Below are 126695 nucleotides of genomic sequence, written 5' to 3'. Positions count from 1 at the left end.
GAAAGTCCCGCAACCCTGGATCATTTTAGAAATTGGTTCTTTCTCTGTTTTTTTTGTTTTCCATTCCCCAGTCCGTGGTTTTCTCTGGTCCAAATACAGTCCTACACTTCCACAGCCTCTCTTTCTCTTCCTTTTTGTCTCTCCGCAGAAGGGGATCCCTCCCCTCCGTTCCTACGCCACCAATTCGCAATCATGTACCTATGGCCCGCCAACTTGTCCCCGTGGTCCCCTGGAGATTTTTCTGTCACTCGGTAGCCCAGATTCCTGGAATTCCAAGTCTTCTGGCCTCAACACTGTCGTGTTTGAGGGATGAGGGAACTTTGGGTCCCCCTACTTCTCCATCATGTTGGCTCCTCCCAAAGATTTAAATTTTAAAAAGTGAATCTATACAAATATTGGAAGAATGGGCAAATTCTCTCTATAATCAGGAAATGGGTAAATGCCAATAGCAAAATAGAAAGACAAGTGATAAATTGGGAAAACAAAATATTTGCAACGTACATTGCAGTGCCTTAAGGCCTTCTATGTAAAGAAGTTCCAACAACAGAGATGAAAAAGATCAATGCCTTTGCAGAAAAATTGGCAGAAGCTAAGGGATAATTACCCCTTACATTGCTAATGGGAATACCAAATGACAATCCCTGTGAAGAGGAAGTTGGCCATATTAGGCCAAAGTACGCATGCATTGCCCTCTGACACAGAGATCCTACATTTAGGACTATATCCCCCAAATATTCTAGGGAAAATGTGAAAAGATGTATGCATAAGACTACTGTTTACAACGGTATCTAAAATTGCAAAAAACTGGAAACATTTGATACTGGCCAAATAAACTGTAGTACAGCCACACAATGGTGTATCATGTAGCTATAAGAATGAGAAATAGCACCATAGGCAATTAGGCAGTGATTCTGGAATATATTCTGAAATGGGAAAATAGGGTGGAAAAATTGCTTCTAATAATCCTACCATTTGTCTGTACGAAGGGAGGGGATTTAAATATGTATGCATTTTTATTTACATTAAAAATGGAAGGCTACGTTGACATTTTTAGAAAGCTTTGCCTATAGGGGAAGGAGCAGACAAATAGGGAAGGGAATAGAAACTGGCATTTTTTGCATATACCTTGTTTTGTAGATTGGCTCTAGAAGGCTGTAGCTATTTTTGCATTATTATCAAACAAAACAAGATTTTGAGAAGCAAACCCTAAAAATCAAAATCAAAGGAATCGAACTGTTTATTGGGTTGGCAAAAACGGTGTCAAGAGGAATAATTCCAAATGGTTCTATATCATAAGAGCCTGACTTTATTATATTCTGATGGCATATTCTAAAGGTATAAAATAGTACCCCCAAAAAAATCTCGAACTGTCTTTACTAAACAAAATGTATATGGCTGTGTTAGTATTATGAATTGTTCTGAGGCTATTATGTTTATTGTGGGGTAAAGCAAATTAATAATGACGTCGGTTCTGGAGGACTCAGGTGCCCAGAAGCAAGTGGCTTTTCCAGCCCTTGGCAATTCCACAGTATGGGGCTTTCCCTCAACTTAGACTATAGACTAGGTCAGGAACTGGCAGCTGTAAGCAGGAGCTTCCAGATTTGGCAGATTTCTTCCTGTCTATGGCAGGATCAGCAGCTACCGCCCGGTGCCTTGTGACTTTGGAAGATGTTCTTGGAAGATGAGCCTAAGGTCGGTTTCTTTTCCTCTCTAAGCAATTCTAGAATTGTCTCTGTTTAAGATTTTTTAAAAAAATTTTTGAATGTTTATTTATCTTTGAGAGAGTGGGAGAGACAGAGCTCAGGGAAGGGAGGGACAGAGAGAAGGAGACACAGAATCTATAGCAGGCTCCAGGCTCTGAGCTGTCCACACATAGCCTGAGGCAGGACTTGAACGCATGAACTGTGAGATCATGACCTGAATCGAAGTGGGAGGCTTAACCGACAGAGCCACCCAGGCTCCCCCAGCCATCTCTGTCTAAACTAGCTAAAGAAGATTATGTCCATTACATCTAAAGCATGACCCATTCAGAGATACTTTATTTTGTTAAATAAAATCGTTACGTGCAACCTCAACATAAAAATGGGTAAAAGCAATGTTGCACTAATTGAACTATCTTGAAGGCATGGCAGTGGGAAGAGAGCTGGGGGAAGCTCACCTGTTTCCCCCTCACTCCACCCTGCTGCCCAGGATGGTCCCTAAGGCACCATGAGGAGCCCTAGGACTCCCCAAACACAATCTGGAAGTCTATTCTTAACATGTTCGCCATTAATTATTAAGCACACGCATCACATTATAGATCTTGATATATGAATGGGTATAACATAAATTACATTGCCTGGTTATGTATGAGCCACCACAACATAGGCTGTAAAGAGACAACAGATTGACATCACAAACCTCACACAGGAATGGAGACGTTAGTTTCAGAGCCCCCAGCCTGGACTGTGATCATTATCAGCGTAGCACACGGGATGGACCCAGTGTCCCACCCATGGCACACATATACCGTTTCCTGTTAGATTTGTGGCTTGGTCACCCTTTGAAGAGCCCTCCAGTGCTCCTGAGTCCATCTCTTAGAGTCGCTTCTACTCAGGAAGTTGGCCTCCTCAGAGGTTGGGTGTCCTCCCTCAGATCTGCCTTGAGCACTGGGTTCGCCAGTGTCCTGCTTTAGGCAAGTATGTTGACAGCTGGAGGGAAGTTCACCCACTGTGTGCCTGGCTGACAGTCCTGGCCAACCATCAGCATCAGCATACATGAGCTCCTAGTACCCGCCAGAGGCCCAACTCCCTATACCTTGGCAGATGCCACAGCAGACATGCTCCAGTCAAATATACACTTTCATCCTGTGAGGGCTGGAGTGCCATTTGTCCCCTCGATCCTTACCCTAGTGTCCTAGAAGAAAGACTGAAGAGCCTTCATATTCTTTTGTCCTCCTTGGAGGTAGTCCTAAGCAGCCACGCTTCCTCTCTTCTGCAGGCCGTGTCCTAGACTCTCCTAGTATAAGTTGCCTTCCTGGGAAAGTGCCAGCACTTCCAAAAACTCATCTCAAGACTCACTGCCCAACAGGCAATTCCAAAGAGAAGAGATGATACACCTGTCTGCCCCTGCCTGTCTCACTAGCTAGTCGTGTGACCTGGGTCAATCCCCGGACTTACCCCGTTCCTGGCTTTGGACTATGTGGGTAATAAGCTCTCTGCTTTAAAAGAATATAACTCTATGTTAATAAATGTTGCAGCACATAGTAGACATACATGGAGTATTTTATCCATCTTGGATGGCTGGCTATTCACTGATTCTCTGAAATTGACCCCACCGTTGAAGGACACCTGAATCCACAGAAAAGAATGCCATTATTCTACCAATAATAGCTATTTGTTGGTCCCAGCTGGAACTGTTTGCACTTAGACTTAAAAATATGCACGCGAATCAACTGGCGTGTGAAGAGCTAATTCTTGTGCTGCGTATTGAGTGGCTTTGTGGCTTTGTAGAAGAGAATTCTCTTTTTGCTCCTGGATGGAAGGTAGAATGAAGAAGATACATACAAAGTGAGTTGACATAAAAAAAAAAAAAAAAAAGGCAGAAGAAGATAGGTGTAGAAGTTCATTTCGAATGACCCATATCTTATTAAAACAGGTAGACATCTATATTGAGAATGAGGAAGGGGAATGTTCACATAAGTGAAAAAGGCATCCAGAGACATTTCAAAATTAAGGGCACTGGACCAAAGGTTTATTAATGTCTTTTAAAGCATATGTTTAATGTACTCATTTAACACACTTAATGCAAAACTTAATAATAACACACTTAATATATTTTACAGCACACATAATAGAAGAGAAAAACAAAATCAGTCTACATAGTAGACTCTGATGATAGCAATAACATTTCTCTTGACTGTATGTTTTCACACATAATTAAATTATTTTACTTTTTTAGCCATCCAACTAGCACACAAAGTTTTAAGCTCTCCAAAAAGCATATCACTTTCTACCACTGAAAATCTAATAAAATCTTTTTTTTTTTTTTTTTTTTTTTAATTTTCAGCAATATCTACCACAGCCGTTTTAAACAGTGTCTGGTTTAAATCTGTCTGGAACATTCAGGCTGCATCCATATAGCCTAACCAGGCTTCCAGATCTACCCAAATCTTTCCTTTCTGTGTAAGGCAGATATTTGTCACTCACTCAGTGATTTCCATGGACAGCCATTATTGCTGAGGCCACCAAGAAGGCCCACAGGGCTGTGCTTGCTTTAGGGAGACAGACACATTTCTCCCAATGTCAAGTTTCACGCCTCCAAGGAAGAAATCTCTTTTTCCCTATTGATGTGCTTCTCCCATATGCTTCTCTCCGTGTACAAATGTCCTCAAGTCAAAACCGCCTTCCTTCCAGATCTCTTTCCTTTTCCTGCTCTCTGGCTAGTATTTTAGTTCACTGCTAAATAAATGAGCTAACAATTAATGATGACAATTAATAGTGACAATTAATAATAGTAATAACAACACATGAACTATTAAGTCTGTGCCAAGAACTGTGGTAGGTACTTTATTTATTCATTTGGTTCCCCTATGAAGTAGGTACAACTACTCTAAATTCCAGTTTTACAGATGAGGACACTGAGGCACAGACCTGGTAGGAAAGATTCCAGGGGCCAGACAGAAGTAAGTAGCTAGCACAGGATTCGAACCCCAGCATCTTGACTGCACGGCTCATGCTCGACAACCATGCCCTGCTGCCTCCACATTAACGGCATTTAAAATATATAATTAAAAAAAAATCAAGCAAGTAACTTTTAATTTTTTTATTTTTTTCCTGTGGCTAATGAATACCAGTGGCTAACAGTGAATATGGAAAATCTGGTCTGGCACCATCCTGTCTATAAACATTCCTGTTCGTTAAATCAACAAATGTTTTAGACCAGTTTTGAAAGACCCTGAGAATGATTTGAATGAAAATGTGTGTCTCAGCATTTGGGGAAGTTCCCTCCAAACAGGCCCAATTAAGCAAGCCCTGTGCAGTGCTTTAAGGGGTTCCAGTAACTGCGGGTCTGCAGCTGTGGTCAGCACACGCCGAACATGTCCTGAGGCCAAGGACTTGGCACACCTCGGTCCCCTACTCTGCACACAGCCCCACCCACTCTCTGCCCCATCCCAGGCACTCTCCACAGTGCTTAGAGGTAGGAGGCACTGTGGGGAAGTGAAGGCACCATTGCAGTTACTACATCACCTACAGGATCATAGAAAACGCCACTTCATCAATGAGAAAGAATGAAATATGGCCCTTTGTAGCAACATGGATGGAACTGGAGAGTGTGATGCTAAGTGAAATAAGCTATACAGAGAAAGACAGATACCATATAGTTTCACTCTTATGTGGATCCTGAGAAACTTAACAGAAACCCATGGGGGAGGGGAAGGGGGAAAAAAAAAGAGGTTAGAGTGGGAGAGAGCCAAAGCATAAGAGATTCTTAAAAACTGAGAACAAACTGAGGGCTGATGGGGGGTGGGAAGGAGGGGAGGGTGGGTGATGGGTATTGAGGGCACCTTTTGGGATGAGCACTGGGCGTTGTATGGAAACCAATTTGACAATAAACTTCATATATTGAAAAAAAAAAGAAAATGCCACTTCATGAACTTAAAATCCTTTAGTTCAATCATGAGCATTAAAAACGTGAAGATGTACCCTTTTTGTAGGGCGTAAGTTCCTTTGCTTTGTGCCCAGCCTCACCGTTGCTGAATATGGATGGAGAATGAGCACCTGTAGACAGTTACGGAGGAGGAAGAAACAGAAGAGGTCTGTTGCTTTTGAATTCTGGGTTCCACTGGGAGCACATGACCACAGCTCGATGTTTAGTCCTATCTCTGGCAACTTAGTGATGACTTTCATCTTCAGACTGTAAGTAAGATTTTCAGAGAGCCAAATATTTTTAATAGTGCCCTTTGTTAAAAATAGGCTCCTCCGCTCCGAGCCCAGAGCGTCAAGAGCTCTTTCTTACATTTGGCTTGTCTAAAGATCAGGACTGTGAAAGAACAGGGAAGACTTCAGATTCAGTTCCACAAGGCTTGGCCACTTTTGCAGGCATCAGGTACAGAAGATTCTTCCAGAACCTTGAGTTATACGACAGAGGTTTATCAGCGTTCCACTTCAGAACTCTGTGAGATTTCAAAAGCTTTAGTGATTGGGGGAAGAATGTGAAGTCACTGACAGGTGTAAATTCAATTAAGATGATTTTAATTTTCCTTTCTACCAGAGCTTCATGGAGTCCACTTTCAAGTTCATACCTGACTTCATTAGACATGTAGCTTTTACTTAGGACAATGATCAGTCTTCGGCTTTTCTCTATCAATGAGTGGATTTCATCAACAATAGCTGAAAAGGCAAGATGTGGCAAAGTAATTAAAGAGAACTAAAAGAGACAGGAGATGAAAATCATTTTGCACAGTCTAATTCTGTGTTATTTAACTTACTTCACTAGTAAGTTTTTCAAGATAAACCATTTATTCTTAATTCTATACACCTATGGAAAACAATCATCTAGAAAACAATAATGAAGTTGGCACTAATTCTATGCCACTCCCTCTTCTAAATGTTTTATGTATATCAACTTACTAAAGCATCATAATGATCCTATGAAGAAAGTATTGTCATCACCACCATTTTACAGATGAGGAAGCCAAAGTACAGAGTGGTTAAGTAACTTGCCTGGAGTCACACAGCTCGTAAATGGCAGAATCAGAACCTAGGTGGTCTAGTTCTGGAGCACCTGTTCCTAACCATCATGCTATTGCTTGCCTCTCCACAGGCAGGGAGGAGCACACTAGAATCCAAATTTAAAGATTATATATCTATATATCTATATCTATATGGAGATAGATCTATATGGAGATAGATCTATATGGAGATATAGATATATAGATATAGATATAGATTAGATATAGATATAGATATAGATATAGATATAGATATAGATATAGATATATAGATAGATATCCATCCCACAGTTAGTCCAGACCAGAAGTTGACAAACATTCTGTAAAGGGCCAGATAGTGAATATTCCAGGCTTTTCACACCATCTTTGTCACACTGCTCATCTCTGCCATGTAGCTCAAAGGCAGCCAAAGACAACACATGAACAAATGTCACCTTGCTGTGTTTCAACAGAGGTGACAGACTGGATCTGACCCGTGGGTGATGGGTTGCCAATTTCTGGTTTAGACCTCTACCCTTTCTCAAATAGACATTTTAATCCAAACTAATTACAATTAAATACGCAACATTCTTTATTTTTATATAAGAACCGAGAAGAAATCTATTTAATTAATTAATTTACTAAAAATTAGTGTGCTTTCTCCTTCTAATTGGTAGTATTTTCCCTTTCTCATTTGTAATCTGGGTGGGTGGGAGGGGACCACAACTATTCCTTATTTACTGCTATGTTTTCAATGCCAAGCTCAGATTTTGGCACAAGGCTGGAACTCAGTATATGTTGCATGAATGGATGATAGTGACAATGAAAATATTTATATTGTATCCTTGGTAATGCACCAGCCCCCAAAACATTCTGACGCAGATTTCAGATATTTGCTCTGGAAGACTTCAGAGAAAATATACGGAAATGTAACTAAATTTCTTGGCTTCAAACTGGAATTTGCTTCAATGTATGTTTTAGGGTTGTTTATATTCATATACTAGTAAAAAACTGAATTTCATGACTAAAATCCGACATGAATCATCAATCTCCTTTTATTCACCCTTTTCTGACCGTAATTTTCACACCAATGCCAACCCAACAAAGAATAAGTATTTTCGGGTAAGAATGAACTGTGTTTATAGTGCAGAGAATCCTGTTCTGCTGTATAAAACATTACCAAAAGAGATATTCCTACTGTGGGGCATCTCTAGATAAATGCCTCACGACAATGCCGATTCTGGGCCTGGTTCTGAAAGTGGAATGCCCTTTCCCCAAAAGTTCAGAGAAGTAGGAAGCACATTGAAGAGCCTGGGGCCCAAAGAGGTGACTCTCAGAAGTAACGTAGTTAGCTTTTTTGTCACTACTGATTCTACTGATTTAGCTGGTCACTTTTGGTTTAGAGAATCGCGTTCATTTGTTTTTAAGGTAAAACGGGGTTGTCTTTTGTAAGGCTGAATTATTCATCTTTTACAAGGAAAATCTCTCCACCAGGTCCCTATCTTGTATTCCCTTTCTTACCTCCTCCAGGCACTACATCCCTTTCATATATGCATAACTTATACCCAAAGTGTTTCTCCAACACCCTGGGCAAAATCTCCACAGCAAAGGTGTGCTCCTCTCCATTTTCGGGTCCACATTCTTTTAGGTAAGACACAAAAGCATCGTATGTTTTCCCATCTAGGAAATAAGGTTTACTCTTTTAATTACAGTGCAAATAAAAGTTTAAGTACGAATTTGAGCAAAAGGCATGAAAAATGGGAGTGGAACCAATGAAAAGGAAAAATGAAATAGAGCATCTATCTGTACAGCATCTATAATCAAATTGTACACATTAAATATGTACTGTTCCTTGTATATCAATTGGAGCTCAATGAAGCCATTTAAAAAAGAATAAAGAAAATATTTTTGCTAGAAAACAAATTAAAAATTAGAGCAAGAATGTTTAAACTAGGTAACCCGTAAGGTCCATCAAATATCTTTTGGTTCTCGGATTCTTTTTAGACATTATTCTTTATCTATGACTTTTTAAGTTGTCAAACACAAGAAATAAATTCATTATTAAAGACAAACAAAAAATAGCATCACCAAATCTCATATGCTAATCAAGCAACCAACCAGCAAATTGTTTTTTTGCATGTACATTAAGACTCCCCTTTTTGGATACTATAGAAGGATGGGGATAAATGCTAGATCCAGGAGCTCAAGGAATTTAAAGGCAGGTAAAGCCCAGGAGACCAAATATATCCTCAGTCTAGAATTGGAAAGCAAATCTCATCTCGGATTTCTTGTATCACCTAATTCTACCAGAATCCTCATATGTCTACTCTCAGAATGACTCACTGGAAAGCCAAGACAGAAACAAAGCTGAGAGTTTACATTGGCAAGTGAGAAGAGACAACAGAGGTGATTTAACAGAAGACCATGTGGGAAGGGAAGGGGAAAAAATAGTTTAAAACAGAGAGGGAGGGAGGCAAACCATAAGAAACTCTTAAATAGAGAATAAACTGAAGGTTGATGGGCCGGGGACGGGGAAGAGGGGGAAAAGGGTGATGGGCATTGAGGAGGGCACCTGCTGGGATGAGCACTAGGTGTTATATGTAAGTGATGGATCCCGGGAATCTACTCCCCAAACCAAGAGCACAGGTGCTAGATGCCAATATGAAAACTTCCAGTCTGTTGAAAGGTTTTCACTGATAATAACATCTGCTCCTATTTAATTCCTGATAATGAAGCGCTTTCAGGAGGTTAAGGCGACAAAGCCAAGATGAAAGTGTTACCTAAGCAACAAAGACCATTGTACTAATTGGGTAACTACAAAATTACATACATCTCTGTCTCCTCTACCTTCGTCCAATCTGTTTGAGAAGACAAAGCAGACAGACCCAACAACTTGAAAAAGTTTACAAAGAACACATTAGCAGATGCCAGACGGTGTGACAAAACCAGCAAAACAAACAGAATCAAAACAGTCAGACACTACAGCGTGATCTCCGGGGGACACGCTTTCCGAGAAAAAGAAATTTTGAGCCAAGTCCTAAAGGATACAATTGATGCTAACTGGGATTGGTAGAGGAAGAAGGGGCAGTGGGTGGGGCGTGGTCTACCCCTAAGCCGTGACAGTTTGTTAGATGGTACAGGAGTTAGATGTATGCTTGCCTGTGTTATTGGAATCATGAACTTGCTACTGAGTTGAAAGCTAAATATCACTGGGTCCTTTATGAAAATCTAATAGGATGAAACCATTCCAGTTCCATGTTCTTTGTGGTGCCACATCATGCATGTTCAACAATTCAGCCTGGTGCCTTCAATGGCTCACAAAACAACAATTTCTGTTTCTGGCAAAGCTTCTTCAATTCCACCTACAGCATTCAGGTTCAGCAGTTCAACTCAGAGCCTACTGTTGATTTAAAGCAACTGGTTAGCAGAATCGCATGCATACAAAAGAAAGGACAGGGGCGCCTGGGTGGCTCAGTGGGTTAGGCGTCTGACTTTGGCTCAGATCATGATCTCCCGGTTCACGAGTCTGAGCCTTGCATTGGGCTCTGTGCTGATAGCACTTTGGATTATCTCTCTCTCCCTCTCTCTGTGTCCCTCCCCCACTTTCTCTCTCTCTCTCTCAAAATAAATGTCAACTTAAAAAAAAAAAGAAAAGAAAGGACATTTTGGTAAAAACTGTAGAATTAATATGCATATCGGAGGTAGGAAAAGCTGCTATAAAAAAAAGAGCCAGTTCCTAGTTTAATCAGTAAGTGGGTCCCCCAAGTAATTCTGTTAGATTGCTGTGAAATAGAGCTATTTATTAGTGTAAGAGCTAGTGTTTCCATTAATAGTCATTATGTCAACGATTAGAATGGGCGCCAAGGAGTAAGAAATAAATAAGTACACTTTTTAAAAAGGTACTCTTTTTTTGTAATCATGATGTAACTAATTGCAATAAACTGGAAAGACAATTCAGCCAAATTTATACTGTAATATGCAAGTAATATAGCTTTACTCTTACCCATGGAAAATTAGTTTTTCAACTATTAATTAATTTTCAAATGCCTTATTTCAAGCAATTCTCTTCTTGGTTTAGCAAATCTTGTAATTTATATTCTAATTTACTTTAAACCCAGGTAATGAACGGCTTGCTGGCTTTGATAACAAAGTAAAGTGCTTAAGGTAAGGTATCGGAAAGCTAATAATAATTATTTTGGGTTCTGTATAAACGAAGTCCTCATGTGAATGGGCATTTGGAACTTTAAAGAATCAGGCCAGAGCTTCTCAAACTGTGTTCAGCGAGTGACCATGTTTTCATTTAATTTGACTGGCTTGGGTTGATTTGTTTCATTTCCAGTCCTTCATAAACCAGTACTGAAAACATTCTTGGATATTGCAGCAATATCAATTGGCCAGGAAAGTTTAAATTTTTGCACTTTATCTCCATTCTGCCCTTTTCCACAACTGATCTCTGTCATGGACCACACTTTTAAATATAGCTGATGTAGAGCACATCTGTAAATGTTTCCATGCACCGCTACATCGGGAGGTAGGAAGCGTGAACTGAAAAAAAAAATGTGGATTGTGTCAAACACAACAACGAGGGGGAAAAAATCTTAGCTGAAGATCAGAAAGAGAGATATTAGTGAATGCTCATTTTGAGATACTTTCTGGTCAATGCAAGTAGAGACCTGTTCAGAAAGGGCCAACAAGAGACTTTTTGGTTGCTTGCAGCATTTCTCTCCATCTCCAAAATTGCACACACACAGGCTCAAAGCTAAATTAACTAGCTTTGCTAATTTTATATTATTTTTTAAATTTATTTTTATTTTTGAGAGAGAGAGAGAGAGAGAGAGAGAGAGAGAGAGCCTCAAGCTGGCTCCATGCTGTCAGCGCAGAGCCCAACACGGGGCTTGATCCCACAAACCGTGAGATCACGAACTGAACTGAGATCAAGAGTCAGATGCTCAACCGACTGAGCCACTCAGGTATTCCTAATTTTATATTATTAATTAAAAGTTGCAAATGTGAAAAATCTGAGACTTCTTTCATAACTTGAGGAGAGGAGGGTCTTTCTACTTCTGATCACAGATCTAGATTTAAAAAATCCATAATAATAAAAATGTACACCTGAAACTAACATAGCAGTGTGTTCAATTATCCTTCAAGAATAACAAAAAAAAAATCTTCCACATGTGACACTACTATAAGCAAAGTCAAAAGGCAGATTACAATCTGGGAATAATATTTTCATTTCATATTATAGACAACAGGCTAGCCTCCTTAAACTAGAAATAGCTCCTAGACATAAACAAGAAAAAGAAAGGCCAACAACCCAAAAGAAAAAATGGCAAAGGCTAAGAATGAGTACTTTGAGAAAGGAAATACAAATGAGTCTTACACAAATCCATAGTGACTCTTGCATAGGAAGCGAAATGGCAAACGAAAACTACACGGAGATACAACTATTTACCTATCAGATTGGCACATACTCAAAAGGTTTTGGGTAAGGTCATGGGACAAAAGTGACCCCATTCTTTGAAGGTGGCAGTGGTATAGTAATATGGGGGGCAAATTGGCAATATCCGCCAAAGTAACAATTGTGTCTACCCTTGAGAATTCTTCCTTCACTTATACTGCCCACAGTTGAACCAATGACTGTACAAAACTATCTGTCACATCATTTCAGTAATAACAAGTTGTCTTAAATAACCCACAAGGTGACCAAACAGACAGTGAGACATCTGCAGAAATAAAACACTGGGCAAGCCTAACAACTGAGAGACTTTACAAACTACTATAGAAGTGCATCCAAGGCATATTAGATCAAAGTTAAAAATAGTGTACATAATATGCGAACATTCGTTGGAGCGGAATTTGATTCTATATTGTTATTTGTTCGGCTATACTGTCAATGGTGGATGAAGTGGGAAGAACATAGGATAGGATGACAGGGAGATATTCTGTTGTATCATTTCTCAGACTTTTTGTGTTTTGAACTATGTGTGTCCTACACACACACACACACACACACACACACAAGCAAGTTTAATGGGGTAGACTGATTTTTTTAAATTCAGTAGCCATCTTTCTTTTTTATTAAAGTATACATAATTCAGTAACTGTCTTGAAACTTGAGGACTTCTTTAAATCACCTTTAAAAGTAGAGAAACTTAGGCACAGAGTTGCCACACAGAAACAGCCATAGATAAAAACAGGCAGTTCTAGGAAACTAGAACCCGGGTCATTTGACTTCTAGTCCGGGGTTCCTGTAGATACATCATGCAGCCTTCTTTGTCAGGTTAAAATAATGAACCATAATACAATTCAATTCCATTGAAATGAAGTTTATTGAATGTGCATATTGTTTAAGATGCCCAGATTGTGTGTGAATAACGACAGCTCATGGGCACAAGCATCTCACAGGCCATGAAGGAGGACGTGACATGCGTGCATAAAACAATTAGAGAACAGTTTTTGGCAACATATGAGCAAGCACAAAAAAAGGTGATACAAGACAACATTTGTGAGAGACCTCTACCACACATGAAGTATAATCAAAATGAAATGAAGATTAATGTTTCTTTATTTGGTTTCTTTTTAAAAATTTTTTAATGTTTATTCATTTTTGAGAGAGAGAAAGAGTGTGAGTGGGGAAGGGACAGAGAGAGAGGGAGACACAGAATCCAAACAGCCTCCAGGCTCTGAGCTGTCAGCACAGAGCCTGACGTGGGGCTTGAACCCACGAACCGTGAGATCATGACCTGAGCCGAAGTCAGACACTTAACTGACTGAGCCACCCAGGTGCCCCTCTTTATTTGGTTTCTTAATGAAGTAAGAAGATAAGAAAATCCAGCATTGTGATATTCATTACCTGTTAATGTTTCATCTTTTCTCATGAAATGTCTATAAAATAGAGCCAAGTCAACTCTATAAATGACACCCATTATCACTAGGCACACAACTACCACTGAGATCAAAACAGCCACAATCATTCCTCTGGTGAAGATGTAGCCTGGGATATCAGCCATATCTTCTAGAGAGGAAAAGAAAATGGAAATAATTAATGAAAGATGGTTTACCAGTGTCTCCCACCATCTTACCTCATAGTTGTCAGTTTTTATATTTAGCACTAACCCCAGTTGTCTATCCAACACATTCCATTCACTTAGTCCACATTCCTGCCTTTAGTCTGGAGTGCTGACCTTTCTACTCTGATTTTTAAAGAATAAAAATGTGTAAAAGGATATTCAGAGACCTGAATGGAAAGCATTGTGATATAGCCTGTCCCTACTTGGGGAAGGCAAGGATGATAAGATACCAGGGTGAAATGTCCAGGGACCCAAACATACATCTCAGCTGGTATGTTGAGAACATAAATGGAAGTACACAGTCTTGAGAGAGCAAGTGCTGACTTGAGCTCGTCTGGGCTCCCAGCCTGGCTCCGTCACTTAGTTTGTGTCCTAGGGAAAGTCACTGATTCCCTTCATTCTTAGTGTCTTCATCCATAATATGAACCCTTTTCTGAGCAGCTATTGGGCCAATGGCCCTGGGTTGTATTGTACTGGTGGAGGATGGAGGGGGGTGACTCTGGGACGTTCCATCAGGTAGGCAGTGAAAAATTTTACGAGTCCGCAGATTTGAGCCATCAACTGTCCACCTGCCAGATCCAGGGACTGGTCCAAGAGGGGAAGCCTCAGCTAATCTTGGTTGAGTGCATGAGCACACGCAAGGGCCCCCTGTGCCCAGTGCCCAGCTAAGGTAGGCTGGAGGCCGCAGTACCTAGTATCATTGGCCTCATCCTACACTGAGCTGCAAGCGTGCCTCTCATCGTTATGGTTACGTGAGGGCTGCCATGACTGCCTCCCCCATGACACTCAGCTACATCTCTGTCTCCAGGCTATATCTGCTCCGCTCTCTTGGGCCCCTGGTGCTTATCTAGGACTGCAATCTGATCGAGAGCAAAGGATAAGAGTTTTGCATTTTCATTTTCTGCATGAAATCAATGCACAGGGGACTCCGGCAGGGGACTGAGCCCCAGTTTAGCCTGAATACTTGTGACACAAGGCAGATAATTTCACCTCTTGGGAGCTTGCTTCCTGGGGTGTAAAATGAAGGGAGTGGTGATCTTTGAGGTGTCCCTCAGCAGCAACTTTCTAAGCTTCCACAAACTTCCAAAGTAAAACTTGCTCATACCTTTTTTCAACAAGACGAAGTTTATGGTGTCTGTGCCTCCCTCGCTGGCCACAGTGCAATTATATGAAAATTTTAGATTTTTTGCATTAATATTCTCAATTTTCAACATTCTTGACACATACAATTTGCCGTCCAGAGCCCTGTAAAAGAAGAAACAATTCAGTGACAGGCTTTGCTCATTGCCAGCAACATTGCTCATGAGGGAGGAATTCATATGCGCAAATACTCAAAGGCAGTGGCTCTGTTGGCTCCATGGAACCTTCTCTTTCTGGTGGGTCCTCAGAGTGTGGGCCACCACAAACCTCTGCTCCTCCGGGGAGCATCAGGGTGGACAGAAACAGCCCTCCTGAGACCACCTGGGGACGACCCTGTGAACCGCCCAGAATAAAAATGTCTGGAAGGTAATGATGTTAAGTTCTCTCTCAATGATTTTCCCCTATTTCTCCTCGCCCAACGGCTTAGCGTTCTTCCCATGGGGAGGTCTCCACCGATTGTGATAAAGCTGCAAATAGTTCAGCAGAGATACAGATTCCTATCAAGCTTGTCCCTGCAATCCTGAAGATCGCTTTTATTTTGTTCAGCATCGAAAACAAACTGAAGAATGACACTATTGTCAGATGCACCTGCAGGCATATGAAAAATACCAATTAAGCTGTTCAGCACATGTCAGAAAATGACGTAGACAACCATTAGCAGCGAGCTGTCTTTCTCTTCTTAAAAGATTCAAGTTGTCCTGTCGTCGATGCAAGGCAACTGCTCATGACATCTGCTTCCCCGTCAATGACAGGCTGTGAAAGCACCATGTCAACCAGCGCTCCCCAGGTGCGCTCACTCACCTGCCGCGCCCCTAGAAGCAGGTGCCTCTATTCTTGGGACATGGCACCCTCTGTCGCCTCCAACCGTGTCAAATATAATTTGAACATGATTCTGTAAAGAAGTCACCAATCCAGAAATAGCAACTATCTCATATCAGTGAAAAATCCCGAAGTAAGGCACAAAAGGCCAGTGAGAAGCCAAGACAGACGACAGGAAAAGCACAGGCATAACTCTAAAGAAAGACCACCTTACTCTTAGCTTAGTTTGAGCTCCATTGCAGATAGTTTGGTGAGTTGGTCTTCTATCCCTCCAAACAGGAGCAACAGATCGCTAGAAGGGGGAAATGCAGAACTCCAGGAGAGGTTCGATGCTGAGGATAAAGACACAATGGCAAGACAGCCCTGCAATTCAGCTGAGTTACTAGTCACGTGCCTACTAGAAGCAAGCGGACAGACCTTGCACCATAAGGAGCTTGCAGACAAAGTGTTAGCAAGAATCAGGAGTTGTTGCCATGACATCAAAGAATTTTTTTAAGTGTAAAAAGCAGAAAAAAGTCCGCAAAAGTGCAGCTAAGGTAACAGATACCTTGGGATCCCTACTCTCTACCACCTGAGTATATCAGTAAAATACCGATTAATGACCCAAAGTCATTCAAAAACACTCAAACGACCACAGGCTTAGCACAATTTTTAAAATCCAAAAAACTATGGCCTAGGTAATCCCTCTTTTATCAGATGCTTAAGTAAATTGCCCATCCCTATCAGATCCTGACCAACCAAAAGCTACTTTTAGTAAGGCGATGTTAAAAAACTTCACTGACCTTCTTTTTCTAGTTTAGACCTTAGCAATAGATTTCTGCATAATCCATCAGCCTAGCGCATGGTAATTATCATTATAAAATATGTAAATTATAAATTAAAATTTAAACTTACCTCAAACACCCAATCAGCCATTCAGGACTCTGGTGTTTTTTATAGCATGGATCTATGATACAATGTGATTTGTATATATCATGATACATAATACATCACATATACGTACCTATTTTTTTTTACGTTCTCTTCATGTACATTGGGCTCCTTTCCATTTTCATCCCACAAGTTCCAATAAATCTGATCCTTTTCATTCGCCAAAGCAGAGCAATTGAGGTTTACATCTTTTCCTACGTAAAAGTTGACAACCAATATTCTGATCTTACAGACTCAGATTTCCCAAAGGTATAAAATTAATATAATCAACATATATTAACTTAATACATAGAGCTAATGTAGTGCTACCTCTCAGAAAGAAAAAGATAGGCTTGGTTTTTAAATTTTAAAACATGTATAAAGCAGAGAAATTAGGTAGCAATTTTAAGTCATCCATAGCCTATGAGTTGGTTTCGCTTCAAATGTCTATGTTTAAATAAATTATTAAAACTTAGAGTGGCGAGTGGGCCTTCTTTTCAACATACAGTTTAGTAGGTAGTGTCGGGGCAACACTCCCACGGCAACTTCTAGAAAAACAAAATGGGTAAATCACACAAAATTAAGTTAGCCAGCAATGAAAGACATTAAAGTCCAGGGAAAACAAAGAGAAAGAGCCGGGCTAAAAACGCAGCCAGGAAGAAGCCCTTCCAGGAGGAGCTGAGATAGCCGGCCCTCTTATTCTTTGGAGAAATTACTTTGGGTTTGTACAGCACCAGGGGAATCTCCCAGAGAAAAGAGAGCCCAGGGGAAATTCTGACAGCCACACGGGCTTGCAGAATTATTGCCGAGGGCTTGGACAACACACAGGAGGCTGCAAAGGCTCAAGGGTCTCTCCTACAGTCTCACAGTACTTAGGGGAGGAAGTCCCACTTCCGGGAAGAGATGTACAACAAAGACAGGACTGAAGTCCTTGCATGCCCCACCCCACCCCATAACCTCCCTGCAGGGAATGCCAAAGGAAAGGTTTCAGACTCACAAAAAATTATCCCAGACGAAAGCAAGGCACTACATGAACAAATGAAGAGTACAAGAAAATACAAGTATCTCAGTAAATATAAAAGAATTTTGGCCACCTAAAGCAATAACAGTGCCAATCTATTGTGAGTTTTATCACATATGCAGTAGGGAAATACGTAAACTAATAGCACAAAGTGAGGTAAGAAGACAAAGGAAATACAAGTCTCTAGCACAACTTTTTTTTTTGATGTTTATTTATTTTTGACAGAGAGACAGAGAGACACACAGAGCATGAGCGGGGGAGGGGCAGAAAGAGAGGGAGACACAGAATCCGAAACAGGCTCCAGGCTCTGAGCTGTCAGCACAGAGCCCGACGCGGGGCTCGAACTCACAGACCGCGAGATCATGACCTGATCTCGTTGGACGCTCAACTGACTGAGCCACCCAGGCGCCCCTCTAGCACAACTTAATGAAGGACACAAAAAGGTATAACTAGAAAGAAAACAAATCATATTAAATGAAAGAAAGGAAAAATAATTTATGAATCCAAAAGGAAGGGAGGAATAACAGGAACAAATAACACATAAGGCAACTAACAAACACATAGCAAGATAAGAGGCTTCACAGGATCACCATCATTAAATATAAATGGACTGAGGGGCGCCGGGATGGCTCAGTTAGGCACATGACTCAGGTCATGATCTCACGGTTTGTGGGCTGGGGCCCCGCAAAGGGCTCTGTGCTGACAGCTCAGAGCCTGGAGCCTGCTTCAGATTCTGTGTCTCCCTCTCTCTCTACAGCCCCCCCGCCCCACTCACTGCCTCTCTGTCTCTCAAAAATGAATGAACATTAAAAAAAATGTTTTAGGGGCGCCTGGGTGGCGCAGTCGGTTAAGCGTCCGACTTCAACCAGGTCACGATCTCGCGGTCCGTGAGTTCGAGCCCCGCATCAGGCTCTGGGCTGATGGCTCAGAGCCTGGAGCCTGTTTCCGATTCTGTGTCTCCCTCTCTCTCTGACCCTCCCCCGTTCATGCTCTGTCTCTCCCTGTCCCAAAAATAAATAAACGTTGAAAAAAAAATTAAAAAAAATGTTTTAAATGTCAACGGACTAGACACTATACAGACTGGATTTCAAAAAAGATCCAAATATATATAGTTGACGTGAAATACAGTGCATGTGTAATTGATTTACAAAGAAACGTTAAAAGGATATAAAAAAAAAGATAAAACATGCCAATCCCAAACAAAAGAAAACTGCTATGGCTGTCTATTACTAGAGAAAGTAGGCATTTAGGAAAGAAGTAACATGATAGATAAAGAGAGAAATTTTATAATGTTAAAGTGTCAGTTCAACAGGCATCAGTACGTATGTGCCCATAAGATAACCTCAGCATGTATAAAGCAAAGATTGAACAAAAGGGTACAGAGACAAATTAACCATCGTAGATGCAGATGTTAACATCTCTTTCTTTAACAGATAAAGAAAACACATCAAAGATTGGTTACAATATACATGATTTGGACAATGCCATTAGCTAACTTCACATGATCGGTATTTACAGAATGATAAAACCGAAACCTGCAGAATGCACATTTGTTTCAAACACACTGGGAACATTCATCAAGGCGCCACATTCTGTTCCTTAAGCAAGTTACTACAAATTTCATCAGACTGAAATGATACAGAATACAATCTTGGACCAGTATGAAACTAAACTGGATATCAATAACAACAACAACACAAAAACTAGAAAATCCTCCAACTGTTTGGAAGTTAAAAAGAACAAATTATCCATAGATGAGAGAAGAAATCACAAGGGAAGTGTTTTTTGTTTTTTTTAATGTTTGAACCAAATAGTAATGAAAACACAGCATACCTGTATTTGTTAGAAACAGCTACAGTAGCGATTAGAGGGAATTGTAGAGCTTAAAATGCATGTGCTACAAGAGACGATAATTGAAATCAATTATCTATGTCTCCATGTCAACAAATGAAAATTGAGGTGCAAATTAAGCCCAAAATGAGACGAAAGAAATAACAAAGCTAAGTTCAGGAATCAATAAAAATAAAAAGCAGGCAATCCACAAATACAAACGGCAAAGTATCTAAGCTACGCTGGACATCTGTGGTCCCACAAATGATTGTGACAGGCGGTGGTGGTCCAAAGGTGTGGGCTTAGGAAACAGTCAACAGAAACTTGAACCCCAGCTTCACCACTTTTTTATTGGTTTAACTTTAGACAGATTTCTGAACCCTTCTGGGCTTTGGTCATTTAACCCATTAGATGGGAATAATATCCCTTGGAGTTTTTTGGAGGATTGAATTCAAGAATGTTTTTCTGGACGCCTGGGTGGCTCAGTCTGTTAAGCGTCCGAGTTCAGCTCAGGTCATGATCTCGGGTCTGTGGGTTCAACCCCACATCGGCTCTATGCTGACAGCCCAGAGCCTGGAGCCTGCCTCGGATTCTGTGTCTCCCTCTCTCTCTGCCCCTCCCCCACTCACATTCTGTCTCTGTCTCTCAAAAATGAATAAACATTTTTAAAAAGAATATATTTCAAACACCTAATACAAAACATGATTTAGTATACGTGAATTTCTCCTTTTCCTTCCCTCCTTCCCTTATGGAAAGGAATTACTCAACTGGACATGTTGATTTCATCAAGACCTGTCTGGATGGTCAATTAAGTCCATTGATTCAAAGTCCATTGATTAATCAGTCAAATATTCAGAACACAGGATAAGTCTGAGGCATTTCTCCAGAGTGCTCTCTTATAGGGTTTTCGTCTTTAAAAATAACCATAAAGACTATTAGAGAAAAGCCACAATGGGGTGACCAAAACCCTATGTAAAAACCACAGGCAGTTCTATAATGTTTTCAACATACTGTTCATTTTCATCAGCCTAAAAAGGGCAACATTCACACAATGGCATACTTTCCCTGCTTTTCTAACTTTCCTCACTAAATCTGGTATGTGTTATGCACACACAATATTGGTGAATCATGAATCACATTTAGCCTTGGAAGACTCAATTATGCACCCCATTCCTAGATGTGGAATACATGTATGTCAACATATACCTAATTCCACCTTCACACGGTTAAGCTTTGGTCCAAGAAGAACAGGAATTATTTTACTGCGATCTAAAAGTGAAAAAAAGAAAAGGAAAATGTTTCAGCGTTGCACTGAGCTTCTCTAAGACAAGTTTTTGTTGCAATATGCTTATACCATGTAACAAAAATTCTAAATAGTCATCACTATGTCATATTTTCATTAAGTAATGGTTGCAGCTAATATTGTTTGTTTCACTTTCCATCAATGCAAAGCTAATGTAACTGGAGGGAACACACTAAATTTGGTTTCCTTCAAATCCGTGGCTTCTGCAGCTATGTGGCAGAGGAAAATGTTCATCCAGGAGGGACAACCGCATCTGTAGGATTTAGATGCAAAGTCACGGGGACGTGCCTTTCTACTCTTTCTTCCTTCTGTCTGCCCTTCTCAACCCCTCGAAGATGGATTTATTGGGCACAGGGTCTCTATCCGTGCTTTGGCAAGACACTCTCTTTCAGGTGCCAACCCTCCCCTCATAGACACTAAAGGAAGCACACCTTCAGTTCTGTGCTCTCGATACCTCACTTGCCTCACCTTAGTCCTGGCCCTGCAAGGTGTTCACATGTGTGGGCTCAGCTCTACTTCTGTTCCCGAGTGGCTTCTGACCTTGATCAGAGGTACATAATACTCTCCACCCCAGCCTCCCTCTAGTAATGTTTCAAAAGTAAATACTTCCCCTAGCAGCCTCCCACTGAATGCTCTCCTACAACCTAGGACGGCTGATAGCTGCACAACACTGAGAGTGCCTGTGGTCATACATTGAAATTGCTGTTGTCAAGTTCTCGTTACTCTTCTGATCAGCACTGGCAACTTTCCTCATGACCTAGACTCTCCCTTCTAGCACATCTGGCACTCCTAGGGCATTTACAAGTAACCTCCAGAGCAGCCTTCCTGGGACATACCTGTCCTCAGCAAACACGATGCCTGAGGACAAGGAGTAAAAGGCAACCCAGGAGCTCTCCCGCAGCGCCCTCACCTACCTGAGCTCTCTCAGAAAGTGTGATGCTGAAGAGTGAAGGGTTGAGACGGGAGGGGTGAATGTGTGGGTGAGAACTGGAGGATGAAACTCGCAAAGTGAAAGCCCAGGTGAGTCAGATTTGGTTCCTCTGGGGTTCAGAGTCTCTGGGCGAGCCTGGAATTGCTATAAGTGGACAGCGGGACCTGGGACGCCCCCAGAGAAAGAAGGAACTCTCGGCCTTGAGAGTATGGAGGAACATGAGTCGATTCAAGGACAAGGGGGCAAGGGGTGATTTTGCTGAAAATTGCCATTGCTTATCTTTCTCCGGATCCATTTTCTTCCCCCCGGGGAAGAGGTAGTGTCAAAGGGTATCTGTCGGACAGGACGTCTTTAAAACAGTATGCCATCTGCTAAACCTTGAAGGATACCGGGGCGCCTGTGTGGTTCAGCCGGTTAAGCGTCTGACCTCAGCCCAGGTCATGATCTCACAGTTTGTGAGTTCAAGCCCCGCGTCGGGCTCCGTGCTGACAGCTTGGGGCCTAGAGCCAGCTTCTGATTCTGCGTCTCCCCGCCTCTCTCTCTGCCCCTCCACCGCTCACGCTCTGTCTCTCTCTCTCAAAAATAAATAAACCTTAAAAACAATTTTAAAACTTGAAGTATATCATTGGAAACCCCAAGTACCCTGTCCCCAGTGTGCTTTCCTCCTCATCCGTCATGTCCCACCTCTAAACTCAGCTCAGAGTCTCCTGACTCCGATCTATCTCTGGGCTCCTTCTGCACCCTAACATCACACAGATGTGTCCGGTTTCATACACTAGGTACTTCTATGTGGCTTATCACCTCTCCTGACTATTCCTCAAGAATAGTATAGAACTCACTTCATTGCTTATTTCCCTGCTTCCTTTACCTCCTGATGCTCAGTACAGTTTATTGAATACAGGCACCCTCAATAAATAACCTGTTGAGTGAAAGCATACACTGAACAACAAAAAACCCACAAATTACTCGAATACAAAATAAGAGGGATACATTCTACTACATACAAGTCATTTACTTTCCCCCCCCCCCCCCCACCAATCTCTCCAGGGTGGTGAGTGACGCCCAAATTATTTGACCCTATATTTGAGCTAGTGATGCGGTCACGACTCCAAATAAGTTGCCTCTGGATTCCTGTGCTGGGTTAGAAGAAAGAAAACTCTGTTTCATAAGACACATTTCTTTCTTTCCAATTCTAACATTCCTCTTACCTCCAACGATTGTTACGTTGATGGTTTTGGTGACATTAAATAGTTTTCCATTATGAGGGATGGAAAACACACAGGTGTAATATCCCTGATCTTTAAACTCTGCATTCTTCTGTAAAACTGGGTTTGTACCATTGTTTATCTTCTTACAGTTCTGTTTTGTGAAAAAAAATCAAGTTAAAATATTTTAAGTAAAAGCAGTATCATATTACATTGATTCAAATTTTAGAAATACTTTCATAGAAAAAGGGAAACAGGACGAAAGGTAGAAATTTCTGAGGCGATATCCCAGTGATTTGGCATTGCCTGTACAGCAACAATGAAACACGGTCCCATTACCTGTTATTATTACGGTTATTAATACATGCTGGGAAGTAGATTATAGGGGGAACTATAGCTGCTTCCATCATTTTCTTTTGATCGCTCTTTTACACACAAAGAGGGGAAGGGGTAAAGAGAGAGGGAGAGGGAGAATGGAGGGAGGGCAGGGTGGAAGAATGGAGCACAAGGAGGAGATAGAGAAAACTAAACAACAACAAAATCCCTGCTTGGGTGAAACCTTTCTGCATTCGTAACACTTTTAATCTAACCCATGTACTCAGGAACACCCGTGGTAGGGGTAGTGGAGATAGGAGCAGAATCATGCAGAGACCTGAGTACCTAACTGACTACCCACCCCCCTTGATGTCTTCCACAGAAGACAGTGGACTGATCAGAAATGTATCAAGAATATTCAAATACGTAGGCACACACAAACATGTCTCTCCGTCACAAATTTCCATACGGGTCACAGGAATGAATAATAGGAAAAAAGCCACCTTCTTCAATCGAGCCATCGGTCACCCATAGGAAAGGTTCTGAAGCAATCTAAGGTCCAGATACGGAGAAGAGGAACGACACTGCTAACCTTGACTATGTGATGCTGTTCCTGCAAACGCCAACAAGAAGAACGTACTGCGCACATACTTCTCTCGAACTTGCCAAAGCCGGCAGCAACTGGGGCCAGGCCCAGAGGTCACTAGGAATGGGTTTGTGAAGCACCCACATGTGTCCCTCAACTCAGTAAATTGTTTCTGTGTATGTCAAATTTTTATAAACCCAAACTGTGTTTTTGAAGGCACGTTAAAATATCAATATCTCTTCGTTTTCACTTCTAATCAGTTGTTTACTGATTTAGCTTCCTTGCGCTCCTCCCCTCAATCTCTAAACAGGCTGAGAATATTGAAGTGGTTAATCATCTAGCTAAAAACAACCTCTCATAGATCTCCTTTCTACATTTAAACATCCGCATGGTGACATTTCTTAAAACCTAGTGCATGAAACCTTACAAATTTATATGTATTGTCAAGTATTTGCACACTTGACAGGAAATAGAATCAAGTGAACTCAGGACTAACTCAGACGTTTGGAAAACATGTGGGTAAGAGCTCTCCTTGAAAACTCACAAGTAAACAGTGGTCAAGCAAAATATGCAAACAGAAGTTTCTAGGAAATCATCTGTGGCTTCAACTTTCCCAAGGGCTTCTGTCTGGATCACTCTCCCATACAGCTCATTAAAACTTCCATGACAGGGGTGCCTGGGTGGCTCAGTCGGTTAAGCGTCCGACTTCGGCTCAGGTCATGATCTCACAGTTTGTGAGTTCAAGCCCCGCCTCAGGCTGTGTGCTCACAGCTCAGAACCTGGAGCCTGTTCGGATTCTGTGTCTCCCTCTCTCTCTCTGCCCCTCCCCGACTTGTGCTCTGTCTCTATCTGTCTCTCAAAAATAAATAAAAATGTAAAAAAAAAAAAAAAAAAACCAAAAAACAACTTCCATGACAGAGTCACATTTGTTCTATAGAAATAATATAATTTGTGTTATGTGTCTGCATGTATGTATATTATGCATGTGTATATTATGCATGTGCATACTGTACATTTGTATGTAACACATATGTGACTGCATATATAATATCCACAGTACTGTCTACAAGAGCTCCTACAATTCAAGTTATACCCGCTGAAGAACATAGGCAATCCACAAAAGAAATAATACTGAGATGCAATAAAGATATAAAAATGTTTAATTTATTATTAAGAAAAGAAATGGGGAAAAAAACACTAAAAATTACAGAACTTCTGCATGTCATATTTCTAAATGTTCTAAAGGTACGACTTCTTGGTGTGGTAGTGGTGGTTGAAAAAAGCGTTTTGAACTAGCATAGCTCCCCAGAGAGGAGCCAGCTAATGCACAGCAAAAGCTGTAAATGTGCTCATGGCCATTGATCCAATTATGCTACTTTTAGGGATGCGATTAAACAATAAAATTGTACATACACCCTAACAGTTACAGGAATGATATTTATTCTAGCCTTATAAACAATAGTGGAAAGTAGGAAACTAACAAATGTCTAATACCAGGGGATTAATTAGATGCAAGTATAAAGCACAATGGAATCCCAGATTTGGAAGAATGTTTAAAGACACAGGGGAATAATCACAACATAATTTGTAGAGGATAAAGGAAAAATCCAGGCATAAAATACCACTTTTTATATTTTAAAAGGTTTTTTTAAAATACCACTTTTTAAAAGTAGATGTCGGGGCTCCTGGGTGGCTCAGTCAGTTAAGCCTCCGACTCTTGATTTTGGCCTCAGCTCATGATCTCACAGTTCATGAGTTCGAGCCCTGAGTCGGGCTCTGTGCTGACAGCATGGAGCCTGCTTGGTATTCTCTCTCTCCCTCTCTCCTTCTGCCCCTCCCCCATTTTCTCTTTCTCAAAATAAATGAACATTTAAAAAATAAAAATAAAAGTAGATGTTAACACACACACACACACACACACACACACACAAACCCTAAAGTCTCTGGCTGGTGGGATTATGAGTGAGTTCTGCTAACTTCATTGTCCATTTTTCCATATTCCAATTTCACAAAAGGAACTCGTATGTTTAGGGGGAAAAGTATATACAATGGAATTTAAAAATGTAAATATACATGGCAAGAGAAAATACAAATCCTTAAGCTAGCTAGCAATCTTTTTTAATTTTTTTTAATTTTTTTTTCAACGTTTATTTATTTTTGGGACAGAGAGAGACAGAGCATGAACGGGGGAGGGGCAGAGAGAGAGGGAGACACAGAATCGGAAACAGGCTCCAGGCTCTGAGCCATCAGCCCAGAGCCTGACGCGGGGCTCGAACTCACAGACCGTGAGATCGTGACCTGCCTGGCTGAAGTCGGACGCTTAACCGACTGCGCCACCCAGGCACCCCAAAGCTAGCTAGCAATCTTAAAAATCAATTTACCAAAACAGAAGGGCAAGGAAGGAAGGGCAAGGAAGAAGGAAGTGTTATGTTCACTGAACAGTTCGGATGGGGCAGGGGCTCATTTTAGCCACCCCGCCTGGCACCTGGCTCAAAGGGGTCGGCTAAGCTGTGTGTGTGGTGGGGGGTCATGCGACCTACATGTGATGAGACCAAAATGCTCCACAGCCATCAGATTCTTACTTTGGAATTTTGTCCTTTGTTTCCTCAAGTCTTTTATTTTTAAGTTTATTTCTTTATTTTGAGAGAGAGAGAGAGTGTGCAGCACACAGGAGGGGCAGAGAGAGAGGGAGAGAGAGAGAATCTGCACTGGTGGTGCAGAGCCTGCTGTGTGGCTCGAACTCACGAACCCGTGAGACCATGACCTGAGCCGAAAACGAGAGCTGGTGACTAACTGAGCCACCCAGGCGCCCCTTTCCTCAAGTCTTAAGTTAAAATATTTTAAAAGCATTACCTTATACAGTGAAGTTCTATTGGCCAATGGTTGAAAGTAGTCATGTTTACAGGCTACGTGCAAAGATTTCTGAACTTCTACAGTTTTACTAGTTAGTAGTTTTTCAACAAAACAGCTGCCTTTACTTCTTCCAATGACATTTAATTTCCATTTACGAGTATCATTTCTATGAAATAAAGGTTTAAAGATATTTTATTAGTACAGAGACTTTGCAAATACCACCTTTCAGTAGCCAATGAAATTCTTTCCTTATTATTGGATAAAGAGACTTATTCATTGACGCCCAGACCCTGCCCCGTTTTGGCCCTGTGCAGCAAGAAATGTAACAATTGTCATGGGACAGAGGCGAGGGGCGGGGAAAGAGAAGTACCTGAGCGGCCCTACACACACACACACACACACACACACACACACCCACACACACCCACACACAAACACCCTATTGCATACCATATATTATAGATACCAGAACAGAAATGTTTAAAACTTCCATGAGCTTTGGAGATGGACAAGTTCAAAGATTCTTAACCCAGGATGGGACAGTGGCATTGGTTTCCTGAGGTCCACAAACAAACTCCTGAACTTGTTTTCTGGAAGTTTGTATATATGCATTGGGTTTTATATTTCTCTGGGCTGTTTCTTCCAATCCTTTTCTCTTACTGTTGAGTAAACCCAGGTCTGGAGCGCCTGCCCTCACCGTAGCTGTAGTAGCACTTTATGTGCCTTACTGAGCAAAAGTTAGTTTGAATAGTTTTATTGTTGTTGTTCCTTCTGATTAAAAATTAGTAATCTGGAAGAGGAAACAACTTTAACCATGTTTTTATAAAGGATCTCCTTTTTTTTTAAGTTTACTTATTTTAAGAGAGACAGAGAGAGCAGGGGAGGGGGAGAGAGACAGAGATACAGACAGAGAAAGAGAGAGACAGAGAGGGAGAGAGAGAGAGAGAGAGAGAGAGAGAGAGAGAGAGAGAGAGAGAATGAATCCCAAGCAGACTCCTCGCTATCAGTGCAGAGCCTGATAGGGCTCGAACCCATGAACCTGTGAGATCATGACTTGAGTTGAAATCAAGAGTTGGACACTTAACTGACTGAGCCACCCAGGTGCCCCTAGAAAGGAGCTTCTAAGAAAGGAAATGTTTGCAACCTGATGTTTGTTTAAACTGAACTACAGGGATCCACGTACTAAATACAACAGACGTGTGTTAAATTGTCCTGTGTGTGTGACACGCTTGTACCGACCACAGGCTCTTACAGCCCCGACTCTTACATCTGTGGTAGCATGGGAGGAAGACTAGCACTCACTGAGTTCCAGGGATTGTCCTGAATATGTACAATGGAGATGGCTATTTCCCTTACTTGTGATAAGAAAGCTAAACTTCATGTGGCAACAGGGCCAGGATGCAAACACACATCAGCTCGGCCCTCAAGGACAGGACTGCACTGCCCAATACTATGCTTTCACAGTCGATGTGACTCTGACCCCTCCTTTGGGTATGCATTCAGACAAGATTGACCAGGACTGGGAGGGAAGTGATGGGTGGGCTGACAGGCTTGTCCTGAAGGTTAAAAGCAGTAGGTCAATGGCCATGGAACATAATAGAGCTACCTGGCCCTTGAGATGGATTCGGAATCCCGTTGGTATCATCTTCTTCTCAAGTGTGTCTACTGTTTCCCCTACTTCAGCCCCACTGAGCTGAACAGAGACCTATTTCCAGATATTTCTATCCCGTCACTTACGAGGAAGATAGTGCATGCATATTTCCATCTTATCAGGCCATGTTGTTTTCTACCTCTGCAATGCTCAATTCCTAACACTCAGGAAGTCCCGACTGGTGGAATGCTTCCGTGTCCCCGCCACCACACTGTGAGTGCCAGAAAACAGGCAGATGCCGGCCTTGCTAGAGGAACTCAAAGGATGGTGTGAAGCTGAGGCCAACTGACCCAAAGCTGTGATCATCTGTGTTCTCATACAAGGCCATCCCTTCCTGGTTGCGGAGCTACTTCTGCCACACAGGAAGGGACTTGAAAAGCTCTGGGCCATTCTTCTGAAGCCCCTTACCAAGCCAAGCTTGCTGTTTGTCAATCCAGAACATGATTGAGACATGATTTGCATGTGCTTTTTTCCTCTGTCTTCATGTCCTCCCCTCTACCACTGAAAACCCCCTCTCTCCTGTGTCCCCTCCCTTCTTGGTGGATTTTCCCCCTTAACATTTTATCTGACTTTAGGATTAAAGTATCAGTCTCCAGAAGCATTTGATTACTAGCAGAAGACTCCCTAGAAATGAAAGGATTATGGTTCTAAGGGGGGTGGGGTGGGGAGGAGGATTCCAGGGATGGAATCTGGTCTTTGAAGGATTCCACACAAAATTCCAAAGGCTCACTCACGCATGTGCACACACACACACACACACACACACACACACACACACATCCCTCTGAGGCAAACCAGTGCACCATATTTGAAAAAGCCCCCATCTTCAATGCCTCTAGGTGTCCAAACAACCTGTGTGGGTTCCCATTTATTTTCAAAACGATTGTCGAGGCTGTTCCTCATACCATCACTTTTGTCTCATGTTATTCGTCAGCCTCAAATACCCTTTAATGTTCGTCACCACAGCCCCTGAGTCACCTCATTGTTCCTGGCCTCTTGCACCCTCTTCCTGGTTCTCCACACGTCTCTGACAGCCTATCCGTTGGACTATTCCAATTTTCCTTCCTAACCCAGGCTGTGTTCCCCACCTTCCATATCAGAAAGACAGTTAATGCTTTCCCTCCCTGTCTCCAAGCGACATTTGTAGGTAACTGTCTCTTCCCCTCCATGTGCTCCTTCTGTCCAGTCTGGAATGCTTCCTTCCATCATGCCTTTATTCCGTCAGGATTAAGGAGATTTTTTTTTTACCCCATTTGTGAATATTCATTCTACGTTAGTGTGAGAAGACGCAGTTGTGATCCATTTCTGGAATCATCTCTCTTAAAGGGTCACATAAAATCCACTGCTGGTCAAAACAAACAACAGAAAGAGTTCTCAAATGTTCTCTCTGACTCCTGGGAGTTCCTATGCATAAAAACAAACCCAAATGACCTCATTTTGTGTAAAACCACAGGAGCGATAACAAGGTTTCACTGTGATATCTCACTGCGCTCTCAACAGCACTGTTGACGATGATCGGGACCCACCCCAGAAATCGACTACATCTGCCAGCACACCACCACGACTCACCTGGCCCTGAGCTATCTTCCACAGGTCAGTCTCACATCTCCATAGAAACATACGTATACATACACACCTACGCAAGTACGCACACTACATCACAAATGTGCCAGATGAACACTATGTCACCGACACTACTAATCCATCACATAGAGCCCTGCTTGTCCAAGTTACTCCTTCCCACCTCACCAAATACTGTATAAAGAGAACCCAGCTCAGTGATAATCACTGACGCAGCGGTTGCTCTCATTTCATAGAACTTAGGACTCTTGATGAGGAGCGTCCTGGCGTAGACTGGAGCGGTCTGGCCTGCAAAGGCTGTGCAAAGCCCTTTCCGCACTGCCTTTCCCCCTGCCGCTGGCTGTGATTGGCTGCAAAACCCACACACTCGTCATGAACACTACTGCCTTGTCCCCAACAGACCCCGAAACACTGAACTAGGATGTGTCTGTATCAATTCCAATCCCTCTCCTCAGCCTGCGGATATCACCCAGGAAGCTGAGGCCACCCCCTTCACTGCATGTTCATTATGGAGCTTCACCAATTAGTCGATTTGGCCAGCAACTCTAGACAACAGGAACAGTTGAGTTTTAAAATGAATTTCATCTGATACCTACTTACCTTTGGTAAGGATCCCCTGAAAGAAGTATTAAGGGAATCTTTCATTAAGATCATTAAGAAGATAGACACAAGGGCAATATTTAATTTAATTTTCCAATGATGAAGTATTGATCGCATGCTGGAAGAAGAGTAGGGGGGAATAAATGCATGGATCATTCTTTCAGACTGCTGTATATGTGACTGGCTGAGCTAAGTCTAGGGGTGCTACGAAACATACTAACACAAAGAGAAGCTATACTCACCCCATTTGGAAAAAGTAAGATCCACTGTCCTCCAACTCAACTGGCCAAAACTCCAAAACATAATCGTGCAAAGTAATTCTGGGGGAACTGCTTGAGTTTAGCTCAATGCGTCCATGTGATCCACTGCTCTTGTACCATTTTATGGTGTTTTTTTCACTATCGTGCTCAGATGCTGATGAGCAGTATCTCAGATAGAAAAATTCCCCTTCCACTGCAGTGATGCTATGACGTGAAATACATGTTTCTTCATAAGATTAGCAAAGGAAAAGGAAAAAAAAAACACAGGTAAATTTTGTCTTTCCAAATGCATTAGGAGAATAAGCCAGGTTAGTAAGAAAATTGTAAGCAATCTCAGTCTGGTGGGTTCTCTTATCTTAGGGTCAATTTTTCCAACATCAGGGCACTTTCGGGACGTAAAGGAAGACAACGTTTCCAACGGATTTTCCCAAACAGGACGGTACCAAAACTTAACCTATCATAACTGAAAGACAGATAAATGTAGTGTAAGCTTTTCAAAGAAAACGCTACACATTACAATTTCCTTGTAAGGAAAGCCACAGAAGTCACAATGTTGCCACATCTACGCCCAAACACCCCTAGCTGGGGAGTCTCCGTAGAAATGAAAACCAGAAACCTGGAGGTCTTAGAGTTCATCATCTGCCTCAGCAGAAGTGTCACCTCGCCTGTTCTCAACCAGCCTACCTAACCATTTCCTGGGCAGACAGAGAGGGATGGTTAAGGGGCTCCTATGTAGCTTAGAGCGTGTGTGAGTTCATTATCTCTCCAGGTTACCACACAGATCATCAAGAATTGATTAATATAATATCACTCCAAATCCAGGTATATGTCACTTCCCTCCTTGAGTGCTTTTGCAAGCTGTCTCTTTCTCTCTCCCTGCCTCCCTCCCTTCCGCTTTCCCAACTAACCCAGATACTCTAGCTTTGGAAATTTATCTAATTCTGTCAGCTAACAGAGTCATCATTCCTGTCCTTTTGAATTTGTGATAGTTCAAAGTCAGCCCTCATGGACCCTTTCCATATCCTGTTTTCCAGTGGCTGCTGGGTGCCCTTTTACTTTATTGAAGTATAATTAACATATAATAATATCAGGTGCACAACATATTGATTCAACAATTCTATACGTTACTCAGTATTCACCATGGTAACTGTGGCCACCGTCACCATACAATGTTATTAAAAATATTATTGACCATACTTTCTATGCTGTACTTTCCATCCCCGTGACTTACTTATTTATTTTTATTTTATAAATCATAGTTTATTTCTGTGCTTAAAAGAAATATTTTATATATCATACATTGAAATAATTATGCTTAATAATACTTTCTATGTTTAAAATAAATATTCTATATATCATATATTGAAATACTTACATATTTTATATATTTTAGTATAATTTTATATAGTTTAATTTATGAATTATAGTTTATTTCAGTTATTTTATAACTGGAAGTTGTAATCCCCTTTTTCTATTTCACTCAGAGCCCCACCTTCCCTCGGGCAACCACCAATTTCTTCTCTGTATTCAAGAGTCTGGATCCGTTTGTTTGCCCATTTGTTTTGTTTTTTAGATTCCACATATAAGTGAAATTATATGGTATTTGTCTTTCTCTGTCTGACTTATTTCGCTTAGGATAACATCCTTTAGGTCCACCCATGTTGTCACAAATGGCAAGATCTCATTCTTTTTTGTGAATGAGTAATATTTCATCACATGTTCCCACACTAATTCATATGCCCACAAACAGGATTAACTGAATTTTGAGAATGAGAATCCTTAAATTAACTAGAGCACTTCACGGAAGGCATGGAGAAAATGCCTCCTCCATACTTAGGGTCTATTTCTCAAAGCAGTTGTTTGGTTTTAATTCGATGTTGTTAACCACAATGTAAAGAGGAAGTGGCTCAAATGGTAGACGTATTCTTTGAAAACATGGATGTCAAATCTACCTCAAAGTACAAGTGTTACTGAACACCAACCTTGTGTTTGGTGGTTGTTATAGAAGCCCCATTTTACATTTCGGTCCTTCAACGCAGAAGGTGTGATACAGGTGTAAGTGTTAGTGTTAGCTTCAATTGACATCCGAAAGGATGGTATGTCCAAAACGATGTAATTTATTCTCCTGTTTTAGAAGTACGACACACATAAAGCCGTACAATATGTGCTCTTCTGTGCCTGGATTCTTTCTTACATCATCTTGTCTATGATAGGCATCCATGTTGCTGCATGTAGCAGTGATCTGTTTTGTCTCATAGTTACGCAGTATCCATGCCGTATCCAGTTGTGTTTGTATATGATAATTTAGCCATTCTCGTGGTGTTAAACATATGGATTATTTCCAGATTTTGGCCAGTCTTTAAAAAAACCCAGAAACTTCCATAAACATCTGTGCCTGTGTTGTGATAGACATATCCACCATTTCTTTTTGGGAGGAGTAATCCTTTGAAGAACGCTAACCTGGATTACATTCTTTCCAGGGGTAGATGGTTGGAGTTGGAAGTTCACACTCTCCTGGCAACTAATGGCTTCAGCTACCTAATCCTATGCTTAACACTAAAGACCTTGTTGATTAGAAATGGTTTTTGGGGGCGCCTGGGTGGTTCAGTTGGTTGAACGTCTGACTTCCGCTCAGGCCATGATCTCGCGGTCCGTGAGTTCGAGCCCCGTGTTGGGCTCTGTGCTGACAGCTCAGAGCCTGGAGCCTGCTTCAGATTCTGTCTCCCATTCTCTCTCTCTGCCCCATCTCTGCTCTGTCTCTGTCTTTCAAAAATGAATAAACATTAAAAAAAATAAAGAAATGGTTTTTGGTTGAAAAAAATGACTGGAGTTCAAGCTGTGCAGACTGCCCAGGCAGGTACTCACTCCCATTCTTACATGAACAGAGAGTAAGAATCCAACAGCATCAACAACCTAGACCCTTTGGAATGATATCTGTGTTTGGAATTGTCTTGAGTTTGGACAGTAAATAGGGTGCTGTCACTCAACTTCTACTAGGTTAAATGAAACCTCATGTAGAATACTGTCATACTTGCCTAGATTAAAGCCTTTATGAAGGTTCTCTGAAAGGACAAAGAGCTGGGACCTTAGTAAACTTACAGAATGGGCTGTCTGGCTGTTTCTGAGCCTGAAACATGTTTCATTGTAATTTGGGAGCAAGGTTAGTTATTAGTATGTCTACAGAGGAAGGTGCCCATGATGCACACTTTTCTGCACCTTGCTTTTTCACTCAGCAGTTTCTAACAGAGGATTCCATATCAAAAGGAGCAGATCTACCTCCTTCAACATCTGGATAGTATTGCACTGTATGGATCTCAATAAAAATGGACCCACTTTAAGTAAATATTAGACAGGAATTATTGGAAAGTATCAATTTGTTCTCTCTCGAGCAGTAATTCTCAGAGTTGGGGATATGGGCTAATATGCTTCCCTCTCCTAGATGACAGGTCAAGGCAAATCGGTATTGGCATTCCCACTTTCTCTTCCAAGGCATAAGGAGAACCTTGCTTATCGGTCACGTGTCTCTTCTCCAAAGGATCCTAATGAGACCCCAGAATCATTCTCGGTAAGTTTCCAAGTGATCACTGCTACTGCTAATCAGTTAAAATTGCTATCTGCCATCTGATATAAAGACTACATGTTTTCCCTAGTCTACACAGTCTTTCTTAGGTACTCCTTCTAACTCGAATATTTCCCTCAAGACCTGTAAAGTATTCCCCCTCACTGTCTTCATCACCTAAATAACAAGATGAACCTTGGCCTCCGCGTTGGCAGAAAAATAATGTGTATAAAACTTGCTAAATATCAACAATAAAGATGGGTGTGAACTCTTCAGTTTTCAATAACACAAAGCAGAGTTTCACCTCAGACAAATGTAATGTGTTTCCACACACGATCCTGCTCTCTCTACATAAACTTAGAGGACTAAATATTTCCTTTTCAGCAATCCCATATGATTCTTTACTTGATTCCATTTCTACGAACGTTTTATTCTCTATGCCAGGGACACGAATTGGTAACTCTCAAAGTAAAATTTAAAACCACTAATGTTAATAAATTCAGCATTTTAAGTAGCCACTTCCACATAAAAAAAAAGTGAAACCTTGCTCTTCCCTCTCAACTACCGATGAAGTATGTCCGTGAATGATTATAATTACTTACCTGAGGTGCTTGTAAACATAAGTGCCAAAAGTGTTAAGAGCAGTTCTCTATGACGCATATTTAGGATTCTGTTTCCAGTGGTTTCTCTGGAAAACAGAGCAAGATGGGTTCAGCCAAAACTTGCAAACAAAAGTATACCTGTCTCATGAAGGAGATTTTAAAACATCTTCTGGCATGCAAACTTTAAAAAAATCAGCACAGTAAGTTTCCATATCCCTTAATAGAGTCACCAAGTGTTCTCAGAACTTTCAGCCATATAGAATTCATCACATTTCAAGGCAGGAAAAATTCCTAATAATGCAATTTTCTAATACAAGAGAGTCTGCTGTACAGAAAATCTACTATTCTATGAAAGAACATTCTGTGAAGTGCCAAGATATGTATGGCAGGTCTACTCATGTAGGGGTGTGTGTGTGTGTGTGTGTGTGTGTGTGTGTGTTCTTTTTTTTCTCATCACACCAAAATGCTCATTGTGATCTTCATGTGTGGCTTGAAATTTTAAATATCCATCTTTCTTCATCAGAACTAAGTTCTTGATAAGTTAGGAATTAAGTCTGTTTTGTCCATTATTATATCACTAACATCCCAGCACACAGTCGTACAATGCTTAGTACATAGTAAGGACTAATGCTCATTCCGGAGGAACAGGTGTACGGATGTGTGCATGCATGTGTCTATACACACATGCCCACGTGTGTTTATTTTAGGGAAACAGAGACAAAGCAAGAGTTTCCTACACTCCAAATGCCTAATCTACATTGGGTCAATGAACTCAAATCTGTGTTGAATTTCAGTCGTACTCTAACCCATCTTTTGTCCTGTGAATTACAATTTTAGAGAGTAGGACAGGGGAAAGGGGCAGCAGGGCTCTTACACCTGGGTTGGCATCTCCAGCTGAGACTCGACCAGCTGTACAACCTCGGGCAAGTTACTTAAAAGTCTCAGAGCCTAGCTGCTCATTACCAAAGTGGAGATGATAAGAAGGCCTATGACCAAAATTACTGAGTGATAGAATGAGCTAATGTTTGCCAAGGCTTTCTGAATGCATAGTGGCCTCTCAGTCCCAAATAATTCTCTTATTAACTGCCATGCACCTCCCATACTTAAAAAAGAAGAAAAACAGTTAACGTCCAAATCCTGGATGAAGTTTAAGGGCTATGCAGTCAGACCATTTACATCAATCTTTATGAATAACATCACAAAGCAAAGCATCTGATGTAATTTCCAAGAGATAATAATCAGTCACGTAAAGGGTTAAGTAGGTATGGAAAGTACCAAGTGTTCAAAATAACTAAATTAGAATATTTCTATGGTTCTATGGTTTGAAATCAATCCCCCACCTACACTCACACACACGTATTTATTATTAACTATCTATTCTCTTACCTTGGATAGAATGAAACGTGTTGTTTCCTCTGGTGAAGGTTGACACAGCCTTATAAAGGGCACTGCTATTTTTTCTTGGTTTTGGTTTTTGTTAATTTTCAAGGTCTACTGAGAGATAAAGTTATTAAGAAATAATCTAGCATTCTGATGAGTTAACTCTGAGTTTCAATATGAATCATGTTAAGATCCCAGTATACAAATTAGCTGATATTTGCACTGCTCTGTGTATGTAAACATAAAAATTTTATTGTGCTTTTCTGGATTTAAAAGATTAAGATATTAAATAATAGAACTCATTACCAAAAGAAAAGCTATTCTGGAAATGTCACATTTGGTACCATGTGTGATGTTGATTTTTTTTTTTTTTTGCCTTTCCATAATATTTGAATTTCTTTCTTCTTTCTTTCTTCCTTCCTTTTTGCTTTCCTTCCTTGCTTCTCTCCTTTCTTTAAAAAATTTTTTTTTCTGATTTCTAAAGTATTATATGCCCAATAGGGGGCATTTATAAAATGAAGATTGAAAAGAAGAAAATAATCTCAATATGCAAAATAATTTAACATGTTTCCTTGTGCTTTTTCTACATATTTTTTCAACTAATTAGGATTATGTTTAAAAAGTTTCATATCCTGCATTTTCTACTCATTAAATGAGCACCTTCCTGTGTCACAAAAATGTCTTTGCTACCATCATCTTAATTGCTACATATATTCCTTGATACGAGTCTAATTATAATTTATAAGATATATTTGATTACAAAATAACCCCATGGCCATCTTCTCATGTCAGACGATATGTATCAGTTTTTGGAGCCCGGCCTCTGGGGCCAGACTGGCTGGATTTGAACCCTCATCCTACTCTTTATCAGATGAATAATTAATTAAAGAGTCCTGCCTTTCCTATGTGTTGACAGCATAGTTATAAGTATGGGCCCTCTGTGCAAGCACTCTGTGGAAATCTAACAGTATCACTGCTCAGGAAGTGCAAATATATGCAAGCACACACACACACACACACACACACACACACACCACTCTCTCCTCTTCCGTTGTGTTTTATTTTTCCATTCATAGCACTTATTGCTAACGGATACACTTTATTTTATGTTTGTTTATTATCTGCTGAATTAACACACACATTAGATTCATTAACTATATACAGTTGGGCATCTTAGGTGATCACCTGATCCACTGTTACACCCACACAATCTTACTTTTGAAATGCTTCTTAAATCATGACATCTTGGAAAATATGGTTTTTTTTTTAATATATGAAATTTATTGTCAAATTGGTTTCCATACAACACCCAGTGCTCATCCCAAAAGGTGCCCTCCTCAGTACCCATCACCCACCCTCCCCTCCCTCCCACCCCCATCAACCCTCAGTTTGTTCTCAGTTTTTAACAGTCTCTTATGCTTTGGCTCTCTCCCACTCTAACCTCTTTTTTTTTTTTTCTTCCCCTCCCCCATGGGTTTCTGTTAAGTTTCTCAGGATCCACATAAGAGTGAAACCATATGGTATCTGTCTTTCTCTGTATGGCTTATTTCACTTAGCATCACACTCTCCAGTTCCATCCACGTTGCTACAAAAGGCCATATTTCATTTTTTCTCATTGCCACGTAGTATTCCATTGTGTATATAAACCACAATTTCTTTATCCATTCATCAGTTGATGGACATTTAGGCTCTTTCCATAATTTGGCTATTGTTGAGAGTGCTGCTATAAACATTGGGGTACAAGTGCCCCTATGCATCAGTACTCCTGTATCCCTTGGATAAATTCCTAGCAGTGCTATTGCTGGGTCATAGGGTAGGTCTATTTTTAATTTTCTGAGGAACCTCCACACTGCTTGGAAAATATGTTTTAACAGTGAATGTGAAATCTACCTTGAGCTTAAAAAAATGATAATAATAATGCCTGGGTCCCCACCCAGACACCTGAGGTACAGCCTAGGCTTCCTGATTGCTAAACATCATCCAGGTGATTCTAATATGCAGCCAAGGTAGAAAGACACTAATCTAGGGGCCTATTTGTATACTTAAAAGTAAATTTAATAGATCACAAATATACACATTTAACGATAATATTTATTATTTAAGACATTAAGTATCTGTGCATATATAGGTATGTGTATATAAGTGAGTTATCTATGTACACACACAGACATACACACACAAAGAATACTCACAAATTTCCCCTAAATCACCAAATGGAATGAAGTTTTCTCTAAACGAAAAAGGTTCTCTTCTAAAAATTGTGTGACTTAGAGTGAGGATACAGACACAAGCCAACTGTTCTCTCTGAACCCAGTGTAGTACTATCCAGGGCCCCTGCAGAGTGTCTGAATGTTCATTCCTGAGTCTCTGGTTCTGTCCAACTGCCCTGTTTATAGACCCCACCCTGAGCAAAGTGACCATTCTCTAGAAAAAAATAATAATAGTTCACAGAATTTCTGCTGAGGAAGCTGAGACTGGACCAGGTGAATAGGTCCAGATTGTAGAAAGTTACACTGACCCACATAAATAGATGTAGATTGCTTCCGTGAAAATCACCCTTATTAGCAAAACATAATTGAGTACCTCCTAAGATAAGCTGCCTTGATGAAAATCTTAACACCAGTGATTTTTAAAATAACTGTTTCTCTACAGTGTTCAATGCCTAAGTGTTTCACTCAGCCTTCAACATGACAAAACCACCAAATGCAAAGAGGAAAAAGCGATCTTGGACATAAAACACACACGTGCACACGTGCGTGCACATCCACGCTTCCACTCCAAGGAAAGCAGCATTTATGTTGAACGAGGGTTGCCCTGTGCAGGGCCAGGAGCATCATTCCCATGCACAGACACCTGCTGTGATCCTTCTGCTTCCCCCACCTCCACCTGTGCCTGTGCCAGTCCTGCTACTTGAACCCTTCCTGCTTCTAACTGTCGGCTCCCTGAATTCTAACAGCCTGGCTCAATGGTTGCCTTCTCAAGGAAGCTCTCCAATGGCTGGTGCCCCAGACACCTGCACACTTGTACGCACTGCATTCCCATTACTCCTGATTCATCCCCGCTCCCTGGGACTTCCTTGAGGCCAGAGACCCTGTCTTTCCGTGTTCCCACACCACTTGCTCAGAGCCTTTATATGTTTTTGTGCCGGTGGGAGGGGGGAGCAGTCATACCATCCCAGAACCTGCATAAACCCAGCTTCTCCCAAATCTACACCCTCCCAAACCATCCAAGGACCTTGGGTTGAGATGTGTGCCCCAGATCCCAGCGTTGCACAGCACCAAATGAGTGTTGGGGGAGGTTCCCAAGAATAGACCAAGGGAAGGGGGTGAAATTCATACAATCACCTCAGGTGTCTATATCTGCCTGGGATTGCCCAGTCATTAATTTGTCTCATAACTGCAGTGCGATTTGCTCGGGGTTCTCACTCCTGGAGGCACCTCGAATTAAAGGCTAACGTTTTGGAATCAGAGAAATTTTGTTGTGAATCTGTGATCTATTACTTAGTAGCTGGATGCCCTTGGATAAATAACTAAACATCCCTGTGCTTTGGTTCTCCTCCTTTAATTAAGCATAATGATAGTGCCTACTTCATTTGGCCTACAGAAGAATAAATAAAAATAATGCATCTAAAAGTTTTCTACGCCATGTCAGACAAGAGCCTAATAAGTGAAAACTACCAAATATTGTAGCCATTTTCACTTTTTCAGGAAAAAATAATTGGGGAAGTTTTAACCTTTAAAATTATACTCTCAGGGAAAGTTGATGATTCTGTCTCACCAACTATTCGTGTGTGTGTGTGTGCATATATATGTGCGTGTATATGCAGACACATGCACATATATACTCCATATTTATATACATATCTGAATATATATATATATATATATATATATATATATATATACACTTCTTACATACGGTGACTCCTCACAAGTTTTTTTTTTTCATTTATGATGGTGCAAAAGAGATACACATTCCGTGGAAACCGTATCTGGAACCTTGAATCTGTATCTTCCCCCAGGCTAGTGTTACGCCCTAGGATCCTCTCTAGTCCCAACTCCTAGTGGGCCAGGGGTTCACGACAGTGAACAATAGATACACTTACAACCATTCTGTACCCAGGCAACCATTCTGTTTCTCACTTTCAGCACACTATCCGATCAACTGAATGAGATACTCAACAGTTTATTACGAATTAGGCATTGTGATAGAGGATTTTGCCCAGCTGTAGGCTACTGTATGTGTTCTGAGCACCTTCAAGATAGGCTGGGCTAAGCTATAATGTTCAAGAAATAGATTCATATTCCAGTGACTTAAGATATTTTCAGCTTAGGCTGGGTCTGTCAGGACTACCCTCATCCTAAGTGGAGGCAGACCTGTACACATAGTAGCATACATACTAAGCTGATCTTGTTTTCAGAACCCTGGCCCCAGGAGGCTGGGTCGCCCTTTGCCAGGCGGGCCGGCAGCAGAGGGGAGGGGGCAGGGGGTGAGGATGGCATCCGGGCGCCGCTTCTTACCTTCAGAGGGGAGTCCCCGAGGCTGGCGCGGGGGCGGCCGTCCCTCCTCCACCCTGGTGGCCTCAGCGACAGAGGCAGGAGTTCAAACAGCAGGTGAGAAACTGCAATCGCCGCCTCCCCAGCGCTGTGAAACACGAAAGGAAAGAGAGGAGCCGCAAGTGTGATTAAAGATATAAGGCAACTAGAGAAGGTTGGAGGAAAAAAAAAGGGGGGGGGGGGTACAAAAAAAAGCAGAAGAAAGAAAAAGCGTCAGGCAGCCGCCGCGAAGGCTGTAGGTGGGATGCTGCCCCTGCCCAGTGTCTGCAGTGCTGGAAGTCGGGCGCTGCTGGGTCCCGCAGAGTGTTCCAGGTCTGGGTTGCTCCAATCGAAGATGCTCCTGGTCGAGGCTTGTTCCCAGTGGGGGGGCTAAGGGATGGGGGGAATCCTCCCAGTCTGCGGTGCTCCTCTGAGGGGAGTACGCCCTGGCGCAGGCGTTCCGGCCCCGGAGTGCTCCTTGTCTGGGGCGCCCCTTCCAGCGTTCTTGGGGTTTCGGCTCCTCCACCTGGGCGCCCCGCCTCTGAGTTCCGGGAGTTGCTTGATCGCGGCGGCGACTGCACACAGCTGGAAAATCCCGCCTCGCCCTTGCACGGAGGTCAGCTGCGGTCCCCGGCGGGGCGCGGCGGGTCTCGGGAACTCTCGGCTGGTGGGCGGTGGCCGAGGGACCCGCAGTGCCCTGGGCGCTCGGTGCTGCATTTGCACACCCTACAGGCCGCGGAAAGGTTTGCACCAGAGTAAAGTCAACCCGCCCGTGGGGCAGAGGGGCGCCGTCTGTGGTCAAGGGGAAGGAGCCAGGGGTGGGGGCTGTAGACAGGAAAGAGGCCAAGTAACAGCTCCAAAATGACAGGACGGCTTCTAGAAGTTATCCAAGGTGAGGAGGAAGCCATTGTCTGAAGCACTGAAGCCTCAGATCTGTGCCGAGGCCTTCTGCCTGTGCTGGGGGTTGGGGCGGGGTGGGGGGGGGGGCGCGGTTCTCTCCTGGGAAGTAATGGAGAGGGGTCAGAGGTTGAACTGAAATTTTAGATTGTTTAGAACAAAAGAAGGGCAAAGGAGAACTTGTACTCCTAATTTTTTTGTTTTTTTGTTTTACTGTGGTAGAACTCAGGATACATTTTTAGACTGGTCTGTGGTAGGGTCTTTCCAAGAAAAGTGAAGAACGAAACCATGGCTGACAGGAAGAACGTTTAATGAGGCAGTGGTTTTCATCCTTTTTACTCGGTCAAAATAATTCATCATATAATAAAAGAGAATAATCATATAATTATCTCAAATGCAATAAGAACAAGCATCTGACAAAATTCAACAGGCTTTCTTCAAATAACACTAGGAATACTGAGAATAGAAAGAAACAGTCTTGATCTGATAAAGAATGTCTATAAGAAACCTGTAGGTAGTTTCATCATGAATACTGAAACACTTTGCTTTTTTTTTCTAAGATGGGGAACAAGATAAGGATGTTATCTTTCATCCGGGACAATCCTGTTGTAATAAGCAAAGAAATAAAAATAGAAGACATACAGATTGGAAATGAAGAGATAAAACTACTGTTTTTGACAGACGGTCGATTTTATGATCACCCTTTGAAATTCACAAAAGAGTTACTGGAAATAATAGGTGAGTTCAGCAAAACCATGGAATAAAAAGCCAATATACAAACTCAAGTGTAATTCTTTATACTAGTAATGGAAATTTGAAAAATGAAACTTGTTAATAATACCACGTATAATACCATAAAAATTAAATACCAGGGTATAAGTCCCTTGAAACATGTACAAATTGTCTACAATGGAATCTACAAAATACTGCCAAGAAAAATGAAAGACCTAAAAATTGGAAGATTGGAAAGAACTAAAAATTGTTAAGATATCTATTCTGCACAAACTGTGGAGTTTATATACTCTATACATTTTTGACTCTATACGTTATAGAGTCTATATATTTCATGCAATCCAAATCCTAGGAGGAATTTTCAAAGAAATCGAGAAACTGTTTCTACAATTTATGTGAAAATGCAAATGATCTAGAATAGTTGGAACAATCTTGGGGAGAAAAGAACAAAGACTTACACTGACTTGAAGGTTTACAATAAGGCAATACTAATCCTAACTGTGATATTTGCATGAACATATAAACAGAAAATAATAGAGAGTAGAGTAATAGACCCACACATTTACAGCCTATTGATTTTTGACCAGGGCACCATGTCAGTTCAATGGAGAAAGAAAATTTTTTCACAAGTGTTGCTGAAAAAATTGGGCATCTCTGTGGGGGAAAAAATGAAGCTTAACCCTCCCCTCATCCTATATACAAATATTAATTCACAGTGGACAATGTGATCATAGTGAACATAAAAGCTGGAACCATAAATACTTTGTGAAGATCCATAGGAGAATATCTCCATGATGTTGAGATAAAAACAAACAAGCAAACAAACAAACAAAAACAAACACAAACAAAAACTTAGGACACATAAAACACTAACCATATAAGAAAAATTGATCAGTTGGGTGTTATCAAAATTAAAAATGTCTGCCAATCAATGATTTCATTTAAAAAAAAGGAAGAGATAAGGAGGTAAGCCTGGAACAATTCTCACCTTACACCTATATGAAGAGGGATTTATATACAGAATATATTTTAAAAATTTCCACACATCAACAATATGAAGAGAAACAACACAATTTAAAAATGTGCATGGGGCGCCTGGGTGGCGCAGTCGGTTAAGCGTCCGACTTCAGCCAGGTCACGATCTTGCGGTCCGCGAGTTCGAGCCCCGCGTCAGGCTCTGGGCTGATGGCTTGGAGCCTGGAGCCTGTTTCCGATTCTGTGTCTCCCTCTCTCTCTGCCCCTCCCCCGTTCATGCTCTGTCTCTCTCTGTCCCAAAAATAAATAAAAACGTTGAAAAAAATTTTTTTAAATGTGCAGAAGACTTTACTTTCACTGAGCAATACATGAATCTTATTGGTGAATAAGGTCATGAAAAAGGTTCAACATCATTAATCATCAGGGAACTGCAAATTAAACCATAATGAGGTTCATTTGTCACCCACTGAAATAACTAAAAGGAAAAGAAGCCTGACAATACCAGTCATTGGTGAGGATTGACTCAATCATAAGAGCAGTCTCATACATAACCGTAGGAAACATAAAATGGTACAGTTTGCCAAGTTGACAGTTTCCAAAAAGGGACCAGTCCTAGGTATCGAGCTAAGAAAAATACAAACACAAGTCCACAAGAGTGTTCACAGTCTCCAGATCCACAGTACGTACAACATGAAACCACCCATGTGTCCACCAACAGGGATAGGTTAAACATACCGGGTACAGCCATGCAATGGAATACCGCTCAGTAATACAGAGGAACAAACAACTGACACATGCAAAACATCGATGAATCTTCAAAATGTTACATTGTGTGGAAGTAGGGAGTCACAATGCTGCGCGCCTAACTTTACTGGTAGAAATTTCAAGATCTGACAAAACGAATCCATAGAGACAGAAATCAGAACACTGCCTCTGAGGAGAGGGGTTGACTGGGAAATGGCAGGATGGAACGTCCGGGGGTGATGGAACTATTTCTATCTTGTTTGGGATGATAGCTACACAAGTATGCGTAATTGTCAAGACTCATCAAACTTAAAATCTTGCCTTTTATCGTATGCAAATTTGACTCAGGCAAGAGCAATTCTTTGTGTCTTTATAATTCGCCAGAATTTAAACCCGGGTCATAAGGTAGACACATCACTGGTTTGGGCTGTATTCATTGTATTTCACACTACCTTGTGTGGTACATGAAGCACTTGTCACTCTGATGGTACAGATGAAGGAAGCGAGAGAGGTCGGTGGTGCTGCTGGCAGGAGAATCCAGGCTTCTGGAAGTTCTGCGGTCTCTCTGTGAGCATAGGCTTGGAATCAGGCTATGAGAGCTGAGAAAGACCTCAGAGCTCTTCTTCTCCATCCTTAGTTTGCAGAAACCGAAGCTCAGATGACTTGGGAGGTGGTGTGTAAGTTTGGGAAAGGAAGCACTGCAGAAAAGAGCTCAGAGTTGCTCCTGGGGCCAGCCCTGTCTGGTTCTGTGAAGTGTTTCCCTTGGCCCTTCCCGTTCTAACCCCATAAGATAAGTAAGGAGTTTGCCTGATTCACCTGAATACCCCTCCAGGGCTCTTCCTCTCCCTGCCCTTCTCAAAGAGATACTCAGCTCATGTTCAGGAAATGTAAACATTGAATACTTGCAAAGCAGCATATAATACAGACAGTTAAAATATAGTTAAAAAGAAAGTGTATCAAAAACAGGGAAGAGATTATTATAAACTCCTTGTTGTGATATCCCATGTACGTACTTGCTGTAGAAAGAGCCCAAATTAGTCTCCATGCTGTCAAGTAGCTAATGCAAAGAGGTAAATAAAATCAGTTCCAAAATGCCCTGTGTCCATCCACCAAACAAATGTCTGTAAGTCCAGGTGGGTGGGGAATCAGGATTAAAGGCACATCTATTCCTGCTGGCGAGGGTGGAGAAGTATCCTTCAGAGGTGTTCATTGCGAGAGGACTTGGGAGTATCATCCACGTTTCAAAAAGCACAATGAGATGTTGCCATTTATTGAATTCTTCTCTGGTCCAAAGAGTCTTCTTCTACTTTTTGATTTGCACAAAAATACAAAGAGTTTGGTATGGTTTATTCTCATGCTACCTAAGGTAATTTTGGAGAAATTTTGGAGAAGTTGAGTAACTTACTCATAGTCACACAGCTGGTTGAGAGCAGAGGATAGATTGTTGATTCCAATTAGGTGATGTTGACCAATCATTTATAGGGCATCCTTCTCACAGGCTTTGTTTTTTTTTTTCTTTGTTTTGTTTTGTTTTTTACTAATTCAACGAAATCAGATGTCACCACAGAAAAGCACAATAGCCCACCAGCATAGGGAGAATCAGATTTAGCAAATAAAAATACAAGATTCGCAGCTAAATTTGAATTTCAGATCAATTTCATATGAAAATTCATTCTTGGAATTCAACTTTAACTGATGTCTTGTAATTTATCTGGTAACCTTAATCCAGGGAGTATAGATTCAGATTATAGGGTACATAGAAGGATGGGTCACTGCAGATCCTTTAGGCAACCTTCCAGAAATGTGATCTCTTTTCAAGCAAGGCTCAGTAAGGCATTGAGTGACAATGCAAAATTATACTTGCTGTCGAGGGTCTGGAGTGCAGTTTTCTTTTGTAGCTAAATCTGAAATCATACACGTTTTAAAGCAGCTCAGCTGAGGGTAAGATCTCCATCCACCTGTAAAATCTGAGCTCTGACAGGACTCCCAGCCTGAGAGGACACTGCTGAGTTCCGTATCCACTGATGGGCTCTGTGGCCCCTGAGACTATGTGAACCCCTTCAAGGAGTGGTCTTGACTGCATACCTTGACATCACTTTTGTCAAAGGGTTCTGTCAAAATGCTTTACTAATTTCATAGAAATGTTACAACAAACCAATTTCTCAAATTAAAAAATAAAAATAGGGGGGCGCCTGGGTGGCTCAGTCGGTTAAGCATCCAACTCTTGGTTTCGGCTCAGGTCATGATCTCACAGTTTGTGAGATCGAGCACCGCATTGGGCTCTGTGCTGACAGCTTGAAGCCTGCTTGGGATTCTTTGTCTCCCCCTCTCTCTCTACCGCTCCCCCCACTCTCTCTTTCTCTCTCTCTCTCTCTCAAAATAAATAAACAAACATTGTTTTAAGTTCAAAAATTGTAACTGGGAAATATAAAATATGCTGGTATGGTCATTGCAAAATTACTTATAATGATGGCTATTTAAACTCAACACAACTCAAATATACAACAATAACTAATTAGGCATGTCAGCTGTGGCACAACAGTGAAATAGAACTCTATGAATAGTTAAAATGTTAAAATTTAAGTGACATGTCAAGTGTTTTTATTATGATGTTAAGTAGAAAAAAATGTATAAACCCTACACACTGTGCGAGCTCAGCTATATTAACAGAACATTTAAGTACAAGTTAAAAATTTTTTAAATACAAATTTACCCAAATGTTTAAAAGTCATTATCTTAGGATGATGGATTTGTGGATAATACTCACTCTTTTCTTCTTTGATCTTTTCTGTTCTTCTGTAACTTTTAGAGTGAGAAAAAAATATTTCTTTTTTTTTTTTTAATTTTTTTTTCAACGTTTTTTATTTATTTTTGGGACAGAGAGAGACAGAGCATGAACGGGGGAGGGGCAGAGAGAGAGGGAGACACAGAATCGGAAACAGGCTCCAGGCTCGGAGCCATCAGCCCAGAGCCCGACTCGGGGCTCGAACTCACGGACCGCGAGATCGTGACCTGGCTGAAGTCGGACGCTTAACCGACTGCGCCACCCAGGCGCCCCAGAAAAAAATATTTCTAAGGAGAATAAAAATATATCAAAGCGACTTTAGAACTTCAAATACTGATTGTAATGGCAGTTGGGTAAGGGACCCCAATGGTATCTACAATATTGAGATGATAAAACTTAACACCCATTAAAATAAAATATAATAATTTTTGGTGGGTTGGAAACAAGACTTGCCGCTAATATTCTGCTTGTGGGAATCGGAGTGTTCTTCATGGTTACATGCAAATTTCGCTCTGATGCTTTTCGTTTGTTCAAAATGTAGGATATTGACAAGGAAAAAAGGGCAGGAGAACAAGAAAGGGAGAGAAAGATGGACAAAAGAATAGTGACAAGATCCTAGGTCTTATGGAGAAAGACCAGCAAAAGGAGAAAAGGAAGGAAATGTGGGGTGAAGAGAGGGGGAGTTAGGAGAAAAATTTCGGGGCATTTTGCATCCACCCAGAATCAGGAAAATGGAAGTAAAGTTGCTAGATGAAACCTGAGGCCTGAACACCCTCGACATGTCCCCATTTCTCCTGCCTCTGCTCCAGTGTCTGGCCCAGGGGCGTAATCCTGCCAGAAGGAATGCAGATCTAGGAAATCTGGTGCACCAGCCCATCAAAGCAAGCGCTACTGCCCCTGGGTACTCAGGGAAGCCCAAGTGGATGTCTTCCTTGAGGGTTTGTTTGGCACAGGCATGTGGTACCTCACGTGCTTCCAGAACTTGGAATTCAGGGACCGTTTGTTGGCCACATCATCTTCCTTCCACTTGATGGTACCTTGCATTTCCACGACGTGCTTGAGGGAATCTTGGAGCTCCCCAAACTGCATCCCTCCTGGCTTGCTCAGAGCCTCTAATTCTATAAGAATCACCTTGGAGTCATTCTGGATGAGGGCACTGTGCAAGGCGATCTCCTGCTCATAGGCAAACTCCCTGCAGTGAGTGATTTCAGGAGTCAGGATAAAAATGTGCCGCCTACTCTTCCGTATGTTGGTTTCCACTGAGGTGGCTGCATCTGGGGATAAAAGACATGGACCAGATTTCCTGTTGATGCATTTTTAAGTCTAATGCTTTGATCATAAATGTTCTGAACTTTAAAAAACTGTTATTGTTATAGCCTGCCATGAGATTCTGACACTGATCAATTCTTTATTCAGGAAAGTAGGAATGAGCTTGGATGGACAACTTGTGTTCATCTTCTCCTTCTCACTGTCAGAACATCAGTCCCAAAGCCTTCTTCCTTCCCAGGTAGAGGGGTCCTAACTAAAACAGAGTCCTTGGAGTTAAATGGGAATGTAGAGATATTTAGCAAGAGACTTAGAATTCAAGTTCATTAACTACATGTTGCCCTCTTCGAATATTAGCTTATGTGTTTAATAGGGCTTAGAACTTTAACTCTTAGGAACCCTTGCTTCTCTGAACTGATTCAAGCCTCTAGGGGAGTCCTGGATTCATGTCTTTCCCCAAGATCTCGGTTTTAGAAGCTGATTTGATCCAGACTAGAAAAATCTTAAGGAAGACCAGATCCCCTTATCAGGTTGGAGTTAATACAGCATCAACTCCAAGACGATAGCAGGTAACTTCTGGACAGACTTAGAAAGAACATGTAAAATACTCAGCTCTCACTGCAAGGAGGTAACAGCACGATCAAAGAAGCTTAACCACGAATGAAACCACTCAAGATATTCCTAGAGGCTGGCAGCTGAAAGACTGCCAATTCATGTAGTGGGAACTAGGGAAATAAATGTTAAATACTGCCAGGTAGAGACCTTATGTTGGTCAGGATCCCAACATAAAACTTGGCATACTCAAAGGACTGACTTAAGAGAGTTTAATCAAAGGTCAATTTATAAAAAATGTGGGCAGACCCAAGGGAAATCAATGAGAGATACCTCAGAACCCCCAACATTGGAAATAACACAGGAGGCATTACCACCCTCCAGGTATGAAGGGGAGGAAGCAGTTATGGAACCCTAATGAGTATGAAAGCAGCTATCAAGAGCCCTTGCTTTGGGAGAAAGGAGCCCAGCCACCCTGGCAACCTCACAAGATGCCTGTCTCTGACCTGCCCCCAGTGCTCCCTCTTGGCCAAACTCCGCGTGGAGCAGAAGGCAGGAGTGTGATGGATTCCATAATGACCAGCCACCCAGGGCCATTGGATGGAGTGGGATGCAGAGTGGACTTGAAGGAGCAAACAGAAGATACCTAGGAGGGGAAGAAATATACTGATGCAGGCAGTCATGATCTTTTTCTAAGGGAAGAGTGAAGTTTGGTGTTGTTTTGTTAGATCTGATTTTATTTTGGTTGAAGTAAGGTCAGAAGACTTCCCCTTGAGGGAGGGGAAGTAGGAAGTCTTCTCACATGAAAACCAGCACGATGCAGGCTACACGAGCTTGAGCATCAGCGAGCTGTCTGGAACGAGACGGAGCTACAAGTGAGGTCAACGCATCTCAGAAAGAAGAGATGAAGAGCTTGCAGCCAAGTGTAGCAGGTGCTGTGACATCACGAACGGATGGAATCCCTGCAGCTTCCTGTGCTGGTGTGTCACATGAAAAAGAACATTCGAGCACCATGACTTGCTCCTCTCGACTGGCCTGAGTAGCCAAAGGGAGAGTTGGAGGAGGGAGAAAGAATCCAGAGGAAACTTGGATTACATTTTCCTGAATTGTTCATTTTATAAGCCTCCCAAGCCATTATGGGGTGATTAACATTGCCCAAATAAATATTCCAGGACAAACCAGCTTCACCTTCCATGTATTCCTTTAAATCTATAGATGCTGAATCCCTCTTTTCAGTGGAAATGCCAGGTTAAGTTCACAGTCTACTAAGCATTTGCTTTATTGGAATTACCCTCATGATGCTCCTGCCTCATTCATATTCCACATGCTTCCTGGTCCCTGAGGAATTTGAGAAGGGCCTTAAGGAGGGTTCATGGGTGCTTGACATAAATGTAGAGAGACAAAGAGAACTGCTTCTGAAATGGCAGAATTACTCTCAAAGGTACATGGAATTGACTACACTTGATGAAACAGAAGACAGCTCTAGTTGTTGTGAGAATATACATCTGCAAATGTTTCCCCTATACAAGGAAAATCATAAAGACTCTGAGGCCTTTCAAATATTGTAGCCAATGCCTCTGGATATTAGAACACAATTCTTTGTTTTGTGAGTCCTCTTTCAATTCTTCTAGAGAGAACTAAGAAATGTCAGTTATGTTAGTGGTGGATGTGGGAAGTAAGTAGGGGCAGTGCTTTGCTAAATCCACCCCGCAAAGACAGCTTACTGTGTCTTCACGTCACTGACACTCCTGTGAAAACGTCACGATCGGTTTGGCTATGGGGGCAGGAGGAGCAAAGAGTAAGTATCTCATTCTTCCAGAGCAATACTTAAAAACCCTGGTTTTAAGGCATGGAATAATGATTGCAATTCCCTATCCAACACAGGGAGAAGACCACCTATCTCTTAGGGTTCTGATGAATGTGAATTTCTGTCCTTAATGTATTTTTTTAAGTTTATTTTATTTTGAGAGGGAGGAGGGGCAGTGAGAGAAGGAGAAAGAATCTCAGTCTCTGTCCGGCGCATAGCCTGAGGCGGGGTTGGATCCAGTGAAACATGGGCTCATGATGAGCCGAAATCAAGAGTTGGTCCTTTGACTGACTGAGCCACACAGGCGCCCCTGTCCTTGATGTATTTTGACAGCTTTACCTTCTCCAGGTAGCATATCTCTCCCGTAAATGCATAAGTTATAACCACATTTATTTTCCAGAACATCAGGCAGAATCTGGTAAACAAAATATCCCACAGCACTGGCCCTCTCAGGACTATTTGTATAGTTCCGCGGATAGATAACGTAAGCATCGTAGATCTTTCCATCTGAAAATGAGAACAAGAAAAGCAACTTTATTACTTGGTTCTCCAAATTTGACTCTCACTAGACATTCTTCACTCGATTTTATGGTTGGTGGTGACTGCATCCCACCCCCCAAAATATTCTGGAATCCAGAGATGGTGAGGACAATCTACTGCTACAGAAAGTCATCAGAAAATCAATCTTAATCCTAAAGTTCACCTCTTCACTGTCTCACACTGAATGAGAGAGAATAGGCAAGAGCCCGTCCAGTTTAGCTCATCACATCATATTGTCAAGTGTGAGTAATAATTTATTGAGAAATATTTACAGTCATGGATAACGAGTTCTTCTGCTGTTTGGGGCAGATCTCAATTTTATCTTTTGTTTTCTCCGTGCTTACCCAAGGAAACGGAAATGCTCAAGTAGAATTTTTTAAAGGATCTGCATTTCCCACAAATTGAATAATTATCCCGAATTGAGAGGACCATAGGGAAAATGTAAAATATATCTTCATTCAAAGGAAAGAATGGTGTTCTTGTTTAGCGGGGCACAATTGTATTCTTTCATGTGTCTACTTGTGTGCATAGATAAGACTCTTTATGGAATGGGCTTTCTGGCAAAATACACCCGCATTCTGATGGCCCCTTCTACACTGTTCACTTCTGGAAAACGGGAACAATTTTTTTTAAGTTTTAAATTCCATGAAGTTTCATCAATACACATTTTCCAAACTGTTTAAACCACTCTGGGCTTGGGGCAGATTCTGTTATTTAGTAGGAACAGCAATCCTGCTGGGGAGGAAACCTGAGGTGTTGAGATGAATCTCAGAACCATGAGAAGCAACAAAAAAGGATAGAAAATGGCCACTAAGTGAACTGAAAAAAAAAAAAAAAAAAAGGTCTACTCTGAATACATTTATCAGCAAAATCTGGATTTAGTCGACAGCTGTTAAGAGATCAACAGACAAGTAACCATCAGCCATTATGGATCTTTTTCTTTTGAAGGAAAATTTGAAACTCGCCACTTACCATTCCTACTTTTGTAAGGTCTAGCTATGTCTCTCCAGAGCAGAATAAACTCAATCCAGAACACTTTTAGCGTTATCACCATGATATTGATTAGCATTAACAAGATGCTAAATCCTGTCAGTATGTAGTAGGTACTTTGATCGTCAACTATTCAAAAGATAAAGGGAAGACAAAAATGATCACTATTGTTTCTAGAACAAGGTAAAATGAACAAATATATATGGATGCTGACCTCCATTGGGCATATGAGAGATTCATACAAAAGATGCTTCCCTGGAATTTTCATGGCTGCTTTAAGAATCAGTAAGTGAACATTTATGGAGCACCTACTCTGTGCAAGGCTAGGCATCGTAGGGGATTCTCAGAGCAAAAAAGGTGTCAAGGCCAATGTAAACTTAACTAAGATCGTAGGTAAAAGTGCGATTTTAGCTGGCAGAGGTTCTTAAGAGTGCTGGTTCCGTGCTGGACTGGGCAAGGAAGCTTTCCTGCAGGAGGAGGTCCCTGAAGAATACGTACATTTTAGAGAACTTTAAAAAGAAAAAAGAAAAATGTATTCCTGGCTACAGTGGATGCTGTGAGCCCGAGGGCAGAGATGTGGTGTGTGTGTGTTCTGAGGAACTGGAGTGATCCATTTTGGGGAGTTAGAGGCAGACACAGTAAGAAGGTTCTGACCAGACTTGAGATTCCTGTCAAGGTATTTTGTCTTTACTGTAAAGGTCACGGGAGCCCTTGATGAGTCTTGAGTGGAGTGTTAACAACAAAAGTGGTTTATAAGCAAGATTCATCCGAACATAGGGAAAGGTTTGTTTCTGTGGGAGAGGTTGTAGGAACTTAGAGTAAAATTGATGGGAAGCTTCTGTAATACTTGGCAGTTAGAGGTAAGGAGGGCTCAGACTCCTGTAAGAATGAGAAAGGAATGGATGCACCTGGTATTGGGGCATGAAAGAGAATGAATCAACAGGTCTTGGGGTCTTACTGCATCTGGGGCTGGGGGCACAAGAAAGCAGGGAAGAAACAAGAACCTTGTAAGTCACTAAAGCATCACTGACGGAGAAGTCAAACTACTGGGGTTTTAGGTTCTACACGCCCCTTACTTTTCTCATGGTGGACATCATTTAGCCACCGTTGAACTGGGTCCTGTACTCACTTCTGCACAAGGTGCATATGCAAGATGGTTCCCATTTTCAAGGCCTAGTCACAGCTACATACACATTGAACGCAAGAATTATACTTATTAATAGTATTCTTGGACGTTTTAGGTTTACTTCTCTCTTTGGAAGTAACTATCTTCTTACAAAGATCTTCTTTGAAAGATGAACGTGAGAAGGACCTCACATAAGATTTGACTCTTACAGTGTTCTCCCTGCATTTTCACGTGACGTCTCAAAGCATGGGTTCCTAGGCTTGCCATGGAAAATTTGCGACTTATCCATAGTCACAAATTCCTCCCTTGAAGGCTCATCGGCCTGCTGAGCATCCAGCACCATGAAATGAAGAACGGCCAAGGTGAAGTGATTCAAAACCAGGGAGCAGAGGGTGTTGCTGAAAATTGGCAGAGAGTTTACTGACTGCACTGTCATTAGTGTAAATGATAGACACTCCCTAAGTAAGGCATTTCGACAGGATTGTCCACACCCTGCCCCAGTTCACTCTCTCTAAAGGTCCTACCTAGACACACTCTGGGAGTGTGGAGGTTTTGGTGAAGTAAGTGTGCATGTGACCGGCTGCTTTCAACAGGAGGAAAGAAGTTAACCAAGTCAGTAAAGGAAGTTGAAGTCCCATACCTTCCTGTTAATGTAATGATTAAACACCAAATACTTTCTGAAGGTGTTTATAAACAGGAAAGCACCGTCTAAGTTGGAATCCTGGCTCTAACTAGAATATTTGGTAATGTATTCAACCTCCATTTGCTTCTGTTTCCTTCGCTGCAAAATTGGATGATAGTAACAGTCTCTTCTTCATGGAATATTGATCAAATAAATGAGAAATTAAATGGAAAATAAGTAGACAGGTTCAAAGGAAACAATGAATAAATGTGTACTACTATTCTTATGAGTATCAAATATTTATTTGATCACATTGAATAATATGGCAACATAAGCTTTTAGAGTTTTGGTTTTCTAAGCCTCAAGGCAGTGTTGTAATTTCTTTTATTCTGTGATTAGAAATAAAGGCATTCATTGTGACGAGCTACTGTAGCGACAGTTTTTGTTTAATTTACACAGTTGTCAAAACAGAGTGTATCCATGTTTTTTGTGGTTTTTTTTTTTTTTTAGATTTTATTTTTAAGTAATTTCTATACCCAACATGGAGTTCAAACTCATGACCCCAAGATCAAGTGTCACACGCTCCACCAACTAAGCCAGCCAGGCCCCCCCGCCAGAGTGTAACCATGTGAATTTGAAGAAAAACAAGGGAAACATAGAAAATACAAATAAACTAGAAGGAAAAAAGTCACCAAGTACATGTAACGTGAAAACAATTCCAATACACAGGTAATGAGAGAACATTCATAAAGTGACAATATAAGCTTCACGTGGGGATAATGATGCAATGGCAGTGTCAGGGTGGAGACTGCAGTTTCCCCTTTCCTTGGGGAACCAATGTGCCCACTACCATCACAACATTACCCTAACATGACGTCTTGACATTGTCCATATGTCCTGGGGTGACTCAGTTATAACTGAGAAAGCTGGAGACCCACGGAACTCAATAGCACTCAAAATCATCCAGGGAAGTCATGATTCTGTTTGGTAAAAAACTTACAAATTGGTGGTTGAAGTCTACATTAAAACAAAAATCCGAAGCACCACCTCAGGCAGAGACTTAGCACGAACATATCAAATTGGTGGCCTCCGTTTTCATCGCTCCCAACTTTTTTCCGTCAGGTTGTGCTTCTGTGTTTATCCGAATTAATCGGGGCCATATCCCACTTCGGGGTATAAACTGAGGGTTCAACTCTCCCTTTTGCTGTTTGACAAACACATTAAATAACTTCCATGTCGTTGTACATGGAATTACAAGTGTAAAAATACCATATTTTTCTCCCCGCCCATTTACACCAGATTAAATGCATCATCTAACGAATAGGATGTCTTTGCCTGGAAATGTAAACAAGTGAGGAAATTGATAGGTTCTCAGGAAGGAAATGTTTGTAAAACTATTTTTGCTGACATCATTGCCTGTGGGGACACATCGACAGAGTGGAAGGAAGAAACAGACTGCCCCTGAGAGGAAGAGCGTGTCATCACTGACATTGATTAACAATGTCTGGGTCGGGTGATGATAAAAAGCACAATGACTCTTAGATGGTCTGTTTTGGACTCTTTACACAAATGTGTCCTCCTGTTACCTATACCCAAGACAGATCATTTGATCATCCTCTACATCCTGCCCCCATATGCCACTGATTATTTGTGAAAGGGAATGTTACATTTTAAAGGATTATATGTAGTGTCTGAATGTAATCTCTTGAAGAGTAGTCAGTTTCACATTTTTGTTATGACCATATTTTATTGCAGCAAATTATAATGAAGTCATTAAAGGCACGCTAGATTCAGATGAAACTATAGGAAAGTTATAAATAATCTGGCCTTTTCAAGTTACAGGGAAGGTTATTCAACCTGAGAAACATAAATGTAAACTGCTGTTTTGCGGTATAATTGAGCCTTATCGCTAGAGCAGTAGAAATGCACAAAAACAGTTTTCCTTGATAACTTTGGTGTGCATTCGCTTATTCATTGGACCGATTTTTATTGGACACATGCTAGGTACCAAGCACTGCCCTACAGACTGAGCACACAAAGATGGGTGAGACGCCATTCCTGACCTCACAGAGGTCACAGTTATGTTCAGCAGACTCTCAAACAAATTTTTATAAGTGTGATGAGTGTGGAGACAGAAATAGGGTCCTACAGAAATACCTGGAAGGAACATATACTCCAAACTGGCGGTCACGGAAGGCTCCCCATAAAAGGCAGCACCTGAATTTCATGTTGAATGACAGATACAATAAAGAAATGAGCCGAGCTACCAGACTTCCATTGAGTCTCACCTATATTTAAAAAAATTTTTTTTCAACGTTTATTTATTTTTTTGGGGACAGAGAGAGACAGAGCATGAATGGGGGAGGGGCAGAGGGAGAGGGAGATACAGAATCGGAAACAGGCTCCAGGCTCTGGGCCATCAGCCCAGAGCCCGACGCGGGGCTCGAACTCACGGACCGCGAGATCGTGACCTGGCTGAAGTCGGACGCTTAACCGACTGTGCCACCCAGGCACCCTTGAATCTCACCTATATTTAGACTGGTGGTTACTAGAGGTGGAGGGGGAAGAAGTGCGAGAAATGTGTTTTGGTTTCTTTCCTCTTCTTCTTCTTCTTTTTTTTTTTTTTTAGTTTAAATAAATTAAATTTTGGGGGTGCCCGGGTAGCTCAGTTGGTTAAGCATCTGAGTCTTGATTTCAGCTCAGGTCAGGTCATGACCTCACAATTTGTGAGATCGAGCCCCACGTTGGGCTCCTTGCTGACAGTTTGGAGTCTGCTTGGGATTCTCTCCCCCTCTCCCTCTCTCTCTCTGCTCCTCCCCTGCTCATGCACCTGTGCCCACACACTCTCTCTCTCAAAAATAAACTTCAAAAAAATAAAAACATAAATAAATTGGATTTTTAAAAAGACAGAAGAAGAAAGACGTAGCCAAGCAGTGTATGTGGTGAGATAAATGATAGTCTATCTGTATAATTGAATACTAAGAAGCCATTAAAAATTGTATTGTAGACAAACATTTAATATCATGGGAAGACTTCTACTATACATTAAGTAATTATAAAACAAAAAATAAAACCCTCTATGTAACTATAATAAAAACATGTTTATAATCAAAATATGTCTGAATAGAATTTATATGGCAGTACAAAGGCCTAAGAATAGCCAAGACGATCTTGATGAAAACAAAATTGGAAGACTCACTCTACCCCAAATCAGGGTTGATTATAAAGCTACGCTAAGTGATACAGTATAGTATTAGCACACAAATAATTTCTTTTAAAGGGACAGAACACAGAGGTCCCACACTTTTTCTGGAAAGGACCAAAGAGTAAACACTTTAGGTTTTGCAAGTATAAATAAATAAATAAATAAATAAGCAAATTTAATATTTTATAAAATTTAACAATGATGGCACGTGATGTCTTATTAAAAAGTAACATCTAAGATCTTCTTACTGGAGTGGGCAGTAATTAAGTACTTTACCTTTTTATCCACTTTGCCAGCTTCACTAACAATTTCTTTGTGACAAAAAAAATTATAGAAGAGAACATGTTTATAACGTCATAAAAGTCATGCAACAAACTACATGTTCAGTTTACTCTTAGCGCGTTGTCTTTCGTATACAGTGAGACAGAGAGAGCTGATGAAATCGGGAGGATGGCCAAGGAAGCAGCTGGGTGTTAAAAAGGAACCAACAGGAGAAGGTAAGGGGTGGGGGAGGAGGAGGGGGAGGAGGGAAGGGGAGGGAGGGAGGAGGGAGAGAACAGAGAGGAGTAGGAAGGAGAGGAAAAGGAGGAGGGAGAAAAGGAAGAGGGGGAGGAAGGGAAGGGAGGGAGGGGGTTAGAAGGAGAGGAAGGGGGCTGCAGGAAGGAAAGTAAGGATAGGAGGAGGAGGGAGAGGAGGAGAGGGAGGAGAAAGGAGGAGGAGGGAGGTTGGAGGAAGAGGAGGAGGGAGGTTAGAGGAGGGGGAAGAGGAGGGGGGCAGGAGGGAGAGGAGGAAGGGGGAAGTAAAACAGAAGAGAGGCAACTAGGGAAACCAGACTACAAATGGTCAGTGTTCTTAAGAGAAAAAACACAATGTATGAGATGGACCTCTTCATCTTGAGAGACTCCCCACGGAACCACATGCCAACACATTGTTCTCCAAGAAAGTGATTTCAGCTTACAGTTGATACAGCTAACTTGGGTGGCCAAAATCTCAGAAACACTCCTTACTTGGACTTCTCCGCTTTAGTCTTAGGGTGTGCCGTGTCCAACCGTGCAAATTCAGAGCCAGGCAATCATACTCCACAGATAAGTCTTCTTCTCTCACACGCTCTATTTTTAAAACGGTGCTCAGACAAGTCAACTCATTGCTGGAACTAAGGAGGCAACCTGTTACCTTTAATGCTTGCTTTGCAGTTGCAAATTGTGTGGGAGGAGGAGGGGATGTTTTAACTTCAGTATAAAAATACCTTTGATTTTGCTCCCGGTCCTCGTGAATTCTTGGTTGTCCAAAGTTCTGAACTTTGCTTCCATTCACCTTCCACAGGATGCCGGCCATGATCTGAGAGCCTTTCCCAAAGCAAGCGGAGCAGGGTATGCTTGCTGGTTTTCCTAGATGAGAAGTGAAGAAACTCACCAATAACATTCAGTGCTGCCAGTGGTATTGCATTTAACGTGAAAAAAATCATTGAACGCCTGGTGTGTGCCAGGAATTGATTCCATACCCCTTCCTCATCCTTAGCCCTTCTGTGTCCTTGCCTCCACCCACTTTGCTCACAGTTTGGAGGAAGCTCCACTCACACTCCCCTCTCACCTTCCATGGAAACTAAAAAGGTGAATAATTCTGGTTTCACCAATCAGACATTATAAGGTGGGGCTTCTTTTTACTATAGATTGGAATTTTTTTTTAACTTCTTTCTTCCAAACCTTCCTCCTTTTACCAAATTCTCTTCATCTCTCTGTAAGTCACCTTGTCAGTAAAACTATATTTTGCTCGACCCAGCTACAATCCCAGCATTTAATCATTCAAGAGTGCTCTCCATTACTACTCCTTGTACTTGAGACTTCCTCTGCCCAGAACTGAAAGCGTGAGGGCTGCCCTCCTGCTTGGGACATGCATTCAGGCATCCCTTACTGAGCCCTTGGTTCTGGACTCAAGAATTCTGCATCTGAAGAGGGATGAGGGATGCAAGAGAGTCTCAGAAGATGATAAGGGTAGACACAGATGATTAAAACACAAGGTATTCTACTGTTCTATAGAGAGGTTGACAAATGACATGGAAATGCAGAAGAAGAAGGCATTCCAGACTTCTCTGGACTGCTATGCTGCACACAGAAATGATTTCTTTGGACCTCATTAGATGGAGGCTCTGGTGGTGCCCATGGTAGTAAGGAGGGCGGCATGGGGAATGCTATTTGAACTCAGTGTTGAGAGATGAGAAGGAGGAACAACATGGACAAAAGCAGGAAAGAATGTGGAAATGCTGCCAATCGGTGTAACAAATGTGAGGTGGTCGGTGTGGAGGGGACTCCAAGGCAGGTGGGGTTATAAGCTTCAGATGGGCCAGAATGTAGGTGAAGACTAGTTCATGAAGGGACTTGTTTTATGGACCAAGAACTTGAGTTATATCTAATTTCTAGTGGGAAACTAGTGAAGGCAGAGATGGGCGGGGTCAGAAAGCCTTGGTTCTCATCCTTCTATCACTCATTATCCATAACCTTGGGCACATCATTGATCCTACCTGAGCCTAAGTATCCACAAGCATAAATTGGAAACAATATCTACCTCCCGGAGAGAAGTAAGAATGAAATAAGATAGTCTGAACTGCAGTACAAATGTAAGTGCTGGGTATTCCTAATATTAACAAGTGCCCGGTGGATGTTTCTACATGTAACATTTCATTTAATCCCCAAGATCCATCGTGTTAACTGCATGACCCATACTTGGAGAATCCAGACCAAGCGTCATATGGAAAGATTCTCCAGATAACATTTACAGCAGTCTTCAAGTTTTCTTACCAATTTCCACTTCTTTTATTTCATTTTGTGGAGGGGCTATAATTACTGGAAACAAAGAAAAGCCTTCCTCATCTTAAATCAAAGACAAAGAAAATATAAATATTAGGATAACATTGGATGGTCATCAGTATAAAGCTTGTGTTTTCATATTACTATCTTATATCATAGCAATGTTTTTCAAATTTTTCTGACGATGACCCATCGTGCAACAAATACACACACAACAAATGTTGCATTGTGCAACAAATACACACACACACACACACACACACACACAGACACACACACAAATGAAAAAGAAAACATTCAAGTAATACTTTCTCTTATGACTTATGATACTCTTTTATATTTCCTATTCTCTTTTATATCATTAAAACAAATATTAATTAATTAATCTAACACGTTAAATTAATTACATGGGTTGGCAATTGCTAGAAAACTACAATTCTACAGAAGAAGCACAACATTACAGGAAAGAGGCTTTCAAAAGTTGCATGAAATGCTAGCATATATAAGGTACTGAATAAATGCTTGTTGAATGAAAAAAAAGGCCTATGAAAAAGACAAACATGTAAGTCCACACTTCTGCTCAGAGATTTCCACCACTGTGGTCCATTCTGTAAGGAAATTCTAACTTCTGTGGCACTGATGCCTCGAGTCGGGGAAGGGGAGTCTTCTGAAATACTGCTACTTTCTGACGTTCCTTGATTCTCATTTATTTCAGGATTGTGTGATTAAGGACCCCCATGATCTGGTGTTTAATAGTGAGAGACACTAATAACAATGTGGTCTGATGGTGCTCATTTTATATGATAGAGCATCAAAAACCTCCAAACCTTGTCTTCACAATTGCTTTCCACTGAGAAAGCTTCCACACTGACTGGTGCTACTTCATCCTATATCTGTAGATCAAGTGATGCTAAAGAGACCGTGACTCCTTATATATATGCTTGACTGTGAGGGATTTCCTCTGAATAGACTTTTATAGACTTAAACATTTGAAAACCAGCTTTTAGGATCAAATTAGCTGCTTGAGGTCATTGATAATGTTGGACAAATTGCAAACCAGGATTATGTGAAATGGAATGGCATCACTTATGTCAAGGGGTTTTGAAATGGAGCCAGGAGGCCATTAAGGAGACGGGCCCATGTCCTCACTGGTGGAATCATGAACGTGTAACCTGACGAAACCACAAATATTCCAAGATGAAGCCCAAACATCTGCAAGTTGGTACAGTAAAAGACTTTGCTTGTGTGATAGCCTTAGGAACCAATGATATTCAGTGCAGATCAGCCTTCTGCTGCCAACATGCATCAAAATTCTTTGTAAACAATGTATAACAGGCATTCCCTCTTTGCTTTAAAAACCCCTGACTTTATGGGGCACCTGAGTGGCTCAGTGGGGTAAGCTCAAGGTCATCATCTCACGGTTCGTGAGTCCGAGCCCCATATCAGGCTCTGTGCTGACAGCTCAGAACCTGGAGCCTGCTTCGGATTCTGTGTCTCCCTCTCTCTCTGCCCCTCCCCAGCTCGCATCCTGCCTCTGTCTCTTTCAAAAATAAATAAACATTATTTTTTTTTAAAACCCTGACTTTTGTTCCCTAGTGGGACGTGGGTTCTACCCAAATCTGAGTACCTCAAATTTACAATTCTTTGATCCCGGATAAACACTCTTGTTTATTCACTGCCTCCTAACAATTTTAGGTTGACAATTAAAAACCACCCAGCAGTATCTCTATAGTCCTTTGTAGCACTTCTAAACTTCTAATCTAGTTAGTTATATTAGAGATTAAACAGATTTTTTTTCTATTTACAGAGCCTCTGACAACAAACTGGGAGAAGAAGAGTTAATCTTGCTCTCCAAATACTTGTATTATCATACCAAAAATGTTTATTAAGTTGGCATGCAGATCATGCTGTTTTCGAAAAGTGAAGTCATAGAGGAGAGAACCAGTCTGGCTTTAGATTAGTAACATAATCTCCCCCTAAAATTTCTTAAATCTTGATCGTGCGTTTAGAAAAGCTCTTTGTGCTATTGTAGAGAATGTGCAAGATAACATGAAGCTGGAGGGCATCTTAGGGACCATGAAGCATAGTAGCTCCCCCGTATCCCCGGGTTCACTTTTCAGGGTTTCAGTTACCCATGGTCCACCTCTGTCCAAAAGGTTTAAATTGAAAATTCCAGAAATAAACAACGCATAAATTTTAGCTTGCTCACGAGAAAATCTCACAATGCCCCACTCTGTCCCACCCAGGAAGTGAATTGTCCCTTTTCCAGCAGATCCACATGATATCTGCCACATGCCCATTAGTCACTTAGTAGCTATCATGGTTATGAGATTGGCTGTCATGGTATGACACTGCTTGTGTTCAAGTGTGCTTTATAGTACTTAATAATACCCCCGAAGCACAAGAGCGATGATGGTGGCAATTCAGAAAAGTCAAAGAGAAGCATTAAGCACTTCCTTTAAGTGAAAAGGTGAAAATTCTCAACTTCACAAGGAAAGACAAAAAAATCATATGCTGAGTTTGCCAAGATTTGTGGTAACTTTTATTACAGTATATCGTTGTAATGGTCCTATTTTATGACCACTTATTGTTGCTAATCTCTTGTCACATCTGATTCACAAATTAAACCATATCACAGGTATGTATGTATGTATGTGTGAGAAAAAACATAGTATATACGAGGTTCTTCAGTACCATCCCTAGTTTCAGGCATCCACTGGGGGCTTTGGAATTACCCCTGCAGATAAGGGGGTCTTTAGTACAGGAAAATCAACAAGAAGGGCACAGTTTCTCCACATTATTTTTTTAAATAATCAATTTTGTTAAATTCAGTAGCTTACTGTTCACTGTGAGTGATCTGGTCGCTGTCACGCTGTAATTCACTCCATTTTCATTGTGTATAAATTTACATGTATAATCACCCGTGTCCTTGCTAGTTGCACCGTCAATCAGCAAAAATGTCTTGTGTGTGTGATACCTTGGTCCTTGAAGAGCTTTACAATCCTGAAATTAAAAAAAACAAAACAAAATAAAACAAAAACCTCCCTTCCATTTTCAGTAACTCTTCACTTGCAGCTATCCTGTGTAATTTTATCTATTTCCCCCAAGTTTCCTTTTACCTTAAACCACTCAATAGGTGCCGTCCAATTGTACAAGTCAATCGTAGGACAATATATTTTGGAATTTGTTTCTGATCCAAGTGTTGTTGAATACATCAGATGATCTGGAATATTGCAATTTGGCTGTTTTTTATATATGGTGACGTTCACATAGCCAGTCTTATTGAAGGTAGGGCTACCAAAATAAGTCAAACGATTTTAAAAAGTTACTCAGCATTATGAAATAACCTCATCCCATTCTAACTTTTGCTGAATGCTACTTTCGTTCTTCAAGCAATTGAGGTACAGTGGTTCTTTCCTTATTTAAAAGTATGTATTGAAATCTAGAATTTTAAATACTTTTTGCGTTGCATTTGAGAGCCAACATAACCTCTGTGGTAGCCCTGAATATTTCCCTCACTATTTCTTTATACACTCTATCAGGTGCCATGCCAAGAACAGGATATTATAAAGATAGTTAGTGTTTATTGAGAGTTTACTATGCAGCATTCATGGTGGTAACACTGTATCAATTTATTCTCAAAAGATGCTTTGAAGTGTGCTATATTATCATGTGTATTCTACAGATCAGGAAACAGAGGGACGGACAGAGAAGTAGTTGTTGGCATCACACAGCTAACTAGTGACAGAACACGAATTTGAAACGAAAACTGGTCTGACCTCAGAACCTAGGTGGCCAACCATACACACCCTGCATTCCGATGTAGTTCATCTGACATATTGTATGTACCAAACACAGGTCCAAGATCAAAACATTTAACAATATGTATGTAGGGATAAGTAATTTGCAGGCACACAATCTTACACAACCCTTTTCAGCTTACCTTTCAGGCTTAAGGGACTAGTAACTGCCTTATGGCACCCGCCATAGGCCTCTTTGACGCTCAACATCTAGATTACTGGGTCTTTTTTATGGTTTGTTCCAACCAAAGTGAATGATTGCTCTCAGTTCTCTTGGTCACTAGGCAAGCTAGGTCTTTTCCTAATTGGGCTACAAATTCATTCTTGCAATTCTGCCTCTACATAGTTCATAATCACCCAAACCCCAACCCAATGGTGTTCCTAGAAGGACTCTTCTATTCAAATTGCTTTATAAATTCAACTATTCCAGAAAGGCCTAGAAAGGGAAGGACAGTGAGGACAGCTCAGACCATCAACTATCAAAGAAAAGGGAGCAAGCCCAAAGAGTATGGGTGGCTGCCTGGTACCTTCTGATAATGCAAGTATAAATTCCAGAATCGTTGACTTTGGCCGGGAGAAACTTAAGACGTTCCCCTGAGGCAAGTACATGATTTCTTTTCTGGGTAGTGATACATTTGTTGGTTTTTGAGTAATACCAATCCACAGGGTATCGAGATCGTCCTTGCCTAGGACATCTCACAATTAAAGCCTCATTTTCCAGGCCCCAGGATGATTTGCCTGCCCAAAACAAAACAGAAACCATCAATATGATCCTGAAGTGATCATCATCTAAAAACATTATAATTCCTATATTCTATCCTTCTAGGATGAAATTTAGAAGTGGGCTATTCTTTGTGACACTTTCACTGAGAAAGAACAAGTAAATGATTAAGATGTTTTATGAAAGGTTTTAATGGGTAGCACAGACGAATGAATCAACTTGGAGCTCAACCCCCTCACACTGGCCCCAGGGGAGAAGCAGCCACATCTACGTCTACAAAGCCTACGGCGGGACAGCAAATGCTTGCAGCACCTGCCGCGTGCAGGCAGCATGTTAAAGTTCGATGTATTTAAATACGTAAAACTAAAAGCATGCTGTATTCTGAAGAATTTGTCCCGTTAGATTTGCAATAAAGAATGGTCGAGGAGCATAAACGAGTTTTCCAGGTTCCGCTTCAACTGGAGCAACCAGGAACAAGCGGTGTGAAACAAGGCAAATGTTTTGGGGATTACTTAATTTAAAATTTTAACAATTTTCACTGAAGAGCAATACTTACTAAACTTAGCTGCTGTGGAATGTACCAGAATTGTTGAAAGTGCCAAGGCCCAAAGTCGCATTGTCAGTTCTTCAATCCAGAGCAAGTGTTGGTAACTAACTGTTGAGATTATTCAAGGCGAATCCGTGACATGTGATGGTAAAGGTCTCTCCTAGGAGGTAGACGGTGGCCCCTGAAATTTATAGCTGGAAAGCGGTTTCACTGTCTCAACTGAAACATAAACCATACAAAATCACAAGCAAAGTATTTATTGCCAAGATTTTTGCTATTTCAATACCCCCCCCAGGAGAGTTAATCAATCAACAGTTATTTATTAGATATAAATATGTATCACAGCAGGGTTTCAGGCATGAAACACTGCACTTATTCCTACTGAACCTTAGGGTCATGTGGGCCTTACACGGGTCACGCTGTTTCATAGTATCATGAGAATGTACTGGAAGAAGCTGAATTAGGAAGAAAGAAAACTAGTTTCCATTTTTGAAACAAATAAAAACTATAAAATTCCACAGACCCTAGAAAATACAATATTATAAGTGGTAGCACAAAACCACACATTTCCACCCAGGCTGGGGCCTGCCTGCACACAGGCATGACCCACTTGTAGGCACACATGCAAAGAGTCATCACAAAGCAGTTAAAATTATAGGAGAGTGACAGGGAAAACATTAATCAAGTAATTGTCCTAAGGTCTACACCAAACCCTCAAAAATGCACCCCCGCCGCAGTTTGTCCCCAAGCTTCACCAAAGTTATTTCAAGAACAGTCAAAGGTCTGTGCAAAATAATTACATACTCTTCTTTTTTCTTTCCAGCAAGGGAATCATTTAACTAGGTGGTTTTTTTCTTAAAAAGTCAGGGAAGGGAATTGAACTAATAGAAAAACTGATCGACAGATCAACTGACACAACAGCCCTTAATATAATACTTCAAGGAAGCACATTTCCTGTAAACATCAATCTTTTCTTATTATGCGTATAGAAAAGTTGTTATTGTAAACTTTAGATAAGTAATTGATGCTTACCCAAAGTGAAGGACAGAAGGGAAGGAACTCCAAGTCAATGACTGAGCTAAGAACAGCTTCCACCTCTTCTGCCTCCTTCCTTGAAGAGTCCTCAGGTGCATGAACTCTCTCTTTTATTTTGAAGGGAAGGCAGCCAAAGACATCCTACCATTCCTCACTCCACCCACGATGAAATGCGATTTTTTTAGCCAAAATCCATGACTTGTTCAAAAATACTGGTGCATCATGTACCAAGAATTTTTGTCCTTGTTACATAAATATTTAAACATAATGACAACATTGAGTAATCCCTTTAGAGGAAGTAATCCTATCATCTCCCCTTGGTTTGGCATCAGTTTCTCAAGCTAAGTAATGCTTGTCTTTTATTGCCCTAATAATATTTTTAACCAATTTATTTATTTTGAGAGAGAGAGAGACCACGTGCGCTTGAGCAGGGAAGGGGCAGAGAGAGAGACAGAGACAGAGACAGAGACAGAGACAGAGAATCCCAAGCAGACCCCATGATGTCAGCGCAAAGCCGGATCTGGGGCTCCAGATCATGAACCTTGGGATCAGGACATGAGCAGAAATCAAGAGTCAGAGGCTTAACGGACCGAGTCACCCACGTGCTTCTGTTGCCCTGGGACTACTCAGCTGATTCTAAATGATCTTGAAATCTTGGGGCCTTAAGTCTGCCTTTCCCAATACCCCTTGACACTTCATTTGGCAGACATTAGCTAAGCATGCTCATCCAGTTTGGAGAGCTTTGGTGCAGAGAGTTCCAAAAGCAAATGAGGGGAAGCAATGAGAAGTAAGCCAGACTTTATGGAGGTTTGTAAATGCTCTGCTTATGGTCCAGACTCATCCAAAAACAGATTCCAGCTTCTGGGCTCCTCACATGTAAGTCCCTGTAAGGATCTCAGTTTGGATGGAAAAGGGAAGTTTTTCTAAGGAGTTCAGGGACATAGAGATAAATTATGAGTAAGAAGGCTCCTCAAGGGGCCTGATAAAGAAGACCATAACCTTCAACCCTTGGGCTCCATGTAAAACAAATGTTAATTGCAAAATTAGATTTCAGCTACACGCAGCTGAAATGCTCTATTATGAGTAAATTCAACTCACTTTTAAAACCGACCACATCCCAGAAGCATTCAGGGATTAACTGCAGACCGGTGTCTTAACATAACAATAGTTGAGCTCTCTCTCGAACTCGCTCTATGCCAAGATACAGTTCTAAGTGACTTAACATTTGTTAACTCCTTCACTGTCACAACACCCGAGAAGGCAGGTGCTATTATTATTACTATTCCTGATTTACAGAGAAGGACACCGAGGCACAGAAGAGTTAAGCAACTTGGCCAAGTCACATGCTGCTAAGACACAGAACCCAAGCAGGTGGGCCTTAAAGACACCTAACCACTAGGTCACACTGCCAGTGGGTGAGCAAGGTGAGGAGGTGTTGCTAATGAAGAGTTCTAGGGCGCCTGGGTGGCGCAATCGGTTAAGCGTCCGACTTCAGCCAGGTCACGATCTCGCGGTCCGGGAGTTCTAGCCCTGCATCAGGCTCTGGATTGATGGCTCAGAGCCTGGAGCCTGTTTCCGATTCTGTGTCTCCCTCTCTCTCTGCCCCTCCCCCGTTCATGCTCTGTCTCTCTCTGTCCCAAAAAATAAATAAACGTTGAAAAAAAAATTAAAAAAAAAAAAAAAAAGAGTTCTAGTAGGTTTTCTTTACCCCACACTGTGGCTGGCAAAGCTCTTGCACAGGCTTGCCTACGTGCTTGGGGATACAGTCATAGTTTGGACATTGGCCACGTGCTCCGAGAGGAAGAAATGCAAAGTCCTGTCACGGCTAGAAGATTTACCCTGAGATGTTTCACGTAAATTCGGGGAATTGGGTCTGCTTATCTCTACCCTCCTTTTAGTTGTCCAGACTCTTATTATCAAGATCGTATGAGTTTCATACTGACACCACAGAATCAGGAGCAAGTGGGCTTGGAACAGTGCCCAGGGTGTGGTTAAACTCCAGATAGCATTTTGTTACATAAAATAGCATGAACTTGAAAGTTCTCATACATGAATATGAGCTTTTATTTTGCATACTAATATATGATTCAAAAAGTTTTATTAACTGTAGGCATTTTTCATGAGACCAGACCACATTTGCATTGGTTTCCTAGTTTCAAATAAGATTTCTTAGTTCAGGGGCACCTGGGTGGCTCAGTCAGTTGAGCGTCCAACTTCAGCTCAGGTCATGACCTCATGGTTGGTGAGTTTGAGCTCCACATCGGGCTTTGCGCTGACAGCTCAGAGCCTGGAACCTGTTTTAGATTCTGCGTCTCCCTCTCTCTCTCTCTCTGTCCCTCCCCTGCTTGTATTCTCTCACTCTCTTTCTCTCTGTCTCTCAAAAATAAATAAACATTAAAAAAATTTTAAAAAGATTTGTTAGTTCAAAATAAGGTTTAGGGGTTCCTGGTGGCTCAGTCAGTTAAGCATCCAACTCTTGGTTTCAGCTCAGGTCATGATCTTGCAGTTTGTGAGTTTGAGCCCCACCTCAGGGCTGCGTTGGCAGCATGGAGCCTGCCTGGGATTCTCTCTCTCCCTCTCTATCTGCCCCTCCCACTGTCTCTTTCTCAAAATAAATAAATAAACCTAAAAAAAAAAAAAGGTTTCAATTAGAATTTTAATACAGTCATGAAAACTTACAGAAGCATTTAGTAAAAATCTAACGACTATTGTAAGATAATCAACTAATCCATTCAACAGTAAAGTCCTGGGGCACCGGGGTGGCTCAGTAGGTTAAGTGTCCACCTTCGGTTCAGGTCATGATCTCATAGCTCATGAGTTCAAGCCCCGCATCTGGCTCGGTGCTGACAGCTCAGAGCCTGGAGCCTGCTTCACATTCTGTGTCTCCTTCTGTCTCTCTCTGTCCCTCCTCTGCTCACACTCTGTCTCGCTGTCTCTCAAAAATAAATAAACATTAAAATTTTTTTTTAGAAATTATAAAAAATAAAGTCCTCTCATCTAAAGTACAGTACAGCGTGCCACTTATCATCAACGCCCTTCCAATTTTACAGATTAAAATAAAACCCATGGCTGAGACTGGTTAAATCATTAGACCAAGTTCATCCACTTGTGGCTAGGGTTAAAACCAAATTTGTTGAACCTCAAAGCCAAGGTTTTTTTTTTTTTCTTTTTTTATTCAGTGTCAACTAAAAAAGAGAAAGAAGACAGCACCAAAGCTTTCTTTCTTATAATTATGACTGGGTTATTAAACAAAAATAACCTAGTCTGATTTCCTGAAAGTTTCTTCTTTATAAATCACTAAGCCACTTTGGCTTCTGACCACCAAGACCCCATCCAACATAAAAGTATAGTATTTTATAGCAACTTAGTAAGACAAAATGTGAAAGGCAAAGACTTCTAAAAACCAGAATTTGGGGCACCCATAAGTTTCTGTCAAGTTAAGAAGAAACTTTTCTTTTTATTATTATTTTTTAGTGATTATTTGTTTTTGAGAGAGAGAGAGAGAGAGAGAGCATGACAGGGGAGGGGCAGAGAGAAAGGGAGACACAGAACTCGAAGCGGGCCCCAGGCTCCACGCTGTCAGCACAGAGCCCGATGCCGGGCTCAAACTCATAAACTGTGAGATCATGATGTGAGCCGAAGTCGGATGCTCAACCGACTGAGCCACCCAGGCGCCCCAAGTTAAGGAGAAATCTTTCAATGTCTGCTTGTTTCTGTAGTGGATACCCTCTTCCTCTTAAGATTTCTCAGAACTACTCTCCATTTTGAAAAATTAATCTAACCCAATTTGGCCATGACTGCTTTCTGATTTTTTAGTTTAGCCATAATTTTCATCTGATTTGGGGTTATAGTTTTGAAATCTCACGTGTCCCTATTTCTAATCTAATTCTCTGACATTTCTGATAAGAAATGAACAAAGCCCAAAAAAACCTTTATTTCCAGAGTAACAGCTAGCAACTTGCATTTGGACCGTGGCACTCAAATACTGCCTAGCTTAGGAGATACCTTGCAAGACTTCTCCATTTGTCTTGTCCGGTGTCATAATTAGATCAAGATGTATGTCTCACACTCCAGAAATGGCCATGGTCTTACTGTAAACCATGTCAAAAGCCAGGACATTTTGTCATGTTACACGCATGTGAATCCAAGTGGGTCAGGTTCTCAGTAATTCTCACAGGAATAAGCAAAGAGGAAATCTTCCCCCCATTTTATTCGAGAGATTTAGGATGCCACGTTCCTCCCATTCTCCCAATGGGGTGTTCGTAGGGCCTACAACCGACAGAGGCAGACCCTGTGTGGTGGTGGGTAGCCTGGCCTGGGTCTTGGGAGAAGGTTCTGGGGGGCACACCGTCCACCGTGGCACCTTGGGCAGATTCTTCTTCGCCACACTTCAAACTCTAGGAGCTCTCAGTGCTCCTTCCCTGCCTCGCCCCTAAGAAAAGCACTTTCTCCTTCAGTCTTCTTCACCTCAGTGATGGCAACTCTGTCTCTCCAGTTGCTCAAGCCAGAACTCACCCTGTGTAATTAACTCTTCTTTTCCTCACACATTTGGCCTGCAATCCACCAGGACACCCTCTGGGTCTCACTTTCAAACACATCCTACCTGCCAGCACCTCCCCCCATCTCCCTAGCCACCTCCCTCTCCGTAGCCACCACCACCTCGTGCCTGGGCTTTAATGATGGCTTCTGTCAGTTCCCCCTACTCCCACTGGTGCCCCTCTTCAGACTGTTCCTAATATAGGGGTCCAGAGATTCTGTTAAAACCCAAGGCAGATCATCTAGTCCTTCCTCACCCAAAGGAAGAGCCGATGCCCTCGCAGCAGCTCTGAGGGCCCACACAACCTGGGGCCACCTATCACCTCCCCAGTTCCTCCTTTCCAACCCTGTGTCCTCCAGTTTCCCACCAGGCTAACTTGCTCATCTCCTCCAAGTCAGTGCTCCTGTGGTAACTTCTCGAAAAGCCTTACCCTGACTACTCAATGTTCTCTTTTTCTTTGCTTCTGAATAGCTTTTTTTTTTTAATTGAGCTTAAATTCACATTACATAAAATTAATCGGTCTAAAATGACAATTCAGTAGCATTTAGTGTATTCGTGATGCTGTGAACCACCACCTCTGTCTAGTTCCCAAATATTTTCATCACTCCAGACAAACTCTCACTCCCATTAGTAATTACTCCTTCTCCGGCTCCTAACAACCACCAGTTTGTTTTCTGCCTCTCTGGATGTTCCCCTTCTGAATATTCCATATAAATGGAATCATCAAGTAAGTACCTTTGATGTCTGGCTTCTGTCATGTAGCATAGTGTATTCAAGGTTCATCTACGTTGAAGCACGTGTCGGTACTACGTTCCTTTTAGTGGTTGAGTGATGATCCATTGTGTGAATATCCCACAATTTGTTTATCCAGCTATGCATTCATGGACATTTGGGTTGCTTCTGCCTTTGACTATCGTGAATGGTGCAGTTCTGGACATTGGTGTCAAAGCATTCATTTGAGTATCTGATCAATCAATTTTAAATTGCGATATTCACACCCCCCGCCCCCCCCCCACACGTATTCCCTATTTTCTCACCCAGCTCTGGCCTTTTTACTAGGGCACCCGTCAACGTTTAATTTTCTACCTATGAATTGTGTTCCCTGTTTGTATTCTGTCTCCCACCACTAGGATACGAGCTCCAGAAACGGAGAGATGTTTTGTGAGTTTTTCCCACTGACACAGCTCACGTGCCTGGCATAGCACCCAGCGCCAAGTAGGTACTTGAAAATGTTTGTCTGGAAAGGAGAGGTTTGTATACGAATTTGAATAGGAGCAATGTCCTTTTGGCCATATTTTTACATCTCTTCCTTGAAACTCTGGCTTTTCCATTTTATCTCACAGTAAGGTGAGGCCTCAGTCACTCTTGGACTATCCCATGAGAACTCCTGGGGCAAGAAGAGGGTGAGCATCTTACAAGCCAGAAGGAACTCTGTGGGCTGAGGACACACAGAGGTGCCGGCCATATGAAAACTAGCCAGCAGGCGTAAGTTGGAGAACTTATATAACCTGACTTTAAGACTTCATATAAAGCTGTAATAATGGAAACAGTGTTGTAATGGCATAAAGATGGACATATAGATCAAAGGATCAGAAAAAAAGGAGTCCAGAAATAGACTTAAACATATAGAAATTGATTTTCTTCAAAAAAAATTTTTTTTAACGTTTATTTATTTTTTGGGGGACAGAGAGAGACAGAGCATGAACGGGGGAGGGGCAGAGAGAGAGGGAGACACAGAATCGGAAACAGGCTCCAGGCTCTGAGCCATCAGCCCAGAGCCTGACGCGGGGCTCGAACTCACGGACCGCGAGATCGTGACCTGGCTGAAGTTGGACGCTTAACCGACTGCGCCATCCAGGCGCCCCTAGAAACTGATTTTTGATAAAAGCACCAACATAAATCTATAGGAAAGCATGGTTTTCAACAGACGATGATGGAAAAACTGGCTATCTGTATGGATGGAAGATCTTTACCTCACAATATACATAAAAATAAAATCAAAATCAATCATATTTGTGGAAATTGCATAGTCGAAAATCTTCATAATTTTCCTATTGGAGTAGGACAAATATTTCTTAGACTAGATACAAAAATCACTAATCATGAAAGAAGAATAAATAACAGAATGTACCAAAATAAGAGCCCCTGTTCTTCGAAGGACATCATTATAATTTGAATAGACCAAGCCACATGCAGACAAGATACAACTTATATGGCTGATGAAAGGCTTGTATCTATAATTTATAAAGGCGACAAAATAGCCCAATTAAAAAAAGAGTGAGAAAGAGACTCAAATTGAGATTTCACAAAATACACTGATGGCCAAAACACACATTAAAAAAAGAGAAAATTAGGGGCGCCTGGGTGGCGCAGTCAGTTAAGCGTCCGACTTCAGCCAGGTCACGATCTCGCGGTCCGTGAGTTCGAGCCCCGCATCGGGCTCTGGGCTGATGGCTCAGAGCCTGGAGCCTGTTTCCGATTCTGTGTCTCCCTCTCTCTCTGCCCCTCCCCTATTCATGCTCTGTCTCTCTCTGTCCCAAAAATAAATAAACGTTGAAAAAAAATTAAAAAAAAAAAAGAGAAAATTAAATAATTGAAGCTACAATGATAATCCATCTCATGACATTACAAAGACTGAGGATTTCAAGTGTTGGCAAGGATATGGTGCAACCAGAACTCCCATATATCACTGGTGGGAGTGTCAAATGATAAATGGCTTCGGAAAATAGTTTAGAAGCTTCTGGTAACTGCTTACCATATGACCCAGAAATTCATCTCCTAAGGATTTACCCAAAGGAAATAAAAACCTATGGCCACAAAAAGACTTATACACAGATGTTCATAGAATCGTGATGACCAGTAACACGTGAATGGAGACACTATTTTACACTCATGATAGAAAGCTACTCAGCAATAAAAAAAAAAAAAAAGAAAAGAAAGAACACTATGAGTGGATTTAAGAAACATGAGGCTGAGTGAAAAAGCCAGGAGTAAACAAGTACACACTCTCTGATTCCATTTTTATAATGCTCTAAAGTGGCAAAGGTTAATTAGTGATTACCTGGGATGGGAGATGCGGGGGCCAATTAACTGTAAAGCAGAATAACAGAAATTTATGGGATGATATCTGAACTGAGATGATGATCTCATAAGGTATACATCTGTCAAAGCTAACTGAACTTTACACTTAAAATGTATTCTTTTTATTGCACGTACATTTATGTCTCAATGAGTTGACAAACAAAACATAAAGTTAAGGAACATCTACTCTGTGACTTAGCAATTCCACTCTTAGTATTGTCCCAATAGAATTAAAAGCACGTGTCCACAAAACACTTACAAAAGAGTGTTTATGGACGCCATATCCATGTACGAAAAACAAGACGATTCAAATGTCTACCAACCAGAAGAATGGATAAATAAAAGGTAATGAGAAAGAAGAGAATTACTGGTACAATACCATGATGAATCTCAAAAAGATCACGTTCAGGAAGTTTAAAGCCCTGCCCCCCCACCCCAAATTACACCAAGCAGAAGAAACTAAACATGGAAGAGTACATATTGCATATTATGCGTCTACGAAGCCCAATGGCAGGCTAATTAACTTAGACTAGGAATCATGAAGCAGTGTTTGAGATTGTGAGAAATTGGTGGGTAAAAATTGTGGAGGAAACTTCTGAGAAGAAGAAATGCTTCCGGTGGTGTTTGGGATGGTGATTACATCAGTGAATATTACCATCAAATCTTATTCAATGTTTGAGATCTATGGTTTTAATTGAGTGTTAGTTATTTCCCAGTATTTTAAGACAAAATGAAGTCATAGTCTCCCAAGTATGTAATAGGAGAAGCACTGTACTGAAATCAAGAGACCCAGATTCATTTCCAGTATACCATGAGAAATAGCCTCTGGAGGTCTTACCCATATTTAGTCATCAAACCTCCCATAATAAATGATCTCTAGAGAAAATTGGTTATGTTTTCTTTTTGTTTTTGTTTTGTTTTGTTTTGTTTTTTTCTTTGAGAATGATTCCAAGAATGAATCATCCAGAGCAAGTTCTGTGGTCTTTTTCCAGAAAAACTCAGATAAGTTTCCTCTCTGAATTCATTTCAGAAATTTTCTGGCTAAGATTACAAGCAACCAGCTAGGTAGGCTTCTGTGTAGTTTCTTGGGTGTAAGTGAAGGTGATGCTTGAAATATTTGATGAAAGTAGCATCATGTAGGCACTGACCAGTTACAAGGACACCGGCCACTGCAACGGAGCTGGGCTTAATCCTGTGGTTTCTGGATTATGAGGAGGTCACAGGGGAGCACAGTGGAGGGTTTGGGGTGGGGAGCTGAGGTTTCACCAGTAAGGAAATATTTCAGTGTTTTAGTAATTACCATGGTTGTGCACACCTATTCTGCGTCAACAGAGCTTTTAAGAGCAAAATCCTGAACCCAGACCTCTAGTGGGCCTCTTAGGTGTTGATCACTGCTTCAGATACTGGGGGTGCAGCAATGCACCAAACAGAATAAAGACAGACAAAAAGACCTGCCCACGTGGAATTCACATCCTAGCAGAGAAGACAGACCGTAAACAACACAAATAGGTAAAGAATATTTATAAAACATTTTAGGTGGTGTTACAATAAGGCAGAAAAAAAAAAAAGCAGAGGAGGGAGGGAAAGAGAGTTGGAGAAATGCAGTTGCAGGTGGTGGGGTGGGGGTGGTCCCGGGAAGGCCAACCAGGAAGGGGACATTTGATAAGCAGCCGAAGCAGAGCCCAGGCAGAAGGGCAGGCAGTGCGGAGGCCCTAGGGCTGAGCAGGCCTGGTGTGTCTGAGGAGCAGCAGGGAGCCACGTGGCTTGAGCCAAGCTAAAAATGGCAGAAAAATAGGAGCTGAGGTCAGAGAGGTCTGGTGACAAAATGCTGCAAGGCTCCGTGAGTCACCGTAAGCACTTTGATTTTTACTCGGTAGGATAGTGGAAACCATTAGAGGATTTCCAGCCAAGGAATGACCTGGGTGTTGAGGAAATGCCCTTAAGGAGGACCAGGGATGGAGGAGAAGAACAAGTCAGGAGGCTATGTGGTCGTCCAGGAGAGAGGGAGATGGGAGGGTAGGCCGTGAGACAAGGTTGGAGTCTGGATACATGTTGACGTTTTGCTGACAGGATTTCTTGATGGATAGGCTCTGGGATGTGAGTGAAAGAGAGCAGCCAAAGTGACGCCAAGGTTTGGCCTGAGCAGATGGACAAAGGGGTTGCTATTCGCTGAGATGGGGAGACCGCAAGTGGAACAGGTTTTGGAGTAAGATCAGCTCCGTGTGGGACGTAATCAGCTTGACATATTTATTAGGCATACAACTGGGGATGTCTAGTCAATGGTGGGGTACTTGCTTCTGAAGTTCAGAAAACACATTCAGGCTAAGAATACAAATTTGGGAGATGTCAGAGTGTAGATGAAATGAAGTCCGTGAGACTAATAAATGAGATCCTCAAGAGGGAAAGTAGACAGGCCATGAGGGCACAAAAGAACAACTTCTTAGTTTCACCATAAAATTTCCCTAAAAGACAAATTTTACTCTCTCTGCAAAGTACTGGAGAAGGGTTGAGACTTCAGCATAAGTTAAAATAAGTTTTTAACTTCAAACCCTTGGCCTCTTCTTTCTTTTTCTTGTTTGGTTTGTTCACTTGATTGTTTTGTAAATGACCTGATAGAATCTGAGTCCACTCTGGGAACACGGCCTTACTTGTTTCTTTAAATTTCAACTTGTTAATAAATAGGTAAGATTGTGATGGCATTCTGCTATTGTCATTGTCTCTGATTACCCCCATGTCCTTGCTAAAGCCAGTGTCAATCCTCAGTCTTGACCTTCCCTTGAAGGAGTCTCTGTCACAGGCAAGCAACTTCTCCTTCATTTTCCTGCAGGTCCCTCACTGGCTGCTCCTTCATTTTCCGGCCCCCCCTCCCCCCCCGCCGCCACACCTCATGGTTTAGTCCTTGGGTGTCTCTTCTTCTCTACCTGCATTCATTCCCCACGTATGCCGTCCAGATTCTGTTGGTTCCCAGGTACTTCCCAGGTATAATCTGAAACCAGGCCCCGTACATGGAGGAGAGGGAGAGGCTGAAGAAAGAGGCAGGCCACTCCAGAAAGGTAGGTGGCAGTTGGCAGTTTTAATGGGCAAGGGAACTTCGTTATGGAGTTTATCTTGGGTAGCAACAGGACACATAGATCTCTGTACCTGCCTGCCAAATCTGAAGAGTTTGTCTAAAGGATTTGACTGGCTTCAGCCATGTACACCATCCAGATGGTCTCAACACCACATGGCTCTCTCAAGTGCATGTCCTTGGAGCAGCCTCTGGTCATGGATAAGACAAGCAGGACCCATATTCCAAGGAAAGTGGAGGGGGTGAGGAGCCTCAGTTCCCAGGCTGAGTGTCAACCAGCAGTCATATCCTCTCAATGAGCTCCTCCAACAGTTTCCCTGTTCTGACCATCGCCTATACACTGATCATACACTGGCAAACCTGTTGTTCAGACTTTCCCCCTGAACGTCAGACTCAGGTATTCACTGCAGATTCGACACCTCCACTCCGGGTCCTCGACGTCTCAAAATTAACCAGTCAACTTTGAATTCCTGCTCTTCCCACCAAAACCTGCTCTTCCGATAACCCTTATCATCTTAGTTGATGGTAACTCCATCCTTACAGCTGCACAGATGACAATCCCTGGAGGTCTCCTTATGCCTCGTTTTCTCCAGCACATTCTCTCCAATCCATCAGCGAATCCTGCTGAGTCTATTTTCCAGATATATTCAGGGCCCAACCACATGACCCCTTGTCTTGGCCCTCACTGGTGGTCCGGGTCACCTCTGTCTCTTGCCTGGACTACTGCGATCACCTCCAGAGTCCTCTCTTTGGTCCTTCCCTTGCCTCTCATAATCTACTTTCAGAGCGAAAATCATCATGAACCTTTTAATCACTCCTCAAACCTCCCCTTTCACTCAGTGAAAGCCAAATTCTTTGTAATGGACAAAAAGGCCCTCCACAGTCTGCCACCCTTCACACTTCTTTGATTCAGGTTATTCTGTGTTCTTGCCCTCATTCCACTCCATGAACACCTTTGCCCTCCCTCTTCCTCGAACACTCCACACTTGCCTCCCCCTCTGAGCCTTTGCACCAGCTTGAGACTCTATCCTAGGTTCCCTTCTGCCAGACATCTCTCCGGCTCATTCCCACATTTTCTCCTTAATGAGATCTGCCCTTTGCACTCCCAACCTCCCTATTCTGCTCTATTTTTTCCCGTGGCTTTTACTACCTTCTAACACACTAGATACCGGACTTGGGCATCACATATGTGTATTTTCTGCTTTGTTCCCTTACCTATCCCAGAGTAGGTCCTCAATACGTAGCTTTTGAATGAACAAATGAACAAACCTTGTTAGGTAAGCTGAGGATTCATTTCCTCTCCAACTAGATTGTTACTGAATTGAATCCTTTTGGTTTTAAGGATGTCATACTTAAGGATGCTTTCAATTATAAAGGTGGAAGTAGAAATAGGAGGTGGGTGAATGAGCCCTGCGTTTGGCTCAGAGGCCAGGGGCACAGACCACGCTGACAGATTGAAAGAAGGGAAGGGGCGCCTGGGTGGCTCAGTTGGTTCAGCGTCTGGCTCTTGATTTTGGCTCAGGTCACGATCTTAACAGTTCGTGAGTTCTAGCCCCACATCAGGCTCTGCACTGATAGTGTGGCGTTTGCTTGAGATTCTCTCTCTATTTCTCACTTTTCCTCTTCCTCACACACTCTCTCTCTTTCTTAAAAAATAATAAACATTAAAAAAAAAAAAGAAAGGAGAGTTTAAGCGGAAACACACATATACCAAAAGAGAGAAAAAAAAAAATAAATAAAGCCAAAGGAGTCATGTTTGACTTCAACCTCCAATTTGCTCAAAATACTCCCTCACAACAACAGGCGGCAAACCCATTGTAAGATCATTTATTTGTTCATGATGGTTTATTTCAAAATAAAGTTTATTTTATGAAACTTAATATAGATCACATTTTGAAAACATTAATCTTCTGTTTTATCTTTTGAAAGGTAGTTTCTCTGATGTCTTTTAAAAGTTGGTATTTATGTAGGCAGTGATCTAACAGACTTGTTGGTGGGAGGGGGGCATGCTTAAATTTCCAGGAAACAATGCTCAAAAAAATCAAAATGAAGAGAAGGTACATTTGAACGTTCCAGCCCAGAATCTACCAGAACTCTGCACAAGGAGACAAAACAATGTGAGAGAATTCACAACTGAACGCTTTGTCTTTATCTCTTTGCTTATCATTGCTACAGATAGTGAATCCCCAGAAAACTTGGATAACAAGTTTTAGTTAAAAATTTGTTTTATTTGAGAGAGATAGAGAGAAAGAGATAGAGAGAGCATCTTATTCAAGGGAATGATTTTTTTTTCTTTTAGCATTTAAGGTTACTGCTCAGATGGTGAGTTGAAGACATCAGCTACCAATGTATAATTAGTCAAGCTTCCAGCAGGAAGTGGCTGAAAACTTTCTGGCCAACTAAGGATGCAGGGTGAAGAGGGCTTCAGAAAGTGCTGGTTGGCCCTGGGAGTGGGCAGAGAATATGAGGAGCAGGGAGAGGGACCAGCAACCTCAGATGAATTCCCATCACCTCATTTTCTTTCCTCAGGGATAAGTCCCCATCTTGGGATTCTCAGTTGCGCGCAGTGGGCCAACAGTGTGGAGGTTCCAGTGCACAGTGACTCAACCCCTCAGTCCCTTCATCTCCTTAACTGCAAGGCTTCTGAAAGGAATGTGTAGGGAAGTCTCCGTTGCCACCTTACGGTGGGCTCAAACAGGCATCTAATATTCATACTTTAATCACGTTAAGTCAAAAGACATAAACGGTCTTAGACAGGGTCAGCAGTTGTTGAAATTCAAAGTTATCCATCTACCAAGGGAATGAGGTACAAGGACTGGTTTAAATCTCAGTTACAATGTTATGGACACTGTCTTTATTATGTTTTTCCATCAGGGCACTGTCCCCTTTCACCTGGCTCAGTCACATATGACTCCAGATCCAGTCCCAGAGACTCAACCCAACCCTTTTCATGCTCACAGTCTTGCTGCAGTGAGCCTGCACTCTCAGCAGCATTGGTGTGGCATAGGAGTTGAATGCACAGGGTTTGAATCGGCTAGAGCTGGGTTTCACCCCTACTTCACAAATTATCTTAAGGTCAACAGGATATGGTATATGGGGAGCACTTGGCTCAGGGTTCTGCACAGAGCAGACTCTCAGTATATAGTTATTGCTGCTATTGCTCTGTTATTACAAGTGTGCTAAAAAAAAAAAAAAAAAAAACAATTGTGTCTCAGACAGGAAAGAGCCTCCCCACCCCTTACCCAGGTCCCCTTCATCACCCCACATCTCTAATCTCCCCTGAGTCTGCACCCAGTCTTCAGTAAAACTCATAAAAGAAAATATAGGGAAAAGCTTCATGACATTAGTCTTGGCAACAATTTCATGGATATGACACCAAAAGCACAGAGAAATTGACAGAAAGCAAGAGAAAAATAGTGGAACTACATCAAACTAGAAACTTCTGCAAAACACAGGAAACAATCAACAAAGTGAAATGGCAATCTATGAGATGGAAGAGAACATTTGCATACCACACATCTGGTAAAGAATTGATTTCCAAAATATATAAGGGACTTTTACAATTCAATGGAAGAAGAAGAAGAAGAAGAAGAAGAAGAAGAAGAAGAAGAAGAACCACCCAATTAAAACATGGGCTAATGACTTGAATAGACATTTATCCAAAGAAGACATACAAATGGCTAACAGGTACATGAAAGATGTTCAATATCACTCATCATCAGGGAAATGTAAACCAAAACCACAATGAGATAACACCTCCCACCTGTCAGGATGGCTATTATCAAAGAAACAAAAGATAAGTGCTGGAAAGCATGTGTAGAAACTGGAACACTATTGGTGGGAATGCAAAATGGTACAGTTGCTAAGGATAACATAAAGGTTCCTGAAAAAGTTAACACTGGGAAATAGAAATAGTGATCCAACAATCCCACTTCTGGGAATTTATTGGAATCTCAAAGAAATATTAGCTGTCCCATGTTCATTGCAGCACTATTCATAGTAGCCAGGATGTGGAAACAACATAAGGCTATGGAGAGATGAATGGGTAAAGAAAGTATAGTATAGACATACAATGGAATAATATTCAGCCCGGACCCTGAGGATATTATGCTAAGTGAAGTAAACCAGTCACAGAAGAACACATATTACATGGTCCCACTTATGTGTAGTCAAATACATTGAATAAAAGAATGGAATGGCGGTTTCCTGGGCCTCAGGGGAGGGGGAAAGGGAAGGTTGGTAATCAACAGGCATAAAGTTTCAGTTAAGTAAGATGACTAATTTCTAGAGATCTGTTGTATAATATTGTGCATATAGGTAACTATTCCGGATTGTACACTTAAAAGTTTGTTAAACCATTAAGTCTCATGTTAAGGATTTTTAGCACAATAAAATAAAAAAAAAAAATTTAAGACCCCTGTTTAGAATCCAGACAACCTGCCTGGTCCTTTCCCTTCTTCTTTCTGGAAACTGGACTTGGTTGCTGTTAGAGTTTTGTTCCAGACCAGAGGGATCTTTCCCTTCCTCCTGAACTATGACCCTGCCACGTGCACGCACTTCTACACACATGTGCTACACTCACACGATTTCAGCCTCACAACTGTTGGGACACTCCTGCATTGCACCTACCCACTACAGTGCATTTGCCCTTGCATAGTAATGTTGCCTAAAACTTTGGAGACTCGCTCCTTTGAAGTTTTCTGTTTCTGCAATTACAGAAAACTGGGAAGTGTGGAGGGGTGAGCAGAAAAAGACAGACCCTCACAATCATATGATGAGTATTTCGAAGGACATAGATGAAGAGCTCACCTCCTGGAGAAGCAGGTATCTGCTACCCACATCCCCTTAAGCTACTGGTCCATGTCTCCAAATGTAGACACGTCCGGTAGGAAACTACTTTGGGACCAATCACCTCATCTAAACAACCTGTTCAAGAATAGAGAGAACCCGATGTCTTGCTGGGGATTCTGTAAAGTTCAAATCAGCATCCCTGGCACCCCATCTGCAGGGCACAGAGATAATAGTTCCCGGAGAGGGAAAGGAAAAAAATAATGACAATGAGGAGGGCTGACATTACTCAGCATTTACTATCGGCTAGGTACTGAACTAAGTACTCTGCATCCATTTAATCTTTAGAAACCACCCTTGGAATCTGGCATTAGCATTACCATGTGGGTTTTGTAGGTAAAGAATACAAGAATTAAAGAGGTTAGATAAATTGCTTGGAGTCGTGGATCACATAAGTGTAAGAGCAGGGATTAAATGCAATTCTGCACGGGGGCACCTGGGTGGCTCAGTCGGTTAAGCCTGACTCTTGATCTCTGCTCAGGTCAAGATCACAGGGTCATGGGATCAAGCCCCACATTGGGCTCCATGCTGGGCATGGAGTCTGCTTGAGATTTTCTCTCTCCCTCTCCCCTTGCCCCTCCCTGCTCGTTCTCTCTCTCTCTCTCTCCCAAATAAATAAAATTAAATAAATACCATAAAAGCAACTCTGCACAATTCCAAAGTTTTCTGTCTCAAATACTTGACACAGAATAACAGGCATTGGATAACAACGTTCATCTTGATATTTGGGGGACAATGACACACGGTCAGTTTGGCCTTGAGTGCTGATAAAAGAACCATCGCAGCTACTGGCAAGCACCCCTCCCTTGTCTCTGCTCCTGGAAGACATTATTGGGAAATCTGACACTCATTGGGTAGGGCGGGCTTTGGGGGCCAGCTCTGCCATATTTGGATCTGCGCGCACTTTGTTGGGCAGCCTCCAGAGAGAAAAGAGAACAGAGGCGTCAAGCAGAGGTTCAAAGCAGGCACCAATGACACATGTGAACTTGAACCAGTTATTCACCTCAGCCCTTCTCCTCACGCCCGCCACTTGCTTTCCATCCTGTGTTTCCTTCTCCCTGATGGCTGACTTCCCATGCGTCATGCCTCTTCCTTTCCCCTACCGTCCTGAGGCTCCTAACTTCCTGAGTCCTTTCTCCCGTCACCATCTGAGATGCCACATCTGTATTTTCGTGGACTCCAGGAAGAATAGTTGGAGTACGTGCACTCTGCATGTACAATGCAAGGCCCCTTGCTTTCCCAACCTCCACCAGATATTTTCCAACACAGGAGGCTAGAGTCCCATTCTGTACAAACCAGACTACAAAAGACCCATCAATCTGGAACGAGATTTTCCCATTGGTAATACTACTCTTGTTTCATAAACAACAAATGGATGGCAATTATTATTTTAAACCTGGATTTTGCTTTAAAATTCCATTCCCTTTGAGAGAAAAGTATTAAAAAGAAAAACAAACAAGGGAACTTACCATCAGGAAGTCGTATTTGAGCTCTTTCTTCCCCAACTTTCTACCAACAGAGTTTATTAACCCTGAACGCCAATTTCTCTAATAGACCTCTGCTAAATACAATAGCCACTTTTCTTTAAAGACTTCCCATTTTCTTTATCAGTGAAGACACAGGAACCACATTACTGATAAGCTGAAACTGATGACCTGTGCTGTTCACAAATGGGGACTGCAGTTTGCACATTGTCTATTTCAAAGATCTCTGATGATTCTACCCTCCCAATGTTACGTTATCTCCATAGATGGTTACATTTCACCTTAAGTAGACTTTGCTTCCCCTGTGGGGGACTTTCTCAGCAAAACCTCCTTGACTCCATGTAGGTGGCCTGTCATTCATTGCCTGGAGAGTGGGTTGGCAGCTGTAACTTCCTGAAAGCTGCAGCTCCAAATTCAAGGATGCATATTCCTGCAGCAAGTTTTAGTGCTGGTGCCTCAGTGCCAATGGTTTGAAAACTCCAATACATATCGGGTGCTTAAGTGTGCACCAGGCTCTGTGTGCAGGGATTTTGCACATGCAATCCCTACACTCTTCAGAGCCTTATCAGAGACTCCGGGAGGCTGACGGTTACCTTACCCAAGGCAACAGGCAGTACAAGGAAAAGCCAGAAAAAATGCAAAGCTTCTGTACCTGGACTTTTTCCATTTACCACCAAATGGCATGTCTCAGATGGTTGTAATACAAATCTGTGAATACATATTACAGTTATTAGAATTCTGGATGAACCAACTTCAATCACTTCCATGATTTTGTTTTCAAGATGTTGGTGACTTTCAAACAATCAGGATGTACCATCTGTTAAAGAGTTCTCTAATACAGTAGAGAGAGCATGAGTTTTAGATAAGTTCTGGTTTTCCTCTTACCAACAACGTGACTTTGGGCAACTTCCTCAATCTGTCTACATCTTTCGTGATAAGGGTGTTGTTATCAATATTAAATGAATAATCTGTGTAAGGGGTCAGCCATATTAATGGATACCGATGGCTTTCTGCCCTGCCATATGCTCAACCTATTGTGCCCATCACAATTGTACTAAACACACACACACACACACACACACACACACGCACACTTCAAAATTTGTTTATTTTTTTCATGGTTGCTTCAAGACCCCAACTGCACCAAGACAGCCAAACTGCCTTTTCTCCTTACCTATGGTCACTGTACATAAAAGGTGAAAATTGACAGCAAAATCTAATTACATGTTGCATGATATTTATGTGGAACATGCTTTTTCAGGAGGTCATCTATCATTTCTTCTCCACTGTTAGAAAACTGGGAAAAATAGCCTCAAAGAAACTTACCCATACTTATTGATGCACCCAACAGGCTGGCAGGCACTGTGAGAGATGTAAGAGAAATATAAGACTCATTTCTGACCTCAAGGAACTTAAGCTTTATGAAAAAAATTAAGGTGTGAGGGGGGGGGAATGTAGTATTTTACAAATCTGAAAATTTTGAGCTTCAATTAGACAGAAATTTACAACAACCTGAATATTTCTTAAAAGTAGGGTAGGTTATCAAGAGACCAAGTCATTTTTATTCAAAAATGGAATTTCAAAAATCCTCCTGGTATGGTTGAGCTACTTGTCCCAACTCTAGATCTCTTGATATCCTTAGCCATCATGTGAGTGTTGAGACGGAAGCATTTAAAATCTGCTGTGGAATTTATCTTTCAAAGAGACTGTTAGCTTTGGTATGTGCGAACTTGATGGTTATCAAGATGATTAATGGCATTTTCAGTGTTTCCGTCAACATTTCAAGAAATCTGAACTTCAGAAAGGCCGATGTCTATCAAGGTCCATCAAGTTTATTTGGAGGAAGATAGAGGGGCCTCACAGCCATGGGCAGCTTCAGGAAGTTTCTCTTTAACCATCCCTCGATCTCTGAATTCAGCAGAGGAAAGACTAGGAGACTGGGGAAGAGACAAGAGCTCGAACCCCTCAAAGGTCCCTCCCTGGGCCTGAAGATCTTCCATGGTGCACTCCAAGTGTGACTCTCCCTCAGGCCACACCCGCTAAAAATGACTGGACTCCTTGGAGGTGACCCTTATGAACAGAAGTACCCCATAACCAGTGGGGGGTAATACTTCTCTATGAGAGAGCAGAGCAACATCTGTGATAACTCACCATTCAATGCCATGAAAGGAAACCTCAAAACCGGCCAAACTTGTTCATATGAAATGAGAACAACCACTTGGCACTGAAGAAGAGCTGAAATGTGTGTGCGTGTGTGTGTGCGTGTGTCCGTGTGTGTGCGCACGCATGCACGCACATACACATCCCAGTGCAGGCTCGTGTGTTTGCATGTGGGTTTTGTCCACATGGAGAGGACATCTTAGCTCTGCACCAAACCAAAACCAGCTTTGAAATGTCAAAAATCTCACCAAATTGCCAAAACGGAGAGGTTGGCTGGTCCTTGCCCCTTGGAGAGCTTGGAACAATTGGCTCAGACAACCAAACGATAGCAGGTCTTTCCTGTGATGTCCACTAATTCCTGGGCTCATTATCAAGGTCTCCTCTGTCCCTGGCTGCTGTCCCTGGAGTCCCATCTCTGTTCTGGTTGTCATCAGCCTAGAACTCAGTTCCTTTTCCAGTGTGCACAAGAAATCCCTTTACACCAAATGATTCTGAAACGTGGTGCACCAAGTTAAGATCTGTGCAGCCCATGGCAGATTTCATGGCCTCCTACCATCTCTCTTTCATCCCCTCTCTCGTCCGTTCATCACTGCCTCTTCCCTCACAAAAGTGTTCAGGAGCCTTCCACTTTGTCCCAGTGCCTGTCCTCATACGAGCGCACCCCGAATGCACCAAGGTTCTAGGCAGTTAAAAAGGTGGCACCCCCCCTTTTAGAAAGAAGCTGAAGCTTCTGGATTGCAAATCCATTTTCCTCTGTCACATCCACCTTTGGCTCACCTTTACCTCCTCATGAGCACCCTTTTCCCCCTTCTAGCACCTTCTCACCTCTTACCTGGTTGCCACAACCCATTGAATATGTTGACTAGCACGCCTTGCTGCTTTATTTTCCCAAGGAGCAGAGAGTTACTTGAAGAATAGAAGAGCCTTATAAATACTAAATCTGAGCAACTTAAAAAATAATCTCAGCATCTATAAAAAAATAAAATAAAACTGTAGGAGTAGTGTTTTAACCCAGAAAACCCAAATCAAATTGAATAGGTTGCCAGAAATTTTACTTCCTCATAAAACTAGCCTTGTATGTCTCTAACTTTCCTTTCACGCTTGGTCCCTGTTCTCCTCATCATATTTAAGAAGAAATCAAATTCAACCTTATTTAATATTCATACTGTTGTAAGTTCTTTCAGATCTTTCAGGATTGCAGAGAGAGGTAATTTTTTTTTAATCTTCAGGACTTTAATTGGCTGTTCATGATTTTATTGAAGCAATTATCCTTAATAATTGTCTCCTGCTCATCCTAATCTAATCGATGCAAGTTAGAAGCTTTGGATTATAGTACTCTTTGTCTTTTTTCAGAAATTAAAAACTGAAACAAAGCATGAAAGCATTACTCCTATTCCAAAGTTCAAAAAAAGTCCTTGTTTGGCAGAGTTAACAGAGATACTTTGAGACCTGAGCAATGGGACATACATTCAGTTGGAAGAAGAAATAATCTTGAGCTGAAAAATTAGATTTTTATATTCTCTTTCTGTCTCTGTTTCTTTCTCTCTCATACACACATACATACATGCACACGTGCACACACACACACACACACACACACTCCTTCTCCAAAGGAAACAATGAAAAATATTTAGTCAATGACTTCTATAAAATACATTTAGATTGCTCCATGGTCATGTGTCCCTTGCCAGACTTGAGCAGTTTAAGCAAAAGGATGAGCAACTGGGTAGCTAGAAATTGTGAGGTCCCACTAAAAAGCACCTTCAGTGGGTGTGGCAATCAGCCTCCAAGATAGCCCCCAATGATCTCTGCCTCTCTTGTGTAGTGCTTTCCCACACCGTACCAGACAGCTCTACGTGGCCAACAAGATATGGAATAAGTGAGCACTTGCCACCTCCAAAATTGGGTTAGGGCTTGCTGTTGAATCACTCGTTCTAAGAGAAGCCAGGCCATGAACAGCCCACGGAGAGGTAACAACGCCTCCTGCCAACAAGTCACATGAGTGAGTTTGAGGGAAATCTGCCAGGTGCAGTCAAGTCTTCAGCAATGACAACTTCTGGCCAACAAGGTGACCGCAACTTTATGAAAGAACCCGAAGTAGAACCACCCAGCTAAGGCACTCTTGGATTCAGGAAACGTGTGACATAATAAAGGTTTCTTGTGCAGGCTACCAAATTTTAGAGTAATTTGTTACACAGCAGTAGGTAACTACCAGCTGACAATAATAGGTCCACAACTGTTTTCCCTGTGGTTCTATCAATGAGGAGGTAATAGGGGTCCTTGCTAGTATGAAATCATTTAGTCTCCATGGGTTTTTGCATTCTATTTCCCTTACAAAAATGCAACCTCTACTCCTACATAATAGGCTTTTTGCTCTCTGTGTTGTCAGGACTTCCTATCTGAGAGATTGTTCCACTCTTTAAAGTCCGCCTCTCCTAGTGTCATCAGATCAACTATCCACACAGGCAATCTATGTCTTCAACAGACCTTTGTCCACTTATCAGAAGCAAATAAACTCATTTTGTCATAGAAAGCAACATTTCATTGTGTTGTCCTTAAAATCTAGGATTGGGGGCGCCTGGGTGGCGCAGTCGGTTAAGCGTCCGGCTTCAGCCAGGTCACGATCTCGCGGTCCGTGAGTTCGAGCCCCGCGTCAGGCTCTGGGCTGATGGCTCAGAGCCTGGAGCCTGTTTCCGATTCTGTGTCTCCCTCTCTCTCTGCCCCTCCCCCGTTCATGCTCTGTCTCTCTCTGTCCCAAAAATAAATAAATAAAAAAATAAACGTTGAAAATCTAGGATTGGTACCATGTCCGTACTGGTCAGCAGTGGTATCTGAGAGGCCTCAAGGGGACAAATCTCTAAGGACAGTGAGATGGCCCACATGTGGTTACCGGGAGCACAGCCAGCAGGCAGTCCAAGTTTCAGTATGAAAGGCAGAGGTCAGCAAGGGCAGTGGGTGGGAGCTGGGGCCCGGGTCTTGGGCAGGGGGTCTGTGACTTAGGGCAAACAGGCTTTGTCTTGATCAGAAATGTTCTTACTGTGATGTGATACCTTCCTCTTGTAGTGGCCTTTGCTCCTTGGAATCTCAAGCAAACACAGTGAGCATGTAAGAGGAAAATCCAATTCTGTAGGTCATGTCCTCCATACTTCCCCTGTGTGGTGGCCCTTGTCCTCTGGTGTCTCAGTCACTTCCCTTACCTTTTAATGTTGTCAGAACACAAGAGGAAAGCCAGCTGTAGTCGTATTCTCATTCTTTCCTCTTACGTAAATGAATGTCAGCATTTTCCATTATGACCCTAGGTCTCCTAAAGCTAGAAATCCAGAAGCAAGCTTCCATCCAGGGCTCATAAAAGGTCACACATGGCCTTTATTCGCTGAAATTCTTGACCCTTGTGAATATTCATAACCGATGGTCTTCTGAGATCAAGTCCAGATACTTTGAAGCATTCCAAGAAAACTTATATTTACTGAGAGAAGAGAATTGAGAAAGGAAAGAAGGGGATTTCAACAGAGACCACACATATACATTTTCAGGAAATCGCTTTACTCATCCTCTCAAGGTTGTTTCTTTGCAGGGTCCTGTCCAATTCTCCTGAAATCAACTTCCTTCATCAATGATATGTTTTTTTTTAAAAAACAAACAAACAAACAAACAAACAATTTATTTGCCAACATACTTCCATAATACGTAGCTCGTACTATCTAACAGGTACCATCCTTACATCTGAAGCACAAAACAATGGAATATTGGGGCACCAGAGTCGTTTTAAAATCATGTGTTCCTGGCTATGTAAGTTATGTTCAGAGAAGAAATTTTGAGTATTTCTGAGTGTTATCCCTAGTACTCACAGATAATAACTTCGCACATGTTCATATATTTCTAAGTCCTACTTCTAACAGCGTGTGTAGAATATAGTTGTGCAAGATACATATAATTATGCATAATATTATATATATACACACACACACAACCAATAAGACATGAAAGAGACAAAAAGGAAAATAAGGAAAAGAAGTCGTGCTATGCTTTCATAAGCATAATAAATCATAATAACATAACAATGTAAAACACAATAAAAATCACAATGAATTCTTTTGGACTTTGACAAAATAATTCTAACATTAAATTGGAGAATAAATAAAAATAGCAAAACTAGCTTTTTACTAAGTTCTCATGTGTTCTAGGCATTGGCTCCAGCCACCAAACTAGCAAGCATCACCCTACTAAACTTAGAAACTAGGGCCTGTTGGTACCACCACTTTCTAGATAAGGAAACTGGGCCAATGAAGAAGTGAATAAATTTGCTGGGTCCCCTGTCAATCAGCTGGGGAGGTGGGATTTGGACTCAATTGCCGGGAAAGCAAAGTTTACACTACACCCAATATCTGCACTGCTTCTCAGCTTTCCAGGAATACTTGAGAAAATGAATAACATTTTCCAGAAAAATGTTAAAAAATAAAAGAAGGTTAAGAGAATGGGTGTTGGTCCTTCCTGATGTTCTCTCCTGGGCCTACCATTGTTCAATAAAGTTTAGGTAATGAAAATAATGTGGAATAGCCACAGGAGGAGACAAATTGCTTAACGGAACGGAATAAAAAGTCTAGAAGCAGATCTCAACATGCAGAAGAATTTATCACCAGATGGTTAAACAACAGCATATCAATTCTCAGGGCAAGAATAGGCTTTAAATAAATAGCGTTAAGAGCATTTTAGATTTATCTTAGCATTGTAAATGTTTTAATGTAAGCATTGTAAAATATATTATGATGACAAAAATAAAGTTCAGTTGATGAAAAAATTAAGTTCCAAGTGAATTAAAGGTTTAAAAGTTAAGAAAACTTAAGCTGTGAACAAACAGAGTAAAATATTACCTTGGTTATGAGGTACAAGTAATATTTGACTTCCTAAAGCACAATGATAAAGACAGAAACCAAAATTGCAAAGGTCAAATCAATTTCATTACAGCTGAATATCCTATAAATAGCAAGCCTGGGGAAATATTTGAAATTTATATATTCATATATAGCTTATAGAGTTTATATGTAGACACACACACATATACTTTCTATACAAATATATTTTATAAATCAATAACAGAACGCATAACTTTAGATTTTAAATTGTCAAAAGACAGAATTAGGCAATACACAAAAGAGGTCATAGAACTTTTCAATAAGCTAATTACAAACATCATGCCTCAAAACTAACCAGGAAATACACATTAAAATCCATAAAAGTACCATTTCTACTTATCGAATTTGTAAAAAGTTTTACAAAACTACAATATCTGATACTGGCAAAAAGTGCAGCCAGATGATGGATATACAAACTGGTACAACCTTTCTAGAGGGTAAGTTCGACACTGGAATAAAACTCCTCTTTGGGGCGCCTGGGTGGCGCAGTCGGTTAAGCGTCCGACTTCAGCCAGGTCACGATCTCGCGGTCCGTGAGTTCGAGCCCCGCGTCGGGCTCTGGGCTGATGGCTCAGAGCCTGGAGCCTGTTTCCGATTCTGTGTCTCCCTCTCTCTCTGCCCCTCGCCCGTTCATGCTCTGTCTCTCTCTGTCCCAAAAATAAATAAACGTTGAAAAAAATAAAATAAAATAAAAAAATAATAAAAAATAAAAAAAAAACTCCTCTTTAACTTGGTTATTTGTTTTCTGTTCATATATTTGAAGAAATCATGGATGTTCAAAAATATTGAGCTTTTCACTGGCCTTGTTGTGGATAAGAGTGGGGAAATAACCATGCACCCTAATTGACTGAATAATCTATGCTACTCCTACCTAATAAAATACTTTGCAGTCATCAAAAATCCTATAAACTAATGACGTTTAAAGAAACACAGTATGGTTGTGACATATTTTAAGTGTTTCAAGAACAGGTCTTATGATTTCCACTCCCACTCAAGATGAAGTAACAGTGACTGGATTTACTCTCCTTCCTAAAACAACTAAAAGCTGGACAAAATGTATGAACTGACAGCTCTTAAGATACCGACATGAGAGATGAGAGGCAAAGGAGACCAGCCCACGGCCCCTGGGGCTGATTGCCTGCACACTTTCTGGGCTGTAGCACGGGACTGGGAACGGAAGGAGCCCAGCAATCCCTCTGAGTTGAGGTGTCAGAGCTGGGGGGTCTGGAAAGGCCAAGGTCAAGAGTTCAGGGAGTACTGCATGGAGAGATCTGCAGAGGGGCCCCACAATTACTCAGCGTGATACTGAACAGCTCATGCTTATGAGGAAATTATCTGAAGCCAAGGAAAGGGACTCCCAAAATGACGACACAGAATGATCATCACAGGTCACATAGAGCCAGGAATAGTACCTATTCCCAGTGCATGATATAATTCATGATATAATGGAATGGAAAATGATCTAATTCATAAGTCATCAAACTCAGCCTATTTAGAAAGATTTCATCTCATCAGTAATGTAAATTAACCTTAGCCTAACTACTGCCCTGGTTACACATGAGGAAACTTAAAAGGAAGACCCGGGAGGATCAAACTATTTCCGTGCAACTTAACAGTGATCCAGAGCATAACCGAAGAACAGCTATAGGAACACAAAAATACCTAATACCCAGCAAGTTCAAATTCATTTTTTCTGACATCTAATCCAAAAGTATCAAGACATGAAGGAGCTGAAAAATACTACCCTTAAGGAAAAGAAAAGACAATCAATTAAAACCGACCCAGAACTGACACGAGATGGTAGAATCAGTAGAAAAAGACATGAAAGCAGCCAATATATTTGAATTTCCCATGTTGCAAAAAACGACATGAATGATTGTGTTAAGTGGATGGTAGGTTGAAAAACAAAAACAAACCCAGGGGCACCTGGGTGGCTCAGTCGGTTAAGCATCCTACTTCAGCTCGGATCATTCATTCATGGGTTTGAGCCCCCCTTCAGGCTGTGTGCTGACACCTCAGACCCTGGAGCCTGCTTCAGATTCTGTGTCTCCTTCTCCCTCTGCTCTTTTCCCCCTCCTGTTCTGCCTCTTTCTTTCTTTCTTTCTCTATCTCTCTCTGTCTCTCAAACACAGATAAACATTTAAAAAACCTTTTTTTAAAAAATCCCAGATAACTCTTGCAGGTAAAAATGAAAATATTTTGGAAAAAAAAATACATTGTATGGGAATAAAGATTATACAAAAGGAAACACAGAAAAAGATTATACAAAATGAAACACAGAAAAAGGACCAGAAAAAATAGAACATCAATGAGTTGTGGAAAAATGTCAACTCATGTAATGTAAGTGTAATTTGAGTCTCTGAAGGAAAGCAGCTAGAAAGGGGACGGGAAGAAAAAAGTTATTTGAAGAAGTAATGGCCCCAAATTTCCAAATTTGATGAAAGTTACAAAAACCCTAAGTCCAAGAAGCTCAGTGAAACTCAAACATTCAAAACAAATAAAACTACCCCAAGGCACATCAGAATCAGATCGCTCAAAACCAGTGATAAAGAGAAACGCTTAAAAGTGTGGGGGGAGGGACCAAACCATGTTACTATAGAGCAAGAAAGATAAAGATTGTATCAGATTTCCTGCAGGAAAGAAAATAGGAGAACAAGGTCTTTGCAGTACAATAAGAAAAAGTCACTTTAGAATCCTTGACCCAATGAAAACACTGTTCAAAAAAACAGTACGATGAGACATTTCCGTGGAAAGTCCTTCACAGAGAGAAATGATGCCAGATGTAAACCTGAATCTACACACAGTAATGCAGAGCACCAGAAAAGTGAACTGTGTGGAGGAAATACAAAGATTTTTATTCCATACTATTGAAATCACCTAAAAAGATAATGTATTGTCTAAAGAAAAAAATAATCACCAGGTAATGTGAGGTTTATAATATGGGCAGAAGTGAAACATATGAAAACAATAGCACAAAAGTCAGGAGAGGAGAAATGGAAGGAAGTATACTGCTGGGAAGCTCTCGTCCGTCCGGTAAGTGAAGTGGTAACATATTCCCTGAAGGTAGACTGCTATTTAAAGGGGTGTAATACAAACCCTCAAGACACCACTAAAATAACAACAGAGTAACAGTGAAGAGCTTAAAAAGGAGGAAAATTGCTCTCATTAAAAAACATGCAATTAATCCAAGTCAGAAAATGGAGAAAAGAGAAACAAAAAACAGTCGGCTCAAATACAAAACAAATAGCAAGATGAGCGCCTTCAACCAGACCATCCCAGTAACCACATTAAATGAAAATGGTCTTGAACACACCAACTATCAGATTGGATTCGAAAAGGAAAGTCCAGCAAAAAACTACCTATATGAATCCAACTTCAAATACAATACAAACCGGCTTAACATAAAAGGAAGGAAAAAGATGCACCATACTATACCACATCAATGCCAATGAAAACATAGCTGGTGTGCCTATCTTAATATCAGACAAAGTAGATTTTAGAGCAAAAAAATATCATCAGGAATAAAGACGGTCACTTCATAACAATAAAAGAGTCGATTTGTCAAGAAAGTATCGCAACAAACCTAGATATTTGTGCTTTTAAGGATGGAGCTTCAAAATACACAAAAGTAAAAATGATAAAGCTGCAAGGAGAAATAGAGAAATCCTGAATTGGAGTCAGAGATTTCAATATCCCGATCTCAGTAATTGACAGAATTAATAGAGTATCAGTGAGGTACAGAAACTTTGAAAAACACTGTCAACAAATTTGATCTAATTGACACCTATAGAACTCTCCAGCCAACAGCAGCAACATATTTATTCTTCTCAAAGGCACAGAGATAATTTACTATGATAGACCATGTGTTGGCCCTAAAACAAGTCTCAATAAATCTGAAAAGTTTTGAGGCACACACAGAAAATACATTATCTGACAACAGTAGAATAGAATCAGAAATCAACAACAGAAAGTTATCTAGAAAATCCTCAAATATTTGGAAACTAAATAACACACTTCTAAATAACCCACGGGTCAAAGAAATTGAAAGGGAAATTCAAAAGTATTTTGACTGAATGGAAGCAAAAACATAACATATCAAAATTTGGGAAACAGTTCAGTGGTACTTACAGGAAACCTTGCAGCACTAAATCAGAAAAGAATAAAATCCACCAATCAATAGTCTTGGCTGCTACTCAAAGAGACTAGAAAAAGAAGAGCAAAGGAAGACAAAGTAAGCATATGGAAAGAAATAATAGAAATCAATGTGGAAAACAAGGAAATAAAACACAGAAAAACAAGAGAGAAAAATCAATGAAACCAAAAGCTGGTTTGTTGAGAAAATGAATAAAGTTCATACATCTCTAGCCACATTGACTGGGGGGAAAAAAAGAAAGAAAGAAGACACAAATACCAATATCAGGAATGCAAGTTTCCACAGGTATTAGGAAGACAGTATGAACAATGAAAATAATAAATCAAATTTTTAATAAAATATTTTTATGAACAATAAGAAATGGCATATTGATACATGCAACAACATGGATGAATTTAAGAATAATTGTGCTGAATGAAAGAAGCTGGATGAAGCTAGATGCTGCCTGGTTCCATTATATAAAATTCTAGAAAATGCAAGCTAATTTACAGGGACAGAAAGATCGGTGGATACCTGGGGATGGGGTGGGAGGAGTAGTAGAGAGTGATTTCAAAGGATGTGTGGAAACTTCTGGGTGTAGTAATATGTTAATTATTCTGATTGTGGTGATGGTTTCAGGGGTTTATCCATGCGTCAAAACTTATCAGATTGTACAATTTCAATATGTGTAATTAATTAGATGTTGATTATATCTCAGTAAAGTTGTGAAAAATAGGTTTCAAATGGAATATAGGTTAATAATTTTTAATAACACATACACTGGCAAGTCCATATGTGCACACATGTACACAAACATGTGTATACATGCACACACACACACACACAGAAAGTGCTGTTTGAGACAATAACTCGAAACTCTTAGCAATTATTATCTGCATGAGTTGGAGTATAAACGACTTGTGTTTTCTTCTTTCTCCCATTGGATTTCTACTTTCCAACAGTGAAATGTGTTATTTGTGAACATGTATTATAACAAATATGTTTCTGACTTTAACTTGTGAAATTTTATTTATTTTTTTTAAATGTTTATTTATGTTGAGGGAGAGAGAGAGTGTGTGTGTGTGTGTGAGTAGGGGAAGGGCAGAGAGAGAGACAGAGAGAGGGAGAGAGAATCTCAAGAAGGTTCCACATTGTCAGCCCAGAGCCCAATGTGGGACTCAAACCCATGAACTGTGAGATCATGACCTGAGCTGAAATCAAGGGTCAGATGCTTAACCGACTGAGCCACCCAGGTGCCCATTACTTGTGAATTTCTAAATTACATTTCTATACATTATGTCTACATGATAGTGATGATGAACACTTTGGTCTCCACTCTAGGAAAATACACCTCTATTCCTGCAAAAGCAGACCCTAGAACATATACGAATCCAAAAGTTTGTGCTGTTCCAAAGTCAAGGATATAACCATGGGTCAAGTGTGATTCAAGACCAAATACCCTAAAGCAAAAGATAACACTAAGATATCCCTGTTTATAGCAGGAGCGTTCCTGTTTCCTGCACACACACACACACGCACACACACACTTTTATGATATTCTCAATGAAGGGACATTGGCAAGTTTCTGAATTTTGGATCTGAGAGGTGGAAGGTCCACAGAAGATGTCCCAGATAAACATAAAAGGATATGCAACCCTTCTAAGTCCAGGCAAAATGACATCTAATTTAGACAACAAATCCCCTTATTGTAAAGGCTCAAGGAAAGGAAATTATGGCATGATGTATGCCTCAGTAATGGCATGTGAAGTTTATTGTCTCTGTGGCAAATTCTTCCTCCGGTAACCTTCTGTAGTCATTTAAAACCAGTTTACAAACTCTGTTCTCTAGTCTCTTCAATGTAATTTAAACCTGATTGCCAGTGGTCAACCACCTCCATTCCAGAATGTCCAAGCCCACGTTGGCCAGGACCGACAATGAACATGGATCCCAGCTATTCAGTCAGTGCTAAAGTGACCCAGAGGACAATATGCAAATAGAACAAATGTTTCCCATACACCTTCTACTGATTTACTGGAGAAACTTCTATTATGCATGCTCCATATTCCTGGTCATTGTTAGGTAATAAGATGAAATAATTGGCATTTCCTATCTTCACAGAGACATATCTGTGACCATGATATCATATCAGTGACCATGATAAAATGCACAACAAAGCATCAATGAAAAGATAGACCAATCATCACCTAAACATTTAAAATTTTATATGTCCATATAACCCTAGGAATAGTGATATCTCCCAAAATCTGAGGCTTTCTGGAATGAAAATGTTAACTCTTTCTCATCTACAGTTTAAATAAATACATTAAACAAATTAAAAGGCAAATGAAAACTGGAAGAAAGAAAGGTTCATCTTATATATCAGTCTTTACTATCCTTGATTCATTAAGAGACCATACCAGTCACTAAGAAAAATGATTTCAAAAAAATTAATCAACTCAACAATTTACAAAGGAAAAATGCGAATGGCCAATAAGTACGTATAAAGGTTTTGGGCCATCAGATGAAAAAGACATTTAAAACAAATACTGTATGTTTTAACTACCTATGAAATAACAGAAAATATATATTTTGGTCTCTGTCCCTGGTTCCCAGCACAGAGCTCCTGAAATCCTTATAACTTCCGAAGTGAAAAGAACACTAGAAGCATTGTTCTATTGAACGTGGGTTCCTGGATGGGGACTGGTCACCAGAAAGATCAAGCCATGATTAGAAGCTTGGATTCTTCAGCCCCACTCTCTCCTATCCTTCAGATAGGAGAGGTGGGATGGAAATGGAGCCTCCACAAAATCCCAATAATAGGCCGTTCAGATGGCTTCCAGGTTGGTGAGCACATGGAGATTCAGGGGCAGTGCCACACTCAGAGAGCATGGAAGCTCCTAGCCCTTTCCCCATACTTCCCCCTACATGTCTCTTTGCAACTAGCTGTCCCTGTGTTATATCCTTGTGTAACGAACGGGTAATCTAGTAAATAAAATGCTATTCTGAGTTCAGTGAGCCACTCTAGCAAATTAATCAAACCCAGGAAGGGGATCGTTGGAGCTTCTGGTCTGTAGCCAACTGGTCAAAGGCACGAATGACATCTGGATTTGCAAGTGGTGGTGGGTGGGGGTAGGGAGGCAGTCTTGTGGGACTGAGTCTTTGACCTGTGGGATCTGATGCTATCAGAGAATTGTTTGTTGGTGTGGGGAACCCTCCTGCCCACGGCACACACACACGCACACACACACACACACACACACACACACATTGGAATTGGGTGTGGGATCCTGATTAGTACCAGAACATTTTACTACCAAATTAGTAAAGATCAGAAAAAATCTTGATGTTCAGCATAGGAGTAAAGGAGCTAACTTTCCAGGACTCATAGCTGGTTGGAGGGCCAAATCAGAGAGCAAGTCTTGTGTTTCTTTCACCAGAGCCCCCATCAGCCAAGAGACATTAGGTAAGAGAGCTTCTTAGTTTCTCAACAGCTGCCTGTTACACTTAACACTTCAAGGCCAACTGTAAAAATGAAACAAGAGATTTTGAACGCTGTTTCATAAAAGCTCCCAAAAAGACAACATTGCACTTTTAGAACCCAGCTAAAGTATTATCAGATAACCTTCCTGGCAAGATGGATTGTTATCAGTTGGCATGTGCTCAAAATACTCAGTAGAAGTCAAAGTTGAGAAAATGGAGAAGAAATCTTGAACAAAATACAACTTAGAGCATATCTACACCCAACTCACTTTTACAATGAAGCCCAGTGATGTGATAGGATGTGTCCAAGGCCATATAGCTAATTTGTGACCAAAGGCAGACCCAACAACGCCACTGAGTTAGAGTTCTTTACACAAAGTAGTTGACACATGTCTTTTGAGTTTCCCTTTCTCTCCAGGACCACTGCTCCACCCAGGAACCTCCTGTCTAATATAGAGGAAGTCACTTAAATTCTAATATAAGTCACAGACGCCTCATCTGTAAAAGGGGGATAGTTCCAAGTCATTGGATGGTATAAAAAAGATAATATGCAAAAAAAAAAAACCTAGCATAGTCTCTGGCAATAGTAGAAATTTAACTGTTAGTTTCCTTTCCATCCCTAAGACATTATTCCCAAATGACTATAGACTAAGCATTTTAGAGCACAGATTATACTAGTTAAGTAGTAATTACATTTACATTGGAGGGATAAGAAAAATGGGGGAGAACTGAACACACAGTTAATGGTGGAAATTCATACGGAGAGGCTATTTTTAGGAAGAAATCACTTCTTGGTTTCACATGGATAGCATGCTTTGCCGAAATATAGGATAATTCCTCTTTCTACAAGCAAAGCCTTCATGCTGGTGCTTGAGCAGTAGCAGAATAAAATCTTAAACCAATTATCTCCACAGAAAAACATGTTATATTATCTACAAAACAAATACCAAGGTTCTTGGCTAACTTCTGTATGATAAGCACTGGTATCCATATCACAAGTTGCGCAGAAACAGTATATATTCTCCTTTAGATGAGCTACAGCGTCGAATCAGTGGGAAAGGCAGTTCCCTCCAAGTGGACGAGAACCACACCCTGGGGAATGATGGAACAGCCAGCTGCATGGGATCCAGGATTCTGAATTACTTTCTGAAGCATACCCATCTGCCAGCCCCAGAGCCCCTGGCTACCCGTACACTGCTATGTGAGAGAGGAATAAATGTGTGTCTTGTTTGAGCCACTCTATTTGGGTTCTCTCTTTTTTCCATCCTGACTAATGCAAAAGGTATCGTGTACACAGAGTGACTAAGCTATGTGGATCATGACTAACAATACGAAGTACAGCTTGCCTTCGAGTGTTTGCAGTCCCTTCCCCAAGAGTAAAGGTAAGGACAGAGATAGAGGCCATGATCGTAACAGGGAATTAAAGCTTCTTTAAGGTCTCTAATTTTCTATTACAACTTCTGTTCAGTCCATTCATTTTGCAGCTAGCTGTTTGAACACTTGGCTATTCACCAGAAGCTCTGCTAGGTGACTTTACAGATTATCTCACTTAATCCTCACCACAAAACCCTGAATGTCTCTTTGGCTTGTAACACTCCAGACATCACTCTGCAAGGGAGACTGCTTGCCTCATTTTGCTTGCTCTGGGCGCCAGCATGGTGACTCTAAGATGTGAATGCCATTATAGCAGTACTAAAACAGATTCGTTAGCAAGACCTGAACACACACGCTGAAATGAGTAGCATGTGCAATTTATACTTTGCCTATTTTTATACAATTTGTCAATACAATGACCTTGGAATTGTGATCACATATTGAGGTACATCCATGAGGCGTACCCATAAATAACTGGGTCACTTTTTAACAATCGTTAAAAGGCTTGAGGCACTAGAAATACAAGACCCACATTGGGCTCATTGGTATTTAGACCAGGGAGGAACATACACACACATTTGTGTAACGAAAACCATGATCACAGTATAATTTTTGTGTGTTGAGGAATCTGCATGCTTGAAATTATGTATTTGTAATCCTGAGAAATTAACCTATTGGAATGACAGACCTATAACTCTATTTCAAAAGGCACAATTGAGGGGCACCTGGCTGGTTCAGTCAGTAGAGCACACAGTTCTTGATTTGGGGATCCTGAGTTTAAGCCCCATGTTAGGTATAGACCTTACTTGGGGGGAAAAAAAGGTATAATTGAGCAATTGATTTAGACTTGCAATTTTCAGTGGAATTCTTACTAAGCTTACTTATACATAACATTTAATTTTATATATAGCATTGGAAGCTCTGAACTTAAATATATAAGAATTAATTAATATAAGAATTAAATACTCAAAGTACTCAAGAAAGATTATTAAATACGTTCAATTTATAAATGCAGTTTTAAAATATTTGAAGATCTTTAGTTTACTAAATTTGTAAATGGAGTAACCTGGTGTTAAAGTTTGCTAAAATGTGCTAGACTTATAAATGGCATAAGATGATTTTAAAGGTGAACTCTACCCAAAATAAAGCCGATTTTTAAAATTTCTAACTTTGACAAATAGAAGATTAGTTTTGAAACCCAAAACAAAATCTGACTTGTCTTCTGTACCCAAAAGAATTGCCCTTGGGGCGCCTGGGTGGCTCAGTCGGTTAGGAGGCCGACTTCGGCTCAGGTCATGATCTCGCGGTCCGTGAGTTCGAGCCCCGCTTCGGGCTCTGTGCTGACAGCTCAGAGCCTGGAGCCTGCTTCATATTCTGTGTCTCCCTCTCTCTGACCCTCCCCTGTTCATGCTCTGTCTCTCCCTGTCTCAAAAATAAATAAAGGTTAAAAAAAAATTTTTTTTTTTTAAATTGCCCTTAAAGGCACTTTAAAAATCTCATCTGACCAAGTTTAAAGGACACACTTGGCATCACTAAGGATACAGAGATAGACCTAAGTCACAAGTATTTACCAGTGGGGTTGCTCTGGTGGTTCTGACAGCTCAGCAATGTCCCTTTGTTCCTTCTTTTTTTTTTTTTAAGTTTATTTATTTTTGACAGAGAGAGAGAGAGAGAAAGAGACAGAGCATGAGTGGGGGAAGGGCAGAGAGGGGAGACACAGAATTTGAAGCAGGCTCCAGGCTCTGAGCTGTCAGCACAGAGCCTAATGCGGGGCTCGATTTCACCAAACGGGAGATCATGACCTGAGCTGAAGTCAGACGCTCACAGGACTGAGCCACCCAGGCGCCCCTGGTCCTTCTTAACTATAGAGAACAAACTGATAGCGACCAGACAGACGGAAGGTGGGTGGGGGGATGGGTGAAATAGATGATGGGGGTTAAGGAGTGCACTTGTGATGAGCACCGGGTGCTGTTAAGTATTGAATCACTAAATTGTACACCTGAAACTAATATTAGACTGTTTGCTGACTGGAATTTAAATTAACTAACTAACTAAATAAATAAATAAATAAAGCGTTGCTACTGGTCCCATTGATGAATCTTTCACTGGTGACCCTGGGGGATGTTTGCAGGCACCATAGTGGATGCTATTTATGTTCAGACTGCAGGGATCTGCTTTGCTGATGGCTTCTCCAAGAGTCACCACAAAGAGAGTTTCGAAAGCTCTTCTGACAAGAAGAACCTCTTGCTGATGGCATCGATCACAGCCACAAATGTGCAACACATAACATTCCCTATGCCACACTCTCCATAGAACTACTTCCCCTAAGAAGTGGTTAAACCTTCAGTCATCCGACTTAGAAATCCTGCACAGGCCCCTGGGCCGGTTATACTTCCTCACCCCAACCCTCTTTCCTGAACACTCCTCTTTCCTGGCTCCCTTCCTTTTTCTCTTGCTTCTTCCCACATTCCTTTCTCTGTGCTTTTATTCCTCTCTTCCCCCCCTCAACATCTTTAGTACCCTTTCTCTCCACTCCCAGACTTGCCAGGTGTACTTCTTGGCTTCTCTTATTCAAGTTCAAGTCTCACCCTCTTTGATGACGAAAACTGCTGTTACTGTTCTCCATCGAGATATGTTTCCTCATACAAAACAAAAATGCTCTTTCTCAACATGAAACCAGACAGCTGTAATAATTTAGCTGGATATTTACAAACATTGGGAACATGATCTATCATGGAGCAGAAAATATCTGATGGGTCAAGTGGTAAAGCATGCTGAGGGAGGACAGTTCTGAAGAAGGCTTTGCACAGTCAGCTATGATGTCGGGGGTCACTGTGAAGTACCAGAAAGATTTGGTGCTAGACTGAGAGACATGCGTTTGGGTTATAGCTCCACCACTTAGAGCAAAGCAGGCTTTCTGAACTTAAATCTAGGAAATAAAGATAATGGTAACGAATAGAACTGGGGGATTTAGTGAGAAGGACACTGTACAAAATTAAAGAGTTATACAATCATAAGGTGTGGTTCCTATCTCATTGATCTATTTCTGTCCCGGAGGCTCATTAAAAGACTTGTTAATCCACAAGGGATGTTGCTTTTGTTGTTGTTGTTTTTAAATGAATGTGTGTTTATCGTTATAAACTCTTAATAGTCAAGAGAACATTTACTCATTCATCATTTATATATTCACCATTCTTTATGAGGGCATGTTTCTTTATAGTCCCCCGCAATATGATGTGATTTCAGATGACCTGGGAAGACATCCCTCCACCAGTACTAATATGTCATTTTTTCTTTTAGTTAAGTGTGTATTGCTGCTACAATGTAACTGTATCCTGACATACAGGAGGCTGACACAATTATCTCCTATCAGTCATTCACATTTGAGTACGAATCAGTACATACTCATTTTCCTGCTTGACACCTAGGTGAGAGGGGTTTTAGTTAGAATGTATTCCTAAAGCAGTATTTTTAAATTGTGATTCCCAGACATAATTAATCAGAGTTGCCTGGGACTATCTGTAAATAAGAGATTCCTGGAAAACTTCCATTTCACAACCAAGCCTCAAGCCTGCCCCATACTTCTATTTCCAGGGTGAAAAAAGTCCTGTCAGAAACAAATAGAAACCATAACCCAAGAGGTTTAAGACTCTCAAGCTGAAATGTGAATTTGGGAAAAAAAAAAAAAAAAAAAAGAGCTCCGAGGCCAAACCAACTTCTTCTCTTCAGAAATTCTCAGCTTTTCCACCCAATGTTGCTTAATTGGGAAGCACAGTCATTCCCCGCCCCCCCGCCCCCCGGAGTGATGGTTACATGGGGTTTGGGCTTTCTGGAGGCTATAGACATAGCAGACTTCTAGTTCTGGTGAGTGTCAGCTGGCATAGAACCTGGTATCCTAGACCCTCCAAGAGAGTTCTCTGAGTGAAGCTAAATCACAAGACGCTGGAGGCTCTTTCCCTGACTCTGGAGCCAAAGGTTCCCTGTGCCCCCAACAGGCCTTCAGAAGCTGTTTGGCACACAGGCCAGGGGACAGACTGGGTTTCGGGAACTGGTTTCAGAATCACCCTTTTGTTAATGATGCCCACCTGGGCCACTTGACAGGACTCTCACAGGGCGGTTCCAGTCTGGACCCCTTGACACGAAGGATGAGTGCTGAGCCCCGCTGTTGCTGACCCATTTCTCATGCTTCCATTTCTGTGGCTTTACTTCCCACCCGCCGGTTCCTACACTTTGAACAAAGTTCACCTCTACTCTGCCTCAGTCACACTTAGGCGGAGACATGACTGGCAGCCCATCTGTAATTGATCATCCTTGGACTTAAAAGTTGGTCTTAGAAATTTCTCGGCTGGCCACCCGCTTCCAGCTTGCCACATGTCTTACTCACTCTTCCTAAAGCTATTCTTTGTCCTGACCTTGGCCATCCTCTTCCTCAGCCCGTTCCTGTTCACACAGGCCATTTGTCACCCCTCCTTCCTTCCTACCCTGCCCCACACCTGCTTCTTAATTCTGTCATTCACCTTGCACGGTCTCCCTATCAGATTCTCCCCTGTGCCCATGCCACCCAGCTCGCAGCTTCAAGAACATACCCCACCTCCTTGGTCTCTGCAGACCAGCTTGTCTCCCCGTTGGCTGTGATAACACAGCTGTATATTTCACTGCACTTTTCTTCAACTCAAACTCCCTTTATCTTTTTCCATTTTTTCCCTTCAAATGGGATACAAGTGTTTCCCAGTCTTCCCTGCTCTCAGAAAAGCTGGAATGAAGAAGAACGGTCCTCAGCCATGCCACTCCCTGATCTACCCGAAGCTTGCGTTCTCAACCCCATCAAAAAAAACAACGCCTACGTTCATTGTTCCCGATTTTTCAAGACCCCACTCGCTGTTTACGGTTACCCCCACCTGCTTGTCTCTTAAAATTGTTCTCATCGAAGGTTGCGACACCCTAAATACAAAATCCAGTGGGCTCTTCTCAGTCTGCATTCTCCTGAATCCCGTCTTTACCACATCATCCTTTGGAGCTCCCCTTCCATGCTAGGCACTCAGCAGTGCCAACTACTAACTTCTTCCCACATGGCGATTATTGTGGCAAACACTGTGCCATACATTTACATTCTCTTGTACTTTAATCTTCATGACGATCCAGAGAAGAAGCTATCATTTCCCTATTTTATAAGAGAGGAAACAGGCTTGGAGAGATGAGGTAACTTGCCTAAACCTACACCTCTATCTATAGAACTCCAGTGCCATGCTTTGAGGGCACCCCAAGTCAAGTTGCTGCTTTGTCCTGGCTCTCCTCTCCTGCTGCCTCACTGACTCCTCCTTCTAGCTGCCCCCCTCTCCCTGCCCCCAAGTGCAGAAGATTTCTGTTTTTATAATGGTTCTCTGGCCCCCTGACTCAACACATTGGAACTCTCCCCCTTGTCCTTTATGTTCAACCAGGTGCCAAACCTTATTGATTCTAACAACACGGAATCTTTCTCATAAGACCTCTTACTTTCTGCTGCCAGCATCTGTCCAGGCACTCATCACCCATAACCTGCAGCATTTCTGGGGCCTTCGCTCATTTCCTGTGTACCCTCTGCTAAGCTGACTCATTTTTCCAATACATTCATTCTTTTTTTTTTTTTTTTAATGTGTATCTATTTTTAAGAGACAGAACATGAGCAGGGGAGAGTCAGAGATAAAGAGGGTGACAGAGGATCTAAAGCAGGCTCTGAGCTGACAACAGAGAGCCCAAGTGAGGCTCAAATTCATAAACCATGAGAGCATGACCTGAGCCGAAGTCAGGCGCTCAAGAAAGTGAGCCACCCAGGCACCCCTCCAATACATTCATTCTGTGGAACAGCAAAGACAAAAGACAAAAATGAGTGGAGGACCCCCAATCTGAAGTCAACATAAGGTTTACTGGTGTTTAAGATATATTGAAAATAATGGGGGACGCCTGGGTGGCTCAGTCGGTTAAGCGTCTGACTTCGGCTCAAGTCATAATCTCGCGGTCTGTGGGTTGGAGCCCTACATCAGGCTTTGTGATGACAGCTCAGAGCCTGGAGCCTCCTTTGGACTCTGTGTCTCCTTCTCTCTTCCCCTCCCCCGCTAGTGCTCTGTCTCTCCCTCCCTCACTCTCAAAAATAAATAAACATTAAAAAAAAGAAAATAATTTAAAAATAAATAGGACACCTTTTTAAAAATTATTTTTGAATTTTCAAAATATTTTTTAATGTTTATTTAGTTTTGAGAGAGAGACAGAGTGTGGGGCTTGAACTTGGGAACAGTGAAATCATGACCTGAGCCATGACACTGAGCCATGTCTGAGCCTCAGACACTCAACCGACTGAGCCACCCACATACCCCAGTAGTAGGGCATCTTCTAACAAGCCAATCTGGAAATCATATTATCTTGAAAAATGCAATTTTGACTCAAAATTGGTTAGAGCTCAGCTCTCATGCAACTCTGTAAAGTTAGAGATTACTTTGCAGTAAACTGATAAGTGGGATGAGTTTTTTTGTTCCCTGTCTGGTATGTAAGATAACACAATGGAAATGGCTTAAGCAATTTGGTATCCACCTTCACAATATTGTCTCAACAGTCCCTTCCCCAACTTCTTGGAAACTCCAGTTTCTCATAACCTTATGAAATTAGTTCCGATGTTCTGCTGTTCCCCCCATTAATTAAACTTTGACAGATACTATCTACGCATATGAGAATTATGGTTTTAACAATTTTACAATTAGAGAATCATGCCTTCATACATGGAACCTATTTTCAGAAACAATCTCACCACTCAAACTGCCAGCAATAGGATAGAATTGAAGAGTCTGCCCATATATTACAAAATATGGCATAAACCATTAGAAGCAATGGTATATACTATTCAGGTGTCCCTATTAACTGCTAACAGGTTCACTTAGAATCACATCTTCCCAGGCCCATGCCCAAGTGTTGGATACTTACATAAAAATCTCTCAACTACATTTTTTGAGAAGCCATTCACACATCGTTCTGGAAAATTTCTGAAACGTGCCAAGCTTTATACAAATTCATCTCTGAAAAGCCATTTTCACCTCTTCGTGTACTCTTTCACTGCTGAAACTAAGTGTTTTTAAATACAGAATATGTTTTCTTGAGTTACAATTTACATACATTCACGGGTGTTAAGTGTTCGGCACTATGATTTTTTTTTTTGACAAATACATAAACCTGAATAGCCGATGCCTTCGTCGAGATATAGAACATTTCTGCTACCCCCAAAGCTCCCCTACACCCACCTGTACTAGATACATCTTGCTAAATAGCAAGTTACCCCCAAACTTAGCAATGTAAAGCTACAAGCTTTCTGTTTTATTACCTCACATGATTTCTGAGGGCGAGGAGTCTAGGAGTGACTTAGCTGGGTGATTCTGGCTTAGCATCTATCATAAAGCTTCAGTCAGTCAGGTGACCAGGACCACAGTCCCTATGGACTTGACTGAAACTGGAAGATTCATTTCCAAGCTCGCTCAGTTGTTGGCAAGAGGTTTGGTTCCTTGCCAATGCTGGCCTCTCCACAGGGATGTTCACAACACGAAGCAGAGTCCCAGAGTAGTGGAGAGAATGAGAGAGAGGGAGAAGGAGAGGAGGAAGAGAGGCAGGGAGGGATAGAGAGAGAGAAAAAGAGAGAGAGAGAGAGAGAGAGAGAGAGAGAGAGAGAGAGAGACATTATAAGACTCAAGCTATAACCTTAACTCAGAAGAAGCATTCCACACCTTCACTTTTGCCTTATTCTTTTGGTCACACAGACCAAACCTGGTACAACATGGGAGGGAACCAAGGGGAGAAATCATGGAGGGCCATCTTGGAGGCTGGTTACCATACCACTTCAGTCAATTTCGACTACTCCCAACCCCTTGCCCTCTGATGGAAATCACTGCTCAGGTTTCTTGCATCATAGTCTCAACTTGCTCTAGAATTTCATATAAATAAAACAGACATTCCGTACTCTCTTGTGCATGGCTTCTTTTGCTCACCATAATGTTTCTGAGATTTATCCACGTTGTTATGGGTTTCTAGTAGTTAATTCCTATTTATTGCTGAGTAATATCCCATTATATCGATGTGTATCAGTTTATTTGTTCTCCTACAGATAAACTTCGAATTGTTCATAATTTAGGGCTATTCTAAAAAAAAATCAGTTAAAAATATTCTTGTACAAGTCTATTTGTGAATATATGTTCTCATTTCTCTTAAATATATACCTAGAATTGGAACTGTGGAGTCAAAGGGAACATGTATATATTCTGGATGGATATAGATACAGATATAGATATAGATATAGATAGATATAGATATAGATATAGGTATAGATACAGATATAGGTATAGGTATAGGTATAGGTATAGGTATAGGTATAGGTATAGGTATAGATAAAAAACCATCAAATATGAATTTTTGTGAGTAATTATCCTGTTCTCTGGTTTGCTTATTCATTTTCTTAACATTCACTGTCTTCCAATATGAGAAGTTTTGATTGATTGATTGATTGATTGATTATCTGCTGGATCCTAATGGTTCTCTAGGAGTGGCCATAACTAAACTGGATCTATGATTTCAGCTCTGTGAACTGGGCTCTGAAAGGGTACAGAAAAGGCAAAGTTGGCTGCCCCAATGAGGGATTAAGGTGTTTGGGCAGCACCTTCCAGATCCCAGGATCATTGGGCTAGGACTTTAGCATTCCTGGGAAAAGACCCAGAGATCCAAATACCTCCCAGAGACTCCGGATGCAGGTAAAGGCAGTCAACACAACCCACCCATTCCCCTGCCAGGTGGTCCCCACCTCATCCCTCGTTTTGGCCCTTTCAGAGCCTGGATGTGAGAAGTGGGACACCTGGACAAGGCTGGCAGAGACATCGCTGTACTCAGGGGCAACCCAGTGTGACATGAAAGTAGGCATGAGGGATAGAAGTGTGCCGCATCCTCTCTCTTCCTTGTATACTTAACCTTGAATCTGTGCTTGAAACTTGTTTTTACTGGTCTGGCAGTAAAATCAAATTCAATAACGAGCCCTCCTCCTCATTTGTTCCAATTTTTGAACTTGTTTCCAGACGCAAGTCTTCTTATGGAAATGTTTTCCCATTGTTCTATTTGTCAATTACCAGAGCAGTGGCTGTCTATTTAGTCCATGCGCGTATTTGATAGGGAGAGATGAATTTCAGAGTCAAGATTCTTGGTTTCATTTTTAAAGTCTTCAGAATTTTGATTTTGTTTATAAATTGATTTAGTGAGAATGGATATCTTTACAACGATGAGCTCTTTTGCTGACACACAGCATGCCATTCCAGGGATTTAAGTCCTCTTTCATGCTTTTTAAAGAGATTTTATACATTTAGATATTTAATCACAGAAGTCTGTCAGATCTTGTTCAAGCATTTGATGTGTATTTATATTTCATGCTATCAGTAATATCATTTTTTATTTATCCCCAAAGCCATTGCATTTTTTAAATGTGTTTAATTTTTAAATGGGTTATACATGCGCAGTAGAAACATTTTTAAACGTGCTTTCATTTATATCTTCTGTCCTGTCCTCTCATTTAATTCTTCTAACTCATCGTCTGTACGATTTCTAATGATTTTTAACAACTGTATTGAGGCGTAATTTAATTCTACAGAATTCACTTATTTTAAGCGTATAATCATTTTTTTTTGAGAGAGAGACAGAGAGAGAGAGAGAGAGAAAGAGAGCAGGGGAGGGACAGAGCAGGGAGAGAGAGAAAATTTTAGGCAGGCTCCCCACCCAGCGTAGAGCTGACCTCACAACCGTATGATCACAACCTGAGCCAAAATCGAGAGTCAGACGCTTCACGAACTGAGCCACCCAGGCACCCCTAGAATCAAATGATTTTCAATGAAATTAGCAAATTGTGCAACCACCATCATAATCCAATTTTAGAACATGCCCCTCACTCTAACAAGACAGTTGAGGCCCATTTACAGTGAACCACCCCCTGGCCCACTCCTAGTGCCTGGCAACCACATCGGCCTTCTGTGTCTCTAGATTTGCCTGCTGTAGACCTTCCAAGCACAAGGAAACACACTATGTGGTCTTTGTGCCTGACTTCTTCCACTTAGTAGGATGTCTGGGAGGTTCTTCCATGTTTACTATGGATCAGGACTTCGCTTCTTTTTATCGCTGAGTAGTATTCCATGCAGGGATGCACATTCTGTTTCTCCATTCACCAGTTGATGGACATTTGGGTTGTTTCCACTTTGGGCTATTATAAATTAATAATGCTTCTGTGAATATTTATGTGCAGAAGTTTTTAATTTTGATGAAGCCTAATATATATTTTTTTTTCTTTTCAAGTTGATGCTCTTTGGATCCTCGCTAAGAAATTTTTGCTTACTCCAAGGTTGTGGAGTGAAATTTTTCCCTTTGTTCTTACAGGAGTATTATATTTTTAATTTTTACCTTTAATCTCCAATCCATTTTATCTTTTTAAATTTTTTTAAAGTTTTTTTTAATGTTTATTTATTTTTGAGAGAGGAAGGGAGAGAGAGAGAGAGAGAGACAAAGTTGGGGAGGAGCAGAGAGAGAGAGAGGGAGACACAGAATTCAAAGCAGGCTCCAGGCTCTGAGCTGTCAGACTCAAACTCATGGACTTTGAGATCGTGACCTGAGCTGAAGTCAGACGCTTAACCCACTGAGCCACCCAGGTGCCCCTCCAATCCATTTTAAATTAAAGTTTTTATGTAATGTAAAATGTGAATCTAGGTAGATTTTTGTAGAGATATTTAGCTCTTACATTCCTATTTGTTAAATCTTTTTCTCAATAAAGTATTTTGGTGTCTTGGTCAAAACTATATACATGTGGATCTAATACTAAAATCAGGTATTATGACTTTTCCAACTTTTTTTTCTTCAAATTTATTTTGGCTTATTATAGATTTTTTATGGTTTTATATGAGTTATAGAATCGGGTTGCCAATTTCTGCAAAAAAAATCTTCAGGAATTTTGATTGGAATTGCATTAAATCAGTAGATAAATTTGAAGGGAGCTACATTTTGTAATTTTAGATTTTCAATGCATAAACATGTTATATATCTCTTCATTTTTTATATCTACTTTAATGTCTCTCAACAGTGTTTTGTAATCTGAAATGTAAAGATTTTACACATACTGTAAGCAATATTTTTTTTTAAGTTTAGTTATCTTGAGAGAGAGAGAGCAGGGGAAGGGTATAGAGAGAGAGGGAGAGAGAGAGAGAATCCCAAGCAGGCTTTCCACTATCAGTGGGAAGCCCAACACAGGGCTCGAACTCATGAACCATGAGACCATGACCTAAGTAGAAACCAGGAGCCCTCTGCTTAACCGACTGAGTCACCCAGGCACCCCATATTCTTTAAAAAAATTATTTTCTAACTGTTCACTGTCAGTATAGGAAAACAGTTATACCCATATATTGATCTTATATCTTATGACCTTGTAAATTCACTTATTAGCCTTAGAAGATTTTATGTTTTAGATTCCTTTGAGTGATTTTTGTTTTACATACACACCTATTTCTTTGGAAAACAAAGATAATTTTACTTTTCCTTTCCAATATTTATGTCTTTTATCTCTTGTCTTATTATACAAACTAGGGCCTCTAGTATAATATTGAATAGAAATGGGAAGAGCAGGTATCTTGCTTGTTCTTAATCTTAAGGAGAAAATATTTACCTTTTTACCATTAAGTATAAGTTTGGGTTTGATCACAGTTGACCTTTGAACAATGCAGGGTTAGAGAAAATACATTTACAGTACTATAATGTATTTGTATACAGGGAAAAAGTGTGTATAAATGGACCCAGGCAGTTTGAACCCATGTTGTTCAAGGGTCAACTATAGTTCTTTTTCTATCTTCTTAAATTAGATGTTTAGGTCACTGATTATAATCCTTTCCTTTTCTAGCATAACTTATGAGTACTATAAATCAGAACTATGTATTTCTTTCTATGCACTGCTTTAATTTTGTCATACAAATATATACATATAAACACACACACATTCTGTTCCCTGTATTGTCTAATTTCTCTTGTAATTTTTTCTTGGACCCCCTGATTATACAACAATGCATTGCTAAAAATCCAAATAATTTAGGAATTTTCCAGATATCTTTTTGTTATTCTAATTTAATTCTCTCTTGGCCAGATAACTCACTGTGTATAATTTTAATACTTTTAAAGTGTTGAGACTTGTTTTATGATGCAGAATATAGTTTTATCTTGGTAAATGGTCCACGTGCACTTGAAAAGAATATTTATCCCATGGTTACTGGGTGAAGTGTTTGTAAAGGTCATTTGGGTCAATTGTTTGTTGTTATCAACCCAACCTTTTTATACCAGAAAGAGGTTGGGTGTTTTGGGTGTATTTTATGATTAGGAATACATTACTGAAAGAGAATTAAAATCATTTCCAATTGTGATGGTGGATTTGGTAATTTCTCACTTCTGCTCTGGAAATTTTTGTTCGCTGTGTTCTGAAACTCTGCTTTAGGAGCATATGCTTTTACGATTGTTCCTTTTCTTTTCTTTTTTTTTTTTTGTTGATGAATGCCTTTTTAACATTATGAAATGTCTCTTTCTTTGGTAGTATTCCTTGTCCTAAAATCTACATTGTCTGACATTACAATAGCCACTCCAGCTTTCTGATAGAGTTCATATGGTATAATTCTTCCATTTTTCCACTTTCATTTTACTTGTGTCTTTTTACTAAATTTGTGCCTTTTAAATAGCATATACTTGGGCTTTGCTGTTATTACCCAGAGTGACAATTTTTCTCTTCAATTGCAGGATTTAGTGCATTTATTTTCCTTCTTTTTTTTAATCACTCTAAAATTCTATGATTCTGTAGTATAATTACTTTATCTTGAGTAGATTGGGATCCTACTCATTGGTAATGTTATGGATAGCCTAGACACTCACATGTCTTTCTTCTATTTGCTTCATGCACACAGTGAACTGAATTCCCATTAGTTTCCCCCCATCTTCATAAGCCTATTTTTTTATCCAGTTACTAGCTCCATATTACTGAATCAACTGTGAATATTCAGGTCGCACTCAAAATGATTATCTTTATCGGGTAAAGAGCCAGAATTTACAACATCCTTTAAATGTGTTTTGTTATCCCAATGTTTCCATAGCCAAATGCTTTGTTTTAGACATTCTCATTACTTTGAAACCTTATTTCAAGACAGATGTGGTAGCTACATGGAATTATACACATCCCTAATATTTGTTTTCAAATATGTGCAGAATTGAATTACTGAAGATTGGTTTTGAATTTGCAAGGTCGTTTTGCAGTAGAAGAAATCAAAAGCATTGTTAGCACAGATATTCTCATTCAAGAAAAGCACCGTGCAAGATGATATGTGCCACCATGACTTGATTTACTTAGTAAGTACATGAGTATTATCTGAACGAGGCCAGAAATAAGTATTATTGGCATTGGTATTATTTATTACCCAGTCTAACAATTTCTGTCTTTCACTGGAAAAATGAATATTTTAATGTAAATATCAATCTTCTTGGGCTTGTGTCTATCATCTTGCTATTTTTTGTCATTTGTCTCCTATTTATTGTTCTTTATTCATCATTTTCTAGCAGCCTTTGGATTAAGTATTTTAATATTGCGTCTTTCCCTATTGGCTTATGATCTCAACTTCTCTGTTTTATTTTTATTGGTGCTGTGGGTTCCTAGGGTTTACAATATGCATTGTAACTCTTCATAGTCTACCGTCAAGTAGTTTATGCCATGTAGATAAAATGAAAGAACACTCACGTGATATATTTTATCTCCCCCTTTATGCCATTGTTATAATACACATTACTTGTACATGAATTGAGGCCCTACAATACATGGTCGGTTACTTTTCCCTTAAAAAGCAAACTATGCTTTAAATCCACTATCAAACAAAAATGATTTTGTATTTACCCACATGTTTACCGTTTTCTACACTCTTCATTCCTTCGTGCAGATCTGAGTTTCCACCTGCCACCATTTTCCTTTACCCTGAAGAATTTCCTTTAAACTGCCTTTTCACAAAGGTTTGCTGGTAATACATTTTCTCAGTTTTGCTTTGCATACAAATATTTTTTTATTTCACATTCCTTTTTAAAAGATATTTTCCACGTACATAAGATTCTAGGTTAGCTGTTTCTTTTTTCTCTTTTGGCATTTTACAGATGTTGTTTCATTATTTTCTGGCTGGCACTGCTTCTGACAATAACACAGCAATCATTTTTACCATTCTTCTATAACTAATATGTTTTCCTGCCCTCTGGCTTAAAATGTCTCTGTATCAGTGGTTTTCAACAAGTTGATGCATTGCCATTATTCTGTATTGCTGAGCTTCTGAGAATTGTGGATTTATTTTTTACATCACATATTAACATTTTATCATGCTTATTTCATTAAATATGTTTGTACTTAAACCTCTTTCCTCCTTCTGAGACTCTTGATAATTGTGTTAGACTCTCAATATTGTCCCACAAATCCCTGAATATCTTTTCTTTCTTTTCCACCATTTCTCCTCCTTTACATACTACAATCTCTACCCTGTCTTCAAGTTCCCTGATTTTTGTTTTCTTCTGCACGATTCAATCTACTGTTAACCCCGTTGAATGACTTATTCATTGCAGATATTATATTTTGTTAGTACAAAACTTCCATTTGGTTCATTTTTTTTTTCTTTTTCATTGCTGTCTCCCTATTTAGATGTCCTATTTGATCCTTACTATGGTCACATTTTCCTTAAAGCTTGGAAAGTAATTAAAATAGATATTTTAAACATCTTTGTTTATTCTATCATCTCTCTCAGATCTGTTTCTATTTCTCTTGGTTTGAGGATCACATTTTCCTGCTTTTCCAAATGTCTTATAATTTTTTATTATGTTTTGAGAATTTGGAATGCTATGCTGTTATGTGTCTTATTATTTTCCTTGAATTGGGAAACTTACTTGTGGATTTGTTTAATCCTCTGAAAATTTATCATAAATCTTTACTCAGGTGAGTCTAGAGTAGACTTTGCTCAGGGTGGGTTACCTCTGCTTACTACTCAGAATTTCAATAAGGTCTCTACACTTTGGCTCAAGTAATGTGCCTGCTATCCAAAGTCTGACAAATTTTTTTTTTCATAAGTATTCTCCACTTCTCTAATTACTTGTGGTAAGAAGGCTAGTCCAACACCAGATACTCTGTCACGGACTGAAAAATCAATTTTGATTACAGCAGTCTCCTGCTCAAAATCTTTTAGATCACCACTATTTACAGAATAAACTCAAAATTCCTTAGCCTGAAAATCTGATTCAGTATGCTTTATTTCCCACATCTGTCCTTAAAATATTTTCTACCAGGAAAAAAATTCATCTTTTCAGCCTCATTTTTGGATCAAAGTCTTGGGTTCAAATCCTGCTTGAACTTTGGTTCTCCAGTCTGTAAAATAAGAATAAGAACTGGGGCACCTGGATGGCTCAGTCGGTTGAGTGTCCACCTTTGGCTCAGGTCATGATCTCACAGTCCGTGGGTTCGAGCCCCACACTGGGCTCTGTGTTGACAGCTCAGAGCCTGGAGCCTGCTTCAGATTCTATATTTCCCTCTCTCTCTGCCCCTCTCCTGCTTTCTCTCTCTCTCTCTCTCTTTCCCAAAACTAAAGATGTTTTTAAAAATTTGAAAAAAGAATAAGCACCATACCTACCTCACAGGAGTTGTGAAGAATAAATACCATAGTTTACAGAAAGCACATAGTATAGTGTCTGTCTTATCAGAGACACTTAACCATAAGAAGTATTGATGCACCTGCCCTTTGATGTGCCCCCAAGTAGACTGCAATTTCCTAAAGAATAGACGTAACTATTTCATCTATTTACCCCTCCCATAGCCTAAATCCATGCAATAAATCATAATGGTTAAAAACATTGGCCTTGTAACTAAACCTCCCAAGTTTATTCCTTTATCCTACAAGGATATACTGATGTCATATGAATTAAAAAACAAAGATCCATGCAAAGCAGCAAGAATACTATTGGGAGCAAAAACAGACATGGGGTCTCTGTCCCAGTAGAGCTGACAGTGTATTGTAAGAAACAGACACCAATGAGACATTTACCAAAAATAAAAACAAACAACAACAAAAAAAAAAGCTCAACAAATCACCCCCAAATTTCTCAGCTTCTTTTTTTATCAAGTATAGTTGACATGCAATGCTACCTTAGCTTCAGGTGTACAACATAGTGATTGGACAAGTCTATATGTCAGGCTACACTCACCACACCTGTCACCATAAAATGCTATTGTGATGCCATTGACTATATTCCCTGTGCTGTAACTTTCATCCCCTAGAACAATCATTTTATTATGTTGATTGATTTAGTATTTCTGAAACTTGGGCAGACAGGGGTGGGGCGGAAGGTGGAGAGAGTAGAAGGTGGAGGGAGAAGGGGCATAACTTGCCACTGTTCCATGATGCCTGGGAACTTTACCTTGAAGACTTTTTAAACTGGGAGGGCACTGGTGGCTAGGGTCTGGAATCCTCTAAAAGACTTGATCACTCACTTGTCTGGGCTTTGGCTGAGATAGTGCAAAAATTATAACTGACGACCAAAATGCCCACATGTGACCTCTCCATGTGGCTTGGCTTCCTGAGAGCATGGACATCTAAACTTCTCAGGGCTCCAACATCAGTGTTATAGCAAGCAAGATAACGTTGCATTGCCTTTTATGACCCTGCTCTGAAGTGACACAATCCTACTTTAATGAGACTTTGTTGGTCAGTGCAGCCCCAAGTGCAGCCAATTTCAAGGGCATAGAACCTACACTTCACTTCTCAATGGGAGATGTTATCAAAGAACTTCAGGGCAATGTTTAAAATAGCAAAATCAGTAATAATGTTATTTCAATAGAGATGGTGATAGATGAGGGTAGCTTAAACCAAAGTGGTGATAGCAGAGGTGGAGGAAAGTATTTAAGACGTAACATTAGCAGGACTTGGTGATAGAACAGATATGAGGAAAGAGCCGAGGCTTTCAAATTGCATAGCAGAAGGGATGGTGGTGCCACTTACTAGACTATGGAACAGAGGAAGAAGACTGGAGCTTGCACATTCTGGTCTGCGGGGAGGATAACTTGAATTGGCTTGGGAAATGATGAGTTGGGAGAGACTTTGAGACATCGCAGTGAAGGTCAGGTAAGCAGCTGAATGTATGGACTCCAAAGAGACATTAGGGCGGGCTAGGGGAATTATTATTTTGGTGGTCTTTGACATCAAAGATGCAGGTGAGATCAGAGAGGGAATACAAAGCGAAAAGTAATGAGGGACAAGCATAAATCTTTGAGCAACTTTAACATCAACGACTTTGGAGGAGACAGAGGCTAGAGGTGCCTAGAAGAGCAGTCAAGGAGTTAATAGAAAATGAGGAGTCGCCTGCACATCAAAATCCCAGAAAAGAGAGGAGCTAAGGACAGGAGAGTGGTCAAGTGTCATACGCCGAGGAGAGTCCAGATGAGAAGAGGTCTGAGGATCTAGTGCAGGGAGTTGATTACTGTGGATGCTGAGATTTTTTTTTCCATAGAGTTATGAGTGCACAATGGAAAATGAGAAGAAACCTGTCTGAAATGGAGGCAGAAAAAGACCCAGGGCTTTCATTCCACAGTCACCACTGAACCCAGTGTGCTGAAAGCCAGTGAGTGATTTTGCCACCATCGGCACTTCTAATCACCCTGCCTCTATAATCTCTCTTCACTGAAAAAAGCCCCTCTTTGTGTACACTTTATATTTCTCAGCAAACATACACTTCTTAGAAAACCCTCTTCTGTGTTTCATTTAGCTGTCCTCTTTCACCCACCATTTATCTGCAGGCATCCTCCTGACTCAGTCCGGGTCCCATACCCACTTTCCCCACATCCACTCTCTCCCCCACAGCCTCGCTTACCTTGAGATGCACACCTGCCCGCAAGATGGCTGCCTAGACACACATCTCCATCCCAGATGTTTCTTCCTCTGCTCAAGCTTTTTGTGGCTGTTTTGAAGGCCAAATGCAGATGATTTTGTTGCTGAAGCCAACAATGTACCCTACCCAAAGTTAAATCAAATGAGTCCTATAAACTCTTCTTGCCATTGGTTCTTCCCTATTTCTAGTTCCCCGTATCTCAAATTCTGATGCCACCTTCTGCTTTTTGCTACCTTCTGGCTTCCTGCACTCATCTCTGCCTTTTTGCCTCTCATGTGCACATATATCCAGGGCAGTCTCCTGCATTCTCCTGGATTCCCACGAATTTCTATCTTCACAATAACCCAGATCCAGTGTTAACACATCCATGGCTCTAAGAGCCACCTATCAGGCTCCCTGATAACAGTTGGTCAAAGTCATCTTCTTGACATGTTACTATCCTGTATGTGATCGGGTGATTAAAATAGAAAGGGGAAGTTCCAACTGGTTGTCAACGCTGATCCTTTTGCATGGTTCCCTGGAACACTATGTTTAGAATTCTGAATCCCCATCCAGATTCTTGCAAGAATGCCAAAGTTGGCTGGTGCCATTTGGTTATTTTGTTATTTGTTTTGCTCTTTGTAAGAATTAACAGCCCCCGTTGCAGGTCAGATGCAACCCTTGGTAAGAACATTGGATGAAATAAAAGTAGGCCTATATTTTAATCTCCATAAAAGGGTTAGGATATTGCCTAAAAATCCCAAAAATTCTATAAAATATGACTTATTAATGCGTGTTAGGAGGTGATATGGTTCAACACTGGCTCTTTTGCTTCTTTTACATTATTCGTCTCCTTTATATAGCTACAGTTATCTTAGAGACCTACTGGTTACAAAGAGCTCTCAAAAGGAATGCCTGATCCAGAAAATTTTCATCTGTGGATCAGTTATGACCCACCAGCTCCTCCTCAGGTTGTGACAAGCTGTCCTCGTGTTTTGCCTGTGCGCTAAATGATATGGAAACGTAGAATCTGTCAAAAGAAGGACCACCTTGAGAAAACACATCCCTGGAGATCCAGCAACGCTCTTTACAGCTCTTAACGCTTTCACCAGGTGAAATTTCATCACGTTCGTGTGCAAAACAGGCAGGGCCAGGACTTGGTACCACAGTTAGAAAATTCTGAGAAGGGTGTCTCTGGCGACTGTCATATTTGCAATATCAGTGTGAATGCATCACAGATGCTACTGCACAGCCATATTATAGACCCAAATTTGGTTATAAAAACATGGCACACAAATTTTCAAAGATTTATAGTTAAGGTTGATGATAGTAATGTGCAGTTGTTCATTGTACAACTCAACTGCTGTTGCCCGTGGAACAACTTTGGAAAAACACATGTGATATTAATGAAAGCATACAGTGACCTCTTGGTTTGACCCACCAGCCCTTGGTGTTACTGGAATAATTTATCCCTGGACACTTTCAATAGATTTTCCAAAGTGTTATATGAATTATTTCATTCATATGCAGAGTTTAAGAAACAAAACAGATGAACATAGGGGAAGGGAAGGAAAAATAAGGTAAAAACAGGGAAGGAGGTAAACCATAAGAGACTCTTGAATACAGATTACAAACTGAGGGCTGCTGGAGGGATATTGGGTGGGGGCAGGGGCTAAGTGGGTGATGGGCCTCAGGGAGGGCACTTGTGATGAGGTTCCATTGTGAAGTGGCTCCATTCTGCATACAATTTGGAAGTAAGCCAACCAGACATGCCCTTGGTTTGGGTTTGGGTGTGAGGGCAAGAAAGAAGGAAAGGGAGACCCCACATTCTCAGCCTGAGCACTTGGAAAGATACAACAGGCACTGGGGCGCCTAGGTGGCTCCATTGGTTGAGCGTCCGACTTCAGCTCAGGTCATGATGGCACAGTTCGTGGGTTCGAGCCCCGTGTCAGGCTCTGTGCTAACAGCTCAGAGCCTGGACCCTGCTTCAGATTCTGTGTCCCTCTCTGCTCTTCCCCCGCTCATGCTCTGTCTCTCTCTTTCTCTCAAAAATAAAAAAATAAACATAAAAAAATGTTTTAAAAAAAAGATACAACAGGCACTAATAAGAGAGGATAAGAGATAAGAGAGGCTGTCAGTAGGGCAGGCTGGGGGAGGGGCTGTTGTAAATATATTAAGTGCGCAATGTTTATTAAATATCCAAGTGGCAAGGTTGAGTAGACAGTTTGGAGCTCAGGGGAGAGGTCCAGGCCAGCAATATAAATTTGGGACTTTATCACCCCACTGATTTTATTTAAAGTCCTGAAACTATTTGGGGCGCCTGGGTGGCTGAGTTGGTTAAGCGTCCAACTCTTAATTTTGGCTCAGGTCATGATCTCAAGGTTTGTGAGTTCCAACGGTGTCCGTGCTGTCGGCGCAGAGCCTGCTTCAGACCCTCTCTCTTCCTCTCTCTCTGCCTCACTCTCTCTCTCTCTCTCTCCCTCTCAAAATAAATACATAAACATTAAAAAAAAATAAAGTCGTGAAACTATTTTTAATTTTAAAACTTTCGTACTCTTTTCCACAACGGCTCTCCTACTTTACGTCCCCACAACGGCGCACGGGGTTGCCATCTCTGCGCATCTTTGCCAGCACATATTATCTTTGTTGTTGTTGTTGTTGTTGTTGTTGCTGTTAGTAATAGCAGCCATAACAGGAGTGAGACAGTAGCTGTATGCATGCAGTTTTGATCAGCATTTCCCCGAGGATTAGTGGGATTTTTTTATATACCTGTCACCCCTGTGTATGTATTCTTTGGATAAGTGTTTATTCCAGTCCTTTCATGGTTTTTTATTAGGTTATTGATTTGTCTGTGTTGCTATTGAGTTGTGGAAGTTCCTTATATGTTTTGGATAGTAATTCCTGATCAGGCATATGGTTTGCAAATATCTTCTCCCTTTTCACGGATTGCCTTTAGCGCTGCTGATTGTTTCTTTGCACAAAAGGTTTTAACTTGATGAGGTCTCACTTGCCTGTCATGTGATCCAGCAACCACACTTTGGATACATATCCAAAAGCATTGGAATCAGAATCTTGAGCAGACCCTTGCAACTCCCACGTCCATTGCAGCACTATTCATAATAGCCATCACCTGGAAACAACCTTAATACCCAGCAACCAATGAAGAGATAAATAAATTGGGGCTTATGCATACAATGGAATATTATTTAGCTTCAAAAAGAAGAAATCCTGCCATCTGTGACAACTCGGATGGACCTGGAGGACATTACACTGAGTGAAATCAGCCAGGCACGGAAGGACAAATACCGCCGCCCCCCACTGACATGAAATATCTAAAATTGTCAGACTCACAGAAACAGAAGATAGAATGGTGTTATCGGGAGCTGGGGGGAGGGGGAAGTGAGGAGTTATTTTCAATGGGTATAAAGTTTCAGTTATACAAGATGAACCGGTTCTGGAGATCTGCTTTACAACAGTGTGCCTGTAGTAAGCATACTGTATTGTGCACTTAAAAATGTATGAAGAAGGTATATCTCATGTTAACTGTTCTTGCCACAGGATGGAAGGAAGGAAGGAAGGAAGGAAGGAAGGAAGGAAGGAGAGGGGGAAAAAGGAAGGTTACAAAATTAGATGAGATAGAGAAGGCAGAACGAGCCTATGGCAAAAGGCTTTGGCCATGAGAAGGCAGCGGGGGAAAGATTGTCCCAGGGGAGACCCAGTGAAGAGGTAAAGGGGGTTCAACAGAGGAGCGTCCTCTGATCCAGGGGACATCATTGAGGACGAGAAAGCGTCTCTGCTTGATCCAACTTTAGGCTCCCGAACCTTCTCTTAGGCCTGTCTGTACACTTCCCTGTAAAAACCAGTTTTAGCCAGAACCTGGCTTTGTCAGTTTAGCTGGAAACCCCCACCCTCAATATTTGAGGACCTCAGGTCTGATCAAGGTTCTTCACCCTTTGCCCCTTCCCCAAATGATGTCTGATCTCCCCGACCTGCCTTCGGCAAGATTCTCGTCAGGTAGGCTCAGCCAGAACCTCCCTTAGCCTTGATGTTTCCCCTCAGGAATGTTCTACCCACTGATCCCCACCCTTCTCCCTGGCTACAAGTTCCCCCTTGTCCTTGTTGTGTGAGAGGCTGAGTGCCATCTCTCTCCCCGACTGCAAAATCCCCCTTGGATTGGACCCCACGTTACCATCTTGAACTGGTGCCATTCAATATATATATATTTTTTTACTTTAACAAAGATGGGGGATGAGTTTCAGAGAAACCAAGAAGGGTCTTCAAGGGTTAAGGAGGGGCAAGCGATGGAAACAGAGATATGTGGGGAGCATGGGTAATGCAGCCTGTGGGAGACAGTGTGATCTGGGAGACATGACTTTCTGGCAACTGACTCAAGTGGGGGTAACGGGGTGAGAAGCGGAGACCTGAGGTCCCAAGGCAGATGATGGAGGTGAGGCCTTGAGACTAGGGAGATGGAATGCAGGGGAGCCAGGCCTCATAGGAGGCATTGAGGAGGGGGAGAGACAGTCTTCCTCCAAACACATGGGTCTCCTCTGCACCCCTGGAGGTGGAGGTCAGTGGCCCTGGGAAGGTACTCCTACCCCGAGGTACCGGGGCCACTCCTGACCCAGGGAGGTCAGGAGGCTAGGAGGCCCACAGGAGCTGCCCAGTAATGCTGGGCAGAAACTTTCAGGTGAGTCATTTGGGACTCCATCCCCAATGCAGCCTCCTGTAACATCCCCCCAAAATAGTCATGTTGTCAGTCCCAACTGGGTTACCCAGTCCAAAAGGATAATAAGGAAAATGTGAATGAAGTTGTGAAGCCAGCAGCATCGGGAAGCATAAAGAAGTTGACACTTGATAGAAGGTGGGGTGAGCAGGAGGGAAAGAGAAAACTGGAGATTCCCCCGGACCAACCAATGTGCAGCTTGTGGGCTGGGTTCAGCAAGCCCTGAATGGGGATCGGAAATTCAGAAAGGCAGGAGCACTGGGTTGGGGGATGATGCTCAGCAGGGCTGTGGCCCCCTGCAAGGCTGAGTGTGGTCCGCAGGGGTGGCTCCCCCTGCCGGGGGAGTGGGGGGCGGCTGAGAGCTGAAGGACCAGTGACCGGCACTCCCCTGGATTTCTCACAGCGGTGCCACAACTAAGAAAGACAACAGCGAGACCCATCTCAGGACAGCCCATCTCTGCGACCCAGCCACCATCCCCCAGGAAGGTCCGCCTCTGTAGCAACCACCTTCCAGCTTTGGTACAGATGTTCTGTGTCCGTGTTTGGAAGCCGTTCCTCTATCACCAAGTGGAAGCTCTGAGTTGTATTCTTCTCACGAGCAATGAAATGTCATTGTATCCCAATAAATGTTCTAAGAGTGAATTGTGTCTAGGCCCTGGGCTCGCTTTTAGGAAACCGTGCGCGAGGTGACAGGAACAGGCATCATCAGCCAAGGCCTGGGCCCATGAAGCAACCCAGGTTTCATGAAGTGGGCCACCATGGGGCAGGGGAGTGGGAGAGCCGGCGGGCCTGGGTCTGGGGCGGCAAGATCATCTGAAGGCCCATGTGTGCTGGCAGGACTCTGTATATGGGCATGAGGCCAAGATCTCCATGTACTGCCGGCCTCAGGACTGGCCTGGAAGCCAGCAGCCAGGCCAGGGCTTTCAAAGATCTACCCGAGTCGTGACAGAAGCGAGAAGCTAAGAAACAAGGGAGGAGCTGACTGTTCTTGTGATTCTGACATGTTCTTCCTTATCTGTTTGACTTGGCCGTCTGTGTGGTGAAGTATTGAGAATGCTAAAAATATGACTCCCTTGAAACTTTTTGGGGAACCTTCCAAGTCCAGATACTTCAGATATTATCACACGAAAAGATAGGATTCAGTAGGGAGACAGGGGAAGATTAGGACCTGAGGTCCCTGGGTGGGGAAAAAAACTAGTATTTTGGAACAATGCTGGGAGCATCTGACCACAGCAAACCCCCTTGGACGTAAGGTCTCTCTTAAGAACATAACAGACACCCCCTCAGCTTCGCCTCAGGAATTTGACAATCAAAACACCTAACTAAAATAAGTCAACCGTTGGGGCGCCTGGGTGGCGCAGTCGGTTAAGCGTCCGACTTCAGCCAGGTCACGATCTCGCGGTCTGTGAGTTCGAGCCCCGCGTCAGGCTCTGGGCGGATGGCTCAGAGCCCGGAGCCTGTTTCCGATTCTGTGTCTCCCTCTCTCTCTGCCCCTCCCCTGTTCATGCTCTGTCTCTCTCTGTCCCAAAAATAAATAAACGTTGAAAAAAAAAATTTAAAATAAGTCAACCGTAAAACTTACGTTATACAAGGGACGGTATGACCAGTCTGACCCCTCACACAATGGAGTCGAGTCAGTCAGGAATGAACAACCCAGCACCTAGCGCTATCCAGCCAGTAGGGGTAGAACCTGAGAAGGAAAAGGGGGGAAGGGAAAGGAGGGCTTGACCAGAACCTTATAGAACAAGACCTTTAGTTGGGGGCGTTCACTTTCAAACGTCCCCTCTCTGGAAAGAGAGCTTTCCTACTATTCTTTCTAATCTTATATCTAATAAACTTTGGACCTGCTGCTCATTCTGTGTCCACCCCTTCCTTCTTTGAAGCGGTGAGACAATGAACCCCGGGTACTGAGGTGAAAAACATCCTGCGACAATATGATAAGAAGCCGCCTCCGTCTCAGAGCCCAGGTGGGGTGCTTGCTTACTGTGACCCCATCTGGAAACAAATCACTCAAAAGTAAATGCCACCCTCCACTCGAACACTGCATTTTCTGTCCTATTATTGTAACTATCAGTAGCCATCGTTGGCTGAATGCTCGTTATACGACAAAGGCTTTGCTAAACCCCTAAGCTTCACTATCTCCTTTATCACACAGTAGGAAACGCTATCCTGATTTTGCGGGTCAAAAACCTGCAGCTTAATAAAGTAAATTAAGGGTGGGGGTGGTGGGAGGCGGTGGGGGGTGGGGAACGGGGGCTGAAATTCTGGTGTCCTCAGTTCATACCCTTTTTTTATTATTGTGATAAAATATACATAATGTAAAATGTACCATGTTAGCCAGGTTCAAGTGTCCAAGTTCATTTGTGTTAAACTACTTTCAGACTGTGGTACAAACATCACCACCATCCATCCCCCAAATTATTTCACCTCCAAACTCTACCCATTAGATAATACCTTTCCATTCCCCTCCCTCGCCCCCAGCTACCACTGTTTTACTTTCCGTCTCTATGAATCTGACACTTCTAGGTCCCTCACATAAGTGGGGTCATACAGTTTTAATCCTGTGACTGGCTTATTTCACCTAGCGTAAGGTCCTTAACGTAAGGCAGAGCCATAGGAGGGGGTGGCTTCAATCCCACAACCCACTGTGCCGCTCTGATACTTAGGCCCGCGTTCTTGATTTTGCGATGGACGGTATCCTGCTTGAATTGTGTCCCCACACCCCCCAATTATAGGTTGAAACCCTAACCCCCATACTACCTTGGAATGTGACTGTATTTGGAAATGGGACCTTCAAAGGGGGTAATTAAGCTTAAACGAGATCATGTGGTGGGGCCCTAAGCCAATGTGACAGGTGTCCCTAGTAGAAGAGGGACATCAGGGATGGGGTACTCCTGGAGGACAGGCCATGTGAGGACCCAGCGGGAAGGCGGCTGTCTGCAAGTCAAGGACAGAGGCTCTGGAGAAACCAAACGTGCCAGCATCTTGATCCCGGACTTGCGGCCCCCAGGACCATAAGAAAATAAATGTCTGTTCTTTAGGCCACCCAGGCCCAGGCTGCGGGACTTTGTTATGGCGGCTGGAGCTGACTACTACAGACACGGCTCTCGGTGTTCACAGATACGAAGGCCAGTGTCACACTGCGGCCTCCTTGACCTGGCGACAGTCCTTCCCCTGTCTGATCTGTGGGCATGGACCACGGGGGTTACCTGATTCTACGTATCCCGCCCAAAGGGATGTGGTTTCTGAGCCCTTCCGGGGGCTGGCACTGGATGACTTTTCAACGTTGTATGTTTCCAGCACTGCCCCTGGCCTCCATGGAGGTGGTTTCACTGGCCCCAGTAGCCTTATTTTCACAGAGGGGACCTGTTCCCATGGCCTGCAGGACCACAGAGACGTCATGGCTTCACCAACTCTGTGAATCATTCCTCTCTCCAGCGTGCTGCTTTGGGGCACTAGAGGGGGAAAAACACCTCACAGAGAAAGTCACGCGGCCCGAGAAATGAGCCTCCACCTTCTGAAGGGAAAGTTACCAGTCTCCCTAATAAAAGTACAAGACTCTTTGACCTCAAATTCAGAGTAATTCTTCTATACTTTTCAATGCTCTGTGTTCAAATTTGCCACTCGGAGGTGCCACAATCTGTGTCTCATCTTGCTTTTCGGCAAAACAAATAGAATTTTTTTTTTTTTTTTTTTGGTTCTAAGACATATAAATTCTAAAACAGCCTCCACTTGGTCCAGAGAAACTGGAGGCCGTGAGAGACGTTTCAAAGGGTAGAGCGAGCTGGGGGGTGGAAAGTGTGTTCCGTGAGGGGGAGAGAAGGTGCTAGAAGAACCAAACAATCGCTAGAAGACTGCCATTGGGGGCCACCCAGGAAACTCAGTGAGGAAGATTAGGCCCCGCGAGCGGCCTTGGAAATGTGTGACCCAACACAGGGAAACTGAGTAAGAGTGAGAACACCCATTACTGAAAACGAGATTTCATTTAAGAAGAGCTCAGGAGAACATCAGCCACGTCGATGAGGCATGGGTTCCCAGACAGATGTTTCGGCCAGAAGCCAAAGAGGGTAAAGACAGAGATTCCAGGCAGGGAAAAAGTCTTCATGCTTCAAAGAGGAGAAGAGAAATGGGTACAGGGTTCAGGGAGTAGTGACGAGGCTGAAGGGAATAGACGGGTGTGCAGCCGGAGGGTAGAAATTAAAGGTGAACTGAAAATCAAAAGGGGAAATCTTAGTGCAAAGAGGTCAAGGCAGGGGCAGCAGCCACAGCCTCTAACGCAGAACAATCACAGAAGTGGGGCGACAGAGGGTGTCACTTGTTGGCCGAGGTGCAGGAGGCCCCGTGGCCAGGATCAATGACAGCCCAATGTCATCTGTACTGGTTGGGCACTCGCCGAGTAACAGGAGTTATCTGTGCCTATCATGGACCGGTTCGAGAAGAGGAAACCAATGAAAAGGAGAAAGCGAAAATTTTCTGTGTACCCTGGGCAAGATACATCCCTCTTTGATCACTTGAGAATGATAAAGGGGAAGTTCACGGGCATCAGCAGCACAAGGACCTTGCATTTGGCAGTGGACCCAGGGTGGGCTTCCCGTCTGGCCATGCCTCCTCCCATTGCCCAATCCTGGTTTCTCCCCCGCTTGTGGAATAAGTGCTGATGGACGTCCCTTCATCTGCTGACCAACACATTTACAGAATGTAGTCAGTAGGCGGATATCAACCCGACATCTGCTCTGGCCAGGCCCTGTGTTATGTGACAGATACTCACTGGAGATGGGATGGCAGGATCAACAGAGGTTTCTCTCCACAAGCAGGATAACACGTTCATGTGAACCCAGCTGCAGTGAGAGGGCCTGCCATAGGGCTGAGGAACCCTTCTCTTCCCCCCTGGCTTGTTTCCCTTTCGTTCCCACAGCATCTTCCCAGACTTTCGGTTTGTTTGGCTTGCACCTCTATCTTGA

General features: G+C 41.6%; 2 protein-coding genes across 10 annotated transcripts; both read right to left on the bottom strand.

The window, feature by feature from the left end:
* Positions 1 to 5627: 5627 nt before the first annotated feature.
* IL18R1 (interleukin 18 receptor 1) lies at positions 5628 to 43554 on the bottom strand. 5 transcript variants are annotated; one of them, XM_040454107.1, is made up of 13 exons: positions 40830 to 43554; positions 36316 to 36423; positions 34930 to 35015; positions 32751 to 33125; positions 30751 to 30994; positions 26677 to 26842; positions 22926 to 23076; positions 20690 to 20752; positions 16727 to 16847; positions 14870 to 15009; positions 13548 to 13709; positions 8213 to 8371; positions 5628 to 6371 (listed from the first exon to the last, which is right to left on the bottom strand). In XM_040454107.1, the coding sequence occupies exons 4-13, from the start codon at positions 32851 to 32853 to the stop codon at positions 6016 to 6018; spliced, it is 1665 nt and encodes a 554-aa protein (XP_040310041.1). In that variant the 5' UTR covers positions 32854 to 33125; positions 34930 to 35015; positions 36316 to 36423; positions 40830 to 43554; the 3' UTR covers positions 5628 to 6015. The 5 variants fall into 5 exon arrangements, with proteins under 5 accessions (XP_040310041.1, XP_040310043.1, XP_040310042.1 ...); XM_040454109.1 differs by having other exon boundaries at positions 13548 to 13706; XM_040454108.1 differs by having other exon boundaries at positions 36316 to 36420.
* A 3702-nt stretch (positions 43555 to 47256) lies between these two features.
* IL1RL1 (interleukin 1 receptor like 1) lies at positions 47257 to 117439 on the bottom strand. Of its 5 annotated transcripts, none has more exons than XM_040454103.1 (11): positions 117012 to 117439; positions 64967 to 65176; positions 64217 to 64427; positions 63009 to 63183; positions 62730 to 62892; positions 59881 to 59952; positions 58332 to 58473; positions 58093 to 58238; positions 52115 to 52261; positions 50942 to 51109; positions 47257 to 48251 (listed from the first exon to the last, which is right to left on the bottom strand). In XM_040454103.1, the coding sequence occupies exons 2-11, from the start codon at positions 65025 to 65027 to the stop codon at positions 47866 to 47868; spliced, it is 1671 nt and encodes a 556-aa protein (XP_040310037.1). In that variant the 5' UTR covers positions 65028 to 65176; positions 117012 to 117439; the 3' UTR covers positions 47257 to 47865. The 5 variants fall into 5 exon arrangements, with proteins under 5 accessions (XP_040310037.1, XP_040310036.1, XP_040310035.1 ...); XM_040454102.1 differs by lacking the exon at positions 117012 to 117439 and adding an exon at positions 82995 to 83729; XM_040454101.1 differs by lacking the exon at positions 117012 to 117439 and adding an exon at positions 65990 to 67441.
* Positions 117440 to 126695: the final 9256 nt, after the last annotated feature.

Source organism: Herpailurus yagouaroundi, unplaced genomic scaffold (genome assembly GCF_014898765.1).
Source record: "Herpailurus yagouaroundi ecotype Mexico unplaced genomic scaffold, PumYag 210, whole genome shotgun sequence".
Lineage (NCBI taxonomy): Eukaryota > Metazoa > Chordata > Mammalia > Carnivora > Felidae > Herpailurus > Herpailurus yagouaroundi.
Note: the sequence above shows the minus strand (reverse complement) of the source record. Positions and strands in the feature narration are given on the sequence as shown.

Excerpts from the sequence above, each read along its gene's own strand:
- IL18R1 (XM_040454107.1), bottom strand. The coding sequence starts at position 32,853 with ATGTCAATTGAAGCTAACACTAACACTTACACCTGTATCACACCTTCT. Across the intron at positions 15,010-16,726 it reads GAGAACGTAAAAAAAAATAG|GGCTCTGGACGGCAAATTGT; the intron begins GTACGTATATGT and ends CTTCTTTTACAG. Across the intron at positions 8,372-13,547 it reads AAAAGATGAAACATTAACAG|ATGGGAAAACATACGATGCT; the intron begins GTAATGAATATC and ends CTTATTTCCTAG.
- IL1RL1 (XM_040454103.1), bottom strand. The coding sequence starts at position 65,027 with ATGCGACTTTGGGCCTTGGCACTTTCAACAATTCTGGTACATTCCACA. Across the intron at positions 63,184-64,216 it reads TATACTTGCATTATCAGAAG|CCCTACCTTCAATAAGACTG; the intron begins GTACCAGGCAGC and ends TTATTTTGGTAG. Across the intron at positions 48,252-50,941 it reads AGATATGCTACCTGGAGAAG|ATGCAGCCACCTCAGTGGAA; the intron begins GTAAAGCTGTCA and ends TTTTATCCCCAG.